This window comes from Pogona vitticeps, chromosome 4 (genome assembly GCF_051106095.1).
Source record: "Pogona vitticeps strain Pit_001003342236 chromosome 4, PviZW2.1, whole genome shotgun sequence".
Lineage (NCBI taxonomy): Eukaryota > Metazoa > Chordata > Lepidosauria > Squamata > Agamidae > Pogona > Pogona vitticeps.
The window spans coordinates 5,835,189-5,945,000 of NC_135786.1; the positions used below are offsets into that span (position 1 = coordinate 5,835,189).

Genomic DNA, 109,812 nt, shown 5'->3' on the forward strand with positions numbered 1-109,812 from the left:
AACAACCTGGATTTCAAAGGGGCAGAGGAACTAGGGACCAAATTGCTAAGATGCTCTGGATTATGGAGAAAGCCAGAGAGTTCCAGAAAAACATCTACCGACTTTTAGATGATGTTCTCTCTTTAAAAAAGTCTCCTCTAAAAAGGTGATTAGAACTGGCCTGCAAAAACATCCATCTGCTTGGCGATCTCATGAGAAGAGAAGAGTCCCTGGAAAACACCCTGATGTTGGGAAAGTGTGAAGGCAAGAAGAGAAGGGGATGGCAGAAGACGAGATGGCTGGACAGGGTCACCGAAGCGACCAACATGAATTTGACCCAATTCCGAGAGGCAGTGGAAGACAGGAGGGCTTGGCGTGCTCTGGTCCATTGGGTCACGAAGAGCCGGACACGACTAAACGACTAAACCAGTGGTTCTTAACCTTGGGTTACTCAGGTGTAGTTGAACTGCAACTCCCAGAAACCCCTGCCAGCACAGCTGGTGCTGAAGGCTTCTGGGAGTTGCAGTCCAAAAAACACTTGAGTAACCCAAGGTTAATAACCACTGGACTAAACAACAAACAATAACCTGATGTATTCATCCTGTCAATGGACACTGTAATCATTTTGATCAGGGCTACGTTCTTGAACAGGCTAAAAAGAACCTGGCTTAGGACTGTGACTGACAATACAACACCTGCAATAAGGAGAGTCTGAAAATGAAGGCCGCTGGATCGGTCCATATATTCAAAAAATGAAGAGCAGGGTGTGGGTTTTTTCCAAGCTAATGGCTCTTGATTGCCTTTATAAAACCAAACTGCTCTCAAATACAACTTGCAACAATATACTGATCTTGGAAATATTCATTTCTCTCCCAGCTTCTGCGACAACTGTACGTTAACTCAGAGGCAACAGAAAAGCCTGAGAATAAAAGGGGCTTTCTCAGTTGTAGAGTCAAAGTCCTGTGATGTTCATAGTTCTTGATAATTATGCAACTGCTGAAAGAGACGGTGCTTGTTAAAGTATGAGTGAGTGCTTTGATTTTCAGAAGTAAAAAAAATCTTTACTAAGGAGTCTCCTAGCAATGTTTAAGTCATCTGCTTTTTGGTGGGGGGGATACTGGTACTCTAAACCAGTGGTTCCCAGCTTTGGATCCCCAGACGTTCCTGAACTACATCCCCCAGAAATCCCGACCAGCACAGCCAGTGGCGAAGGCATTCAGGAGAAAACCGGACAGCCCTCTGTCAGATCTGCTTTGGTTTGGATTCTTGCACTGAGCAGGCGGTTGGATATGATGGCCTTATAAGTCCCTTCCAACTCCATTATTCTATTATTCTAAGGGGTTTTAGTCCAAGAACATCTGCACAGGTGAGCTTTAGGTTCACTAAGAAAAATTAGATCTGTATTGTAGTCTCTCCATCACCTGTCCCTGTTAAATGAATCAGGTAGTTTAGGATCATGTACAGTATAAGGCACATTGAATGGGATTCTGCCCATTTTATAAGGGCTCCACCATTTTCCTCATGGTGTTCATAGCCTCGGTGTCATTGTTCAAATCTCCAACAAGAAAGTGAGTGTTTTGATTTTCCATATTAGATGGCTTTTTAAAGCAGAATAGTATACTAAGTGGTTTATGAACTGTTGTTACTATACAGCAGCCACGAAATTAAAAGATGCCTGCTTCTTGGGAGGAAAGCAATGAGAAACCTAGACGGCATCTTAAAAGGCAGAGACACCAACTTGCCAACAAAAGTCCGCATCATCAACGCTATGGTTTTTTCAGTAGCCATGTATGGAAGCGAGAGTTGGACTATAAAGAAGGATGACCATCGAAGAATTGATGCTTTTGAATTGTGGTGCTGGAGGAGACTCTTGAGAGTCTCCTGGACTGCAAGGAGAACAAACCTATACATTTTGAAAGAAATCAACCCTGAATGCTCACCGAAGCAACCAACATGAAGTTAACCCAACTCCGGGAGGCAGTGGAGGACAAGAGGGCCCAGCGTGCTCTGGTCCATGGGGTCGCAAGGAGTCGGACACGATTGAACGACTAAACAATCCCAACATGTGGGAGCTGTCTTATCATTTCCTCAGAGATGTTGGATAAACACTCTGCTCACCGTCAGACATATTTTGTGGCACAAAGATATCAGTGAAAAAAAAAGCTTCAACTCTCTCTGGAACAAACATGTTGAACCTGAAGGTGTCCTCCTTTGGGCACATCATGAAAGGGCAGGATTCTCCGGAAAAGACTGTCATGCTGGGAAATGCTGAACACAGCAGGAAAAGGGGAAGGCCCAGATACAAGATGGACAAACTCCTTCAAGGAAGCCACAGGGTTGGGTTTAGAAGAGCGGAGCGGGGCAATTGAAGGGCATTTTGGAGACGATAGGATCACTGGAAGTACAAGGCAACTCACTGGCAAGTAACAGAAATGAGAAAAGTCAGAGGTCCAAAATTATGCTGTGGAGGAGCTGATCAGAAATCACACTATGAGGTTAACAGATATGTGTGTGGTGGGGAGGTAAGGGCCGGGGGAAATCCCTCTTTTTTAAAATTACGAAGCAGTTAATCAGTTTATGAACAAATGGAACAAAGCCCAGAATTACCCAAACACAACATGTCTGACTGCAGCTCCCATTATCCCCCAGACAAAAGTCTTGTGGATGATGGAAGTTATACTCCAATGTATCTCTAGGGTCACCAGGGGCTCTACCCAGTGGGCCATCCTGCCTCGTCCTTGAGGTGAGTTGGCAGGTAGCTCCCCCCTGGTTACCCGTGCAATGTCTGGTCAGGAAAGGAAGGCTGGGCGGGAAGGAGGTCACGCCTTGTCCTCACTGGCCCTTTTCTTTCTTCCTTTTTCTTGATTCCATTCCAGCTTCCATTGTTTTCCTGGAGATGCCCAAAGGAAAGAGGTGGGACGCCAGGGCTGTAGGTCGGACAAGACGCTCCATGTGTGTTCTGGAACGAACGTGGCATGGCCTTTAGTCCACCCCAAGTTGCTCTGCAGGATTGGGAAGAGCCGATCCGGGCCGACATCCGCCAAGACAATGAGAAGTTCACCGGCAGGGCCGTGGCCAGGATCCTCCACGGCATCGGTAAGAACTGCGAGCCTCTTGGAGTGTGTGTGTGCGCGGTGGGTCCTTTGAAGATGCTGGCCAAGTCTCATTACAAGAGTTATCCTCTTGGGCGCTGCTCTCTGCTGCGCCAGCCAAGATGCAGCATCAGGTGTAGACATGGCTCTGGAGCCCACAAGAACCATAAAAAGGGACGTTGGTCGAGCCCCTTCCAGCGGGGCCTGTCAGAGAGGATCAGGGCCCTGTGGCCGCAAAGCCCATGAGACGAGTCAACCGGAAGAGGCAGAACTTCTGAAAGCTCTTCAAGAAATGACGGAGCTCTGGAGGTTGAGTCCCGGCAACTGGACTTCTTTCTTGGTCGGCTGAAACGTTTCGCCTCTCCTCCAGCAGCCGCCTCTTCAGTCTGAGGAGAGTTGGAGGGTCTCTCCGGGAATCTCCTACCACCTCTCCTCAGACTGAAGAAGCTACTTGGAAGAGGAGGAGCGAAAGGCTTCAACCTAATCAGAAAGAGGTCCAGTGGCCAGGACTCACCTTCCAGAGAACCACACAACGTTTATATCATTGTATTCGCGAAGGCTTTCACGGGCAGGATCTGATGGTTGTTGTGGGTTTTTCGGGCTCTTTGGCCGTGTTCTGAAGGCTGTTCTTCCTAACGTTTTGCCAGTCTCTGTCTGGCAAACAACCATTTATATCCTTCTCCTTCCACCCCACACTGCCATGGCTCAACGCATCCCCATGGCACTTCCTTCTAAAAAGGTCTCATCATGTTTTTCTAAGGGAAGACAGCTATTGATGTATATTTTGAAAAATCTTAAGAAGAAGGCTGCTTGGAAGACTTCTCTGTGTACGAGACAGCAAACCAGGAAATACTGTACTGTGAAATAAGGCACGCTGAGTTCCTGAAGAACAGGGATAAGATCCCTGGAAGCCGTGTGTCTTCCTTGGAAGAGATTGGCAAAAGGACTGCGGGCTGCCCATGGATAGGCATTCATCAAGAATAAAGGCAGGGTAAAAGACAGTCAGTCCGTCCGTCCATCACTCTCTGAGCGCTAGAGGTACCTGTAGGGTCTGAAGGGATGGAAGTGGCCGGTGCTGGTGAAGGACAAAAGCTCATGGCTGGGACAGAAGAGAGGTCTGGAGGCACCCTCGGAAAGGGCGGCCCCATCCAACCTGCCTGGGGCCAGGCTCCTCCGATCCTCTGATTCGCTGCTGCCTTCTCCTTGGAGGGGAGAAGGGACCACCTGGGAGCCTTTCTGCTGAGCGCGGGTCCCTCTTCCTTCCCAGATGTTGGTCCAGTGCTCGAAAAAGTTAGGTTCTTTTTGGGAACTCCAGTTTCCAGAATCCCACAGTCTGCAGGGCCCCGGGGAGCAATACCGAGTTTGGTCTCGGGAGGGGAAGATCTCTGTCCTTCCACCAAGGACCTTGTTTTCTCTGAAGCAGAAGAACCTGGCTGGTCCTTTAGCCCCTGAAGCCCAAGCCGCTGACCGTTCGGAAGCTCACTGGCGCGTTGTCGCTTTTCGTTGAGAAAGACCGAAACGCCTCTGTCCGGACAGGAAGCCCATGCTCCCCTGCTCAAGTTGAGGGCAGAGACCGGCGTTTCTGGAGGAAGGGCATCTGGTTTGATTTCAACAAGATTATGCGCTTAGCCACGGAGGAGATTTTCCACTGGAACTGAGTTGAGCCGCCACAAACATGACGAGAGACGAACTCCTATAGCAAAGACGACTGTCCATTGATGGAAGAGCTGTAACGGCCGGTGTGGCCCCGCCGAATTTCCTTTCTTCCGCAGAGCAGATTTGAGTCAAAATGGGGAATGAAGTCAAATTTCCTTTTGCCCTAAAATAAGCCGGGTTTTGTTTTTACCTACAAACTTTTCCAACGTCTGTCTCTGAAGCTTTCTTTTTAATGTAAAATATATATTTTAAAATTCATCCTAGCCTCTTCTTGACTTGGTAAAGGGTGTCAAGAACCCTTCCTTAGACTGTAAATCAGGGGCTTTTATTAATTTTACTTACAACTTGCTTGTGGTTTTTGCTTGTTTTGGGGATCATGATGCCTATTCCCGAATGACAATTCTTGGTGGGAGGTTGGAGGTTTGGGGCAACCGGGAAGGCTTAGGGTGAAGTGTGACAGAGCTTCCGTTCGGAAGATGGGCTGCGAGCTCTCCTCCCGCCAGAGCCGTGACGGCAGGGCTGCGTGTACTGCTGGGAGCAGCCGTCACCAGGGGGTCTGGTTGCCCAGCTCAGAGAATGGCATCGGATGGTCTATATCCCGCGGCCTTCAAACCTTGGTCCTCCTCCTGCAAAGCTGAATCTTGCCCTCCTCTCCGCTCCTGACCCACATCCTCTCCCTGGATGGGTTAGTAAAATATTCAGCCTAGCCGATATTGTAATCATTGGCCTTCCCACTTTTTGGAGCAGGAATTGAATTGCAGTCAGACTGACCAGTCAGTGGAGTTGTATTAAAGCTCAGGAAAACAGATAGGTGGGCGTGAGATGGACAGATTCCCTGGGGGGGGGGAAGGCACTTCCGTGGGGTGGGCTTGCTTGAATCCCCTCTCTGGCTCAGGGATGGATCCGGGCTGTGGCCCAGGGATTCCAATTGAAATGCGACCCCTACCAGCCCTGATCCCTGGGCTAACCAAGGGCACGCCCCCTCTCCCCCCATCTGGTCTGGACAGCTCCCGGGGGGGAGGGGGGCAATGGAAGGGGCAGAGGTACCTCCAGTGGGTTCCTCCCAACCCCCCCCAGACTGCTTTACTTTCCATGCCAGTTCTGGGGGTCAGGACAAATGGAAATCAAAGAAATAGGTTTTTTTAAAACTAAGCCCCGGATTTGCTATGATTAAGAAACATTTTGTCTTCTCGTTCCTTTCATGAAGATTATTATTTCCCTGTGAGTTCTCTTTGTTTTTTATTCCTTTTTAAAAAGATGGTTTTATTTTTACTGTGTTGATGCCTCATTTGGTGGTTGATTTAAAACATCAAGTCCATGTCTGGAATCAGTTGAAATCAGTCCAATGTGGAGATTCCCGGCCTTTCTCTCACCCCCTGGGGTGTGTCTGAAGAGTTCGGGAAAGACCCGGGATCTCCTTCAGCCTGATCCACCTCGATGGAAAACATGAGTGTTGCAGGGCGGCAACAGCGAAGGAGCCGTGACTCAAGACCTCCAGGTTCTGAGCTTCTGGACTCCAATGGACTCTGAGGTTATTATTATCATCATCATTATTGATGATGGCACGTGTCCGACAGCTGGCATGTGAAGCCCTTTCTTCTGGCACAAGAATGAGCGGCTCACCCACCCGCCCTTGGTGAAACAAACCTTTTGAAGTGGCTGCAGCTGGGGTTCCCCCTTTCTCTTCCTGTTCTGGGTCCTTTAACTTCCTATCTGTCCCCATGATTCCCCCTTTAACTTCCTGTCCGTCCCCACGATTCCCCCTTTAACTTCCTGTCCGTCCCCATGATTCCCCCTGAAACTGCCAATTCCTGTTCCGGTTCTTATCTTCTGGTGGCATGGCGGCCACTGGTTTCTTCCCCACCCCCTCATTTTGGGCACTTGAGCCGAAAAAAGTTTGCCTCCACTGCTCTACATAGTCTTGAACAGAGACACCCCCCCCAAGCCACACAGATCTGCATCTTCATGAACATAGATCACAAGAAAAACTTTTATTGAAATATATCAGTGGTCAACATGTGATTACTATAGGAAAGCAATCTCTTACCAAGTAATGATGATGATGATGATGATGATTGATAATAATAATAATAATAATGATAATAATAATAATAATAATAATAATAATAATAATAATAATAATAATAATAATAATAATAATAATAATAATAATAATAATAATAATAATAATAATAATAATAATAATAATAATAATAATAATAATAATAATAATAATAATACGATATGGATTTGGCTCAATCTTCGGTGTCATTTTTGTCCCCTCTGCAAGGGAACCTCATCCGGTGTGCACGCAGGGGAAGGAGTAATCTCCAACAGGAACTGAATGGGCACCAAGAGCGCCTCCTTGATGTGCAGCCCTGCTAGAGATACTGGCACATCCACAGATGAGCAACAGAGACAGCGGGCGACAACTCTCCTTTTCTTTTCCATCCACACTCCCTGCATCAGGAGGTTGACTCTCGGAGAACTGCTGGAACATATTTTCATGCCTGCAAAGAACGATGGCAAGGTTTGTTCTGAGTCAAGCCAAGGGAATTTCAGAGAGAAGGTGAGCCAGCTGCTGGAAAGACTGAAGTCGTCTTCCTGCCGTAGGACGAAGGCCGTTCTGTCTTCGGTGCTCTCTCTAGGCTCCAGCTTGGAGCTGAGCGAGAGAGCAAGAGAGCAGCTTGAGTTCCTGGTGCAGAGGTGAGGAGCAATGGAGGGCTTTCCTGATTCCTCTCTCAGTCTCTGAATGCCGACCCCACAGCAGCATCTCTGTCGTATTGTGTGCGTTGATTACAGGGGATTGACTGTCCGAATCCTGGATGTCTCGGACAACCCAGATAATGTGGTTGCTGACCTTGAGCCAGACATCCTGGAGAGTGCAGTCAAGTGGGCCTTAGAAAGCATGGTTAACAACAAGGCCAGTGGAGGGATGGCATTCCAGTTGAACTATTTAAAATCTTAAAAGATGATGCTGTGAAGGTGGTACACTGAATATGCCAGGAAGTTTGGAAAAATCAGCAGTGGCCAGAGGATTGGAAAAGTTCAGTTTACATCCCAGTCCCAAAGAAGGGTAGGGCCAAAGAATGCTCCAACTGCTGTACAATAGCACTCATTTCACACGCTAGCAAGGTTATGCTCAAAATCCTCCAAGGCAAGCTTCAGCAGTATGTGGACCAAGAACTCCCAGAAATACAAGCTGGATTTCGAAAGGGCAGAGGACCTAGAGGCCAAATTGCTAACATGCACTGGATTATGGAGACAGCCAGAGAATTCCAGAAAAACATCTACTTCTCCTTCGTGGTCTATGCAAAATCCTTTGACTGTGTGGACCACAGCAAACCATGGCTTTTTTTAAAGAAATGGGAATGCTTGACCACTTATCCATCTCCTGAGAAATCTACATGTGGGACAGGAAGCAAGAGTTAGAACTGGATATGAAACAACTGATTGGTTCAAAATTGGGAAAGGAGTATAACAAGGCTGTATATTGTCTCCCTGCTTATTTAACTTATATGCACAATACATCATGCAAAAGGCAGGTCTGGCTGAATCCCAAGCCGGAATCAAGATTGCCGGAAGAAAGTGAGGAGGAATTCAATGAGGGTGAAAGAGGAGAGTGCAAAAATGGTCTGAAGCTCAACATCAAAAAAACTAAGATCATGGCCATTGGTCCCATCACCTCCTGGCAAATAGAAGGGGAAGCTATGGATGCAGTGACAGATTTTACAGTGGTACCTCGACTTACAAAATTAATCCTTATTGGAATGGTGGCTGTAAGTCCAAATGTTCATAAGTCGAAGCACTATCTCCCATAGGAATGGATTGAAAACCAATTAATCTGTTGCAACCAAAGAAAAAAAAATACCCCCACCCCCAAATAAAAATAAAACACTGCAGGCCCCTGGGTCTGCAAAAAACAAAACAAAACAAAACAAAAAAACCCACCAAATCCAAAAATAAGCATTGGAGCAAGTCCCACGCTGGGACTGCACCAAAAAAAAAATCACCCAAACACAAAACAATACAGATACATCCCCTCCCAGCCCAAACCTACCTTATAAAACCCACCCAGAACAACTTTTTTAAAGAAAAAAAGCAGCAACTTACCGGTGTGAAGCCTCATGGGGGTCTCCCACCACGGCGATCAGCAATCACGATGGTTGGGGACCCCCAGGAGGCTGAGCTCAGCCGGGATGGTCCAGTGGCTTGCCTCCTGGCGGCGGCAGCAGTAGCAGTGGAAGCCAGGGAGCCTGAGCCTCCCTTTTCCTAACCGTTGGGGCGAAAGAGCTACAAAGAACCAGCCTCTTCACCACCAACGGTTTGAATTTCACGCCCTCGACCTACAAATATCCCTACTTACGGACATTTCGACCTACAGGCAGCTCCAGCCGCAAAATTTTGCATCGACTTTTGGCCGGAGCTGTCTGTAGGTCGAAATGTCTGTAAGTAGGCACGTTCGTAGGTCAAGGTGCCACCATACTTTCTTGGGCTCCATGATCACTCCAGATGGTGACAGCAGCCACGAAATTAAAAGATGCCTGCTTCTTGGGAGGAAATCCATGTCAAACCTCAACAGCATCTTAAAAAGCAGAGACATCACCTTGCCGACAAAGGTCCGCATAGTCAAAGCTATGGTTTTTCCTATAGTGATGTATGGAAATGAGAGCTGGCCCATAAAGAAGGCTGACAGCCGAAGAATTGATGCTTTTGAACTGTGGTGCTGGAGGAGACTCTTGAGAGTCCCCTGGATTGCAAGGAGAACAAGGCTATCCATTTTGAAAGAAATCAACCCTGAGTGCTCACTGGAAGGACAGATCCTGAAGCTGGGGCTCCAATCCTTTGGCCATCTCATGAGAAGAGAAGACTCCCCGGAAAAGATCCTGATGTTGGGAAAGTATTGGAGCCTCAGCTTCAGGATCTATCCTTCCAGTGAGCACTCAGGGTTGATTTCCTTCAGAATTGATAAGTTTGTTTTCTTCCATACATCGCTACTGGGAAAACTATAGCTTTGACTATTCAGACCTTTGTTGGCAAGGTGATGTCTCTGCTTTTTAAGAGGCTGTCTAGGTTTGTCATGACGTTCCTCCCAAGAAGCAGGCGTCTCTTAATTTCGTGGCTTCTGTCACCATCTGCAGTGATCATGGAGCCCAAGAAAGTAAAATCTGTCACTGCCTCCATATCTTCCCCTTCTATTTGCCAGGAGGTGATGGGACCAGTGGCCATGATCTTAGGTTTTTTTATGTTGAGCTTTAGACCATTTTTTCACTCTTCTCTTTCACCCTCATTTAATTCCTCCTCACTTTCTGCCATCAGACTGGTATCATCTGTATATTTGAGGCTGTTGATATTTCTTCCGGCAATCGTGATTCTGGCTTGGGATTCCTCCAGTCCTGCCTTTTGCATGATGTATTGTGCATATAAGTCAAATAAGCAGGGAGACAATATACAGCCTTGTCGTACTCCTTTCCCAATTTTGAACCAATAATTTGTTTCAGATCCAGTTCTCACTGTTGCTTCCTTTCGAAGATATAGATTTCTCAGGAGATGGATAAAGTGGTCAGGTACTCCCGTTTCTTTAAGGACTTGCCATAGTTTGCTGTGGGCCACACAGTCAAAGGATTTGTGTAGTCAATGAAGCAGAAGTAGATGTTTTTCTGGAACTCTCTGGCTTTCTCCATAATCCAGCACATGTTAACAATTTGGTCTCGAGTTCCTCTGCCCCTTTGAAATTCAGCTTGTACTTCTGGGAGTTCTCGGTCCACATACTGCTGAAGCCTACATTGGAGGATTTTGAGCATAACCTTGCTATCGTGTGAAATGAGTGCAATTGTACGGTAGTTGGAGCATTCTTTGGGACTGCCTTCTTTGGGACTGGGATGTAGACTGAACTTTTCCAATCCTCTGGCCACTGCTGAGTTTTTCAAACTTGCTGGCATATTGTGTGGAGCACCTTAACAGTGTCATCTTTTAAGATTTTAAATCATTCAACTGGAATGACATCGCCTCCACTGGCCTTGTTAGCCAGGCTTTCTAAGGCCCACTTGACTTCACTCTCCAGGATGTCTGGCTCAAGGTCAACAACCACACTATCTGGGTTGTCCGGGACATCCAGATCTTTCTGGTATAATTCCTCTGTCTATTCTTGCCGCCTCTTTTAGATGTCTTGTGCTTCTGTGAGGTCCCTCGCATTTTTGTCCTTTATCATGTCCATCTTTCCACAAAATGTTCTCCAATTTTCTTGAACACATCTCTGGTTTTTCCCTTTCAATTCTTTTGCTCTATTACTTTGCACTGTTAATTGAAGAAGGCCCTCTTCTCTGATAATACTAATGGTAGTGATATTACAAAGAAGAAGAAGAAGGAGAAGGAGAAGAAAAATGAAAAGAAGAAGAAGAAGAAGGAGGATAAGGAGTAGAAGAAGACGACGATATGGAATCGGCCCAATCTTCAGTGTCATGTTTGTCCCCCTGCGATGGGAATCTCACCCCATCTGCATGCAGGGGAAGGGGTCGTCTCCAACAGGAACTGAATGGGCACCAGGAGCGCGTCCTGATGTGCTGGCCTGATGGAGATGTTTGCACTCCCGCAGACTTCCAGCAGTGACAGCAGGTGATGGGTATCGTTTCATCTTCTTTTCCATCTGCACTCTCTGTTGGAGTCTGCCTTGTGGAGGGCTCTCCAACCACGGTTCTCAGAGACCTTCTCTTCCTCCGTGGCATCTGAAATACCCCTGAATACGAAGAAGGAGGAGGAGGAGGAGGAGGAGGAGACGATATGGAATCGGCACCATGTTCTGGGTCATGTTTGTCCCCACGGCAAGGGAACCTCATCCGGTGTGAAGGCAGTGGAAGAGGTCCCTGTTGGAGTCTGCCTTGTGGAGGGCTCCCTGTTGGGGTCTCCCTTGTGGAGGGCTCTCCAACCACGGTTCTCAGCGACCTTCTCTTCCTCCGTGGCATCTGAAATACCCCTGAATACGAAGAAGAAGATGATATTGAACCGGCATAATGTTCTTCTTTTCCATCCACACTCCCTGTTGGAGTCTCCCTTGTGGAGGGCTCCCCAACCATGGTTCTTGGAGACCTTCTCTTCCTCCACGGCCTCTGAAACACCCCTTTCCTTCTGGGACTTCCCATCCTCCTCTCCTGAAGCGAAGGTTGGGGTTCCTCGTTCACCTGCTGTACAGACGCCCTCCCTGCGTCCGGGGGTTGATGGCATCCTGCTGGAATCTCCCTTGTGCGTCTCCAACAGGAACTGAATGGGCACCAGGAGCGCGTCTTGATGTGCTGGCCTGATGGAGATGTTTGCACTCCCGCAGACTTGCAGCAGTGACAGCAGGTGATGGATTGAGTTTCCGCTTCTGCTCCATCCGCACCCCCTGTTGGAGTCTCCATTAATGAGAGCTCTCCAACCACGGTTCTCAGAGACCTTCCGTTCCTCCATGGCATCTGAAACACCCCTGAAGACGAAGAAAGAGAATGAGTAGAAGGTAAAGAAGACGACAATATGGAATCATCACAGTGTTCTTCTTTTCCATCCGCACCCCCTGTTGGAGTCTCCCTTGTGGAGGGCTCTCCAACGACGGTTCTCGGAGACCTTCTCTTCCTCCACGGCATCTGAAACAGCCCTTTCCTTCTGGGACTTCCCATCCTCCTCTCCTGAAGTGAAGGTTGGGGTTCCTTGTTCACCTGCTGCACAGACGCCCTCCCAGCGTCCAGAGGTTGATGGCATCCCGCTTGACTCTCCCGTCTGCGTCTCCAACAGGAACTGAATGGGCACCAGGAGCACGTCCTGCTGTTCTGGCCTGATGGAGATGTTTGCACTTCCACAGACTTGCAGCAGTGACAGCAGGTGATGGATTGAGTTTCCTCTTCTGTTCCATCCGCACTTCCTGCTGGAGTCTCCGTTGTGGAGGGCTCTCCAACGACGGTTCTCGGAGACCCTTTCTTCCTCCAGGGCAGCTGAAACACCCCTTTCCTTCTGGGACTTCCCAATTTTCTCTCTCCAAGTGAAGGTTGAGATTTTTGCTTTACCCCTCCACTCTTGAACAGGACCTTGACCTGCTTGGCTCTCTCGTTTTTCCTCACAGGCTCCCTGAGTTGGTTTTCCTCAGAGGTAGCAATGTCTCCCCCTCCGGTGACCCCAAATGATGGGTAGTGATCCTTGTTGATCAAGGGGCCTTGGCCTGCGGCATTTCCTTCCAGGGATTCCTGTGTTTCCCCCCGAGGATATTTTTGATGCTTCAGAGGAACACCATCCCGATGGACTTCCTCCTCTTGATTTTGGCCCTTCTCTTTATCATCCTGAGCAGTCAGGGCTTGTGGGGACCTCGGAAGCCACATTCTGTGTCCCAAATCCACTTGGGAAGGGGCTTTGGGAGGCAGAAGGGCCCCCAAGGACTGAAGAGCCCGTCTGGGAAGTCCCCACCTATGCTGGGCTGTTCTTCTCCTCAAGTGACCTTCCAGGTCTTCTTTTTTGGGGAGGTTCAGGAATGGGAGATGCCAGACCTCAATGGGAGTGGAGAGACTTGTCCTCTGTTGTTCAGATGTAGTGATCTCTCCCCCTCCGGTGACCCCAAATGATGAGTCGCAATCCTTGTTGATCAAGGGGCTTTGGCCGGCAGCATTTTCTTCCAGGGATTCCTGTGTCTCCCCCAGAAGAGATATTTGATGCTTCAGAGGAACACCATCCCGATGGACTTCCTCCTCTGGATTTTGGCCCTTCTCTTTATCATCCTGAGCAGTCAGGGCCTGTGGGGACCTCGGAAGCCACATTCTGTGTCCCAAATCCACTTGGGAAGGGGCTTCGGGAGGCAGAAGGGCCCCCAAGGACTGAAGAACCCGTCTGGGAAGTCCCCACCTATGCTGGGCAGTTCTTCTCCTCAAGTGAGCTTCCAGGTCTTCTTTTTTGGGGAGGCTCAGGAATGGGAGATGCCAGACCTCGATGGGGGTGGAGAGACTTCTCCCAATCCTTGTTCTCTCAGGCACTTGCCCCTCTGCTGGTCTTCGCTGATAGACCTGCCAGAAAGAGAAAACGAAGAGAAAGGTCCAGCATGAACGAGAGTAAAGAAAAACTAGCTTTCCTATTTTCTTTTTCTGCAGAACGGGCACCAGATCCGCTTCCTGTCTCTATGCATTTTGTTTACTTATGGAAAGCAAGCCCATAGCAGTAATGCAACAACCTACCTTCGCCTGGGCGCTGGAAAGCTGGGGTGGCCTTTCACGGGCAGCAAAGAGGCGCCTGAAACATCTCTTGATGGAGTCACAGAGGTTTTGAATAAAAGTGAAACTCTGGAGGAGTTTCAAGAGGATAACAATCTGGTAACAGAATGTTATGAACAAGAGGATAGAAGTGAAGAGGAGGTATCTGATGCCGGTTGCAAGGGCTTCCTTGAGAGTAACCGGACGCCTGCGCTGGGTCTGCTCCATCCTTGGATCCACACCGCTGCCGGAGCGCGGGTGACCCACCAAATAGATGGTTCTAGCAAAGAACCTCCTCATGGATCGAAACATGTTCTCAAAGAAAGGAAAACTCTGCAGGAGTTTCCAAAGGAGAACAAAGTGATAACATAATCTTATGAAAGCGATGACAAGAAGAACGATGACATATCTGATCAGGGCTGTCAACATTTTCCCGAGAGCAACCAGGAGCCTGCGCCAGGTCTTGGCCATCACTGGATCAAGACAACTGACTGAGCGCCTGTCACTCACCAGATGGAGGGTGGCTGTCCTGGACCAGAGGTTTAATTAAGGTGATGAACTGCATCACAACATGACATCACAAAGAGGGGTCAGGGTCCTGTTGCCCCTCCACCCAAAAAAGGGCAGGGCCTGTTGCCCCTGCACCCCAAAAATGGCAAGGCCTGTTGCCCCTGCACCTGAAAAATGGCATAAATAAATGAATGAATGAATGAATGAAGAAAGAAAGAAAGAAAGAAAGAAAGAAAGACCAGAAGTTTATTGAGGTGATGAACTGAATTACAACGTGACATCACAAAGAGTGGTCAGGGTATTGTTGCCCCTGCACCCCAAAAATGGCCAATCACCAATTTTATGACAAGTGCTAGAATCTTAATAGCTAAATTTTGGAAAGACAAAAATGATATTAAAATAGAAGACTGGTATTGTGAAGTGTGGGATATTGCATGAAATGATAAATTGACTATTGAACTTAAAATAAAAAGAGGCGAAATAAGTTCTAACAATTTTTATGATATTTGGGGTAAATTTAAGGAATTTGTCTTAGTGAAATGAAGGGTGAAAGCCTCTAAAGAATACTCAATACAATCTTGGAGAGACAGTCTTTAATAAAATATTATTAAATGGAGTCCCATGAGTATGAGGTACACGTTAGAATTTAGTGTATAATAAGCACTATTATTTGTATTTTTTTCCTGTATTTTTCTTGTTACATATGTGTGTATTTTTGGTGTGTGTTTTTATTATAAAATAAAAAAATAAAAAAAGTTATTTTAAATATTGCTACTTTGCCTTCCTTCTGAAAAGGGCTGTTGTTGAATTACAAAATTAAACGACTGCATGCTTGTGTTTGTGTGCATGTGGTCCCTCTGGGATTCACATAGATTTTTAGGAAGTTCTTTTGCTAACAATAAAAATGGATACCCCAAAACCAGCATCCATACTATGGGATACCTACGAAGCTTTTTGACTATGCAGGATCACAACCCGTATCCTCCTCTTCCAAACCTAATATTCAAACAATTATAGTCTACCCTGGCTCAGTCAGAATTTACATATGATTCTATAGCTGGAACATCTTGGCACGTATCTTGTTGCAAAGCTATATGGAGAACGCCGGAAGAACATTGATAGCGTCGGTAGTCTGCCACTGAAAAAAAGTCCCTGCTTCCGTTTCGAGGTACCTCATTGCACACCCTCTGTGCCCATCCTAAAACCCAAGGAGCAACTCTTTAATTCATAGCAAATGAGTCAGAGGTTGGGAGTCTGATTCTCCACTGGGCAGAGACTGATAGGCCACGACAAGGAGCCTTTGATGGTGCAGAAAACCACAGAGTTGTGCAATGAAAGGTTTGATGCAAGGACAGCAGCTGCTCACCAGCATTGAAGCGGCACCTCTCCCGCATCGTTCCTGTTGCCCAACACGGGCTACGCAAGAGGGACAAAACAAAATCCCAAATCCACAAGGGCTCCCCACGGCCCTCGTTACGGCCAATTATCATTCTATGAAACAGTGCACTAATGTTTTGTGTTCCTTAGATCTACACTGATGGAGAAATCTGAAAAATTAGAAAGCTGAGACATTGCTGGATGCTTGTTGCGATGTGCTGTCAAGTCACACCTCCAACTCATGGCCACCCCTCCGAATGAGCGATCTCTAGCATGTCCTCTCTTCAACAGCCCTGCTCTGCGCTTCTAAACTCAAGCCTGTGGCTTCCGTTGGGCAGTCAGTCCATCTCGTATGGGGTCTTCCTCTTTTCCTGCTGCCTTCAACTTTTCCCAGCATGAGGGTCTTTTTCTGGCTTCTCATGATGTGCCCAAAGTAGAACCGCATTTTCAGTTTTGTCCTGTTTGCTTCCAGAACAACTTGTCAATCTTTCTGGCAGTCCAGGGCAGCAGCAAAGCTCTCTTCTGGCACCACATTTCAAACAAATGTTTTTTTTCCCCCCTGTCAGCTTTCTTTCCTGATACAACAGTTCGGTCTTGGCCTCCAATGACACCTCCTTGCACTTGCGGATCTTATCTAATGTCTTCATGGCTGCCCTTCCGAGACTCACCCTTCTTCTGCTCTCTTGGCTGCCCTCTCCCTTTGGGTGGATGATTAAACCATAGATTGCCGGAAGAAATATCAACAACCTGGATTTCAAAGGGGCAGAGGAACTAGGGACCAAATTGCTAAGATGCGCTGGATTATGGAGAAAGCCAGAGAGTTCCAGAAAAACATCTACCGACTTTTAGATGATTTTCTCTCTTTAAAAAAGCCTCCTCTAAAAAGGTGATTAGAACTGGCCTGCAAAAACATCCATCTGCTTGGCCATCTCATGAGAAGAGAAGAGTCCCTGGAAAACACCCTGATGTTGGGAAAGTGTGAAGGCAAGAGGAGAAGGGGATGGCAGAGGACGAGATAGCTGGACAGGGTCACCGAAGCGACCAACATGAATTTGACCCAACTCCGGGAGGCAGTGGAGGACAAGAGGGCCCAGCGTGCTCTGGTCCATGGGGTCGCAAGGAGTCGGACACGATTGAACGACTAAACAATCCCAACATATGGGAGCTGTCTTATCATTTCCTCAGAGATGTTGGATAAACACTCTGCTCACCGTCAGACATATTTTGTGGCACAAAGACATCAGTGAAAAAAAAAGCTTCAACTCTCTCTGGAACAAACATGTTGAACCTGAAGCCGTCCTCCTTTGGGCACATCATGAAAGGCCAGGATTCTCCGGAAAAGACAGTCATGCTGGGAAAAGCTGAACACAGCAGGAAAAGGGGAAAGCCCAGATACAAGATGGACAAACTCCTTCAAGGAAGCCACAGGGTTGGGTTTAGAAGAGCGGAGTGGGGCAATTGAAGGGCATTTTGGAGACGATAGGATCACTGGAAGTACAAGGCAACTCACTGGCAAGTAACAGAAATGAGAAAAGTCAGAGGTCCAAAATTATGCTGTGGAGGAGCTGATCAGAAATCACACTATGAGGTTAACAGATATGTGTGTGGTGGGGAGGTAAGGGCCTGGGGAAATCCCTCTTTTTAAAATTACGAAGCAGTTAATCAGTTTCCGAACAAATGGAACAAAGCCCAGAATTACCCAAACACAACATGTCTGACTGCAGCTCCCATTATCCCCCAGACAAAAGTCTTGTGGATGATGGAAGTTATACTCCAATGTATCTCTAGGGTCACCAGGGGCTCTACCCAGTGGGCCATCCTGCCTCGTCCTTGAGGTGAGTTGGCAGGTAGCTCCCCCCTGGTCACCCGTGCAATGTCTGGTCAGGAAAGGAAGGCTGGGCGGGAAGGAGGTCACGCCTTGTCCTCACTGGCCTTTTTCTTTCTTCCTTTTTCCTGATTCCATTCCAGCTTCCATTGTTTTCCTGGAGATGCCCAAAGGAAAGAGGTGGGACGCCAGGGCTGTAGGTCGGACAAGACGCTCCATGCGTGTTCTGGAACGAACGTGGCATGGCCTTTAGTCCACCCCGAGTTGCTCTGCAGGACTGGGAAGAGCCGATCCGGGCCGACATCCGGACAAGAAGTTCAACGGCAGAGCCGTGGCCAGGATCCTCCACGGCATCAGTAAGAACTGCGAGCCTCTTGGAGAGTGTGTGTGTGCGCGGTGGCTCCTTTGAAGATGCTGGCCAAGTCTCATTACAAGAGTCATCCTCTTGGGCGCTACTCTCTGCTGCGCCAGCCAAGATGCAGCATCAGTTGTAGACATGGCTCTGGAGTCCACAAGAACCATAGAAAGGGACGTTGGTCGAGCCCCTTTCAGCGGGGCCTGTTAGAGAGGATCAGGGCCCTGTGGCCGCAAAGCCCATGAGACGAGTCAACCGGAAGAGGCAGAACTTCTGAAAGCTCTTCAAGAAATGACGGAGCTCTGGAAGTTGAGTCCCGGCAACTGGACTTCTTTCTTGGTCGGCTGAAACGTTTCGCCTCTCCTCCAGCAGCCGCCTCTTCAGTCTGAGGAGAGTTGGAGGGTCTCTCCGGGAATCTCCTACCACCTCTCCTCAGACTGAAGAAGCTACTTGGAAGAGGAGGAGCGAAAGGCTTCAACCTAATCAGAAAGAGGTCCAGTGGCCAGCACTCACCTTCCAGAGAACCACACAACGTTTATATCATTGTATTCACGAAGGCTTTCAAGGGCAGGATCTGATGGTTGTTGTGGGTTTTTCGGGCTCTTTGGCCGTGTTCTGAAGGTTGTTCTTCCTAACGTTTTGCCAGTCTCTGTCTAGCAAACAACCATTTATATCCATCTCCTTCCACTTAGAAAGGGTCTCTGGGGTAGCTGTGTGGGGTGAATATAATTGCTAGTTTTACTGCTGATTTGATGTGGTTTTAGGGCTACAGTGTTGAACTAGGGTAGGGGGAGGCCCAGGTTCACATCTCTGCTTTGGCATGAAACTCTCTGGGGGACCTCGGACCCGTCACTCGCTCTTTCTGTCAGCCTGACCCACTTGACAGGATGGTTGCAAATACAACAGTATGGGGAAGGAGAGCCAGGTACGTCTCTCGTGGAGAGACAGGTGAGAGAGAAACGGGATTCATAAAGTAGCTTGACGGTTCATTAGGCAGACTCCTATTGGACAGTGCCCAAGGCATCCCTAACCACACACCCCACACTGCCATGGCTCAACGCATCCCCTTGGCACTTCCTTCTAAAAAGGTCTCATCATGTTTTTCTAAGGGAAGACAGCTATTGATGTATATTTTGAAAAATCTTAAGAAGAAAGCTGCTTGGAAGACTTCTCTGTGTACAAGACAGCAAGCCAGGAAATACTATACTGTGAAATAAGGCACGCTGAGTTCCTGAAGAACAGGGATAAGATCCCTGGAAGCCGTGTGTCTTGCTTGGAAGAGATTGGCAAAAGGACCGTCGGCTGCCCATGGATAGGCGTTCATCAGGAATAAAGGCAGCGTAAAAGACAAAGAAAGTCCGTCCGTCCATCACTCTCGGAGCGTTAGAGGTACCTGTAGGGTCTGAAGGGATGGAAGTGGCCGGTGCTGGTGAAGGTCAAAAGCTCAGGGCTGGGGCAGAAGAGAGGTCTGGAGGCACCCTCGGAAAGGGCGGCCCCATCCAACCTGCCTGGGGCCAGGCTCCTCCGATCCTCTGATTCGCTGCTGCCTTCTCCTTGGAGGGGAGAAGGGACCACCTGGGAGCCTTTCCGCTGAGCGCAGGTCCCTCTTCTTTTCCCAGATGTTGGTCCAGTGCTCGAAAAAGTTAGGTTCTTTTTGGGAACTCCAGTTCCCAGAATCCCACAGTCCGCAGGGCCCCGGGGAGCAATGCCGAGTTTGGTCTCGGGAGGGGAAGGTCTCTGTCCTTTCACCAAGGACCTTGTTTTCTCTGAAGCAGAAGAACCTGGCTGGTCCTTTAGCCCCTGAAGCCCAAGCCGCTGACCGTTCGGAAGCTCACCGGCGCATTGTCGCTTTTCGTTGAGAAAGACCAAAACGCCTCTGTCCAGAGAGGAAGCCCATGCTCAGGTTTATGGCAGAGACCAGGAAGGGCATCTGGTTTGACTTCAACCAGATTATGCGCTTAGCCACGGAGGAGATTTTCCACTGGAACTGAGTTGAGCCGCCACAGACATGACGAGAGACGAACTCCTATAGCAAAGACGACTGTCCATTGATGGAAGAGCTGTAACGGCCGGTGTGGCCCCGCCGAATTTCCTTTCTTCCGCAGAGCAGATTTGAGTCAAAATGGGGAATGGATTCAAATGTCCTTTTGCCCTAAAATAAGCCGGGTTTTGTTTTTACCTACAAACGTTTCCACCGTCTGTCTCTGAAGCTTTCTTTTTAATGTAAAATATATATTTTAAAATTCATCCTAGCCTCTTCTTGACTGGGTAAAGGGTGTCAAGAACCCTTCCTTAGACTGTAAATCAGGGGCTTTTATTAATTTTACTTACAACTTGCTTGTGGTTTTTGCCTGTTTTGGGGATCATGACGCCTGTTCCCGAATGACAGTCCTTGGTGGGAGATTGGAGGTTTGGGGCAACTGGGAAGGCTTAGGGTGAAGTGTGACAGAGCTAAGCCCCGTTCAGAAGATGGGCTGCAAGTTTTCCTCCCGCCAGAGCCATGACAGCAGGGCTGCGTGCATTCCTGGGAGCAGCCGTCACCAAGGGGACTGGTTGCCCAGCTCAGAGAAGGGCATTGGATGGCCTTCAAACCTTGGTCCTCCTCCTGCAAAGCTGAATCTTGCCCTCCTCTCCGCTCCTGACCCACATCCTCTCCCTCGATGGGTTAGTAAAATATTCAGTCTAGCCCATGTCCTAATCATTGGCCTTCCCAGTTTTTGGAGCAGGAATTAAATTGCAGTCAGACTGACCAGTCAGTGGAGTTGTATTAAAGCTCAGGACAACAGAAAGGTGGGCGTGAGATGGACAGATTCCCTGGGGGGGGGAAGGCACTTCCATGGGGGGGGCTTACTTGAAGCCCCTCTCTGGCTCAGGGATGGATCCGGGCTGCGCCCCAGGGATTCCAATTGAAATGCGACCCCTACCAGCCCTGATCCCTGGGCTAACCGAGGGCACGCCCCCTCTCCCCCCATCTGGTCTGGACAGCTCCCGGGGGGGAGGGGGGCAATGGAAGGGGCAGAGGTACCTCCAGGGGGTTCCTCCCAACCCCCCCCCCCAGACTGCTTTACTTTCCATGCCAGTTCTGGGGGTCAGGACAAATGGAAATCAAAGAAATAGGTTTTTTTAAAACTAAGCCGCGGATTTGCTATGATTAAGAAACATTTTGTCTTCTCATTCCTTTCATCAACATTATTATTTCCCTGTGAGTTCTCTTTGTTTTTTATTCCTTTTTAAAAAGATGGTTTTATTTTTACTGTGTTGATGCCTCATTTGGTGGTTGATTTAAAACATCAAGTCCATGTCTGGAATCAGTTGAAATCAGTCCAATGTGGAGACTCCCGGCCTTTCTCTCACCCCCTGGGATGCGTCTGAAGAGTTCGGGAAAGACCCAGGATCTCTGAGGTTATCATCATCATCATTATTGATGATGGCACGTGTGCGACAGCTGGCATGTGAAGCCCTTTCTTCTGGCACAAGAATGAGCGGCTCACCCACCCGCCCTTGGTGAAACAAACCTTTTGAAGTGGCTGAAGCTGGGGTTCCCCCTTTCTCTTCCTGTTCTGGATCCTTTAACTTCCTATCTGTCCCCATGATTCCCCCTTTAACTTCCTGTCCGTCCCCACGATTCCCCCTTTAACTTCCTGTCCGTCCCCATGATTCCCCCGAAACTGCCAATTCCTGTTCCAGTTCTTATCTTCTGGTGGCATGGCGGCCACTGGTTTCTTCCCCACCCCCTCATTTTGGGCACTTGAGCCGAAAAAAGTTTGCCTCCACTGCTCTACATAGTCTTGAACAGAGACCCCCCCCCCCAAGCCACACAGATCTGCAGCTTCATGAACATAGATCACAAGAAAAACTTTTATTGAAATATATCAGTGGTCAACATGTGATTACTATAGGAAAGCAATCTCTTACGAAGTAATGATGATGATGATGATGATGACTAATAATAATAATAATAATAATAATAATAATAATAATAATAATAATAATAATAATAATAATAATAATAATAATAATAATAATAATAATAATAATAATACGATATGGATTTGGCTCAATCTTCGGTGTCATTTTTGTCCCCTCTGCAAGGGAACCTCACCCGGTGTGCACGCAGGGGAAGGGATCATCTCCAACAGGAACTGAATGGGCACCAAGAGCGCCTCCTTGATGTGCAGCCCTGCTAGAGATACTGGCACATCCACAGATGAGCAACAGAGACAGCGGGCGACAACTCTCCTTTTCTTTTCCATCCACACTCCCTGCATCAGGAGAACTGCTGGAACATATTTTCATGCCTGCAAAGAACAATGGCAAGGTTTGTTCTCAGTCAAGCCAAGGGAATTTCAGAGAGAAGGTGAGCCAGCTGATGGAAAGACCAAAGTCGTCTTCCTGCCGTTCTGTCTTCGGTGCTCTCTCTAGGCTCCAGCTTGGAGCTGAGCAAGAGAGCAGCTTGAGTTCCTGGTGCAGAGGTGAGAAGCAATGGAGGGCTTTCCTGATTCCTCTCTCAGTCTCTGAATGCCGACCCCACAGCAGCATCTCTGTCGTATTGTGTGCGTGGATTACAGGGGATTGACTGTCCGAATCCTGGATGTCTCGGACAACCCAGATAATGTGGTTGCTGACCTTGAGCCAGACATCCTGGAGAGTGCAGTCAAGTGGGCCTTAGCATGGTTAACAACAAGGCCAGTGGAGGGATGGCATTCCAGTTGAACTATTTGAAATCTTAAAAGATGATGCTGTGAAGGTGGTACACTGTATATGCCAGCAAGTTTGGAAAAATCAGCAGTGGCCAGAGGATTGGAAAAGTTCAGTTTACATCCCAGTCCCAAAGAAGGGTAGGGCCAAGGAATACTCCAACTACTGTACAATAGCACTCATTTCACACGCTAGCAAGGTTATGCTCAAAATCCTCCAAGGCAAACTTCAGCAGTATGTAGACCAAGAACTCCCAGAAATACAAGCTGGATTTCGAAAGGGCAGAGGACCTAGAGGCCAAATTGCTAACATGCACTGGATTATGGAGAAAGCCAGAGAATTCCAGAAAAACATCTACTTCTCCTTCGTGGACTATGCAAAATCCTTTGACTGTGTGGACCACAGCAAACCATGGCTTTTTTTAAAGAAATGGGAATGCTTGACCACTTATCCATCTCCTGAGAAATCTACATGTGGGACAGGAAACAAGAGGTAGAACTGGATATGAAAGAACTGATTGGTTCAAAATTGGGAAAGGAGTACAACAAGGCTGTATATTGTCTCCCTGCTTATTTAACTTATATGCACAATACATCATGCAAAAGGCAGGACTGCCTGAATCCCAAGCTGGAATCAAGATTGCCGGAAGAAATATCAAAAAACCTTGGATACGTAGATGATACCACTCTGATGGCAGAAAGTGAGGAGGAATTAATTGAGGGTGAAAGAGGAGAGTGCAAAAATGGTCTGAAGCTCAACATCAAAAAAACTAAGATCATGGCCTTTGGTCCCATCACCTCCTGGCAAATAGAAGGGGAAGCTATGGATGCAGTGACAGATTTTACAGTGGTACCTCGACTTACAAATTAATCCTTATTGGAATGGTGGCTGTAAGTCCAAATGTTCATAAGTCGAAGCACTATCTCCCAAAGGAATGGATTGAAAACCAATTAATCTGTTGCAACCTAAGAAAAAAAATACCCCCACCCCCAAATAAAAATAAAACACTGCAGGCCCCTGGGCCTGTAAAAAAACAACAACACCAAATCCAAAAATAAACATTGGAGCAAGTCCCACGCTGGGACTGCACCAAAAAAAATCACCCAAACACAAAACAATACAGAAACATCCCCTCCCAGCCCAAACCTACCTTATAAAACCCACCCAGAACAACTTTTTTAAAGAAAAAAAGCAGCAACTTACCGGTGTGAAGCCTCATGGGGGTCTCCCACCACGGCGATCAGCAATCACGATGGTTGGGGACCCCCAGGAGGCTGAGCTCAGCCGGGATGGTCCAGTGGCTTGCCTCCTGGCGGCGGCAGCAGTAGCAGTGGAAGCCAGGGAGCCTGAGCCTCCCTTTTCCTAGCCGTTGGGGCGAAAGAGCTACAAAGAACCAGCCTCTTCACCACCAACGGTTTGAATTTCACGCCCTCGACCTACAAATATCCCTACTTATGGACATTTCGACCTACAGGCAGCTCCAGCCGCAAAATTTTGCATCGACTTTTGGCCGGAGCTGTCCGTAGGTCGAAATGTCTGTAAGTAGGGACGTTCGTAGGTCAAGGTGCCACCATACTTTCTTGGGCTCCATGATCACTCCAGATGGTGACAGCAGCCACGAAATTAAAAGATGCCTGCTTCTTGGGAGGAAATCCATGTCAAACCTCAACAGCATCTTAAAAAGCAGAGACATCACCTTGCCGACAAAGGTCCGCATAGTCAAAGCTATGGTTTTTCCTATAGTGATGTATGGAAATGAGAGCTGCCCCATAAAGAAGGCTGACAGCCGAAGAATTGATGCTTTTGAACTGTGGTGCTGGAGGAGACTCTTGAGAGTCCCCTGGATTGCAAGGAGAACAAGCCTATCCATTTTGAAAGAAATCAACCCTGAGTGCTCACTGGAAGGACAGATCCTGAAGCTGGGGCTCCAATCCTTTGGCCATCTCATGAGAAGAGAAGACTCCCCGGAAAAGATCCTGATGTTGGGAAAGTATTGGAGCCTCAGCTTCAGGATCTATCCTTCCAGTGAGCACTCAGGGTTGATTTCCTTCAGAATTGATAAGTTTGTTTTCTTCCATACATCGCTACTGGGAAAACTATAGCTTTGACTATGCAGACCTTAGTTGGCAAGGTGATGTCTCTGCTTTTTAAGAGGCTGTCTAGGTTTGTCATGACGTTCCTCCCAAGAAGCAGGCGTCTCTTAATTTCGTGGCTGCTGTCACCATCTGCAGTGATCATGGAGCCCAAGAAAGTAAAATCTGTCACTGCCTCCATATCTTCCCCTTCTATTTGCCAGGAGGTGATGGGAGTAGTGGCCATGATCTTAGGTTTTTTTATGTTGAGCTTTAGACCATTTTTTCACTCTTCTCTTTCACCCTCATTTAATTCCTCCTCACTTTCTGCCATCAGACTGGTATCATCTGTATATTTGAGGCTGTTGATATTTCTTCTGGCAATCTTGATTCTGGCTGGGGATTCCTCCAGTCCTGCCTTTTGCATGATGTATTGTGCATATAAGTCAAATAAGCAGGGAGACAATATACAGCCTTGTCGTACTCCTTTCCCAATTTTGAACCAATAATTTGTTCCAGATCCAGTTCTCACTGTTGCTTCCTTTCGAAGATATAGATTTCTCAGGAGATGGATAAAGTGGTCAAGTACTCCCATTTCTTTAAGGACTTGCCATAGTTTGCTGTGGGCCACACAGTCAAAGGCTTTTGTGTAGTCAATGAAGCAGAAGTAGATGTTTTTCTGGAAATCTCTGGCTTTCTCCATAATCCAGCACATGTTAACAATTTGGTCTCTAGTTCCTCTGCCCCTTTGAAATTCAGCTTGTACTTCTGGGAGTTCTCGGTCCACATACTGCTGAAGCCTGCATTGGAGGATTTTGAGCATAACCTTGCTATCGTGTGAAATGAGTGCAATTGTACGGTAGTTGGAGCATTCTTTGGGACTGCCTTCTTTGGGACTGGGATGTAGACTGAACTTTTCCAATCCTCTGGCCACTGCTGAGTTTTTCAAACTTGCTGGCATATTGTGTGGAGCACCTTAACAGTGTCATCTTTTAAGATTTGAAATCATTCAACTGGAATGACATCGCCTCCACTGGCCTTGTTAGCCATGCTTTCTAAGGCCCACTTGACTTCACTCTCCAGGATGTCTGGCTCAAGGTCAGCAACCACACTATCTGGGTTGTCCGGGACATCCAGATCTTTCTGGTATAATTCCTCTGTCTATTCTTGCCGCCTCTTGTAGATGTCTTGTGCTTCTGTGAGGTCCCTCGCATTTTTGTCCTTTATCATGTCCATCTTTGCACGAAATGTTCTCCAATTTTCTTGAACACATCTCTGGTTTTTCCCTTTCAGTTCTTTTGCTCTATTACTTTGCACTGTTAATTGAAGAATGCCCTCTTCTCCGATAATACTAATGGTAGTGATATTACAAAGAAGAAGAAGAAGGAGAAGGAGAAGAAAAATGAAAAGAAGAAGAAGAAGAAGAAGGATAAGGAGTAGAAGATGACGACGATATGGAATCGGCCCAATCTTCAGTGTCATGTTTGTCCCCCTGCGATGGGAATCTCACCCCATCTGCATGCAGGGGAAGGGGTCGTCTCCAACAGGAACTGAATGGGCACCAGGAGCGCGTCCTGATGTGCTGGCCTGATGGAGATGTTTGTACTCCTGCAGACTTGCAGCAGTGACAGCAGGTGATGGGTATCGTTTCATCTTCTTTTCCATCTGCACTCTCTGTTGGAGTCTGCCTTGTGGAGGGCTCTCCAACCACGGTTCTCAGAGACCTTCTCTTCCTCCGTGGCATCTGAAATACCCCTGAATACGAAGAAGGAGGAGGAGGAGGAGGAGGAGGAGGAGACGATATGGAATCGGCACCATGTTCTGGGTCATGTTTGTCCCCACGGCAAGGGAACCTCATCCGGTGTGAAGGCAGTGGAAGAGGTCCCTGTTGGAGTCTGCCTTGTGGAGGGCTCCCTGTTGGGGTCTCCCTTGTGGAGGGCTCTCCAACCACGGTTCTCAGCGACCTTCTCTTCCTCCGTGGCATCTGAAATACCCCTGAATACGAAGAAGAAGATGATATGGAACCGGCATAATGTTCTTCTTTTCCATCCACGCTCCCTGTTGGAGTCTCCCTTGTGGAGGGCTCCCCAACCATGGTTCTTGGAGACCTTCTCTTCCTCCACGGCATCTGAAACACCCCTTTCCTTCTGGGACTTCCCATCCTCCTCTCCTGAAGCGAAGGTTGAGTTTCCTCGTTCACCTGCTGTACAGACGCCCTCCCTGCGTCCGGGGGTTGATGGCATCCTGCTGGAATCTCCCTTGTGCGTTTCCAACAGGAACTGAATGGGCACCAGGAGCGCGTCTTGATGGGCTGGCCTGATGGAGATGTTTGCACTCCCGCAGACTTGCAGCAGTGACAGCAGGTGATGGATTGAGTTTCCGCTTCTGTTCCATCCGCACCCCCTGTTGGAGTCTCCCTTAATGAGAGCTCTCCAACCACGGTTCTCAGAGACCTTCCGTTCCTCCATGGCATCTGAAACACCCCTGAAGACGAAGAAAGAGAATGAGTAGAAGGTAAAGAAGACGACAATATGGAATCATCACAGTGTTCTTCTTTTCCATCCGCACCCCCTGTTGGAGTCTCCCTTGTGGAGGGCTCTCCAACGACGGTTCTCGGAGACCTTCTCTTCCTCCACGGCATCTCAAACAGCCCTTTCCTTCTGGGACTTCCCATCCTCCTCTCCTGAAGTGAAGGCTGGGGTTCCTCGTTCACCTGCTGCACAGACGCCCTCCCAGCGTCCAGAGGTTGATGGCATCCCGCTTGACTCTCCCGTCTGCTTCTCCAACAGGAACTGAATGGGCACCAGGAGCACGTCCTCATGTTCTGGCCTGATGGAGATGTTCGCACTTCCACAGACTTGCAGCAGTGACAGCAGGTGATGGATTGAGTTTCCTCTTCTGTTCCATCCGCACTTCCTGCTGGAGTCTCCGTTGTGGAGGGCTCTCCAACGACGGTTCTCGGAGACCCTTTCTTCCTCCAGGGCAGCTGAAACACCCCTTTCCTTCTGGGACTTCCCAATTTTCTCTCTCCAAGTGAAGGTTGAGATTTTTGCTTTACCCCTCCACTCTTGAACAGGACCTTGACCTGCTTGGCTCTCTCGTTTTTCCTCACAGGCTCCCTGAGTTGGTTTTCCTCAGAGGGAGCAATGTCTCCCCCTCCGGTGACCCCAAATGATGGGTAGTGATCCTTGTTGATCAAGGGGCCTTGGCCTGCGGCATTTCCTTCCAGGGATTCCTGTGTTTCCCCCCGAGGATATTTTTGATGTTTCAGAAGAACACCATCCCGATGGACTTCCTCCTCTTGATTTTGGCCCTTCTCTTTATCATCCTGAGCAGTCAGGGCCTGTGGGGACCTCGGAAGCCACATTCTGTGTCCCAAATCCACTTGGGAAGGAGCTTCGGGAGGCAGAAGGGCCCCCAAGGACTGAAGAACCCGTCTGGGAAGTCCCCACCTATGCTGGGCTGTTCTTCTCCTCAAGTGAGCCTCCAGGTCTTCTTTTTTGGGGAGGCCCAGGAATGGGAGATGCCAGACCTCGATGGGGGTGGAGAGACTTCTCCCAATCCTTGTTCTCTCAGGCACTTGCCCCTCTGCTGGTCTTCGCTGATAGACCTGCCAGAAAGAGAAAACGAAGAGAAAGGTCCAGCATGAACGAGAGTAAAGAAAAACTAGCTTTCCTATTTTCTTTTTCTGCAGAACGGGCACCAGATCCGCTTCCTGTCTCTATGCATTTTGTTTACTTATGGAAAGCAAGCCCGTAGCAGTAATGCAACAACCTACCTTCGCCTGGGCGCTGGAAAGCTGGGGTGGCCTTTCACGGGCAGCAAAGAGGCGCCTGAAACATCTCTTGATGGAGTCACAGAGGTTTTGAATAAAAGTGAAACTCTGGAGGAGTTTCAAGAGGATAACAATCTGGTAACAGAATGTTATGAACAAGAGGATAGAAGTGAAGAGGAGGTATCTGATGCCGGTTGCAAGGGCTTCCTTGAGAGTAACCGGACGCCTGCGCTGGGTCTGCTCCATCCTTGGATCAACACCGCTGCCGGAGCGCGGGTGACCCACCAAATAGATGGTTCTAGCAAAGAACCTCCTCATGGATCGAAACATGTTCTCAAAGAAAGGAAAACTCTGCAGGAGTTTCCAAAGGAGAACAAAGTGATAACATAATGTTATGAAAGCAATGACAAGAAGAACGATGACATATCTGATCAGGGCTGTCAACATTTTCCCGAGAGCAACCAGGAGCCTGCGCCAGGTCTTGGCCATCACTGGATCAAGACAACTGACTGAGCGCCTGTCACTCACCAGATGGAGGGTGGCTGTCCTGGACCAGAGGTTTAATTAAGGTGATGAACTGCATCACAACATGACATCACAAAGAGGGGTCAGGGTCCTGTTGCCCCTCCACCCAAAAAAGGGCAGGGCCTGTTGCCCCTGCACCCCAAAAATGGGAAGGCCTGTTGCCCCTGCACCCCAAAAATGGCATAAATGAATGAATGAATGAATGAATGAATAAAGCAAGAAAGAAAGAGAGAAAGAAAGAAAGAAAGAAAGAAAGAAAGAAAAAGACCAGAAGTTTATTGAGGTGATGAACTGAATTACAACGTGACATCACAAAGAGTGGTCAGGGTATTGTTGCCCCTGCACCCCAAAAATGGCCAGTCACCAATTTTATGACAAGTGCTAGAATCTTAATAGCTAAATTTTGGAAAGTCAAAAATGATATTAAAATAGAAGACTGGTATTGTGAAGTGTGGGATATTGCATGAAATGATAAATTGACTATTGAACTTAAAATAAAAAGAGGCGAAATAAGTTCTAACAATTTTTATGATCTTTGGGGTAAATTTAAGGAATTTGTCTTAGTGAAATGAAGGGGGAAAGCCTCTAAAGAATACTCAAAACAATCTTGGAGAGACAGTCTGTAATAAAATATTATTAAATGGAGTCCCGTGAGTATGAGGTACACGTTAGAATTTAGTGTATAATAAGCACTATTATTTGTATTTTTTTCCTGTATTTTTCTTGTTACATATGTTTGTATTTTGGTGTGTGTTTTTAAATTATAAAATAAAAAAATAAAAAAGTTATTTTAAATATTGCTACTTTGCCTTCCTTCTGAAAAGGGCTGTTGTTGAATTACAAAATTAAACAACTGCATGCTTGTGTTTGTGTGCATGTGGTCCCTCTGGGGTTCACATAGATTTTTTAGGAAGTTCTTTTGCTAACAATAAAAATGGATACCCCAAAACCAGCATCCATACTATGGGATACCTACGAAGCTTTTTGACTATGCAGGATCACAACCCGTATCCTCCTCTTCCAAATCTAATATTCAAACAATTATAGTCTACCCTGGCTCAGTCAGAATTGACATATGATTCTATAGCTGGAACATCTTGGCACGTATCTTGTTGCAAAGCTATATGGAGAACGCCGGAAGAACATTGATAGCGTCGGTAGACGGCCACTGAAAAAAAGTCCCTGCTTCCGTTTCGAGGTACCTCATTGCACACCCTCTGTGCCCATCGTAAAACCCAAGGAGCGACTCTTTAATTCCTAGCAAACGAGTCAGAAGTTGGGAGTCTGATTCTCCACTGGGCAGGGACTGATAGGCCACGACAAGGAGCCTTTGATGGTGCAGAAAACCACAGAGTTGTGCAATGAAAGGTTTGATGCAAGGACAGCAGCTGCTCACGAGCATTGAAGCGGCACCTCTCCCGCATCGTTCCTGTTGCCGAACACGGGCTACGCAAGGGGAACAAAACAAAATTCCCAAATCCACAAGGGCTCCCCACGGCCCTCGCTACGACCAATTATCATTCTATGAAACAGTGCACTAATGTTTTGTGTTCCTTAGATCTACACTGATGGAGAAATCTGAAAAATTTGAAAGCTGAGACATTGCTGTGGAATGCTTGTTGCGATGTGCTGTCAAGTCACACCTCCAGCTCATGGCCACCCCTCCGAATGAGCGATCTCTAGCATGTCCTCTCTTCAACAGCCCTGCTCTGCGCTTCTAGACTCAAGCCTGTGGTTTCCGTTGGGCAGTCAGTCCATCTCGTATGGGGTCTTCCTCTTTTCCTGCTGCCTTCAACATTTCCCAGCATTAGGGTCTTTTTCTAGCTTCTCATGATGTGCCCAAAGTAGAACCGCATCTTCAGTTGTGTCCTGTTTGCTTCCAGACCAACTTGTTAATCTTTCTGGCAGTCCAGGGCAGCAACAAAGCTCTCTTCTGGCACCACATTTCAAACAAATGTTTTTTTTCCCCCCTGTCAGCTTTCTTTCCTGATACAACAGTTCGGTCGTGGCTTCCAATGACACCTCCTTGCACTTGCAGATCTTATCTAATGTCTTCATGGCTGCCCTTCCGAGACTCACCCTTCTTCTGCTCTCTTGGCTGCCCTCTCCCTTTGGGTGGATGATTAAACCATAGATTGCCGGAAGAAATATCAACAACCTGGATTTCAAAGGGGCAGAGGAACTAGGGACCAAATTGCTAAGATGCGCTGGATTATGGAGAAAGCCAGAGAGTTCCAGAAAAACATCTACCGACTTCTAGATGATGTTCTCTCTTTAAAAAAGTCTCCTCTAAAAAGGTGATTAGAACTGGCCTGCAAAAACATCCATCTGCTTGGCCATCTCATGAGAAGAGAAGAGTCCCTGGAAAAGACCCTGATGTTGGGAAAGTGTGAAGGCAAGAGGAGAAGGGGATGGCAGAGGACGAGATGGCTGGACAGGGTCACCGAAGCGACCAACATGAACTTGACCCAATTCCGAGAGGCAGTGGAAGACAGGAGGGCTTGGCGTGCTCTCGTCCAGGGGGTCACGAAGAGTCGGACATGACTAAACGACTAAACCAGTGGTTCTTAACCTTGGGTTACTCAGGTGTATTTGAACTGCAACTCCCACAAACCCCAGCCAGCACAGCTGGTGCTGAAGGCTTCTGGGAGTTGCAGTCCAAAAAACACTTGAGTATCCCAAGGTTAATAACCACTGGACTAAAGAACAAACAATAACCTGATGTATTCATCCTGTCAATGGACACTGTAATCATTTTGATCAGGGCTACGTTCTTGAACAGGCTAAAAAGAACCTGGCTTAGGACTGTGACTGACAATACAACACCTGCAATAAGGAGAGTCTGGAAATGAAGGCCGCTGGATCGGTCCATATATTCAAAAAATGAAGAGCAGGGTGTGGTTTTTTTCCAAGCTAATGGCTCTTGATTGCCTTTATAAAACCAAACTGCTCTCAAATACAACTTGCAACAATATACTGATCTTGGAAATATTCATTTCTCTCCCAGCTTCTGCGACAACTGTACGTTAACTCAGAGGCAACAGAAAAGCCTGAGAATAAAAGGGGCTTTCTCAGTTGTAGAGTCAAAGTCCTGTGATGTTCATAGTTCTTGATAATTATGCAACTGCTGAAAGAGACGGTGCTTGTTAAAGTATGAGTGAGTGCTTTGATTTTCAGAAGTAAGAAAAATATTTACTAAGGAGTCTCCTAGCAATGTTTAAGTCATCTGCTTTTTGGTGGGGGGATACTAGTACTCTAAACCAGTGGTTCCCAGCTTTGGATCCCCAGACGTTCCTGAACTACATCCCCCAGAAATCCCGACCAGCACAGCCAGTGGCGAAGGCATTCAGGAGAAAACCGGACAGCCCTCTGTCAGATCTGCTTTGGTTTGGATTCTTGCACTGAGCAGGCGGTTGGATATGATGGCCTTATAAGTCCCTTCCAACTCCATTATTCTATTATTCTAAGGAGTTTTAGTCCAAGAACATCTGCACAGGTGAGCTTTAGGTTCACTAAGAAAAATTAGATCTGTATTGTAGTCTCTCCATCACCTGTCCCTGTTAAATGAATCAGGTAGTTTAGGATCATGTACAGTATAAGGCACATTGAATGGGATTCTGCCCATTTTATAAAGGCTCCACCATTTTCCTCATGGTGTTCATAGCCTCGGTGTCGTAGTTCAGATCTCCAACAAGAAAGTGAGTGTTTTGATTTTCCATATTAGATGGCTTTTTAAAGCAGAATAGTATACTAAGTGGTTTATGAACTGTTGTTGCTATACAGCAGCCACGAAATTAAAAGATGCCTGCTTCTTGGGAGGAAAGCAATGCGAAACCTAGACCGGCATCTTAAAAGGCAGAGACACCAACTTGCCAACAAAAGTCCGCATCGTCAACGCTATGTTTTTTTCAGTAGCCATGTATGGAAGCGAGAGTTGGACTATAAAGAAGGATGACCGTCGAAGAATTGATGCTTTTGAATTGTGGTGCTGGAGGAGACTCTTGAGAGTCCCCTGGACTGCAAGGAGAACAAACCTATACATTTTGAAAGAAATCAACCCTGAATGCTCACCGAAGCAACCAACATGAAGTTAACCCAACTCCGGGAGGCAGTGGAGGACAAGAGGGCCCAGCGTGCTCTGGTCCATGGGGTCGCAAGGAGTCGGACACGATTGAACGACTAAACAATCCCAACATGTGGGAGCTGTCTTATCATTTCCTCAGAGATGTTGGATAAACACTCTGCTCACCGTCAGACATATTTTGTGGCACAAAGACATCAGTGAAAAAAAAAGCTTCAACTCTCTCTGGAACAAACATGTTGAACCTGAAGCCGTCCTCCTTTGGGCACATCATGAAAGGCCAGGATTCTCCGGAAAAGACAGTCATGCTGGGAAAAGCTGAACACAGCAGGAAAGGGGGAAGGCCCAGATACAAGATGGACAAACTCCTTCAAGGAAGCCACAGGGTTGGGTTTAGAAGAGCGGAGCGGGGCAATTGAAGGGCATTTTGGAGACGATAGGATCACTGGAAGTACAAGGCAACTCACTGGCAAGTAACAGAAATGAGAAAAGTCAGAGGTCCAAAATTATGCTGTGGAGGAGCTGATCAGAAATCACACTATGAGGTTAACAGATATGTGTGTGGTGGGGAGGTAAGCGCCTGGGGAAATCCCTCTTTTTTAAAATTACGAAGCAGTTAATCAGTTTCCGAACAAATGGAACAAAGCCCAGAATTACCCAAACACAACATGTCTGACTGCAGCTCCCATTATCCCCCAGACAAAAGTCTTGTGGATGATGGAAGTTATACTCCAATGTATCTCTAGGGTCACCAGGGGCTCTACCCAGTGGGCCATCCTGCCTCGTCCTTGAGGTGAGTTGGCAGGTAGCTCCCCCCCTGGTCACCCGTGCAATGTCTTGTCAGGAAAGGAAGGCTGGGCGGGAAGGAGGTCACGCCTTGTCCTCACTGGCCCTTTTCTTTCTTCCTTTTTCCTGATTCCATTCCAGCTTCCATTGTTTTCCTGGAGATGCCCAAAGGAAAGAGGTGGGACGCCAGGGCTGTAGGTCGGACAAGACGCTCCATGCGTGTTCTGGAACGAACGTGGCATGGCCTTTAGTCCACCCCGAGTTCCTCTGCAGGATTGGGAAGAGCCGATCCGGGCCGACATCCGCCAAGACAATGAGAAGTTCACCGGCAGGGCCGTGGCCAGGATCCTCCACGGCATCGGTAAGAACTGCAAGCCTCTTGGAGTGTGTGTGTGCGCGGTGGGTCCTTTGAAGATGCTGGCCAAGTCTCATTACAAGAGTCATCCTCTTGGGCGCTACTCTCTGCTGCGCCAGCCAAGATGCAGCATCAGGTGTAGACATGGCTCTGGAGTCCACAAGAACCATAAAAAGGGACGTTGGTCGAGCCCCTTCCAGCGGGGCCTGTCAGAGAGGATCAGGGCCCTGTGGCCGCAAAGCCCATGAGACGAGTCAACCGGAAGAGGCAGAACTTCTGAAAGCTCTTCAAGAAATGACGGAGCTCTGGAGGTTGAGTCCCGGCAACTGGACTTCTTTCTTGGTCGGCTGAAACGTTTCGCCTCTCCTCCAGCAGCCGCCTCTTCAGTCTGAGGAGAGTTGGAGGGTCTCTCCGGGAATCTCCTACCACCTCTCCTCAGACTGAAGAAGCTACTTGGAAGAGGAGGAGCGAAAGGCTTCAACCTAATCAGAAAGAGGTCCAGTGGCCAGGACTCACCTTCCAGAGCACCACACAACGTTTATATCATTGTATTCGCGAAGGCTTTCACGGGCAGGATCTGATAGTTGTTGTGGGTTTTTCGGGCTCTTTGGCCGTGTTCTGAAGGCTGTTCTTCCTAACGTTTTGCCAGTGTCTGTCTAGCAAACAACCGTTTATATCCATCTCCTTCCACTTAGAAAGGGCCTCTGGGGTAGCTGTGTGGGGTGAATATAATTGCTAGTTTTACTGCTGATTTGATGTGGTTTTAGGGCTACAGTGTTGAACTAGGGTAGGCGGAGGCCCAGGTTCACATCTCTGCTTTGGCATGAAACTCTCTGGGGGACCTCGGACCCGTCACTCGCTCTTTCTGTCAGCCTGACCCACTTGACAGGATGGTTGCAAAGACAACAGTATGGGGAAGGAGAGCCAGGTATGTCTCTCGTGGAGAGACAGGTGAGAGAGAAACGGGATTCATAAAGTAGCTTGACGGTTCATTAGTCAGTCTCCTATTGGACAGTGCCCAAGGCATCCCTAACCACACACCCCACACTGCCATGGCTCAACGCATCCCCTTGGCACTTCCTTCTAAAAAGGTCTCATCATGTTTTTCTAAGGGAAGACAGCTATTGATGTATATTTTGAAAAATCTTAAGAAGAAAGCTGCTTGGAAGACTTCTCTGTGTACAAGACAGCAAGCCAGGAAATACTATACTGTGAAATAAGGCACGCTGAGTTCCTGAAGAACAGGGATAAGATCCCTGGAAGCCGTGTGTCTTGCTTGGAAGAGATTGGCAAAAGGACCGTCGGCTGCCCATGGATAGGCGTTCATCAGGAATAAAGGCAGCGTAAAAGACAAAGAAAGTCAGTCTATCCGTCCATCACTCTCTGAGCGCTAGAGGTACCTGTAGGGTCTGAAGGGATGGAAGTGGCCGGTGCTGGTGAAGGACAAAAGCTCAGGGCTGGGAGAGAAGAGAGGTCTGGAGGCACCCTCGGAAAGGGCGGCCCCATCCAACCTGCCTGGGGCCAGGCTCCTCCAGACCTCTGATTCGCTGCTGCCTTCTCCTTGGAGGGGAGAAGGGACCACCTGGGAGCCTTTCCGTGCGAGCAGGTCCCTCTTCCTTCCCAGATGTTGGTCCAGTGCTCGAAAAAGTTAGGTTCTTTTTGGGAACTCCAGTTCCCAGAATCCCACAGTCCGCAGGGCCCCGGGGAGCAATGCCGAGTTTGGTCTCGGGAGGGGAAGATCTCTGTCCTTCCACCAAGGACCTTGTTTTCTCTGAAGCAGAAGAACCTGGCTGGTCCTTTAGCCCCTGAAGCCCAAGCCGCTGACCGTTCGGAAGCTCACTGGCGCGTTGTCGCTTTTCGTTGAGAAAGACCGAAACGCCTCTGTCCGGACAGGAAGCCCATGCTCCCCTGCTCAAGTTGAGGGCAGAGACCGGCGTTTCTGGAGGAAGGGCATCTGGTTTGATTTCAACAAGATTATGCGCTTAGCCACGGAGGAGATTTTCCACTGGAACTGAGTTGAGCCGCCACAAACATGACGAGAGACGAACTCCTATAGCAAAGACGACTGTCCATTGATGGAAGAGCTGTAAGGGCTGCTGTGTCTCTCCGCCGAATTTCCTTTCTTCCGCAGAGCAGATTTGAGTCAAAATGGGGAATGAAGTCAAATTCCCTTTTGCCCTAAAATAAGCCGGGTTTTGTTTTTACCTACAAACGTTTCCACCGTCTGTCTCTGAAGCTTTCTTTTTAATGTAAAATATATATTTTAAAATTCATCCTAGCCTCTTCTTGACTTGGTAAAGGGTGCCAAGAGCCCTTCCTTAGACTGTAAATCAGGGGCTTTTATTAATTTTTCTTACAACTTGCTTGTGGTTTTTGCTTGTTTTGGGGATCATGACGCCTGTTCCCGAATGACAGTCCTTGGTGGGAGGTTGGAGGTTTGGGGCAACCGGGAAGGCTTAGGGTGAAGTGTGACAGAGCTAAGCCCCATTCGGAAGATGGGCCGCGAGCTCTCCTCCCGCCAGAGCCGTGACGGCAGGGCTGCGTGTACTGCTGGGAGCAGCCGTCACCAGGGGGTCTGGTTGCCCAGCTCAGAGAATGGCATCGGATGGTCTATATCCCGCGGCCATCAAACCTTGGTCCTCCTCCTGCAAAGCTGAATCTTGCTCTCCTCTCCGCTCCTGACCCACATCCTCTCCCTGGATGGGTTAGTAAAATATTCAGCCTAGCCGATATTGTAATCATTGGCCTTCCCAGTTTTTGGAGCAGGAATTGAATTGCAGTCAGACTGACCAGTCAGTGGAGTTGTATTAAAGCTCAGGAAAACAGATAGGTGGGCGTGAGATGGACAGATTCCCTGGCGGGGGGGGAGGCACTTCCATGGGGGGGGCTTGCTTGAAGCCCCTCTCTGGCTCAGGGATGGATCCGGGCTGCGCCCCAGGGATTCCAATTGAAATGCGACCCCTACCAGCCCTGATCCCTGGGCTGACCCAGGGCATGCCCCCTCTCCCCCCATCTGGTCTGGACAGCTCCCGGGGGGTGAGGGGGCAATGGAAGGGGCAGAGGTACCTCCAGTGGGTTCCTCCCAACCCCCCCCCCAGACTGCTTTACTTTCCATGCCAGTTCTGGGGGTCAGGACAAATGGAAATCAAAGAAATAGGTTTTTTTAAAACTAAACCGCGGATTTGCTATGATTAAGAAACATTTTGTCTTCTCATTCCTTTCAGCAACATTATTATTTCCCTGTGAGTTCTCTTTGTTTTTTATTCCTTTTTAAAAAGATGGTTTTATTTTTACTGTGTTGATGCCTCATTTGGTGGTTGATTTAAAACATCAAGTCCATGTCTGGAATTAGTTGAAATCCGTCCAATGTGGAGATTCCCGGCCTTTCTCTCACCCCCTGGGATGCGTCTGAAGAGTTCGGGAAAGACCCGGGATCTCCTTCAGCCTGATCCACCTCGATGGAAAACATGAGTGTTGCAGGGCGGCAACAGCGAAGGAGCCGTGACTCAAGACCTCCAGGTTCTGAGCTTCTGGACTCCAATGGACTCTGAGGTTATTATTATCATCATCATTATTGATGATGGCACGTGTGCGACAGCTGGCATGTGAAGCCCTTTCTTCTGGCACAAGAATGAGCGGCTCACCCACCCGCCCTTGGTGAAACAAACCTTTTGAAGTGGCTGAAGCTGGGGTTCCCCCTTTCTCTTCCTGTTCTGGGTCCTTTAACTTCCTATCTGTCCCCATGAGTCCCCCTTTAACTTCCTGTCCGTTCCCATGATTCCCCCTTTAACTTCCTGTCCGTCCCCATGATTCCCCCTGAAACTGCCGCTTCCTGTTCCGGTTCTTGTCTTCTGGTGGCACGGCGGCCACTGGTTTCTTCCCCACCCCCTCATTTTGGGCACTTGAGCCGAAAAAGGTTTGCCTCCACTGCTCTACATGCTCTTGAAAAGACACACACACACCCCAAGCCACACAGATCTGCATCTTCATGAACATAGATCACAAGAAAAACTTTTATTGAAATATATCAGTGGTCAACATGTGATTACTATAGGAAAGCAATCTCTTACCAAGTAATGATGATGATGATAATAATAATAATAATAATAATAATAATAATAATAATAATAATAATAATAATAATAATAATAATAATAATAATAATAATAATAATAATAATAATAATAATAATAATAATAATAATAATAATAATAATAATAATAATAATAATACGATATGGATTTGGCTCAATCTTCGGTGTCATTTTTGTCCCCTCTGCAAGGGAACCTCACCCGGTGTGCATGCAGGGGAAGGAGTAATCTCCAACAGGAACTGAATGGGCACCAAGAGCGCCTCCTTGATGTGCAGCCCTGCTAGAGATACTGGCACATCCACAGATGAGCAACAGAGACAGCGGGTGACGACTCTCCTTTTCTTTTCCATCCGTACTCCCTGCATCAGGAGGTTGATTCTCGGAGAACTGCTGGAACATATTTTCATGCCTGCAAAGAACGGTGGCAAGGTTTGTTCTGAGTCAAGCCAAGGGAATTTCAGAGAGAAGGTGAGCCAGCTGATGGAAAGACTGAAGTCGTCTTCCTGCCGTAGGACGAAGGCCGTTCTGTCTTCGGTGCTCTCTCTAGGCTCCAGCTTGGAGCTGAGCGAGAGAGCAAGAGAGCAGCTTGAGTTCCTGGTGCAGAGGTGAGAAGCGATGGAGGGCTTTCCTGATTCCTCTCTCAGTCTCTGAATGCCGACCCCACAGCAGCATCTCTGTCGTATTGTGTGCGTGGATTACAGGGGATTGACTGTCCGAATCCTGGATGTCTCGGACAACCCAGATAATGTGGTTGCTGACCTTGAGCCAGACATCCTGGAGAGTGCAGTCAAGTGGGCCTTAGAAAGCATGGTTAACAACAAGGCCAGTGGAGGGATGGCATTCCAGTTGAACTATTTAAAATCTTAAAAGATGATGCTGTGAAGGTGGTACACTGAATATGCCAGGACGTTTGGAAAAATCAGCAGTGGCCAGAGGATTGGAAAAGTTCAGTTTACATCCCAGTCCCAAAGAAGGGTAGGGCCAAAGAATGCTCCAACTACTGTACAATAGCACTCATTTCACACGCTAGCAAGGTTATGCTCAAAATCCTCCAAGGCAAGCTTCAGCAGTATGTGGACCAAGAACTCCCAGAAATACAAGCTGGATTTCAAAAGGGCAGAGGACCTAGAGGCCAAATTGCTAACATGCACTGGATTATGGAGAAAGCCAGAGAATTCCAGAAAAACATCTACTTCTCCTTCGTGGACTATGCAAAATCCTTTGACTGTGTGGACCACAGCAAACCATGGCTTTTTTTAAAGAAATGGGAATGCTTGACCACTTATCCATCTCCTGAGAAATCTACATGTGGGACAGGAAGCAAGAGTTAAAACTAGATATGAAAGAACTGATTGGTTCAAAATTGGGAAAGGAGTATAACAAGGCTGTATATTGTCTCCCTGCTTATTTAACTTATATGCACAATACATCATGCAAAAGGCAGGACTGGCTGAATCCCAAGCCGGAATCAAGAATGCCGGAAGAAAGTGAGGAGGAATTAATTGAGGGTGAAAGAGGAGAGTGCAAAAATGGTCTGAAGCTCAACATCAAAAAAACTAAGATCATGGCCATTGGTCCCATCACCTCCTGGGAAATAGAAGGGGAAGCTTTGGATGCAGTGACAGATTTTACAGTGGTACCTCGACTTACAAATTAATCCTTATTGGAATGGTGGCTGTAAGTCCAAATGTTCATAAGTCGAAGCACTATCTCCCATAGGAATGGACTGAAAACCAATTAATCTGTTGCAACCAAAGAAAAAAAATACCCCCACCCCCAAATAAAAATAAAACACTGCAGGCCCCTGGGCCTGCAAAAAAAAAACAAAAAAAACCCAAATCCAAAAATAAACATTGGAGCAAGTCCCACGCTGGGACTGCACAAAAAAAAATCACCCAAACACGAAACAATACAGAAACATCCCCTCCCAGCCCAAACCTACCTTATAAAACCCACCCAGAACAACTTTTTTAAAGAAAAAAAGCAGCAACTTACCGGTGTGAAGCCTCATGGGGGTCTCCCACCACGGCGATCAGCAATCACGATGGTTGGGGACCCCCAGGAGGCTGAGCTCAGCCGGGATGGTCCAGTGGCTTGCCTCCTGGCGGCGGCAGCAGTAGCAGTGGAAGCCAGGGAGCCTGAGCCTCCCTTTTCCTAACCATTGGGGCAAAAGAGCTACAAAGAACCAGCCTCTTCACCACCAACGGTTTGAATTTCACGCCCTCGACCTACAAATATCCCTACTTACGGACATTTCGACCTACAGGCAGCTCCAGCCGCAAAATTTTGCATCGACTTTTGGCCGGAGCTGTCCGTAGGTCGAAATGTCTGTAAGTAGGGACGTTCGTAGGTCAAGGTGCCACCATACTTTCTTGGGCTCCATGATCACTCCAGATGGTGACAGCAGCCACGAAATTAAAAGATGCCTGCTTCTTGGGAGGAAATCCATGTCAAACCTCAACAGCATCTTTAAAAGCAGAGACATCACCTTGCCGACAAAGGTCCGCATAGTCAAAGCTATGGTTTTTCCTATAGTGATGTATGGAAATGAGAGCTGGCCCATAAAGAAGGCTGACAGCCGAAGAATTGAAGCTTTTGAACTGTGGTGCTGGAGGAGACTCTTGAGAGTCCCCTGGATTGCAAGGAGAACAAGCCTATCCATTTTGAAAGAAATCAACCCTGAGTGCTCACTGGAAGGACAGATCCTGAAGCTGGGGCTCCAATCCTTTGGCCATCTCATGAGAAGAGAAGACTCCCTGGAAAAGATCCTGATGCTGGGAAAGTATTGGAGCCTCAGCTTCAGGATCTATCCTTCCAGTGAGCACTCAGGGTTGATTTCCTTCAGAATTGATAAGTTTGTTTTCTTCCATACATCGCTACTGGGAAAACTATAGCTGTGACTATGCAGACCTTTGTTGGCAAGGTGATGTCTCTGCTTTTTAAGAGGCTGTCTAGGTTTGTCATGACGTTCCTCCCAAGAAGCAGGCGTCTCTTAATTTCGTGGCTACTGTCACCATCTGCAGTGATCATGGAGCCCAAGAAAGTAAAATCTGTCACTGCCTCCATATCTTCCCCTTCTATTTGCCAGGAGGTGATGGGAGTAGTGGCCATGATCTTAGGTTTTTTTATGTTGAGCTTTAGACCATTTTTTCACTCTTCTCTTTCACCCTCATTTAATTCCTCCTCACTTTCTGCCATCAGACTGGTATCATCTGTATATTTCAGGCTGTTGATATTTCTTCCGGCAATCTTGATTCTGGCTTGGGATTCCTCCAGTCCTGCCTTTTGCATGATGTATTGTGCATATAAGTCAAATAAGCAGGGAGACAATATACAGCCTTGTCGTACTCCTTTCCCAATTTTGAACCAATAATTTGTTCCAGATCCAGTTCTCACTGTTGCTTCCTTTCGAAGATATAGATTTCTCAGGAGATGGATAAAGTGGTCAGGTACTCCCATTTCTTTAAGGACTTGCCATAGTTTGCTGTGGGCCACACAGTCAAAGGCTTTTGTGTAGTCAATGAAGGAGAAGTAGATGTTTTTCTGGAACTCTCTGGCTTTCTCCATAATCCAGCACATGTTAACAATTTGGTCTCTAGTTCCTCTGCCCCTTTGAAATTCAGCTTGTACTTCTGGGAGTTCTCGGTCCACATACTGCTGAAGCCTACGTTGGAGGATTTTGAGCATAACCTTGCTATCGTGTGAAATGAGTGCAATTGTACGGTAGTTGGAGCATTCTTTGGGACTGCCTTCTTTGGGACTGGGATGTAGACTGAACTTTTCCAATCCTCTGGCCACTGCTGAGTTTTTCAAACTTGCTGGCATATTGTGTGGAGCACCTTAACAGTGTCATCTTTTAAGATTTGAAATCATTCAACTGGAATGACATCGCCTCCACTGGCCTTGTTAGCCATGCTTTCTAAGGCCCACTTGACTTCACTCTCCAGGATGTCTGGCTCAAGGTCAGCAACCACACTATCTGGGTTGTCCGGGAGATCCAGATCTTTCTGGTATAATTCCTCTGTCTATTCTTGCCGCCTCTTTTAGATGTCTTGTGCTTCTGTGAGGTCCCTCGCATTTTTGTCCTTTATCATGTCCATCTTTGCACAAAATGTTCTCCAATTTTCTTGAACACATCTCTGGTTTTTCCCTTTCAGTTCTTTTGCTGTATTACTTTGCACTGTTAATTGAAGAAGGCCCTCTTCTCTGATAATACTAATGGTAGTGATATTACAAAGAAGAAGAAGAAGGAGAAGGAGAAGAAAAATGAAAAGAAGAAGAAGAAGAAGAAGGATAAGGAGTAGAAGAAGACGACGATATGGAATCGACCCAATCTTCAGTGTCATGTTTGTCCCCCTGCGATGGGAATCTCACCCCATCTGCATGCAGGGGAAGGGGTCGTCTCCAACAGGAACTGAATGGGCACCAGGAGCGCGTCCTGAAGTGCTGGCCTGATGGAGATGTTTGTACTCCTGCAGACTTGCAGCAGTGACAGCAGGTGATGGGTATCGTTTCATCTTCTTTTCCATCTGCACTCTCTGTTGGAATCTGCCTTGTGGAGGGCTCTCCAACCACGGTTCTCAGAGACCTTCTCTTCCTCCGTGGCATCTGAAATACCCCTGAATACGAAGAAGGAGGAGGAGGAGGAGGAGGAGGAGGAGGAGACGATATGGAATCGGCACCATGTTCTGGGTCATGTTTGTCTCCACGGCAAGGGAACCTCATCCGGTGTGAAGGCAGTGGAAGAGGTCCCTGTTGGAGTCTGCCTTGTGGAGGGCTCCCTGTTGGGGTCTCCCTTGTGGAGGGCTCTCCAACCACGGTTCTCAGCGACCTTCTCTTCCTCCGTGGCATCTGAAATACCCCTGAATACGAAGAAGAAGATGATATGGAACCGGCATAATGTTCTTCTTTTCCATCCACGCTCCCTGTTGGAGTCTCCCTTGTGGAGGGCTCCCCAACCATGGTTCTTGGAGACCTTCTCTTCCTCCACGGCCTCTGAAACACCCCTTTCCTTCTGGGACTTCCCATCCTCCTCTCCTGAAGCGAAGGTTGGGGTTCCTCGTTCACCTGCTGTACAGACGCCCTCCCTGCGTCCGGGGGTTGATGGCATCCTGCTGGAATCTCCCTTGTGCGTCTCCAACAGGAACTGAATGGGCACCAGGAGCGCGTCTTGATGTGCTGGCCTGATGGAGATGTTTGCACTCCCGCAGACTTGCAGCAGTGACAGCAGGTGATGGATTGAGTTTCCGCTTCTGTTCCATCCGCACCCCCTGTTGGAGTCTCCCTTAATGAGAGCTCTCCAACCACGGTTCTCAGAGACCTTCCGTTCCTCCATGGCATCTGAAACACCCCTGAAGACGAAGAAAGAGAATGAGTAGAAGGTAAAGAAGACGACAATGTGGAATCAGCACAGTGTTCTTCTTTTCCATCCGCACCCCCTCTTGGAGTCTCCATTGTGGAGGGCTCTCCAACGACGGTTCTCGGAGACCTTCTCTTCCTCCACGGCATCTCAAACAGCCCTTTCCTTCTGGGACTTCCCATCCTCCTCTCCTGAAGTGAAGGTTGGGGTTCCTCGTTCACCTGCTGCACAGACGCCCTCCCAGCGTCCAGAGGTTGATGGCATCCCGCTTGACTCTCCCGTCTGCTTCTCCAACAGGAACTGAATGGGCACCAGGAGCACGTCCTGATGTTCTGGCCTGATGGAGATGTTCGCACTTCCACAGACTTGCAGCAGTGACAGCAGGTGATGGATTGAGTTTCCTCTTCTGTTCCATCCGCACTTCCTGCTGGAGTCTCCGTTGTGGAGGGCTCTCCAACGACGGTTCTCGGAGACCCTTTCTTCCTCCAGGGCAGCTGAAACACCCCTTTCCTTCTGGGACTTCCCAATTTTCTCTCTCCAAGTGAAGGTTGAGATTTTTGCTTTACCCCTCCACTCTTGAACAGGACCTTGACCTGCTTGGCTCTCTCGTTTTTCCTCACAGGCTCCCTGAGTTGGTTTTCCTCAGAGGTAGCAATGTCTCCCCCTCCGGTGACCCCAAATGATGGGTAGTGATCCTTGTTGATCAAGGGGCCTTGGCCTGCGGCATTTCCTTCCAGGGATTCCTGTGTTTCCCCCCGAGGAGATTTTTGATGTTTCAGAGGAACACCATCCCGATGGACTTCCTCCTCTTCACTTCGCCTCTTCTCTTTTTCATTCTCAGCAGTCAGGGCCTGTGGGGACCTCGGAAGCCACATTCTGTGTCCCAAATCCACTTGGGAAGGAGCTTCGGGAGGCAGAAGGGCCCCCAAGGACTGAAGAACCCGTCTGGGAAGTCCCCACCTATGCTGGGCTGTTCTTCTCCTCAAGTGACCTTCCAGGTCTTCTTTTTTGGGGAGGCTCAGGAATGGGAGATGCCAGACCTCGATGGGGGTGGAGAGACTTCTCCCAATCCTTGTTCTCTCAGGCACTTGCCCCTCTGCTGGTCTTCGCTGATAGACCTGCCAGAAAGAGAAAATGAAGAGAAAGGTCCAGCATGAATGAGAGTAAAGAAAAACTAGCTTTCCTATTTTCTTTTTCTGCAGAACGGGCACCAGATCCGCTTCCTGTCTCTATGCATTTTGTTTACTTATGGAAAGCAAGCCCATAGCAGTAATGCAACAACCTACCTTCGCCTGGGCGCTGGAAAGCTGGGGTGGCCTTTCACGGGCAGCAAAGAGGCGCCTGAAACATCTCTTGATGGAGTCACAGAGGTTTTGAATAAAAGTGAAACTCTGGAGGAGTTTCAAGAGGATAACAATCTGGTAACAGAATGTTATGAACAAGAGGATAGAAGTGAAGAGGAGGTATCTGATGCCGGTTGCAAGGGCTTCCTTGAGAGTAACCAGACGCCTGCGCTGGGTCTGCTCCATCCTTGGATCAACACCGCTGCCGGAGCGCGGGTGACCCACCAAATAGATGGTTGTAGCAAACCACCTCCTCATGCATCGAAACATGTTCTCAAGCAGAGGAAAACTCTGCAGGAGCTTCCAAAGGAGAACAAAGTGATAACATAATCTTATGAAAGCGATGACAAGAAGAACGATGACATATCTGATCAGGGCTGTCAACATTTTCCCGAGAGCAACCAGGAGCTTGCGCCAGGTCTTGGCCAACACTGGATCAAGACAACTGACTGAGCGCCTGTCACTCACCAGATGGAGGGTGGCTGTCCTGGACCAGAGGTTTAATTAAGGTGATGAACTGCATCACAACATGACATCACAAAGAGGGGTCAGGGTCCTGTTGCCCCTCCACCCAAAAAAGGGCAGGGCCTGTTGCCCCTGCACTCCAAAAATGGCAAGTTCTGTTGCCCCTGCACCCCAAAAATGGCATAAATAAATGAATAAATGAATAAATAAATAAATAAATAAATAAATAAAGAAGGAAGGAAAGAAGGAAAGAAGGAAAGAAAGAAAGAAGGAAAGAAAGAAAGAAAGAAAGAAAGAAATAAAAAGACCAGAAATTTATTGAGGTGATGAACTGAATTACAACGTGACATCACAAAGAGTGGTCAGGGTATTGTTGCCCCTGCACCCCAAAAATGGCCAATCACCAATTTTATGACAAGTGCTAGAATCTTAATAGCTAAATTTTGGAAAGACAAAAATGATATTAAAATAGAAGACTGGTATTGTGAAGTGTGGGATATTGCATTAAATGATAAATTGACTATTAAAATAAAAAGAGGCGAAATAAGTTCTAACAATTTTTATGATATTTGGGGTAAATTTAAGGAATTTGTCTTAGTGAAATGAAGGGGGAAAGCCTCTAAAGAATACTCAAAACAATCTTGGAGAGACAGTCTGTAATAAAATATTATTAAATGGAGTCCCGTGAGTATGAGGTACACGTTAGAATTTAGTGTATAATAAGCACTATTATTTGTATTTTTTTCCTGTATTTTTCTTGTTACATATGTTTGTATTTTGGTGTGTTTTTTTAAATTATAAAATAGAAAAATAAAAAAAGTTATTTTAAATATTGCTACTTTGCCTTCCTTCTGAAAAGGGCTGTTGTTGAATTACAAAATTAAACGACTGCATGCTTGTGTTTGTGCGCATGTGGTCCCTCTGGGGTTCACATAGATTGTTAGGAAGTTCTTTTGCTAACAATAAAAATGGATACCCCAAAACCAGCATCCATACTATGGGATACCTACGAAGCTTTTTGACTATGCAGGATCTCAACCCGTATCCTCCTCTTCCAAATCTAATATTCAAACAATTATAGTCTACCCTGGCTCAGTCAGAATTGACATATGATTCTGTAGCTGGAACATCTTGGCATGTATCTTGTTGCAAAGCTATATGGAGAACGCCGGAAGAACATTGATAGCGTCGGTAGACGGCCACTGAAAAATAGTCCCTGCTTCCGTTTTGAGGTACCTCATTGCACACCCTCTGTGCCCATCCTAAAACCCAAGGAGCGACTCTTTAATTCATAGCAAACGAGTCAGAAGTTGGGAGTCTGATTCTCCACTGGGCAGGGACTGTTAGGCCACGACAAGGAGCCTTTGATGGTGCAGAAAACCACAGAGTTGTGCAATGAAAGGTTTGATGCAAGGACAGCAGCTGCTCACGAGCATTGAAGCGGCACCTCTCCCGCATCGTTCCTGTTGCCCAACACGGGCTACGCAAGGGGAACAAAACAAAATTCCCAAATCCACAAGGGCTCCCCACGGCCCTCGCTACGACCAATTATCATTCTATGAAACAGTGCACTAATGTTTTGTGTTCCTTAGATCTACACTGATGGAGAAATCTGAAAAATTTGAAAGCTGAGACATTGTTGTGGAATGCTTGTTGCGATGTGCTGTCAAGTCACACCTCCAACTCATGGCCACCCCTCCGAATGAGCGATCTCTAGCATGTCCTCTCTTCAACAGCCCTGCTCTGCGCTTCTAGACTCAAGCCTGTGGTTTCCGTTGGGCAGTCAGTGCATCTCGTATGGGGTCTTCCTCTTTTCCTGCTGCCTTCAACTTTTCCCAGCATGAGGGTCTTTTTCTGGCTTCTCATGATGTGCCCAAAGTAGAACCGCATCTTCAGTTTTGTCCTGTTTGCTTCCAGACCAACTTGTTAATCTTTCTGGCAGTCCAGGGCAGCAACAAAGCTCTCTTCTGGCACCACATTTCAAACAAATGTTTTTTTTTTCCCGCTGTCAGCTTTCTTTCCTGATACAACAGTTCGGTCTTGGCCTCCAATGACACCTCCTTGCACTTGCAGATCTTATCTAATGTCTTCATGGCTGCCCTTCCGAGACTCACCCTTCTTCTGCTCTCTTGGCTGCCCTCTCCCTTTGGGTGGATGATTAAACCATAGATTGCCGGAAGAAATATCAGCAACCTGGATTTCAAAGGGGCAGAGGAACTAGGGACCAAATTGCTAAGATGCGCTGGATTATGGAGAAAGCCAGAGAGTTCCAGAAAAACATCTACCGACTTTTAGATGATTTTCTCTCTTTAAAAAAGTCTCCTCTAAAAAGGTGATTAGAACTGGCCTGCAAAAACATCCATCTGCTTGGCCATCTCATGAGAAGAGAAGAGTCCCTGGAAAACACCCTGATGTTGGGAAAGTGTGAAGGCAAGAGGAGAAGGGGATGGCAGAGGCGAGATGGCTGGACAGGGTCACCGAAGCGACCAACATGAATTTGACCCAACTCCGGGAGGCAGTGGAGGACAAGAGGGCCCAGCGTGCTCTGGTCCATGGGGTCGCAAGGAGTCGGACACGACTAAACGACTAAACAATCCCAACATATGGGAGCTGTCTTATCATTTCCTCAGAGATGTTGGATAAACACTCTGCTCACCGTCAGACATATTTTGTGGCACAAAGACATCAGTGAAAAAAAAAAGCTTCAACTCTCTCTGGAACAAACATGTTGAACCTGAAGCCGTCCTCCTTTGGGCACATCATGAAAGGCCAGGATTCTCCGGAAAAGACAGTCATGCTGGGAAAAGCTGAACACAGCAGGAAAAGGGGAAAGCCCAGATACAAGATGGACAAACTCCTTCAAGGAAGCCACAGGGTTGGGTTTAGAAGAGCGGAGCGGGGCAATTGAAGGGCATTTTGGAGACGATAGGATCACTGGAAGTACAAGGCAACTCACTGGCAAGTAACAGAAATGAGAAAAGTCAGAGGTCCAAAATTATGCTGTGGAGGAGCTGATCAGAAATCGCACTATGAGGTTAACAGATATGTGTGTGGTGGGGAGGTAAGGGCCTGGGGAAATCCCTCTTTTTTCAAATTACGAAGCAGTTAATCAGTCTATGAACAAATGGAACAAAGCCCACAATTACCCAAACACAACATGTCTGACTGCAGCTCCCATTATCCCCCAGACAAAAGTCTTGTGGATGATGGAAGTTATACTCCAATGTATCTCTAGGGTCACCAGGGGCTCTACCCAGTGGGCCATCCTGCCTTGTCCTTGAGGTGAGTTGGCAGGTAGCTCCCCCCTGGTCACCCGTGCAATGTCTTGTCAGGAAAGGAAGGCTGGGCGGGAAGGAGGTCACGCCTTGTCCTCACTGGCCCTTTTCTTTCTTCCTTTTTCCTGATTCCATTCCAGCTTCCATTGTTTTCCTGGAGATGCCCAAAGGAAAGAGGTGGGACGCCAGGGCTGTAGGTCGGACAAGACGCTCCATGCGTGTTCTGGAACGAACGTGGCATGGCCTTTAGTCCACCCCGAGTTCCTCTGCAGGATTGGGAAGAGCCGATCCGGGCCGACATCCGCCAAGACAATGAGAAGTTCACCGGCAGGGCCGTGGCCAGGATCCTCCACGGCATCGGTAAGAACTGCCAGCCTCTTGGAGTGTGTATGTGCGCGGTGGCTCCTTTGAAGATGCTGGCCAAGTCTCATTACAAGAGTCATCCTCTTGGGCGCTACTCTCTGCTGCGCCAGCCAAGATGCAGCATCAGGTGTAGACATGGCTCTGGAGTCCACAAGAACCATAAAAAGGGACGTTGGTCGAGCCCCTTCCAGCGGGGCCTGTCAGAGAGGATCAGGGCCCTGTGGCCGCAAAGCCCATGAGACGAGTCAACCGGAAGAGGCAGAACCTCTGAAAGCTCTTCAAGAAATGACGGAGCTCTGGAGGTTGAGTCCCGGCAACTGGACTTCTTTCTTGGTCGGCTGAAACGTTTCGCCTCTCCTCCAGCAGCCGCCTCTTCAGTCTGAGGAGAGTTGGAGGGTCTCTCCGGGAATCTCCTACCACCTCTCCTCAGACTGAAGAAGCTACTTGGAAGAGGAGGAGCGAAAGGCTTCAACCTAATCAGAAAGAGGTCCAGTGGCCAGGACTCACCTTCCAGAGCACCACACAACGTTTATATCATTGTATTCGCGAAGGCTTTCACGGGCAGGATCTGATGGTTGTTGTGGGTTTTTCGGGCTCTTTGGCCGTGTTCTGAAGGTTGTTCTTCCTAACGTTTTGCCAGTGTCTGTCTAGCAAACAACCATTTATATCCATCTCCTTCCACTTAGAAAGGGCCTCTGGGGTAGCCGTGTGGGGTGAATATAATTGCTAGTTTTACTGCTGATTTGATGTGGTTTTAGGGCTACAGTGTTGAACTAGGGTAGGGGGAGGCCCAGGTTCACATCTCTGCTTTGGCATGAAACTCTCTGGGGGACCTCGGACCCGTCACTCGCTCTTTCTGTCAGCCTGACCCACTTGACAGGATGGTTGCGAAGACAACAGTATGGGGAAGGAGAGCCAGGTACGTCTCTCGTGGAGAGACAGGTGAGAGAGAAACGGGATTCATAAAGTAGCTTGACGGTTCATTAGTCAGTCTCCTATTGGACAGTGCCCAAGGCATCCCTAACCACACACCCCACACTGCCATGGCTCAACGCATCCCCTTGGCACTTCCTTCTAAAAAGGTCTCATCATGTTTTTCTAAGGGAAGACAGCTATTGATGTATATTTTGAAAAATCTTAAGAAGAAAGCTGCTTGGAAGACTTCTCTGTGTACAAGACAGCAAGCCAGGAAATACTATACTGTGAAATAAGGCACGCTGAGTTCCTGAAGAACAGGGATAAGATCCCTGGAAGCCGTGTGTCTTGCTTGGAAGAGATTGGCAAAAGGACCGTCGGCTGCCCATGGATAGGCGTTCATCAGGAATAAAGGCAGCGTAAAAGACAAAGAAAGTCAGTCCATCCGTCCATCACTCTCTGAGCGCTAGAGGTACCTGTAGGGTCTGAAGGGATGGAAGTGGCCGGTGCTGGTGAAGGACAAAAGCTCAGGGCTGGGAGAGAAGAGAGGTCTGGAGGCACCCTCGGAAAGGGCGGCCCCATCCAACCTGCCTGGGGCCAGGCTCCTCCAGACCTCTGATTCGCTGCTGCCTTCTCCTTGGAGGGGAGAAGGGACCACCTGGGAGCCTTTCCGTGCGAGCAGGTCCCTCTTCCTTCCCAGATGTTGGTCCAGTGCTCGAAAAAGTTAGGTTCTTTTTGGGAACTCCAGTTCCCAGAATCCCACAGTCCGCAGGGCCCCGGGGAGCAATGCCGAGTTTGGTCTCGGGAGGGGAAGATCTCTGTCCTTCCACCAAGGACCTTGTTTTCTCTGAAGCAGAAGAAACTGGCTGGTCCTTTAGCCCCTGAAGCCCAAGCCGCTGACCGTTCGGAAGCTCACTGGCGCGTTGTCGCTTTTCGTTGAAAATGACCGAAACGCCTCTGTCCGGACAGGAAGCCCATGCTGCCCTGCTCAGGTTTAGGGCAGAGACCGGCGTTTCTGGAGGAAGGACCTCCGGTTTGACTTCAACCAGATTATGCGCTTTGCCACGGAGGAGATTTTCCACTGGAACTGAGTTGAGCCGCCACAGACATGACGAGAGACGAACTCCTATAGCAAAGACGACTGTCCATTGATGGAAGAGCTGTAACGGCTGGTGTGGCCCCGCCGAATTTCCTTTCTTCCACAGAGCAGATTTGAGTCAAAATGGGGAATGAAGTCAAATTTCCTTTTGCCCTAAAATAAGCCGGGTTTTGTTTTTACCTACAAACGTTTCCACCGTCTGTCTCTGAAGCTTTCTTTTTAATGTAAAATATATATTTTAAAATTCATCCTAGCCTCTTCTTGACTTGGTAAAGGGTGCCAAGAGCCCTTCCTTAGACTGTAAATCAGGGGCTTTTATTAATTTTTCTTACAACTTGCTTGTGGGTTTTGCTTGTTTTGGGCTCCAAGGGGACTGGTTGCCCAGCTCAGAGAAGGGCATCGGATGGCCTTCAAACCTTGGTCCTCCTCCTGCAAAGCTGAATCTTGCCCTCCTCTCCGCTCCTGACCCACATCCTCTCCCTGGATGGGTTAGTAAAATATTCAGTCTAGCCCATGTCCTAATCATTGGCCTTCCCAGTTTTTGGAGCAGGAATTGAATTGCAGTCAGACTGACCAGTCAGTGGAGGTGTATTAAAGCTCAGGAAAACAGAAAGGTGGGCGTGAGATGGACAGATTCCCTGGGGGGGGGGAAGGCACTTCCGTGGGGGGGGGGCTTGCTTGAAGCCCCTCTCTGGCTCAGGGAGAAATAGGTTTTGCTATGATTAAGAAACATTTTGTCTTCTCGTTCCTTTCATGAAGATTATTATTTCCCTGTTAGTTCTCTTTGTTTTTTATTCCTTTTTAAAAAGATGGTTTTATTTTTACTGTGTTGATGCCTCATTTGGTGGTTGATTTAAAACATCAAGTCCATGTCTGGAATCAGTTGAAATCAGTCCAATGTGGAGACTCCCGGCCTTTCTCTCACCCCCTGGGATGCGTCTGAAGAGTTCGGGAAAGACCCAGGATCTCTGAGGTTATCATCATCATCATTATTGATGATGGCACGTGTGCGACAGCTGGCATGTGAAGCCCTTTCTTCTGGCACAAGAATGAGCGGCTCACCCACCCGCCCTTGGTGAAACAAACCTTTTGAAGTGGCTGCAGCTGGGGTTCCCCCTTTCTCTTCCTGTTCTGGGTCCTTTAACTTCCTATCTGTCCCCATGATTCCCCCTTTAACTTCCTGTCCGTTCCCACGATTCCCCCTTTAACTTCCTGTCCATCCCCATGATTCCACCTGAAACTGCCAATTCCTGTTCCGGTTCTTGTCTTCTGGTGGCACGGCAGCCACTGGTTTCTTCCCCACCCCCTCATTTTGGGCACTCGAGCCGAAAAAGGTTTGCCTCCACTGCTCTACATGCTCTTGAAAAGACACACACACACCCCAAGCCACACAGATCTGCATCTTCATGAACATAGATCACAAGAAAGATTTTTATTGAAATATATCAGTGGTTAACATGTGATTACTATAGGAAAGCAATCTCTTAGCAAGTAATAATAATAATAATAATAATAATAATAATAATAATAATAATAATAATAATAATAATAATAATAATAATAATAATAATAATAATAATAATAATAATAATAATAATAATAATAATACGATATGGATTTGGCTCAATCTTCGGTGTCATATTTGTCCCCTCTGCAAGGGAACCTCACCCGGTGTGCACGCAGGGGAAGGGATCATCTCCAACAGGAACTGAATGGGCACCAAGAGCGCCTCCTTGATGTGCAGCCCTGCTAGAGATACTGGCACATCCACAGATGAGCAACAGAGACAGCGGGCGACGACTCTCCTTTTCTTTTCCATCCACACTCCCTGCATCAGGAGGTTGATTCTCGGAGAACTGCTGGAACATATTTTCATGCCTGCAAAGAACGATGGCAAGGTTTGTTCTGAGTCAAGCCAAGGGAATTTCAGAGAGAAGGTGAGCCAGCTGATGGAAAGACCAAAGTCATCTTCCTGCCGTAGGACGAAGGCCGTTCTGTCTTTGGTGCTCTCTCAAGGCTCCAGCTTGGAGCTGAGCGAGAGAGCAAGAGAGCAGCTTGAGTTCCTGGTGCAGAGGTGAGAAGCGATGGAGGGCTTTCCTGATTCCTCTCTCAGTCTCTGAATGCCGACCCCACAGCAGCATCTCTGTCGTATTGTGTGCGTGGATTACAGGGGATTGACTGTCCGAATCCTGGATGTCTCGGACAACCCAGATAATGTGGTTGCTGACCTTGAGCCAGACATCCTGGAGAGTGCAGTCAAGTGGGCCTTAGAAAGCATGGTTAACAACAAGGCCAGTGGAGGGATGGCATTCCAGTTGAACTATTTAAAATCTTAAAAGATGATGCTGTGAAGGTGGTACACTGAATATGCCAGGAAGTTTGGAAAAATCAGCAGTGGCCAGAGGATTGGAAAAGTTCAGTTTACATCCCAGTCCCAAAGAAGGGTAGGGCCAAAGAATGCTCCAACTACTGTACAATAGCACTCATTTCACACGCTAGCAAGGTTATGCTCAAAATCCTCCAAGGCAAGCTTCAGCAGTATGTGGATCAAGAACTCCCAGAAATACAAGCTGGATTTCGAAAGGGCAGAGGATCTAGAGGCCAAATTGCTAACATGCACTGGATTATGGAGAAAGCCAGAGAATTCCAGAAAAACATCTACTTCTCCTTCGTGGACTATGCAAAATCCTTTGACTGTGTGGACCACAGCAAACCATGGCTTTTTTTAAAGAAATGGGAATGCTTGACTACTTATCCATCTCCTGAGAAATCTACATGTGGAACAGGAAGCAAGAGTTAGAACTGGATATGAAACAACTGATTGGTTCAAAATTGGGAAAGGAGTATAACAAGGCTGTATATTGTCACCCTGCTTATTTAACTTATATGCACAATACATCATGCAAAAGGCAGGACTGGCTGAATCCCAAGCCGGAATCAAGATTGCCTGAAGAAAGTGAGGAGGAATTAATTGAGGGTGAAAGAGGACAGTGCAAAAATGGTCTGAAGCTCAACATCAAAAAAACTAAGATCATGGCCATTGGTCCCATCACCTCCTGGCAAATAGAAGGGGAAGTTATGGATGCAGTGACAGATTTTACAGTGGTACCTCGACTTACAAATTAATCCTTATTGGAATGGTGGCTGTAAGTCCAAATGTTCATAAGTCGAAGCACTATCTCCCATAGGAATGGATTGAAAACCAATTAATCTGTTGCAACCAAAGAAAAAAAATACCCCCACCCCCAAATAAAAATAAAACACTGCAGGCCCCTGGGCCTGCAAAAAAAAAAAAACAACCCAAATCCAAAAATAAACATTGGAGCAAGTCCCACGCTGGGACTGCACCAAAAAAAAAAAAATCACCCAAACACAAAACAATACAGAAACATCCCCTCCCAGCCCAAACCTACCTTATAAAACCCACCCAGAACAACTTTTTAAAAGAAAAAAAGCAGCAACTTACCGGTGTGAAGCCTCATGGGGGTCTCCCACCACGGCGATCAGCAATCACGATGGTTGGGGACCCCCAGGAGGCTGAGCTCAGCCGGGATGGTCCAGTGGCTTGCCTCCTGGCGGCGGCAGCAGTAGCAGTGGAAGCCAGGGAGCCTGAGCCTCCCTTTTCCTAACCGTTGGGGCGAAAGACCTACAAAGAACCAGCCTCTTCACCACCAACGGTTTGAATTTCACGCCCTCGACCTACAAATATCCCTACTTACGGACATTTCGACCTACAGGCAGCTCCAGCCGCAAAATTTTGCATCGACTTTTGGCCGGAGCTGTCCGTAGGTCGAAATGTCTGTAAGTAGGGACGTTCGTAGGTCAAGGTGCCACCATACTTTCTTGGGCTCCATGATCACTCCAGATGGTGACAGCAGCCACGAAATTAAAAGATGCCTGCTTCTTGGGAGGAAATCCATGTCAAACCTCAACAGCATCTTAAAAAGCAGAGACATCACCTTGCCGACAAAGGTCCGCATAGTCAAAGCTATGGTTTTTCCTATAGTGATGTATGGAAATGAGAGCTGGCCCATGAAGAAGGCTGACAGCTGAAGAATTGATGCTTTTGAACTGTGGTGCTGGAGGAGACTCTTGAGAGTCCCCTGGATTGCAAGGAGAACAAGCCTATCCATTTTGAAAGAAATCAACCCTGAGTGCTCACTGGAAGGACAGATCCTGAAGCTGGGGCTCCAATCCTTTGGCCATCTCATGAGAAGAGAAGACTCCCTGGAAAAGATCCTGATGTTGGGAAAGTATTGGAGCCTCAGCTTCAGGATCTATCCTTCCAGTGAGCACTCAGGGTTGATTTCCTTCAGAATTCAGAAGTTTGTTTTCTTCCATACATCACTACTGGGTAAACTATAGCTTTGACTATGCAGACCTTTGTTGGCAAGGTGATGTCTCTGCTTTTTAAGAGGCTGTCTAGGTTTGTCATGACGTTCCTCCCAAGAAGCAGGTGTCTCTTAATTCCGTGGCTGCTGTCACCATCTGCAGTGATCATGGAGCCCAAGAAAGTAAAATCTGTCACTGCCTCCATATCTTCCCCTTCTATTTGCCAGGAGGTGATGGGAGTAGTGGCCATGATCTTAGGTTTTTTTATGTTGAGCTTTAGACCATTTTTTCACTCTTCTCTTTCACCCTCATTTAATTCCTCCTCACTTTCTGCCATCAGACTGGTATCATCTGTATATTTGAGGCTGTTGATATTTCTTCCGGCAATCTTGATTCTGGCTTGGGATTCCTCCAGTCCTGCCTTTTGCATGATGTATTGTGCATATAAGTCAAATAAGCAGGGAGACAATATACAGCCTTGTCGTACTCCTTTCCCAATTTTGAACCAATAATTTGTTCCAGATCCAGTTCTCACTGTTGCTTCCTTTCGAAGATATAGATTTCTCAGGAGATGGATAAAGTGGTCAGGTACTCCCATTTCTTTAAGGACTTGCCATAGTTTGCTGTGGGCCACACAGTCAAAGGCTTTTGTGTAGTCAATGAAGCAGAAGTAGATGTTTTTCTGGAACTCTCTGGCTTTCTCCATAATCCAGCACATGTTAACAATTTGGTCTCTAGTTCCTCTGCCCCTTTGAAATTCAGCTTGTACTTCTGGGAGTTCTCGGTCCACATACTGCTGAAGCCTACATTGGAGGATTTTGAGCATAACCTTGCTATCGTGTGAAATGAGTGCAATTGTACGGTAGTTAGAGCATTCTTTGGGACTGCCTTCTTTGGGACTGGGATGTAGACTGAACTTTTCCAATCCTTTGGGCACTGCTGAGTTTTTCAAACTTGCTGGCATATTGTGTGGAGCACCTTAACAGTGTCATCTTTTAAGATTTTAAATCAACTGGAATGACATCGCCTCCACTGGCCTTGTTAGCCATGGTTTCTAAGGCCCACTTGACGTCACTCTCCAGGATGTCTGGCTCAAGGTCAGCAACCACACTATCTGGGTTGTCCGGGAGATCCAGATCTTTCTGGTATAATTCCTCTGTCTATTCTTGCCGCCTCTTTTAGATGTCTTGTGCTTCTGTGAGGTCCCTCGCATTTTTGTCCTTTATCATGTCCATCTTTGCACAAAATGTTCTCCAATTTTCTTGAACACATCTCTGGTTTTTCCCTTTCAGTTCTTTTGCTCTATTACGTTGCACTGTTAATTGAAGAAGGCCCTCTTCTCTGATAATACTAATGGTAGTGATATTACAAAGAAGAAGAAGAAGGAGAAGGAGAAGAAAAATGAAAAGAAGAAGAAGAAGAAGGATAAGGAGTAGAAGAAGACGACGATATGGAATCGGCCCAATCTTCAGTGTCATGTTTGTCCCCCTGCGATGGGAATCTCACCCCATCTGCATGCAGGGGAAGGGGTCGTCTCCAACAGGAACTGAATGGGCACCAGGAGCGCGTCCTGATGTGCTGGCCTGATGGAGATGTTTGCACTCCCGCAGACTTGCAGCAGTGACAGCAGGTGATGGGTATCGTTTCATCTTCTTTTCCATCTGCACTCTCTGTTGGAGTCTGCCTTGTGGAGGGCTCTCCAACCACGGTTCTCAGAGACCTTCTCTTCCTCCGTGGCATCTGAAATACCCCTGAATACGAAGGAGGAGGAGGAGGAGGAGGAGGAGGAGGAGACGATATGGAATCGGCACCATGTTCTGGGTCATGTTTGTCCCCACGGCAAGGGAACCTCATCCGGTGTGAAGGCAGTGGAAGAGGTCCCTCTTGGAGTCTGCCTTGTGGAGGGCTCCCTGTTGGGGTCTCCCTTGTGGAGGGCTCTCCAACCACGGTTCTCAGCGACCTTCTCTTCCTCCGTGGCATCTGAAATACCCCTGAATACGAAGAAGAAGATGATATGGAACCGGCATAATGTTCTTCTTTTCCATCCACGCTCCCTGTTGGAGTCTCCCTTGTGGAGGGCTCCCCAACCATGGTTCTTGGAGACCTTCTCTTCCTCCACGGCCTCTGAAACACCCCTTTCCTTCTGGGACTTCCCATCCTCCTCTGCTGAAGCGAAGGTTGAGTTTCCTCGTTCACCTGCTGTACAGACGCCCTCCCTGCGTCCGGGGGTTGATGGCATCCCGCTTGACTCTCCCGTCTGCGTCTCCAACAGGAACTGAATGGGCACCAGGAGCGCGTCTTGATGTGCTGGCCTGATGGAGATGTTTGCACTCCCGCAGACTTGCAGCAGTGACAGCAGGTGATGGATTGAGTTTCCTCTTCTGTTCCATCCGCACCCCCTGTTGGAGTCTCCATTAATGAGAGCTCTCCAACCACGGTTCTCAGAGACCTTCCGTTCCTCCATGGCATCTGAAACACCCCTGAAGACGAAGAAAGAGAATGAGTAGAAGGTAAAGAAGACGACAATATGGAATCAGCACAGTGGTCTTCTTTTCCATCCGCACCCCCTGTTGGAGTCTCCCTTGTGGAGGGCTCTCCAACAACGGTTCTCGGAGACCTTCTCTTCCTCCACGGCATCTCAAACAGCCCTTTCCTTCTGGGACTTCCCATCCTCCTCTCCTGAAGTGAAGGTTGGGGTTCCTCGTTCACCTGCTGCACAGACGCCCTCCCAGCGTCCAGAGGTTGATGGCATCCCGCTTGACTCTCCCGTCTGCGTCTCCAACAGGAACTGAATGGGCACCAGGAGCACGTCCTCATGTTCTGGCCTGATGGAGATGTTCGCACTTCCACAGACTTGCAGCAGTGACAGCAGGTGATGGATTGAGTTTCCTCTTCTGTTCCATCCGCACTTCCTGCTGGAGTCTCCGTTGTGGAGGGCTCTCCAACGACGGTTCTCGGAGACCCTTTCTTCCTCCAGGGCAGCTGAAACACCCCTTTCCTTCTGGGACTTCCCAATTTTCTCTCTCCAAGTGAAGGTTGAGATTTTTGCTTTACCCCTCCACTCTTGAACAGGACCTTGACCTGCTTGGCTCTCTCGTTTTTCCTCACAGGCTCCCTGAGTTGGTTTTCCTCAGAGGTAGCAATGTCTCCCCCTCCGGTGACCCCAAATGATGGGTAGTGATCCTTGTTGATCAAGGGGCCTTGGCCTGCGGCATTTCCTTCCAGGGATTCCTGTGTTTCCCCCCGAGGAGATTTTTGATGTTTCAGAGGAACACCATCCCGATGGACTTCCTCCTCTTCACTTCGCCTCTTCTCTTTTTCATTCTCAGCAGTCAGGGCCTGTGGGGACCTCGGAAGCCACATTCTGTGTCCCAAATCCACTTGGGAAGGAGCTTCGGGAGGCAGAAGGGCCCCCAAGGACTGAAGAACCCGTCTGGGAAGTCCCCACCTATGCTGGGCTGTTCTTCTCCTCAAGTGACCTTCCAGGTCTTCTTTTTTGGGGAGGCTCAGGAATGGGAGATGCCAGACCTCGATGGGGGTGGAGAGACTTCTCCCAATCCTTGTTCTCTCAGGCACTTGCCCCTCTGCTGGTCTTCGCTGATAGACCTGCCAGAAAGAGAAAACGAAGAGAAAGGTCCAGCATGAATGAGAGTAAAGAAAAACTAGCTTTCCTATTTTCTTTTTCTGCAGAACGGGCACCAGATCCGCTTCCTGTCTCTATGCATTTTGTTTACTTATGGAAAGCAAGCCCATAGCAGTAATGCAACAACCTACCTTCGCCTGGGCGCTGGAAAGCTGGGGTGGCCTTTCACGGGCAGCAAAGAGGCGCCTGAAACATCTCTTGATGGAGTCACAGAGGTTTTGAATAAAAGTGAAACTCTGGAGGAGTTTCAAGAGGATAACAATCTGGTAACAGAATGTTATGAACAAGAGGATAGAAGTGAAGAGGAGGTATCTGATGCCGGTTGCAAGGGCTTCCTTGAGAGTAACCGGACGCCTGCGCTGGGTCTGCTCCATCCTTGGATCAACACCGCTGCCGGAGCGCGGGTGACCCACCAAATAGATGGTTGTAGCAAACCACCTCCTCATGCATCGAAACATGTTCTCAAGCAAAGGAAAACTCTGCAGGAGTTTCCAAAGGAGAACAAAGTGATAACATAATCTTATGAAAGCGATGACAAGAAGAACGATGACATATCTGATCAGGGCTGTCAACATTTTCCCGAGAGCAACCAGGAGCTTGCGCCAGGTCTTGGCCATCACTGGATCAAGACAACTGACTGAGCGCCTGTCACTCACCAGATGGAGGGTGGCTGTCCTGGACCAGAGGTTTAATTAAGGTGATGAACTGCATCACAACATGACATCACAAAGAGGGGTCAGGGTCCTGTTGCCCCTCCACCCAAAAAAGGGCAGGGCCTGTTGCCCCTCCACCCCAAAAATGGCAAGGCCTGTTGCCCCTGCACCCCAAAAATGGCATAAATGACAAAAATGATATTAAAATAGAAGACTGGTATTGTGAAGTGTGGGATATTGCATGAAATGATAAATTGACTATTGAACTTAAAATAAAAAGAGGCGAAATAAGTTCTAACAATTTTTATGATCTTTGGGGTAAATTTAAGGAATTTGTCTTAGTGAAATGAAGGGGGAAAGCCTCTAAAGAATACTCAAAACAATCTTGGAGAGACAGTCTGTAATAAAATATTATTAAATGGAGTCCCGTGAGTATGAGGTACACGTTAGAATTTAGTGTATAATAAGCACTATTATTTGTATTTTTTCCTGTATTTTTCTTGTTACATATGTGTGTATTTTGGTGTGTTTTTTTAAATTATAAAATAAAAAAATAAAAAAAAGTTATTTTAAATATTGCTACTTTGCCTTCCTTCTGAAAAGGGCTGTTGTTGAATTACAAAATTAAACGACTGCATGCTTGTGTTTGTGTGCATGTGGTCCCTCTGGGGTTCACATAGATTTTTAGGAAGTTCTTTTGCTAACAATAAAAATGGAAACCCAAAAACCAGCATCCATACTAGGGGATACCTACGAAGCTTTTTGACTATGCAGGATCACAACCCGTATCCTCCTCTTCCAAATCTAATATTCAAACAATTATAGTCTACCCTGGCTCAGTCAGAATTGACATATGATTCTATAGCTGGAACATCTTGGCACGTATCTTGTTGCAAAGCTATATGGAGAACGCTGGAAGAACATTGATAGCGTCGGTAGACGGCCACTGAAAAAAAGTCCCTGCTTCCGTTTCGAGGTACCTCATTGCACACCCTCTGTGCCCATCCTAAAACCCAAGGAGCGACTCTTTAATTCCTAGCAAACGAGTCAGAAGTTGGGAGTCTGATTCTCCACTGGGCAGGGACTGTTAGGCCACGACAAGGAGCCTTTGATGGTGCAGAAAACCACAGAGTTGTGCAATGAAAGGTTTGATGCAAGGACAGCAGCTGCTCACGAGCATTGAAGCGGCACCTCTCCCGCATCGTTCCTGTTGCCGAACACGGGCTACGCAAGGGGAACAAAACAAAATTCCCAAATCCACAAGGGCTCCCCACGGCCCTCGTTACGGCCAATTATCATTCTATGAAACAGTGCACTAATGTTTTGTGTTCCTTAGATCTACACTGATGGAGAAATCTGAAAAATTTGAAAGCTGAGACATTGCTGTGGAATGCTTGTTGCGATGTGCTGTCAAGTCACACCTCCAACTCATGGCCACCCCTCCGAATGAGCGATCTCTAGCATGTCCTCTCTTCAACAGCCCTGCTCTGCGCTTCTAGACTCAAGCCTGTGGCTTCCTTTGGGGCGTCGGTCCATCTCGTATGGGGTCTTCCTCTTTTCCTGCTGCCTTCAACTTTTCCCAGCATGAGGGTCTTTTTCTGGCTTCTCATGATGTGCCCAAAGTAGAACCGCATCTTCAGTTTTGTCCTGTTTGCTTCCAGACCAACATGTTAATCTTTCTGGCAGTCCAGGGCAGCAACAAAGCTCTCTTCTGGCACCACATTTCAAACAAATGTTTTTTTTTCCCGCTGTCAGCTTTCTTTCCTGATACAACAGTTCGGTCTTGGCCTCCAATGACACCTCCTTGCACTTGCGGATCTTATCTCATGTCTTCATGGCTGCCCTTCCGAGACTCACCCTTCTTCTGCTCTCTTGGCTGCCCTCTCCCTTTGGGTGGATGATTAAACCATAGATTGCCGGAAGAAATATCAACAACCTGGATTTCAAAGGGACAGAGGAACTAGAGACCAAATTGCTAAGATGCGCTGAATTATGGAGAAAGCCAGAGAGTTCCAGAAAAACATCTACCGACTTTTAGATGATTTTCTCTCTTTAAAAAAGTCTCCTCTAAAAAGGTGATTAGAACTGGCCTGCAAAAACATCCATCTGCTTGGCCATCTCATGAGAAGAGAAGACTCCCTGGAAAACACCCTGATGTGGGGAAAGTGTGAAGGCAAGAGGAGAAGGGGATGGCAGAGGCGAGATGGCTGGACAGGGTCACCGAAGCGACCAACATGAATTTGACCCAACTCCGGGAGGCAGTGGAGGACAAGAGGGCCCAGCGTGCTCTGGTCCATGGGGTCACGAAGAGTCGGACACGACTAAACGACTAAACAACAAAACAACAACCTGATGTATTCGTCCTGTCAATGGACACTGTAATCCTTTTGATTAGGGCTAGGTTCCTGAACAGGCTAAAAAGAACCTGGCTTAGGACTGTGACACACATACCCTTGCCCTTTCGGAGGCACTCCAACTTAATCCTTGTCTTGGTCCTTCTCTCTGTGGAACTACTCATTCCTGCAAATGGAGAAACGCACGGCCGGGTCATAGACTGAAGGGTGCAGGCAGGACAGTGGAGCTTCCAGTCCAGCCGTCTGCAGAGAGAAGGGCCCTCTGATTTTTTTTATTTCCCCCTGTTGTTTTTCCAATGACCAGTCTCAATCTCATCAGGGACTAGAGAGGCTTCCTAAGGCCGTCTCGGGGAAGTGGGCAAGCGAGAGACTTGCAAAAGGCAATGGGCACAATCTTCCTTTTATAAGGAACCAGATCACCAGGGTTCTGAGTTCCCATCTTTTCTCTCCTGCCCCCCTTTTGTCACCCCTAGAGCTGATATTAGCAGTGCTGTGACCTCAGGACTTTGATGCTTCCATCTATCACGTCCGAACAGGAAAAGCTAAGAGATCTCATTCCTCAGGCAAAGAGTACGTAACTCTCCTTCTCAGTTCGTTCTGCTTAATTTCTTTTTTCCCCCTCTTTCCCCATTTTCTAATTGTGCCATACGAATGCTCCTCCCCATTAATGCCTGGGGGTGATCTTTGCTCTGCCCAATGCTTGTCCTACAAATGCCCAAATACTGTACTCCTGATCCATTTCATATTTACGTATTTCTAGGCAATGCACATCCTTGTAATGCATAGTTTATCACATAAAGACAGAATTATATTAAGTGCATCCATGTTCAAACTGGGGAAATCTACTCTTTGGACTGTGGCTCCCAGAATCCCCAGGCGCCATGACCGTTCCATGCGGGCTGGCAGATTCGAGGAGCTGTAGTCCAAAGAATTAAAAATGCCCCAGCTCTGAAAGATGATTGGAGTGCAAAAACATTAGCTTGCTTCAGTTCAACCTGGTGTTTCAGGCGGCTCCCCTTTAACTGAACTCATGGTGCAAATATGTCCAGTGGGGAGACACTCCCTTAGCCAAACAATTCGGCAGAGAATTCTCTGGATATTTTTAATGGGACGGATTGTTTTTCCAACTCTGGGATCTGAGGGGTTGCTTGCATCTGAAAGACCTGCCTTGTCTTGCTCTTCAGGCTATCTCCAAACCAAGGCACCACACTCCCTCTGAAGCCAACGGGGTTCCTTTTCTTTGCCGAGCAGTTGCACGGAAAGCAAAGCATGCTTCTTATATATCACCCCACTGGGTGGTTTACAGTTTAGTTAGGCTGCACATTGGGGACCCTCTCCAGGAGTTGGGTACTCAATTTACCGACCTTGGAAGGCTGGAAGGCTGAGCGAACCTTGAGCTGGTTACTAGGAATTGAAACTGGGGCCTTAAGCAGAGTTTGGGCTGCAGTACTGCAGTTTAACCGCTGCACCAGGAGGCCCCTGCGCCCTGGAGCAGAAGAGACCATTCCAGCCGCTGTGACTTTTAGAAGTTACCCAGAAGGGAGATCTCAACAACTGCATCTTCTCTTGTCCCAGCGCTGTGGTCACGCAAATTCTCTGCATAATAAGAAATAATAAGTCTGCATGATAAGATATAAAATGTTGTTCCTGGTGAAGCACCTACAGAGATGCCTGGGTGCTGCCTGACGATGGGAAAACAAGGTGGTCGGAACAGGAGGCCGGGCTCTGAGACATCTTGATCCTGCCAGCTTCGGGAGCACGAGTCACACTGTGGGCTTCGTCCCACTCCCCAGTTCTACACTGAGGCCTCGGGGTGACTCCAGGACCACCTGCGGAGGTGCACTTGGCCTCCTCTTGCTTCTTATCACGTTTAGAAGAAAGCATCTCTTTTCAGGCTAACAGTTCACCAGAGACTCTTTTGAGTTAACCATGCTATTTAGCATTTATACCAGGTTATCACAGCACCAAAAGCAAATCATCTGATTATAATAGAGTCCTTGCAACAGATCTTAATTCAAAGGAGGGAGCTGGTAGGTGGCTGATGTAGTCTGCTATCTGTTGGTTACTGGTATAGCCCTACCTTTATATCAAGTTCAAGGTAGTAAATACTTTTCACGCCCTGCCACGTGGTCCTCCCAACCATCGTATAAGGTAGACTATGATGAGAGAAACAGAGAAAAAGAGGGGGGAGAGAGAAAGAGGGGGCCAAATTCACCCCAAATAAGAATTTCTTGGGGATTCAAACCAGATCTTCCCTAGATTTGCTAGGTCATCCTCAGCATCCTGTTCCCTGAGATTTGAGGGCTAAAAGTGGAGACAGGAGGAGGAGATCCGTATGATATTCCCTAGGGAAATGATGGAAATGATCAGAGAAAGGGCAGAAGTGTTCCTGGGCCAGTTGGCTGCAGAAAAGAGAAAACTAAAGTAGTTCAGGTAAAGGTAAAGGTTCCCCTTGACAATTTTGTCCAGTCGTGTCTGACTCTAATGATTACTTAAATGGAGATTCAGAGGAGGCAAGGCTTCCTAGAGAAGACAATTATGCTGGAACAGTAGAAGGCTGCAGGAAAGGAGGAAGACTAAATACAGTGTGAAACAAGTGAAGTGAGCCAGGTCATTGAGTTTGCAAGAGCTGAGCAGGGCTGTTAATGACAGGACCTTTTGAGGTCATTCATTCATAAGGGTGGTCGCAGGTTGCAGGCGACTTGACAGCATGTCATGTCAACATAGTGCGTGGCAACAGAACACAAAGGCAGTGCTGATGGGGGTGTTCCAAAAGCTGCTGGTTTGCATTGGGTTGTGTGCGAAGCATGTTTGCCTCTCCTTTGGCTTCAGCTCTGAGCACCCACCTTCACATCCAATTGATTCTGAAAGAAGTGTTTTGCAACAAGGCCTAGGACCTGTGGCGTAGCTCAGCAACTGAACTGAAGCTTTACTCTGTGTGACCATTTTCTGCTGCGGATCAGCAAAGTTGGCCTCCTCTTCCTTCATCCCAGATGTAACTTGCGCTCCCTTGGGCTTGTATCCTGACCAGACCTCGAGGATGCCCTAAAACAAGAGCTTCAGATGGCCAAATCTAATCTGACATGAAATTAACTCTTGTAGGCAATGTTCACACACTGCTATGCTGCGTCTGCTTTGTGGTAATGGAAAGGGCCTGTAGAGAAATCAAATAAAGACTTTTGTTTCTACCTTTGTGCAAAAAAACGTAACTGAAATTACCTTTTTCAGTTAGGGGGATCAGGAGGGTTGGACTACTGTGAAGAATGGCACTGAGCCACTCTAATCAATCCTTCTGCAATACTATAGTAGATTGAGGATGTACAGGATCAAACACAACATTTTGATGAGCAAGGGTGAGTACAGCATCATCTGCCATTCCTGCCAGGGGTTCTTGCCTCTTACTCTGAATTTAGCTTTGCAGTATTCAGAACCTGCAGGTAGAGGTGGACTTTCCTGGAAACAATGTATTGGTTATTATAATAAAGATTTTATTTGGGTTTAAATGGGCAATTAAGACCCATCAGCTATACAACAGACCAATGAGTTTTCTCAAAGGACGAAAATAAGCAATCGCGCAAGCCAATCGCTAAGCAAACTAATGTAAGTAGAAACACCACCAAAACAGCAAACAAACGAACTGCGAAGGCCTGCCATCTGAACAAAATATACTGCATTATTATGCCATGGAGTTATCTAGACTGGCTGGACAGCTCAGTGGTTAAGGTAGAGGCTGGGAGTTTGATTCCCCAATTGTGCCTCCTGGGAGGAAAGCCAGCCTGGGTGGCCTTGGGCCAGTTGGACAGTCCCAGGATGGACCTCAGAAGAAGGGAATGGCCAACCATTTCTGAGTATTTTGTGCCTGGGAAACCCTGAAGAGAATTGCCTTAAGTCCAGAATTGACCTGAGACACATGAACATCATCATCACACCAAAACATTGAATCTATATACACTTAGAACTAATGCTGTGCTGTGTACAAAAAAAAAAAAATACTGAAAGGAAAAATGAGCCACATGGTACAAACTGCTACACGAATACCTATGAAGGGAAAGTACCTATTGGCTCTCTCCAGTCTCCTCCCCTCATGCCTGGCCAGCATTAGCCCTAATGGGACCTTTGGGACAAGGCAAGGTGTGAAGCACAGGGATCATAACTCATGAGCCTTCTTGCTATGAAAGCCCTGACAGCAGTGGCACACAGCCTAAAAAATAGTCTTCGTTCCCCCCAACCCTTGTCTGCCATGCCTCTGTGACACTGCACAAATCTACCCTCCCTCCGGGCTTGTGTTTTGGCTCTGTCTTTTCGATGATTAGCTGAAAACTCAAGGAATAGAGGTACTGGTGACCTGGCAAACCTAACTGGGCCAACTTTACCTAATCGTGTTTGTCTGTAGCTTGTTTCATTTGTCTGTGGCTCAAAGAGCCAGGCAGTGCTGCTTCTCCCTCCATCCCTCCCCCCCCCCTCTTTCTCCCTCTCTCTTTCTCTCTCTGCTTGCTTCCGCCAGAGCTTCCTGCACACTCAGCTTGATCCCACCTAATCAGCTTTTCTTCTTCCCTTGAAGGACACTGCCTAGCTTCCCTAAGCTTTGCCCACCCCGTTTCTGTTCACATTCCATCGGCTATTCCTATTTCTACAATCATGCTTAAGGAGGGGTGAAGCAGAACTGGAAGAGGGGCAATGGGGCACCCTCACTTGCATGACTAGATGCACTTCTTTAGCACAATGCCGATTTAAAAATAACATAACCTGCCTTGTGTTTGGGGTAAGAGATGGCTGTAACTCTGCCTCCTTGTTGTCTAGAAAATCAAGTGGGGTCACATAGAAGCCTCCTGAACCAACATAAAAGAATGTTTTAAGCTAAGGGCTCCATCAGATGAGCATTTGTCCCGCTGTTTGGTGCCCTGGGGGTGGTGGTGGATTGGTCCACTCTTGTTTCCAGTGATCAGAACAATTTAAGCACTAGAGTGAATCCGTCTGTCCACAGAGTGCCCGTTCCCACACCTTTCTAGCCCTGCTGTTGGCTTCTAATTTTTTTGGCACAGGTAAGTTCGCTCTACTTTTGTTCATTTCCAGTGCTGGTGAATGGGAATAGATCAAGAAGTGAGCCTTGAAACTGTCAAGGGTCTTTCTACTGTCAGTTTCAAGTATTGTGAAGTAGCTTAACAAATGAGCCACTTCAGTGTGTTAGCAAATTGAACACTTCTCCTGCTCCGAGGCATAGGGACAGAGAAGCGAAATTATTATTTTTTAGTCTGCTAGTCCCCAACCAATGGTCCGCAGCTCGGTGCCAGTCCGTGGGCTTCCTGGAACTGGGCCGCGGAGACAGATCTCTGCCCTCTGCCCCCCCCCCACCTGGTGGGTGTGTCGCATGCGCGGAGGAGCATGTGTGTGACACACCCCTCCATGAGCACTACACACCCATCTGCGAGCATGACATGCCCACCCGCGAGCGCAGGGGTGGCCCTGCCCCCTCTGTGTACAGAGCCTGCACCTCCCAACCAGTCTGCGGTCCCAAAAAGGTTGGGGACCGCTGTGCTAGAGCATTGCTGATGTGCTGCATCACTTAGATTAATTTTTCAAAAATGCTACGGATAGTTTCTTGTTCAGTTCTTCAGACAAGGCAATAAAAATCAGACCCAATAGGGTTGCTGGAGGTCTGTATGCCGTATGGATGTTAAAATAGCACCAAATGGCATATTGTACTGCCACCCCACCTCAAACGACCCTATTTAGACCGCACCAGCCCTCTCCAAAAAGGCCAGTGTAGATGAGCCCTAAATTTCAGGGGGAAAGGAGCAGGTTCCACACTGTTGGTTTCAGATCAGATGGCACCATTCGTATGACATAAGACTTGATCTCATATCATCAGTGCCTTTTCTCCTTCCTTTCCATCTCTTTTCTGTCTTTGCTGAAATCAAGGTTTATTTTGCTCCAGGAGTTCGTTCTGGGGGTGGGTGGAATTTAGCACTTTGCCACTTTCAGTAGAAGGCTCATTTCTGAGGAAGCTTTCAATTAGCCCACAAATATGAGGAAAAGCCACCCCCAAGTGCAACGTTTCAGGAGGGATCATGGGTTTTTATTCGGGGATTTCCAGAGGAGACAGGAGCTTCCTAAAATGTAGCCTTCGCTCTGCACCTTGGATGCAGATCCTGATAAACCTCCTTCTCCACCGTGCAGAAATGCAATTCACTCTGACCAACTGAAGCAGAAATGGTTGTTGTGGGTTTTTCGGGCTCTTTGGCCGTGTTCTGAAGGTTGTTCTTCCTAACGTTTCACCAGTCTCTGTGGCTGGCATCTTCAGAGGACAGCACAGAGACTGGCAAAACATTAGGAAGAACAACCTTCAGAACACGGCCAAAGAGCCTGAAAAACCCACAACAACCAGTAGATCCCGGCCGTGAAAGCCTCTGCGGATACATTGAAGCAGAAATGTTGCCTTGTCTATCAAAGCCCTTAGGGATTAAACATTAAGAAAGTGTACAGTGATGCCTCGCAAGACAAATGCCTCACAGGACAAAAAAACTCGCAAGACAAATGGTTTTGGCAATGGGGTTGGTGACTGGCAAAACAAATGTTCCTATGGCCGTGCTTCGCAAGACAAATGTTTTCCGTTTTTTTGTTCCTGCTTGATGTTTGCTGATTTTTAAATGTTTTTCTATAATGTTTAAAAAGTTAAAGCTTTTTTATTGAATTTTTTAAAAATCATCTGCACAATATGTATGGCTTTGAAGAACACTTAATAAACCCTTTGTAGACCAAATTTGACTTTGTTCTGACTTCTTTTGCCCATAGGAACGTACTAATTAGATTTTAATGCATTCCTATGGGAAAACGCATTTTGCAAGACAAAATTTTTGCAAGACAACGTTAACCGCAGAATGAATTAAATTCGTCATGCGAGGCACCACTGTAATTCTAGTGTCACTGGAAGGAGAAGAATGGGGGAACCAAAACAAGATGGCACTCTCTCCTCTTGGCCCTAGCTCTACTCTTCCCACTGGCCTTCCATTGATGCACGCATTGACTTTCTGTGCTACTCATTTGGCCTCCTTGTGGCTCTTCCAATAGCACCACAATCCGTGGCCACAGTGGCTGGGAATTCTAAGAGTTGTAGTCTTTAAAAGTAAGCTTTATTTTATTTATTTATTGTATTTATACCCTGCCTATCTAGTCATTTTGAACACTCTAGGGCTGTTCAAGCACTGAAATGTGATGGTGTCAGGAAACTCACATGCCCGTTCATTGTGGCTATTTCTGAATGGCCTCACACCCAGCGCAATTCATCATGTTTTACCGAATAAAAGGAAGTCCCCAGTGGGAGGTGGTCGCCTCCCTCTTTTCTTGCTCACAAGGGACAATGCTTATGTTTTAGACAGAAAGAATTTTATTTAGCTGCTGGTCGCAGATCGTTTGGTGGCTTTTTAAAAGATCACAGGTTTTCCTGAGGAAGGAAGGGTGAGTCTGAATCACTGAAATGGGGAAGCTTCTCTTTCTCTCTCACTATGACAAGCCAGGCAGGTCATCAAGTGATGCTGTGAGAAGTCGGCCTCTGGTGTCCTGTGCAGGACGCCTTCGATGTTTTCCTTTTATGCTGTGCCAAGGATAAGCTAGAAAAGTAAAGCTTGCCCTTGATGCTGCTCATGTTGTGATTTGAGAAGCTGTTTTTAGATCTCTGGAGCAGTTCTTTACCAGCTCACGGCCCGATCCCAGAGTTTGGAAAAAGTTGCTTCTTTGGGTTCTTTGCGCGTTTGTTGCTGCTGTTTTGAACTACCACTCCTAGGATTCTGCAGTCAGTACGGCCGGCCGCCTTAGGGAAATCTTCATAATCCTCTTCATCTTAGAATTACGGAACTAGAAGGGACTCCAGAGATAGTTGTTGTGGGTTTTTCGGGCTCTTTGGCCGTGTTCTGTAGGTTGTTCTTCCTAACATTTCGCCAGTCTCTGTGGCCATGGGCATCTTCAGAGAACGTTAGGAAGAACAACCTTCAGAACATGGCCAAAGAGCCCGAAAAACCCACAACAACCATTAGATCCTGACTGTGAAAGCCTTCACGAATACATCAACTCCAAAGATGTTGGCTAGTCTTCCTGTCCAAGTTCCAAGGCTGAATCCAAGGCTTCATATCTGAATCCAAAGCCCAAGTCTGGATTTTTCCAAGATCTACATTCATTTTGGGTGTGCAAGAGAGTCATCCAAGGATGAGGTGTGACGTTTGTAAAGAGTGTGTCCCTCTGCATCAGGACTTAGTTAGACAGGGTTTGCCACATAAGTGAGATATTTATGGAGTGGTTTTAGCAGTGTCCTTCACCCAGTGGGCTTCTATGGCCAAGTGGGGGTTAGAGCCCTGGTTTGAACCCTGGGCTCCTGAGTTCATGTCTGTCACTGCCTACTACACCACACTGGATACACTATTTGTCTTTGCAATATATATCCATGTTTATTGCAAAGACAAATAGTGTATCCAGTGTCGTGTAGTAGGCAGTGACAGTGTAAATATACACACTGTATATTTAAGTAGGAACCGGTGGTCAAGGTTCCCCTTGACAATTTGTCCAGTCGTGTTCGACTCTAGACGGCAGTGCTCATCTCTGTTTCCAACCCATAGAGCCAGCATTTGTCCGAAGACAGTCCTCCGTGGTCACGTGGCCAGCGCGACTAGACATGGAATGCCGTTTACCTTCCCACCAAGGTGGTACCTATTTGTCTACTCGCATTTTTGCATTTTGCATGCTTTCGAATCGCTAGTTTGGCGGGAGCTTGGACAAGCGACAGGAGCTCTCTCTGTCGTGTGGATTCGATCTTATGACCGCAGGTCTTCTGACCTTGCAGTACAGAGGCTTCAGCGGTTTAACCCGCAGTGCCACCACATCACAATGATAATTCCTGAAATTACAGCAAGAAGAGAGGGAGAAATTGAGTCTATATTCCATGTGGCAATTCTGGAAAAAATGCCTGGGCTGCAAAACCTAGTTGGTTTCTGATGGAAGGTAAAAGATTTCTCCTTTTCCATAACAATGAGCACTTTGCTTAGGTGTGCTGGCTGAGATTTAGGGCCAAAGCATAAGGCCAGGAACCCTCATGATGTCGCAGAGGGAGTGATATATATATTTAAGTAGGAACTGGTGGAGACAAAATAATGTTTAAATGTGTTTGCTAGAACCAGTGTTGTATTTTGCACAGAATATGACTCTAGCTCATCAGAATGTGCTTATAGTAAGCCAGGCTGCTATATAAGGTGTCAAAAGTGTAACAGGGACTATCTAGTAGACCTCAGACAGGGCTAAAATATGAGACTGACAGGGTGAAATAGACAGGGTCTCATACCACAATATGTACCTCAGACAGGGATAAAGATGTAACAGACTAAAAATATACTGTATAATAGGGCTAAATAAGGCATACTACTGTAACACTATTAGCATGAGATAGTTATCTATCAGAGAAAATACAGTATGTCTGTCATACCAAATGTCTTAAGCATTGTAAGTTATGTTATTTTTATAGATGATTATAAAAGTGATTTCATGTTTTAACCACGGCAAAAGTGGTTATTTCAATACCAGTTTCTGGCACAAACACACATATGGGAGAACACACAAATCTTACACTCTATAGAAATAGTATTTGTAATCTAAAGTTTAGATTTAAAAGATACTATTATTTTTAATAGATTCCATAGATTATAGTTTCCAGCTGCCATGTGCAAATTCTGCTAAGTTATAGGTATAGTTTATTTATTATCACCAAAAAGCCAACAGTGATCAGAGGGGCGTTTGTCCCATGGCTTGTTCCTCCTTGTTCCTTTCTACTTTTATTCTGTTGGCTGCAAGATGCTAGGACTTGATAGGGAGTAGGTATGATGGTATGGATACGTAATATTTTTGGTTTGGCCAGCAGGACTTGTGCATGGGTTGCTCCAAATAGACAAAGCAACATTATTCTTGCTCTTGCTACCAACGAAAATACAACAATAAGCTATGTGACTGGGCATTGGTGACCACTTAATGCCCCCGAAACCAGCTGCTTAAGGCAAGCTGTGTCAACTCATGCCCATCGAGAGGGCTGACCTGGCATGCGCACATGGATGTCCGTGTATGTGCCCTCTCCCTCAGATTCTCGGGCCATTTTAACTCACCCAGGATTTCCACTTAAAGTGCTTGGGGCTCTTTGCCAGTATCACTGTTGCGTTAAAAGCATGCTGTGAATTCTAGGCCAGACCTGATTTTTCAGTGTAATTCCCCTTGGGACATTTTGCTTAAACAGCCAGGGACACAGAACTGTCCTTTCCCTCTCATTCCACCCACAGCACAATTACAGAGAAAAGAGGGAGGGGGAGAAGGAGCAAGAGAGAGAGAGAGAGAGAGATGGCAGGGATGGCCAATTGAAGACAGATGGTTTCCTGTGTTCATAAGTGGGAGGCACATGGGAGTTGCCCATGGGAAGTCCAGAGATGGAAGAAACCGCTGTCGCAAGCAACTGGAAAGCAACAGATAAAAATCTACCAGCAACAGATAAATCCAGCAGAGACAGGTTCATGTGGCCGCTCCCCTGGAGAGGGCCAGATAATTAAATGCCATTACTCCGCTAATGGCTTTGGTCATGGACTGTAGAAATGAACTAGACGAAGCAATAATCTTTCTTGCTTTTTAATCTTACCCCACTCTTGCAGAAAGACTTGCAATCAAAATATGTTGGATAGTCATAGAATCATGGAGTTGGAAGGGGCCTGTAAGGCTACTGAGCCCAACCTCCTGCTCAGTGCAAGAATCCAAATCGAAGCAGATCTTCCAGGTGGCTGTCCAGTTTTCTCTTGAATGCCTCCAGCATGGAAGCACTCCCCACTTCTGGAGGTCATTAGTTCCATTTTTTGTACTGCTCTAACAAGTCAAGAAGTTTTTCCTGATGTTCAACCTAAATCTGGCTTCCTGTCGTTTTGAGCCCATTGTTGCATGTCCTGTGCTCTGGGATGATCAAGAGCAGATTCTACCTCTCCTCTTTATGTCAGCCTTTCGAGCATTTGAAAAATGCTATCCTATCTCCCCTCAGCCTTCTTTTCTCAAGGCTAAACATGCCCAGTTCTTTCAGTCTTTCCTCAAAGGGCTTGGTTTCCAGCCCCCTGATCCTCCTTGTCGCCCTCTTCTGAACTTGTTCCAATTTGTCAGCATCCTTCTTGAAGTGTGGTATCTCTGCACCTACGAATTAGGGGTGATCAAGTTCTGGATTGTGATGGCCCAGGTCACTTCCAGAGGTAAACTAACAGTGCATCCTTGGTATCTCTTCAAATGCTCATGAGACAGCAGCAGATTTCCGCAACATGCATGCAGACAGGAACTGGCTCTTTTCTTTATAAAGTTTCTTGGGGGAGTGTAACCAGTACCTTGTTAATTTGCAGCTGTTTGCTACTGCAATTTATACCGTCTTCCCTTTACACAGATGTCACCTGTCCATTGATGTATGAGTGCCATATCAAATGACAAGCCACAGTCCCCTTGGAAATGCTTAGAAATGTCCAGCCTGCTTCTTGGGATTTCCATTGTTTTTGAGGTTCTCAGTGATATCACCCAATTTTTATTCCCTCGATCTTCACTAGAGATGAACACGAACTGCCAGTTTGGCATTCGTGCTGGTTCATCCTTGGACAAATAGGTGGTTTGGAGGTTCCCACCCCTGCTTCCTCCAGTGGGCACCCACTCAGAGCCACTGCCTGGAGGAGGTGGGGTAGGGAAGCTCAGGCGCTGCCTCTGAGTGGGTGCCCACTGGAGGAGGCGGGGCTGGGAACCTCCGAACACCTATTGGTCCAAAGGACGAACTGGCACGAACTATCGAAACAGCAGTTCGTGCCCATCTCTGACCTTCACTGGGAGATACTCGTAAAGCACACCTTGCCTTGGAAATTTATGAAACTAGAAAGTTTGCAATATGTTTAACACAAACAAACAAAGAGCGAGAGAGAGCATGCCCTTTAAAAAGCAAATAGCTAAAAATATACACAGTCATGCTTTATTCTAGGAGGAAAAAGTGTGCAAAAATTGACATGCCGGCTAGGGCGCTTAAACCTAATCCAGACAATTCCATTTTGCATTGTTAACACCTTTGAGGGGCCAAAACATATACATCTGAAAGGCCTGGTGGTGCCTGGAACACAAGATGCCCCAGCGATGCCACACTGTGAATTTTAAATAGATGCTTAACTTTTTCAAACGTCTTCTGCTGGGACACACCATTCAGACATCATGGAACCAAACACTTTGGTGTGTTTGCAGCTTTCTAGAGGAAAAAAGGTTAGAGCTTGGAGATGTTCCAGTCCTGGACCACAACTCCCAGAAACTCTCAACCAACCACCATGGAAACTGGAACCTGTAGTCCATAAGAGAAAGTTTCCTAAGGTCTCTGAACTCCTCTTAGCCTAGCATTGATAAGTGAAATTTATTTAATTCATATTCCATTCTTCATTTCCCTGGTTTGCCTTCCTCCCTTCCCTTCCTTCCTTCCTTCCTTCCTTCCTTCCTTCCTTCCTTCCTTCCTTCCTTCCTTCCTTCCTTCCTTCCTTCCTTCCTTCCTTCCTTCCTTCCTTGTTTTCTCCCTGTCCTTCCTTCCTTGTTTTCTCCCTGTCCTTCCTTCCTTGTTTTCTCCCTGTCCTTCCTTCCTTCCTTCCTTCCTTCCTTCCTTCCTTCCTTCCTTCCTTCCTTCCTTCCTTCCTTCCTTCCTTCCTTCCTTCCTTCCTTCCTTCCTTCCTTCCTTCACCATGTAATTATAATACCCATCCTTTTTCTCAGCTTTTGGAGCAATGCAGCTGACCTTAAATTTCAAGCAGCATTCATACTCCTTCGATAAACAAGGAACGGCTTCCCCTGCCCCTTCTCCCATCACCCGCCTTTTTAATCCAAAAAGACAAAAAACATCTCTCCATCAGAGCAACCGCTAGCTGCACTGCAGGAGGAGCTGGATGGTGAGGGAGGTGGAAGGCTGAGGGCTCAACCCCAACTTCTCCCTGGGGGCAGTGAACTGACTAATGGAATGTGACCGGGGCTGCCCCTTTCATTAAGAGCAGGGAGCGCTCCAAAATTGCTTTCCGCACCCACGAGAAAGGAGGAAGAGCGTAGGGGGTTTTATACTGTGATGAATGCCAGCAGGAGATGTGGGAGATCAGCAGTCACCTTTGCCGGGTCGCAAAAATACAGCCCTACCTGCTCTCGATTATATCTGCCTTCATTCTGAGCATACCATCTTGGCAGTTCCTTACATTATTTTCAGTATGTGGGGTGGTTTTAAAGCCTGGGCGCCCATTTGCAGACATTCCCGGTTGGCACCAGGGCTCATGGGCAGCTGCATTAATGTAAACGTGTTTGTGGGGGTCGCCCCTAATGACACAAGGGGGCCATGCACCCACAGGCTGTTTCCCCAGATCTTTCCTCTCCTTACTGCCTTTTTTGGCACATCAACCTGACCTCCATTGCACTATTTGCTGCAAGGCAGGGAATAGACCACCAGCGTCACAATTCCCGATGAGGAGAAAGGTGGGCTATAAATAAAACAAATTAATCATCAGCATCAGCATGACACCTGCTAGCCTGTAAGAGGCCCTGAGACTCTTTGGTTTTGCCAAAGAGCTCAACCTTTTGGAAATCAGGGTGTGATCCCAGGGGCATACATTTTGGACCGACTGCTTGTGGCTTGGTCTGGTGCAAGCCATTTCGCAGCCATCACGTGATCTACGGGGAATAGCACTCCAACCTGACATGGATTCGGTGGTTTTGGCCTCGCAATGGGGCTACCTCTTTGTGGGGCCAGGCTGCAGTGGTTCCCTGATGAATGGAAGGGTCACTTTAAGGAGATGGCTCCCAGCAAAGGACCGTTTTCCAATGAAATCTGACACAATCCTGTCTTGCTGTCGGATCTCACCCTCAGTTGGCTTGGTGTTCTTTAGGGAAACACAATTCTTTTTCATAGAATTGTGAAGTTAGAAGAGACCTATAAGGCCATTGAGTCCAACCCCGTGCTCGATGCAGGAATACAAATCAAAGGAGATCTGCCAGGTGGTTGTCTAAATTTCCCTTGAATGCCTCCAGCGTTGGAGCACTCACCATCTCTCAGTGTCAGTCGTTCCATTGGCATACTATGCTAACAGTTAATAAGTTTTTCCTGATATTCAACTGAAATCTGGCTTCCTCTAAATTGAGCCCATTGTTGTGTATCCTACACTCTGGGATGATGGGGAACAGATCCTGCTCCTCTTCTGAGGAGTATTTCAAAAGTGCTATCCTATCACCCCTCAGTCTTCTTTTCTCAAAGCTAACCATGCCCAATTCTTTCAGTCTTTCCTCATAAGGCTTGGCTTCCAGCCCCCTGATCATTGTCCTTCTTGCCCTCCTCTGAACTTGTTCTAGTTTGTCGGCATCCTTCTTGAAGTGTCGTGTCCGGAACTGGGCACAGATCTCAAGATGAGACCTAACCACCCTCTTCTTCAGCTGTGCTCCGTTAGGTAAAAGTAAAGGTTTCCCTTGACATTTAGTCGTGTCCGACTCTAGGGCATGGTGCTTATCCCTGTTTCCAAGCCATAGAGCCAATGTTTGTCTGTAGACAGTTTCCATGGTCACGTGGCCAGCACGACTAGACACAGAACGCCATTATCTTCCCACTGAGGTGGTCCCTATTTATCTGCTTGTATTTTTACATGCTTTCGAACGGCTTGGATGGCAGGAGCTGGGACAGGCGACGGGGGCTCCCTCCGTCGCGTGGATTCGATCTTATGACGGCTGGTCTTCTGACCTTGCAGCACAGAGGCTTCTGTGGTTTTAACCTGCAGCGCCACCACATCCCTCTCTACAGAGCAAATATGTGCTCTGTCACGACCCAGCAATCAAGCCTTGCTTTTATTCACTTTGAGGGGATAGTGTTACCAAAAACACACTTGCCATAAAAGTATTTATCACTGGAGGTTTTTTTTTTTAAAAAAAAGTCTGCAGAGAAGTCCACCAATTAAGATGATGTGAATTCGCAGGCAGAGAATGCTGAGGGAAGGCAAAGCTAACGAACCATAGCAATGGAATTAGAAATGGCTTCTTTCCCCGGCCGGTGCTTCGCCCAGAGTCCTCTGCGCACATAGACAGATGTGTAGGAGTTTAGTATATATAAGTGGGTGGCGGTATGGAAGGATCAGGGGATGGAGAGGAAGTTCTCCAATCAATCGTAGGAGACGGTCAACCCCAGATTTTAATTACCAAGCGTAGGTGTGGCTCAGCTGTCGAGGTATTTAATTCCTCTGCATGAACTCCTTACTCTAGCCTCTCATGGAGGAGGAGGAGAGGGAGGACGCCAGGAAAACGTCTCTTATCTCCAGGTTGAAAGGGCAAAAAGTTGACCAGTTCAGAAGCAAAAACATACAACAAATTAACGTCCATACTATGCAGGCAGTTTTGGCCTGTTTTGAGGTTGGCATTGGTTTTAGCCAACCCTTCTCTCTCTTAATCGCATGTGGGGGCCCCTACTTTTTGCCAACCCGTCCTCCAAATTTCTCTTAATTTGCCCAAAATCAGCAGGGCAGCTTCTCGTTTGTTACTTTATGTTTCTTCTAAATTATTTAAAAATTTAAAAATTAATATTAGTATGTTGGTTGCCGCTTTTCTTTTTTCTGTAAAACTGGCGTTCTAAGCCTAAAATCTGTTTTATATCCATCCATCCTTTTTTTTTTTGCTGTTACTCCTATTAAAATAATTAGGTGCCTCCTGGGACGTGACATGAGTAAAATGGGACATTCATTCATGCATGCATTCATTCATTCAATTTATATACCACCCATCTGGCCGGGGGTTACTCTGGGTGGAATAACAATCAACACTCACATAAAATCATTAAAAAAAACCCTCAACTATAAAAATACACCATGGCACTAGTCAATGAATGCAAAATACTTAAAACATTTAAATCATTTATTTATTTAAAATATGTTTACCCCACCTTTCTCCTTGAAAAAGACCCAAGGTAACTTACAATGAAATTTGTAAAGTGGAAAACAATGAGTATGCAACAGGGGTTAACATCATTAAAAGACAATATTTAGAACTACAAACAATGAATATAGAGACATCTTACATCATAAACAGGCAATATTAAGGCAAAGCTCAATAAGTTTACAATTTGATTTTTTAAATACCCCTTTGAAAAAATGCAAAAAAAAAAAATGGAGAACACTAAACATCCAATCAAAACAGTAATGAATAGTAAGCTATCTATAAATCACACACAAGTAGCTGGTTTACTGAGGGAAGGCTTGCCTAAAGAGAAAGGTCTTGGCCTGCTTGCAGAAGGAGAGCAAAGATGGGGCCAGCCAGGCCTCCAGTGGGAGGGAGTTCCAAAGTCTGGGAGCAGCCACAGAGAAGGCTCTCTCCTGTGCCCTGAATAAACGTACCTGGGAAGGTGGTGGGAATGAGATAAAGGCTTCTCCTGGTGACCTTAACACCCGAGCCAGCTCATCATGGGAGATACGGGTCGTGTAGGGATTTATAGGTTAAAACCAGCAGTTTAAATTGTGCCCGGTAACTGACTGGCAGCCAGTGGAGCTGCCGTAACAGGGGGGGTCATGTGAGCCCTTTAACGAGCCCCAGTTGGCAATCTGATTTCTGTATACTGGACCTGCTGAACTTTCCAGACACTTTCCATTGGCAGCCCCATCAGCAGCCGGCACACGAGTTTTAATCGTACAAATGCACCCCTGGGCACTGCTGAGACCTGGGCATCCAGGCTCAGGGGGGAATCCAGGAACACCCCAAAGCTGTGCCACTGGCAGTAGTCAATAGGATTTTTGGCTGTTAACTTCAGTTTCAGTGAGCTTCCTAGATGGCATACAGTACTGTAGTTTGAAAAGTCTCAGGATCAGCTGCAGAGAAAGCCTGGTTTCTCTCTCCGGGCCTCTCTTCGCAATCAGCATTTAAAATGTCAGTTAAAAGGCATGTATCACTTGAGCCTAGAAAGTGAAGAATGATTCGGTGTAGAATAATTCGGCGTAATGGTTTTTACTTTCTTGGGCACCATGATCACTGCAGGCGGTGACAGCAGCCACAAAATTAAAAGATGCCTGCTTCTTGGGGGAAAAGTGATGACAAACCTCGACAGCATCTTAAAAAGCAGAGACATCGCCTTGCCGACAAAGGTCCGCATAGTCAAAGCTGTGGTTTTTCCAGTAGCGATGTATGGAAGGGAATGCTGGACCGTAAAGAAGGCTGACCGCCAAAGAACTGATGCTTTTGAATTGTGGTGCTGGAGGAGACTCTTGAGAGTCCCCTGGACTGCAAGGAGAAGAAACCTATCCATTCTGGAGGAAATCAACCCTGAGTTCTCCCTGGAAGGACAGATCCTGAAGCTGAGGCTCCAGTACTTTGGCCATCTCATGAGAAGAGAAGACTCCCTGGAAAAGACCCTGATGTTGGGAAAGTGTGAGGGCAAGAGGAGAAGGGGACGACAGAGGATGAGATGGATGGACAGGGTCATCGAAGCGACCAACATGAATGTGACCCAACTCCAGGAGACAGTGGAAGACAGGAGGGCCTGGTCCATGGGGTCACGAAGAGTCGGACATGACTTAATGACTAAACAACAACAACCTTCCATTCTAGTACATCAGCCTCTTCTCTGCCCCCACAATGTTTTACAGGTCCCATCCAATGTAGCCAGGATGCTGGAAGCTGTATTCCTGCACCTTTGGAGGGCATCAGGATGGGGAACAAAAGCAGCAAAAGATGAGCTTGCTTTTCTCCCGGCCTTCTTTTCTTGACGGCCGTGTGCACCGGGCTTTTCCCCCAACCTTTCTCCATTTCTTAATTGTTAGTCTGATTTTTGAGAATCTGGAAAGGAGGAAAAGTTTTTTGTAAATTTGATCTCCTTTTCTCTGCTCCTTCCTGTCCCCCTCTCCATTTCCTCTTGGCCTTGTGATTTGGCTGAGCTGCTCCCTTCAGCTGGCAAATGCTTCCAGAATTCCTGCCCCCCCAAGGTCAGAGGTCTTCGAGGGGCAGAGAGAAGCCCCCCCCCATGGCCCTGCCGGTCTTCCTCCAGGACCGGAGGATCATTCTCAATGATGGCACTCGTGATTTGTGGAGCCTCTCTCTGTTCTCATGAGACAACACTTAAGAACCAAAGGGAAACCTCCCTCAGAGAGGGGGAGAGCATCCGTGTTTAAAAAGAAACCATAAGACCCTTTCCAAGCCTACCTAGACCGAGGCTTAAATTAAGACTGGAAAGGCTTATTTGCCCATAATGGGAAAAGGTTACTTTTTGATTACAGTTCCCAGAATCTCCAGCCTCCAGAGCCCCCGGGCAGCATCCAGTCCAAAAGTAAAATTTCCAAGTTTTGTTAAAAAAAAAAAAAAAGTTGCAGCATTGAACTGCTCATTCATGGTGAAATGGTTCTGTGAAACATAAGGGGGTCATCGCCCTGTATGTGGCTGCCTCATTATTTTCTGCATGCTCCCCTCTCCCCGTGATAAGGGACCCCCTTTTGAAACCCTGCAGTCTGTTTTCTGATAGAGCCGACATCCCTGATAAGTTCTGCGCACAGACTGAACCGATAAGGAGATAAAATGCACCGTTGTTTGACACCTTTGCCTAGAGGAAACCATGCTGTCTCTCCATATGCTGTCCTAAGAGTAATGTCTTGCTCTTAAGACAGGTTTATGCACCAATCAGGTGCTGAGGAACACCCCACTTGTTTCAGAGCAGGCCATAATTTCTCACAAGCCACCCTGTCAAAGGCTTTGCTGTCATGCCAGCTTCTTTTATTTTTAACTAGTGGCAATTCACTGGTGAGATCAACACAGCTTGGAGGAACAATGTTTTTGTTGTTTGTTTGTTTGGTTAAAAGAAAAGCTAACAATATTAAGTATACATATGTAGTATCATATACGGGATGTGGTGGTGCTGTGGGTTAAACCGCAGAAGCCTCTGTGCTGCAAGGTCCGAAGACCAGCAGTCATAAGATCAAATCCACGTGATGGAGTGAGCCCCCGTCGCTTGTCTCAGCTCCCGCCAACCTAGCCGTTTGAAAGCATGTAAAAATGTGAATCGATAGATACCACCTCGGTGGTAGGGTTCATTTTCAGATGCTCCCATTGTGGCCTGACTCTGGAGGCATGGGGGAAGCTCCATATGGAGCCATCTGTTGACCCCAGACCTGGTTAGGCACAGTGGTGGCCTGGAAGCGCCCACAGGGCCAAGCCTGGGAGTCGGTTCCTCCCTGCAGGAAGGGGTGTAGGGGGTGCATGTCACCGGACAGGCGGCTACCCACACAAGGCCAATTCTGTCTGCGCCCAGGGAGTTTCCACATTAACCACATGCTGTTTGCATTTTGAGCCTTTCTCTTCGCCTCCCCCACACACACACCCCGCCCGCACAGCAGGGCTGTTTGGAGTCGGGGGTGATTTCCTGCTCTTTCCATTCATCTTGCCCTCCTCCAACAGCTGCCCCACCTTCCCTTGGCTTTCAGAAGCCTGTCTGCTTCCTCTCTTACACCCTCGGGGGGGGGGCGGGGGGCTTTCCATGCTGCCAGAAAATGAGTTTCGTGCTATTTTTAAAGCTGGGGAGGGGGCGGCAGAAGAAGGGGAGGGGCAGAGGTCCCCTCCTGCTACAAGGCAGGCTCTGAGAGCTGCTGACGGACTCCCCGGTTAGATGAAGGAGGAAGGCAGATATATATATATATATATTTGCAGGAACGGATGTGGGAGGCCAAGCCGAGAGGCAGCCGAAAGGTTGCTGGGAGGGAGATGGGCTTTACTTCTGGCCTGGATCCCAAAGGGAGCAAGGTAGAAAGAAGGGCAAAGGGGGCCAAGAGCTGGGAAATCCTTCCCTTCTTCGGGACACCCAGCTTTTTCTGCTGGCTGCTCTATCCATAGGACGCTGGCATAACCTCTGCATCCCTTAACTTCTCCTGTTGTGAGATCGGCCAAAGAGCATCGGGCAATGGGGTTTGTTCCACAGCTGAGCAGTGTTTTCAACTCAAGCCTTTGTTTCTTTTGTTGCTTTACAATACTGTATTTTTTAAAACGTCGCTTTCTTTCTTTAAAAAGGATCCAAGGCAGCTTACATCATCAATCTTTTATTTATTTATTTTTATTTATTTGGCTTTTATATTGCCCATCTAGACGAATCTACTCTGGGCAGTTTAGAGTCCAAACAGGCAATAGAATTAAAAGCATCCCTAAAAAGACTAAAGCAAGCCAGAGGAAAAAAATTAAGTAGTGGCAGGATGGGAAGGCCTGCCTGAAGAGCCAGGTTTTCAGTTTACTCTTAAAAACTGCCAGCGAGGGAGCCAGGACAATCTCAGAGGGGACGATGTTCCAAAGGCAGGGGGCCACCACTGAGAAGACCCTGTTTCTAGGTTGTTTTTTTTCCTTCCGGGCCTCTCTCGGAGTTAAGCCCCTCAGCCACGCAGTCTGCTTAGAATGAGTGACACGGGTAGAACTAGGTGGACGAAGGTGCTCTGACAGGTATCGGGGTCCTAAACCTTTTAGGGCTTTATATGTAGTCATTAGCACCTTGAAATCGATGCAGAATCTAACAGGTAACCATCGTAAGGCGGCCAGAGTGGGGGAAATATGATGGTATTTTTTTCATCCCAGTTAGTAATCTGGCCGACATGCAGATGTGGTGAAGAAATAATGGCGTAAAGGTGAATGTGTCTGCACTGCACAATGCTAGTTGTCTGATACCTCTTTAAATTTCAGGGCTTTGTCGTACAGAATCCTGGGGTTTCACTGTTTCACAAGGCACTTTGGGGTCTCTGCCATCCTCTCTTTCCCTGCGCCATGGCCGTGGCAAGCTTGTGCGGAGAATTCCCTCCCCTTCCATGGATTAAAAATGCCCAGCGTTCTCTAAGATGGAGCTGCGGCCATGGAAAACCATATCAAATTCCATAACCATGCCTTCAAGGGTGGGTATCTCAATGCAAAGAGTTTTGGGGCCTGGGAAAGATGTTTCTTCGAAGGCTGACGTTTTTGTAAGAGCCTTTTCATTTATTTAAAGGTTGAGTAAACATCCGCAAGGAGGGGGGGAAAGGGATATTTTAAGCCTAGTCAAGGCGGCCTCATCCTGACGCGAAGAGGTTTTGATCCAGGACTCTTCCACCTTCTTTCTTCCTGACGCATGGCGCACAGTTTGCTGCCACCCACCTTCCGCCACGGCTCCCATGCTCCCCCCCCCCGCTGAAACCACACCGAGGACTGAGGGAGCTGATCAGGGTGGGACTCCCTCGGCCTCTGTGGTCCCCCCACCCATCCCACTCCCTTATGGGCAGGAAGGAAAAAATAGGATAAGGCTCTGATTAAAATAGCCCCCTTATCGCCCGCGTGGCGAATGGTGTGGGGCTTCCTAGGTGGGATGTTCAAAAAAGCAGGAACCCATAGAGGGCCTGGGAACAGAGACTCCTTGTAAGGAACGAGAGAGGGAAAGGTGTGTGTGTGTGGGGGGGGAGAGAGCGTTCAGGAAAGGCAGGTTGACACGGGGTTGCCTGGGTCAGAGCCAGGACAGAGGCTTGCTGGTTTTAATCTGGCTAAGTGACTTAGAGGCTTGAAACAAGATCGGGCGTCTTAACAGCGTGAATGAAGGTGGCGGTGGGGCAGGGGGGGAGAGATGCTTAGCGGGTCCAGCTGGCTTGCAGGGGCTTGAATCCCCCAAAGGAATTCTCGCCCTGGGAGGGGGAAGAAGCAGGAGGAAAAGGGGTGGAGGGAGCCTCTGAGAACATGAGTAGAGGCCACACGGTGCTCTCACCGTTCTGGTGAGAACATCCTGGCTGCATGTGGTTAGCCCAGGGAAAAGATTCAGAACACAGAGTGGGGTGTGTGTTGTCGGGAAGGACATCTCTCCCCGTGTTTCCTTTCATTCATTAATTCATTTATTATTTCAATCCCGCCTTTTGCATGGGGTGCAACCCCATGGGGTAGTTCAGGCCGGGAAAGAGTGTCTGGTCCAGGATTGCCCAGAGAGAGTGTCATGGCTCAGGGCAGAAGACGTGAACATGGATCTCCCAAGTCACCGTCTGATACACCGACTGCTGTTTTTCACCCTGGTCGGTAGAAACCCTCGGACTGGCCGTAAGCCCTTGATCAAAGTCCACCACCTCAAAAGCGCACCGGCTAGAGCCTCTTCGTCATCTCTGAACCATGAAGGATCCAAACGAGCCGAGGTCTGTTCTGCTGGGCCTGCTCCTGACGCTTCCCTCCTAGTTCAGTTGGTGGCTTTCAAGAAGAGAAACTGATCCAGCCAACTTCCCTTTCTTATTCCCAACCACCCACCCTTTTAATCACCTGGGTCTGAGATTGGCACTCAATCCTTTTGATTATATCCATGATCCTCAGCCCTGCCCTGAAAATGAAGGGTGTGCTCTCTCTCGCCCCCCCCCCCGCCCCCCCCGGACAAAGAGCCCCCCATTCCAAACCAGAAAGGAATTGGCACCAAGGTGAGCAAAATGAAAATTATAACACAATTGCAAATGTGTGTCAGAATGGATTTGCCATCCTGTTTGGCCTACTGTATATTGAGAGATGGGATGAAAAGAAGAAGCTGTAGGAGGGGAGATTCCAGAAAATATTGTGTGGAGGTGTGTAAGGTAGCTATGTCACTTCTGTATGAATCAGGCTGTGTGCTAACCTATTTCTTATGTGCGCACATCCCAGTGTGTCTGCTAAAGCTGATTTGCAGTTACACTGAATTGTGGGCTTTGTAGTCTACTGTTGTTGTCTTCATGGCAGAACGAAAGAGGACAATTAAGAAGACAGATTTAGAGGAAGATCAGTGGATAATGTCTAGACCAGACTTTTCAAATCTGGCAATTGACATCATTTTCGACCACGGGCTGGCTTTCGCTGTGGCCATCCTGTCCTGAAGGCAGGGTTAGACTCTATGACCTCTAGGCGCACTCCAAGAAAACCATTCTATCGTTCTTGAGTCCGTGTGCGCTTGCGTGTGGAAGACCGAGCCAAAGGCAAACTGGAAGGCGTAAAACTGTATCCGGCCTGTTTTCTCAGTGGCATGAAAAAGGATGAGCTAATCCACATCAAATACAACCAGAGGCTTCTTCAGACTTGCCTAACACTTCACCTCTTCCCTTGGCTGAATGTGGTCAAGGGTGCCCTGCGCTCTTGGAGTAAGATGCAGATGTTCAGTCCGAGGTGACGATGTGGGGCAGGGCCATAATACTGGTAGAGAAAGCGAGCTTTGGAACAGGTCTGGGGGGGTTGGGGTGATGGTAATCTATTTTAGCTTGGGACTCCTGTTTTCAAGGGTCTCGACTGACAGAGAGAAGCCCCCGGGCATAGTTTGGGCCAGTTCTCTTGAGACATTGCCCTTCCTGTAGAGGGCGATGGAAGCAACCATAGAGAGATGGTGTGAGAGAATGCTCCTTTCTTATGTACAGTATTTTGATTTTTTACAGTTCCTAAAAAGAGTTTCTAAGGTGCTCCAAGACTCTCTCTTGCTTTTGTTGGAACACAGGGGCACCCTGAGAAATTTCAACCTGGGAAATTTGATACTGCCTGTGGGACCCTGGGAGTTGTAGTCTAACACATCTGGAGAGGGCACTGGCTTAGGTAAAGCTGTACTGAGTTGCTGGCACTCCTTAAATATGACCTCCTTAAGCAACTCCTTCGGTTTGTGGACTGCTGGCCCTGAAGCTAGCGAATCTCCAGACTGTTGGTCTTGCTCTTCTGGCGTTTGCTCAGTTCGGCGCTCCACGATTCCCGGGTCCCTCCTTGGGAGACCATCTGGACTGGGCATCCAGGCCTCTCCAAGGGGTTGCGAGAGCGATTTCTGCTTCTCCGCCTCTCCGGCTGCCAAGAGCCTTCGGGGCAAATCCCAGCTTTGTAGCTCCAGCCACCTGGACATTCCTGTGTAACAGCTTCTCTGAGATCCCCCTTAGGCAGCTTTACTTCTGGAGAGGTGGTTCCGTGGGAGGCAGACTCCCCCAAAAACGCAGCTCAAAAGATGCGTTGCAAAATTCCCCTAATAAATGGCTATTATCTCTCTAACCACTACCATCACCATCTCCCAGGTGGGCTTGTTCAGTCTTGTGGTTAGCAATTCAATCTGAGCCGTGGAGTCTAATTTCTCTCAATCTATTCCATTTGATTCATTCGCGGCTGCCTCTTTTTTTCCCCCCTTTTCTTTTCAAAAAAAGCTTTTTATATCATGCTTTTTGTCTGGAGGTTTAAGCTTAGTCAGGCAAGAGAAATGGAAGTTTCAGCAACCGTTCCCTGCATATGGACTGTGCTTTTGCCTTGAGAACAGAGGCAATCCAAGGCGGAGGCCTGTCTAATCTATGAACGGGAGTCCAGGAGAGGGAATAATATTATTTTAACAAGAAAGTGTGTGGCTTATATTCCACTCCACAACCGCTTGAAGCACTTTCTGGGCAGTTTACAGTTTAACGATGCAGGGGAGTAGTAGCATAAATGTGAGGGGAAGAGTAGAAATGCAACATTCAGCACCTCAAATTCCGGTAGAAGAAGAGTATCTTCATTTGTTTGCTTCTAGAAGAAAGCAAGAGGAAACAACTTGAAATGTAGCTTTCCATCATTTGGGGATCATGGCCAAATGTTCTTCATAGTATATGCTAACGAGGCATCTAATAGTGGAAATATGAAGAGGGGCCTTACTGAGCAGGTTTTGGAAATACTGCTTTTTAAATTACAGCTTCCAGAATTTCCTAGCTGACATGCTAGCTGGAAGACTGGCGAACAACAACAACAACAACAACAATTGTAGTAGCAATGTCAGACTACACCTCACCTCATCCCCCACCCATTTTAGTTCTGGATCCCACTGAGGGTCAAATTAAAAGTTACAGACAGCTTACTAGAAGAGAGGTTTCCTTAAGTGCTGACAAGATCTGATGGTCCCAAGAGGACCTTTCCATGTCTCCACTAGGATGCCAATGAGCTTGCTTTGCTCTCTGATTGTTCCCTGGGAGGTCAGCACCAGCTTCGTTGGCAACAGAGATGGCTCAGTCACAAAGGTCTTCCTGCGTCCACGTCTCTGAAACACGGGTGGATTTTACTTTTGTAAGAATGGGTCAGTTGGAATGCACAGTTTGATGGAAGACATCCTTTAAGAGCTGTCCCCCACCAAACTGGCACACAGCTAGGGCATACAGTCTTTTTGGCATGATACATTGAGATTCAAAATAGCTATTTGTTTAGCTTTTGGGGGGATGGGCACTTTCACCAAAATGACACTGCTGCCTCCTTACTTGCACAAGTAAACGAGGTAAACCTTGCTTTGTATTGATCTGTAGCATGGGAAAAGAGGACCTGTAGCATGATCTTTGGACAGAAGGATTGCTCAAGAGAGAGTCAAAACAGGTTGCACTTAGGATATGAACCTGTTAAGCACAGACCAGCCCTCGCCAAAGTTTCCAGTGTTGTCAGGTCAAAATCTCTTGGGGTGGGTATCTCTTTACAAAGCAAGAGCAGCAGACCCGAGATGTCACTAACCTTCATAAATACCTGATAATTTGGGCTATTAATTGGTTCTAGCTACAATGTTGTAGCCATTTCCTCCAAAAGTTTTTGGGTCTTCTTTAGGCTTGTCAAGTCAGTGGCATCCCATTCCCAGCAACTTGGGGTCCAACTTCTCAATGTGGTTGCCCCAGTTGGAGTTGGGGTTCCATCTTTGAATCCTCCCCACTCCCAAGACAGAAAAGCAAAGGCATGCTGCTTCTATACCATCTCATATTGCTTCAGCATCTCTCTGGGTGGTTTACCATTTAATTATACATGCAGCACATTGATTCCCCAGTAAGCTGGGTACTCAGTTTACCATCCTCGGAAGACTGGAAGGCTGAATGAACCTTGAGCCAGCTCCCTGGGATTGAACCCAGGTTATGAACAGAGTTTTGGCTGCAGTACTGCAGTTTAACCACTGCACCGTGAGGCTCAACCACTGGAAAATTTCTGCAAAGCAGAAAACCAGCATATCCAAGAAAAGGCTTAGCCTGGCAATTTCAGATATTCTCTCTCTCCAGAACTCAAAGTGAACACATTCCACTGGCAGCCTGCTCTAAGACAGAAAAGGGCCTGATCCACTTCCTCAAGGAGCTGGAAACAGGTAAGGGGGCCTTTTTAACACAGTTTTGATACCTGAGAGGGGAGAGGGACCACTGGGGAATTCTTGGTAACAGTTCCCTATCTGTTTACTTAGTTGAGAGGTCCCTCGAACCTACCCGGAGCAAATTACCCCCAAGAAGCCGATCGCCACATTTGCTAATTTGTTCCAATGACTTCTTAGCCAGGACGTTAACGACGAGGTCGTTTTATTTGGTCACTGTATTGCAGAGTTTGGAGAAGTTGCTCTTTCCCGCTATCCCTCCCAGAGTCTTCCAAGCAGCATAACCAAGGAAACCAGGTTTCATTACATCTTAATAATTAAGACTGCTAAATTCATCACAGTCGAAGCGGTCTTATACTGCGGAGAGCTTAGCGTCTTCCCTCGGCTTTTGGTGCTGATGCCTGCTACCCGGTTGCTACTCGCCTTTCTGTGGATCAAGGGGAGGTCAGGAGTGACCGTTTTGAGCGATAAACAGGGGGTGGGGGAAGGTGGCTAAGTAATTTGAGGGCCAGCCTCGCAAGCTAAAGGTAGTGAAGATTAAGGCCACACTAAGCCTTCTGGGAGGAGAGAGAGGGAGCAACTAAAGCAGGCAAGTCTTAAGAGGATACAGAAGGAAGTTCGAAGCCTGGGGAAATCCCCCTCAATGGAGTCTCTTCTGCCATCGCTGCTCTGCTAGGATTGGAGAGCCGAGCTCACTGGCTTTAGTCCTCCTCCAGTTCACCTGCAGACAAATCCAGCCAGGATCAGGATGTCGGTGAATGTACAGCCCTCTGGCTTTCTTCTTCCCCATGCTTGGCATTAGAGATGATTCGCTTTCCCATGTTTTGAAACTGATTTCATGCTCACTTCCTCTCCTTTGATCTCGTCTCTAGCCCTTGAGTTACATGTCTGTCCCCTGCTTGTCCACAAAAGCAATCCTCTGCAGAGCTGTTTCGGAGCCGAGCCGACAGTTAGAAACTGGTCATGTTTTCAAAGCACGGTTCCGGTGCAAAACAAGGAGTGAAAACATGGCCTGGTTCTGACGCACCATCATAAAGTGTTGTGTGTTTCTCCTCCTGGCGAGAGGGCAGGATGTTTCTAGGGGAAATGTATGTACAGTATTTGCTAGTTTTTGCACATGTCACTATCCTTTCATGGCTTACTTGCTGTTCCATGAACTTTTAAAAGGCAGAAGCATTGAATGGGTTGCTCGCAGCTTGATGCGCTGTCAGCCTGTCCTTTTGTATTTGCTGTGTTTATGTGTATTCATGTTCGCACACGCACACCTAGGCACATGCATGCAAAAAGACAGATGATACATTGGCGCACCACAGTGGTATTTGGTCTTGCACTGAGAGTGGAATCTCCAAAGGGGCTTGAGAATCCATATATATACACATATATCCATAACCATATATAAATATGGATATACATATATCCATAACCATAGATATCTGTATGGTTTGCAGGTAGCAAATGTGCTTTTGGTACCAGCTCGGATGCAGAAGAGCCCCCCGCTTGGACGTCTGTCATCCGCTTTCCAAGTTATATTATTAGGTTCCTTCGCCCCTCCTTCCTCCGGCTCAGAGCTGTGCAGATTAAAGCCGGTTGAGGGGTGGGGAAGCGAATCCTCCTCCATATCCTGATACCATCTTTAGTGTCCTCTGGAGACTTCCTCTGGGGGGGGGGAAGAAGAAGGAGTGGGCTTTCAAGGCCATCTGGAGCTGGCATTAGTCAGAGCCCCCGGAGAATTCAGCCAGGATGCAGAGTCTGGCATGGACCTTTTCCGACGGTCAGGAATGGATTTTGTAGGTCACCGGCTTCCAAACTGCAAGACCGTTTTTTCTTTGTTTCCTACGCCAACCGCACAGATTCGGGCAGCCCTGAGAAGAGGCGAATATAAAACCCGAAGGGTTAAAAATAAAGAACTTATGCTGGTACAGTACTTGTCACAGCAGAGCCGTCTCCAGTTTTTGAAACGGAAGGGCCAAGACGAGGGACCAGGGATGGGGGGGAGTGTGGAGTCCCGTATGATGTCACAGAGGTGAGGCAGGTATTTCAGGATGAGGAATGGGGGGGGGGAGAGACCATTCCTGCAGACGGGAAAGAGCAAACGGGGACCTCTTTGGGAAGTGTGTGTTCAGTGTCCACAGCATTCCTTCTGGCAGAATGATTCGCCCACCTCCTGCCTGGGAGGCATAAGAGAAAGTGATGCAGGAGGCAGCTCTGGAGAATTTTAGCAGGGACATCAGGAAACAGAGAAAGCCAAGCAGGGTGCATGTGTGTGTTGGTGTGTTCATGAAAGGCCCATCACTTGCTTTTTTGAACTGCTTTTTTCACCCCGGGGTGCCCCCGCTCTCAACAGCAGCCTGCTGGTGGCCGGTTCCTTCCTGCTGAGCCAAAAACCAAGGAGGCAGAAGACAAAGAGGAGGATGGGAGAAGAAGCTGGGAGACACATCTGGTGAGCAAACGGCCCTGCAGGAATTGGGGTGTGTGTGTGTGTGTGTGTGTGTGTGTGTCTTGTTGGCCAGGCTCAGCTTTGACCGTTCCTCTGTGTTGTCTTTTGGACTTCCCTAGGGGCAAGCGCCACAGCTGCCAGGACTTCCACTCCCAGCTCCAGGAAGATGGGCTGCATTTCCTCTCGCTGACCTTCCTCCGAGTCCCACCACTGTCCTCGCCTCCTTTTCCTGCGAAAGTCACAGTCCCCTGAAATGCCTTCCGGCTTCATCTCTTTGCCGGCCGGCCAGGATGCAAATAGCATTTAGAGAAGCAGGAGGGGGGCCAGGAAATGAAGATCTGTCCTGGCTTAGATCCAGGCTCAAGGCAGGGCAGGATTTGAGCACAAGTGAGAGAGAATCGGAGGGGAGGTGGAATGGAGGGATCAGGATTCCTATCCAGCAGAAGAAGACACCACCGGGAAGGGTCACAGAAGGTTCAAAGTGCTCAGTAAAAGGTCTGGAGCAGAACCTAGAAAGGTTGCACGAAGGACGACCGTCCCCAGCGTTCTCCAGCCAGCATGGCAAAAGGCCTTGTTTTGACGCGTGACGACGACCCGCCAAAGGGTCCTCTCCCGGTTAATGCAACGTGCCAGTACATAGCTGTAGTTTTAGTGGTTGTGTTAATCTGTGCTAGCATGTCAGGCAAAAGCAAAACACAAATTAAAAAAAACAGAGAAGATGAAAACGGTGTGGCACCTTGGAGACTAATTGCTGTCTTTTATTACAGCATTCTGTCTCTTCATGTCTGATGAAGTGGATGTGTCCATGAAAGCTTACATTAAAATATAAGGGTTGGTCTTTAAGGTGTCGCGTGTTTTCCTTCATTTCTTTGGATTTTGCCTGGAGATGCCATATTTTGATGTGAGCTTTGGTGGCCTTGTCTGAAGAAGTGGAGTTATTTATTATTTGAATTTAATTATACTGCTCGCATTTGTGCTGCAGCACTGCTCTCGGCACTTCCACGGTAAAAGGCACAATCAAATAATAATCATATATTGTTTAATTTATCTTTTAATATTTAACTTACTGTGTTTTTAAATTGTGTGAATTTTGATGCTGTGAGCCACTTCGGGTCCCTTGTTGGGAAAAATGCAGCCCATTAACAACAACAACAACAACAACAACAACAACAACAACAACAACAACAACAACAACAACAACAACAACAATCTGTGGACTTGTCCATGAAAGCTCACATTAAATAAAGCAGTTAAGAATTTTAACGGTGTGATGTGATGTTTTCTCTGGTGATCACATGATACACTCCAGCCATTCCCAATTTAGACCTTTTTGGCTCAGCCAGATGTGTCACTGTTTCTTCTCTTTGCTTTGGAATTGTACGATTTCACCCACCTCTGGCGATACTTCCCATCGCAGCTTCATGGTCCCAGAGGTTAGAAACTTCCTTGTCTTTTTTACAATGAAACATTCAGTTCCTAGACAGGAGTACCTGCGTGGGTACCGACATACCCTTCTCAGGAAATGGTCTCTGCTCCCTCTAGGCAGAGGTTCATGGAAGCCATCGGTCAGTGGGGTTGAAGTGTGCATCATGCTATTCTTGTGTGATGATAGCTGGTGCAGCTCAGTGAGTTGGGGAGTGCTGAGGGCACTGGAGTTTAAATCCCTGCTGAGCCTCTCGGGAGAGGGGACAGCTAAGATCACCTGGCGCTCGTGTGTGTGACGGGATTCTTTGCCCTGCCACGTGTGTGGCCTTCGACAAGCTCCATTATGCTCCCAATGCGCCACCTGGAGGAGGCATCTGGTAAACTGCATCTGAGGATGTCTTCCTGAGAAAACCTCAGAAGAGTCACCCAAGTCAAAAGGGACTTGGCCGCTGATAACTTATTAATTACTGTGGATCGCATGTCGTTGTTACCTGTAACCCTTCTTTGCTCTCCCTCTCTTTCCCTCTTTTTCTCTTCCATTGCCCCAATCTTTTGGGCAGCTTGTTTTTCTTGCATGTGTGAATGCTGCGACATTAAAAAAAACTGGCCCATGTGGGTTTATCCAGTGCCACGAGCTCTCAGATTGTGGGTCACTTTCTTTAGCTGTCAAAAAAAGTAGCTGCGCTCGTCATTCTCGGGAAGTGGGAAAGGAAGGCAAAAAATATTACAGCATTTTAAAGACTAGCAGAATTATTTCAGCATGAGCTACTAAAGTAAATAACAGATTCATTTCATGTCTTTATATTTAATAAACATTTCACTTACTGATTTCAGTGTGATCTGTGGAAGCACACACTGAAATAAATCTCCCAGTCTTTAACAGGATATAATAGTTGCATATTTTTCTTTCATTTCTCTCCCAGAGTGCATTTGCTTCCTTATGTGCTGAGAAGCAGGCGTGTTGAGGGTGTTCTTAAGCTCTTTGGTATATTTCTGTGGCCTGCAAAGCCCTAGTGGAAACAGATGTGATGGAGAAGAGAGAAAGAGGGGAAGCGGGGTGGTAACCTAATATTTATAATGGATTCCCACTGAACAAGGAAGGACGGAGGCCAGAAGCTTTAGTTCAAAGCTAGCCTCATCAGAGTCCAAGAGGACTTTTTTCGAGGGTGGGGTGAAGAGGTAGCCGGGGTTCATCTGGTGAGGGAGCAGCAGCTTCCATATGTTGGAACAATTAGGGGGATCGTTAGGGGATTAGAAGTCATATTAATAAGGCCTGGCTGTTTGGACTCAGGGGCTCAGCTGCAAAGGCTGCAGATGGGGAGAAAAGGCTCAAATGGAGGGCAGGGGGAACTCAGCATAGTAGGTGCAAGCATGCCAGATACTGTAATAGGCAAGGAAGGGGGTGCATTTAAAAACATGCAGGTTTTTGGGGAAATGCCCCTTTCTTGAGCCCACCATCCTTCCATGTAAAATGAGGAAATAAAGACTGGCAAGAGGGGTGTGTGTGTGTGTGTGTGTGTGTGTGTGTGTGTGTGTGTGTGTGTGTGTGTGTGTGTGTGTGTGTGTGTGTGTGTGTGTGTGTGTGTGTGTGTGTGTGTGTGAGAGAGAGAGAGAGAGAGAGAGAGAGAGAGAGAGAGAGAGAGAGAGAGAGAGAGAAGAGGACTAGAGCTTCTCATGACTGCAGCCAGTGTGCAGGGATGTAGGCAAGTCTTTGGTTCCAAGTCCCAAGTCCAAGTCTGAGTCTCTTGTATCAAGTCCCAAGTCTGAGTCTTTGGTATCAAGTCCCAAGTCCCTTTTTTATAGCTTTTTTTTCTCCAGAAAAAAAAGGAGGGGTGGGTGGGTTCTGAGTTGCAAAATGAGTCCAAGTCATTAAAAAAAACAACCCAAGTCAATGGCGACTTGATCCTGACTTGGCCGCAAGTCCTGCTCCTCGAATCCCCATCCTTGCCCATGTGAGGGTCAAGCCCTGAGAGACATCATCTGCCAACCAAACTTCATGGTGGGACAGAACAGGGAGGTTGGGAGAACGAGGAGATGAAGGAATGGCCAGCAACAAAGCATGCCAAGAATCAGGGCTGGTGGCTAAGGCAGCAAGCAGTTAAGCCAGGGCATGGATGCAGGTAGAGGGGAGTTATTTCCAAATATAATAGCATCCCCTCACACACCTTTTCTAGGGTTACGGTAGAAAGGTATGAGAGAGGAAATAATATCTCCATTGTCTTGTTGTTGTTTAGTCATTAAGTCATGTCCAGCTCTTCGTGACTCCATGGACCAGAGCATGCCAGGTCCTCCTGTCTTCCACTGCCTCCAGGAGTTGGGTCAAATTCAGGTTGGTTGCTTCGGTGACCCTGTCCAGCCATCTCGTCCTCTGTCGTCCCCTTCTCCTCTTGCCTCCACACTTTCCCAACATCAGGGTCTTTTCGAGGGAGATTTCTCTTCTCATGAGATGGCCAAAGGATTGGAGCCTCAGCTTCAGGATCTGTCCTTCCCGTGAGCACTCAGGGTTGATTTCCTTCACAATGGATAGGTTTGTTCTCCTTGCAGTCCAGGGGGACTCTCAAGAGCCTCCTCCAGCACCACAATTCAGAAGCATCAATTCTTCGGCAGTCATATTTCTGTGAGTAGCTGTGACATGAATATCTTTCTTTCTTTTATTTAAGGGGAGCAACTCCTGTGTAGCATTGCCTGATCTCTGAAACTTGGGTTTTAAGGTTCATTTGCTAGATCTGAGGCTTCGGGACTGATTTCTCAGGGTTTGGGTGACTGCCGATCTGGCCACCCTAATGAGGAGATTCGTTCTCATGGCTTCAGCCCACACCCTTTACACATGCTCAGAAGAAGAACCGTGTTTTTTTCAGTTCTCCCGCACTTGATCTAGAGCTGCTTGGAATTCGCCAGCGAGCCTTTCAGTTCACCATGGCATCCTGCGAGCGCTGCCAGTCCCTCTACTTGGAGGGCTGGTGGCTGTAGGTTCCCCTGGCAATAACCCCACTGGCTCCAAGTTGCTAGGATGACCAGCAACCCTCTTTTATGGAAGGGAACGTTGGCTTGGTGACAGTCTCTAGGACTTCGGCCCTCTTGATGGGGTCCCTTCAGGGTGGAGTGCCTTGCACCAACCTCCCGGGTAGTGCCTTTGCTGGAGGGGCCCCAGTTAACTTCACCGCCTCCCCCCACCTCCCCAGCAAGTCCAGAACGAAGCAATAGAAGGGAAGAATGAGTCCAGATCTGGAGTGCAGTCTTTCAAGGGTGGCTGGTCCAGTGGGATGATGGGTGCATTGACCAGGCTCCTGTGCTCCTCCCAGAACCTCCTCCCTCGCTCGCTCACTGGTGCTTGTGTCACCGACACCCACATCCACCGGTGTGCCACCACTCCTGACTGGAGGAGTGGCACACCGGTGGATGGGGGTTCCACTCCTCTACTCAGGTGACACGGATGCCAAGGGGTTGCAGGCGAGAAAGGTTTCTCTGGGGCAGACTGAATGGGGGTCCCCCTCTTCCCCTCCAAACTAGGAGGGCTTCAGGGGCCTCCTCCTGCCAGGGGTCCCCTTCTCAGCCGGACATCCCCTCCCCAAAGGGCATCCCCAGAGCTCCTCCTCACTACAGGTCTCTGGGTCTCTCCTAACATCTCCGGTTCCTACTCTTTTACTCCCTGCAAGCCTCCCTCCTTCATCTCCCGCAGAGGCCGCCCATCGGCAGTTGCTTCAGAAGGCTCCTGCCTTCCTGCCTTCCTCCTCACCCTCCAGGTGCACAGGAAACTAAAGGCTTCCCTGGGGCTGAGTGCACACGGCTTGTCTGGAGCCTGGGGTGGGGTGGGGCGAGGTGGGGTGGGGCGACCCCCTCACACATCTCCGTGTCTGTCCATCTCTATGTCACACTCACCCACCACCTTGCAGCCGGTGCTGAAGGGCTTGACCCTAGATCTCAGGCAGGAATTTTAGGGTCCAGCACAATCCTAATTTCCCAGAATGCCCTAGGCAGGGGAAGGGGAGCCTATGGTCCCCTGCAGGGGGGGGCGGGGGCAGGCGGGAAGCAATTCCATACGAAGGCTCTGTCGTCTTTTAAAACCATTACTAATCTGTGTCTTCTTTACACGTGTTAAGTTCTCTTTAGTAAGGCTGACTTTCCTGTAAAGACTGTATTTACGGGCTTTTTTTCCCCTCCGAAGAAGACGTGAGGTGTCCATATTTGGGAGTATAAGTGGAACAGAGAGAAATGATTATCGGGTTAATATTTGTTGTTACTGTATTTGCTATTTTGCTACTTTGTTGTTTTATGTTCCTTGTTGTAAACCGCCCAGAGTGGCCGGGGCTGCCAGATGGGCGGTATAGAACGAATGAACGAACAAACGAACGAACGAACGAACGAAAGAACGAAAGAACGAAAGAACGAAAGAACGAAAGAACGAACGAACGAACGAAAGAAAGAAAGAAAGAAAGAAAGAAAGAAAGAAAGAAAGAAAGAAAGAAAGAAAGAAAGAAAGAAAGAAAGAAAGAAAGAAAGAAAGAAAGAAAGAAAGAAAGGTCAAGAATGGCTGGTATGGAGACTGGTGAAGAAAGCATGCAGAAAGTGGAGCCAGGGGGTGAAAAGCTGGTGCCAGACAGACTGGGTTCCGAGCCTCAGACTTAGTTGCCCAGGGATAGAGTTCCAATTGAATGGACCTTCAATAGCCGCAGTTCTCAATGTAGCTTGTTTCCCTGAATTTCTGGACATTTGGTTTGAGACGTTTCGTGTGGTCCTTTCCTGGGAGGCTGTACCCACGGAACTGACAGGCTGAAGAGCTGGTTGGGGTTCCCAAGGATGTGGAAAGCCGCGTTACCATGAGCAACCTCACGATGAGCAGTCCTGTGCGTCGTCTTACCTTCGCTAGACACGGCCCTTCCAAGCAGAGTTTGGAAGAGATCCGTTTTTAAAGACGGTCAATCCCAGGATTTCCCAGCCCCCAAATCTTGTGTGAAGCCTGGGAGGTGTAATCCAAAAGATGACCCAGACTCTGGTATGGCCTCATCCAGTGCCATCCAGCCCAATGCATTTGGCTAGGCTTTGGTAGTTCAGAATGGTTGGCCGTGAACGCACGTCCTGCAACCCGTCATCACGGAAAACAGCGCCACGTCTTACCCAGAACACTTTATTCTGATGCCAAGGATCACTGCTTGGGGCCAGGAAGCACCTCTCTGTATTCAGCCTAGGTGCTTTGGGGATTGCCTCCAGAAGACCCAGTTGCCCATGGTGTGTGTGTTACTGGACAAGCGTGCCAGGCCTCCGGCTGAAGCTGCCGGCCGACCAACATAAAGGGAGAGGCACAGATCCAATTGGCAGAGATTAGAGAAGATTAGCCACCAGGGTGGAAGATTTTCCCCGCAAGGAGCAGATGGCCTTGGATAGATCCGGGGTGAACTGAGTCAAGTGGGGTTAAGGCCTAGCTGACCAGCCTGCACAGTCTCATCATCCCAACAGTGTATCATCTCCCCACTCCTTCCTTTTAGAGGCAGGGTAATCTAAGATGGTAAGATAGGTCTCTGCCCCATAGAGTTTACAGTTCAAATTTCAAGATGGTAAGATAGGTCTCTGCCCCAAAGAGTTTACAGTTCAAACAGAGGTGGTAGAAGCAAGAGGGAAGGGCTAGAGAGATGATGCTTTGAAACAAGGAATCAAATAGCAAATACAGTAACAACAGCTGTGCAACCCACTGTGATGGGTTTGGGCAGAACATGCTTAACGCTAGCAGGCACGACCGTTATTGCTGGCTGAGACCAGAACAGCCAAAAAAGGGGGCGGAGGACAGGAGAGGGCCTGAGTTACTCCTGCAGCTCAAAACCTTGTTTCTACCCAGATTCACCACCGTTGCGGGAGGGGGGAACAAAGCTTAGGGTCCTCTTAGGTAATTTCCGGCACCACAAGGCCAGGAGAGGTTTGGGTTTGGCACAGTTTCGGCTGGCACAATCGGGAAGAGAAAGAGTTCGCCTTTTTCGACCACCCGTGGACAGGCGATTGGGTGCATGCTCTTCTTTCAGTGACGGCATGACGCCCGGGATATTGCAAATCAGCCCAACCCCGCTGTGTGCCCAAGGGGAAACTTTTATGGTCCACCCGTACGGCTACTCTTCCTTGGGAGTGGGCTGGTGCACTTCTTGTAGGGAGAGCACAGTTCGTGGTGTGCTTCCTAGTTTGTTGCAATTTTTAGCGTCAAGAGGATTGGGAGGGGCAGCTGTTTTGTGGGAGAGACATTCCAGCACATATTAGAGCTCCTGAACTGGTGAAGGCTTTAGAGCTCATGGCCGGTACCTTGATTTGGAGACGGAAATGAACAGGGAGTCGACGAAGGTGGGTCAAGGCTGGGGATGTGTGTTGATAAAAAGGCACTCTTCACCAGAATAGGTTCACAATGTATTCGCGAAGGCTTTCGCGGGCGGGATCTAATGGTTGTTGTGGGTTTTTCAGGCTCTTTGGCCGTGTTCTGAAGTTTGTACTTCCTGACATTTCGCCTGTCTCTGTGACCGGCATCTTCATAGGACAGGAGTCAGAACTCTGTGCTCTCAATGTTTCACAACGCTTGGAGAGTGTGGATGCTAGGAAGCTGCCATCTGGAAGCACTCACAGTATAAGCGGGTGTACCAGTAACACAGGCTTCAACTCCATGCTCAACTGTGGTGACAGTGACATGTGACATGAAATCTCCTTCCGCTCGCCCCCGTTTTAGGGAACAACCTCTCTGTTTCTGTGTGGGACACCTTCAGCTCTTTCTCAAAACCATCGGTGTCACCAGAGATTAACTCCAAATCCCACTCTCTTCCTCCGTTTTGCTCGGAAAGAGGAAACAGCCCCTCATCATCCACCTCTCTGGTCTGCCTCTCTGTCTCCTGGCAAGAAGCTCAGGGGTGGGTGGGTTATTGCAGGATTCAAGAACATTCTGGTGGCGAGGAAGGTGGTGGTAGATGTGTTGGGTTGTGAAGAGGGCCCAAGAAGAAAAAGGAAGCTTCCTCCACCAGTTGGGATCACTTCCTTTTCCAAGAAAGGCCAAGCGACATGAATGGGAAATACATTTGTGGTTTTAAAACGCGCAACCTGCATCGGCTGGCAGGACGGAGAAGCGCAGCTGACCACCCACGGGGTCGAACCAATCCGAATGTGAATTGATCCCAGGGAGCTGAGGATTCCTTAAATCCAGAGGGTGACCCAAGAAGATGTAAAATGAGCAAATAGACCAAACATAATGAAATGCATCAAAGGCAGAGGGCTAGAATACTTTGTTCATGTAAAGAAAATGAAAAAAAACCAAACATTAATGCAGCTGATCATTCCATGTACAATACATGAGAAAAAATGTTTGGGGAAGATAAACTTGATTTAAGAACCTGAAAGAGTCTTTTGGGTGTGACACAGCATGGTCATGTAGAGAAGCTCTGTCCAAAATCAAGACAACCGGGATGATATACAGCCTTCGTTAGGAGAGGAAAGGCACAGAAGATGTGTTTTGGTGAACACAAAGCTGCCATTTCAAAGAGGAATCCAGATCTTTCCTGTAACTCAACTTCAGCAAGTCCAGAATATGACAGCCAGATTATTGGCTGGGGTCGGGTGGGTGGGTGGGTGGGGGCAGTGGAGAAATGCCACCACATCTCTCCCAAGCTGGTCACCTTGCACTGGTTACCTGTTCATTTCCATGCCAGCTTCAAGGTAACGATGCTGATTTACAAAGCCTTAAATGTTTGGGGACCTTGATACCTGGCAGGACACCTCCTTCCAATGAGATCTGCCCATTCTATAGGTTCTTCCCAGGCAGGGCAGCCAAGAATATTGACCCTGAGAGAGGACCAGAAGAAGAAGACCAGGAAGTGAGGCTTCTCAGCGGTCACCCCTCATCTTTGAAACAATCTTCTGCCTGAAATTTGTTCGGCCCCTTCACTGGGAAGCTTTAAGCAACCATTGAAAACATGGCTTTTCAGGCAGACTTTCCCGGAGAATTCAGCATCTTCATGCAGTGGTAGTTCATAGAGTTTTATACTACTTGTTCTGCCATCTTGCCTTTAAATTATCCTATTTTTTTAGATTTCTCTTTGTTGCTAGTTTGTGTTTAAAGGTAAAGGTTCCCCTTGACAATTTGTCCAGTCGTGTCCGACTCCAGGGGGCAGTGCTCATCTCTGTTTCCAACCCATAGAGCTAGCATTTTGTCCGAAGACAATCATCCGTGGTCACGTGGCCAATGCCGTTACCTTCCCACTGTGGTGGTACCTATTTATCTACTCACATTTTGCATTTTTTGCATGCTTTCGAACGGCTAGGTTGGCAGGAGCTGGGACAAGCGATGGGGGCTCACGCTGTCACGTGGATTCAATCTTACGACTGCAGGTCTTCTGACCTTGCAGCCCAGAGGCTTCTGCACTTTAACCCGCAGCGCCACCACATCCCTACACATTTGTGTTTAGTTGATGTTTATTTTGATTATTATTGTGTTTACTGTCTTCTGTTATTGTTTATCTGTTTTTATCTGTAAACCCCCCAGAGTAGCCTGGGTGGAAGCCAGATGAGCAGTATAAAAGTCAAATAAAATAAAATAAAGTAACCATTCCTCTTTCAAGGGAATCCACGGCTTTCTCCTCCAGCCCAGCCCTTTCCTTCTATGTTTCCATGAAGTCACCTTTGATGTCACAAAGAGAATCTGTTAACGGCCTATCCCAAGAGGAAAACTTGGGGGGAAAGTTTGTAACGGACAACTAGAGACATCTCCTTGATGGTCTGTAGCTTTCTCAGGCTGGTTCAAAAGTAGACTAACTGCTCACAATTGAGGGTGACCTTGTTTATTATTACCTGGGTCCTGATTGGTCAACTTGTCTGGGACTCGTGGAGGAATTAACTCTGTGCTGTGCAGGGTAACCATCAATCTCTTAACATCAGGAAAGGACCCCTGGAAAGGCAGTAATCTGAAGTCATTCCGCTGCTGCTGGGACCCACCATGGAAATGTGCTAACTTTCAATGTATTTCTGAGGCCAGCTCTTCAGTTGTTTCCTGTCCCCTTTGGGCCTCTTCTTTTAATTCATTTTCATTCCCTCTGGATCGCGAAAGACCTCTGGCATGTGTTTCAAGCTGCAAGCCTGCCTGGAGATCTCGGACAGCCAGGTATTCAAGAAATGGCCAGTGGAATATCGTTGGGACGAGGCTCCTCGTGAGAGCACAGTCACTCCCTGCTGCAGCCAGAGCACCGTCAACCCCGATGGTAGTCTTCAACAGGGGTCCGTTGTTGCTCCAAGTGAAGGCACTGAAACCACTGATAGGAGCATCCTCCACACCATAAAGCATCACTCCGGCAAGTACGCCAGGTACGTTTTAGCTCGTTCGATCGGCCGCTGGCTGCTGTACCCGGGCTCCGTGTTCCTCTTGAACAAAGTCCCGCTGTCTTTACTGGTGAACGGCCGGATGCACCTGATGGAGGATTTTCAAGGCAAACGGGCCAAACTGATCGCTCGGGACGGTAATGAGATTGATACCATGTTTGTGGACAGGAGGAGGAAGAGGAATCTGCAAAACCGAGGAGCAAAGTTGGTGATCTGTTGTGAAGGGAATGGCAGCTTCTACGAAGTAGGCTGTGTTTTCACTCCACTGAAGGCTGGCTACTCTGTCCTGGGGTGGAACCATCCGGGGTTTGCCAGGAGCACAGGGAAGCCCTACCCACAGAATGACCTCAATGCTATGGAGGTCGTTATCCAGTACGCCATACACCGCCTGCATTTCAGTCTGTCGCATATTGTCATCTACGGCTATTCTTTAGGGAGTTACACAGCGTCGTGGGCTGGGATGACGTATCCAGATTTGGGGGGTTTGGTTCTGGACGCGCCCTTTGACAGCTTACTCCCGCTGGCAAGCCGAGTGGTTACAAAGAGCTGGAAGAAGCTGGTGCTACAGACGATCCTCGAGCACTTCAACCTCAACGTGGCGGAAATGCTGTGCCAATACCCGGGGCCGGTGCTGCTGATCCGGAGGACCTTTGACGAAATCACCAGCACCCAGTTCAGTTCGGAGACCGGGCTCCCAGTCATCAGGACGAATCGAGCCAACGAGCTGCTTCTACGGCTCTTGAGGTCCCGTTACCCTGATATCATCTTCGGGGAGGAAGAAGCCGTGGGCCACTGGCTCACGGCCGACTGCCCGGAGCTGGAAGCCCTCATCTACAACTACTTCTATAAGGTCGATGAGAAATGGTGCCTCTCTAAGCTCGAGAGCTACAAATCCACCCTTGGACCTGACTGTGCTTTCCCGTGGAAAGTTGGGAGGAACCTCCCTCCCACCAGGAAGACCCAGATGGCTTTGTTTTTGGCCAAGAAGCACTTGAAGAACGTGGAGACCACCCATGGAACAAATTTACTACCAGAGGAATTTGAGATGCCCTGGAAGCTCTAGCAGAGGTGGTTGGGGGAGATGGCCGTTTGGTTGCAGAAAAATGAGAGAGAGAAATAAAAGCTAGGGTGTATGTATTTTTTTTGTGTATCCATGTTTGTGAGGTTTCAAAGCTCCGTTCCCAGTGACTATAGCTGAACGGGAAGCGATTGGGGGGTAAAAGCAGAGAGTGGGTTTCCTGTACTTTAGCCTTGTGAATGGCTTCTTTTAAATGCGCACACACACACACACACACACACAAAACATGGACCTCTCTTTGGGGGAATCATGTTTCCTATTGCACTCTTATCTTGGCCCTTTGGTAGATGTGTTCTGTTTGGGGGTGGCAATGACGTGCTTCAAGATGTCCTTATGGGGTGTCGTCCTCTCTTTAATATCTGTATACTTACTGTTTTTAGCTTTAAATATTGTCTTTTGGTCCTGTGAACTGCCTTCGGCCCTCCCTCGTTGAGGAGAAAGGCAGTGTAAAAATATTTTAAATAAATAAAAACAAGGATGCTGTGTTACAGCCAAGAAGGAGGGCTCCAGGTTTTCACACAGTAAGGTCTTCGCTCGCCTGCATTCTTTTCCCTTGAAAAATAAATGTTTTCGTATATCTAAAAGGAAGCCAGCCAAGCAAATCATTGCTCGTGATAGTGGCCAAACCATGAAAAAAGATTCCAATAGCATGGCAAAAGAGCGACTGCCATATAAAACAGGGGTGAAGAACTACTTCAGATGTTTTGGTCTGATAACACCCATAATCTCTGATTCTTGGGTGTGCTGGAGAGGACTTCTGAGAAGTGACATTCCAAACCCTTGGAGGGCCAAAGATTCCCCATCCTTGATTCAAAGGCACTGAGCCGGGATCTCCTGTCCGAGGCCAGACATTGCAGCAGCCCAAAACATGGGAGATGGGTCATGTTTTAGGATAAAGTGCTTGTCTCGTGCTGAACATACAGAAAGATTTTCATTTGGACAGGAACGGCACTGCATCATGATATGCATCATGAAAACTTTTTATTTGGTTTCGATTCAGGTTTCTTTGGGGGTTTGTGTGTGTGGGGGTTCCTCTTTCGTTTTTGGGTCTTTCATGCGCAGGTCCTTTAAAAAACAACAGGGAAGCAACCAGCTCTTTCAATTTAATTCATTTCCTTTCCCACCATTCATATTCTCTCTGGCTCTTGTTCCCAAATGCCCTGACAAACCTGTAAAACAGCCTCTGTAAACTCAAAAGGGAATGGAGCTAAACCATCATGCATCTGAGGGAAGAGGAACTAACCCCCCCCAAAAAAAACCCGCTGTTTTTCTAAGCCAGCCCTACTTGGAACGTCCCCATGCCTCAAAAACTTTCCGGGGTGTAAACGAAACTCTTCTGCAGTGTGTAAACATGAAGTTTTCTACTTGTCATAACAAGTCACTATTTCTATTGGCACAGAGGAACATAAAAATACAAAATATAATCCTGAACTCCAATTGCAAAGAAAAAGACACCCCCCCCCCCAAATCACCCTAGTTTTCTACTGGTGGGAAGAAAACCCCTCAATGACTTGGAACAGAATATCAGTTTATCTTTTTAGATGTTAAAGGAAAACATCAACCCATTCCTTTCTGAACTTGGGTGACATTTAAAGGATTATGCGCCTACAAGAGGCCAGCTCCTTGCGTGAGCAGTGGCAAAACCATCGCTATACCACCACTACGTCCACCACCAACCAGGCTGTGCTCCAGCTCATTTGTTTGTTTGTGTGGTGCTGTTCACGGGATCTCTTCTCTCTCGCATGGCAGGAGTGAGGTGGTTGAAAGTCGGCAGGTACACCAAGAAGTGAGGGATAAAGTGGGGGGGGGGAATAGCGGGGCTCTCACTCTGGCTAACACCAGCTGCTTCTCTCCAAGCGGTGGAGTAAGAACCCTAACCAGCCATTGACGAACAAAGAGTAACTGACGGCATCAAAGGCTCCAGTGAAACAAAGAGAGGACTCACACTGGATTCCCTTTCAAGCAATCCAGGCCCTTTTAGAAGTTCAGAATACCCACTTCCCGCTTGCTTGGACATTCTGACTGGTTGCTGACAACACCCCTCCTGATGCTGTTTGATAGAAAATTTCTCGGGTCATTTGACAGAAAAAGGGTGCAAAAAAAAAAGGGTAAACCAAAGAGGGCTAACATAATACGTTCATGTTCCTCTCTTGTGTTAGGATGAAGCCGTTGTGCTTAAGAGGCTCTCTTTTAGGAATCAGTGAAAGAATATGACAACGAAAAAGAACGTATTTTTTTTAAAAAAATTGTCATAAAACACAAATCCCACCTCGAATTCTGTATGTGTTCAATCAGAGACCCTCTGTTCCTTCAGCGGCACCTGCTTGCTGATAAGGATGTAATACCTCCCACAGTTACCTGCAGATACATTCTACTGAACACAACTGGGGCTTAATAATATGGGTCTATGTTAGCAATCACCCCACCTCAAATTAAATACTTGCTTATTGATTTATTTACTTTAACAGTAGTCTCATCTTATCAGAAAAGAGCCTTTGGAAGTGGAAACAATAGACATGACAATAGCAAAATACACTTGAAAAATATGAGTTCAGAGGGAAGTGGGTTGCAACAACCTGAAAAGCAGCCAAGATAGAAATATGGTATGAAAATGAGGGAGAAGATAAAAGATGATCCTCTAGTACCACAAAGACAGATAAGTGAGAGCTTCAGAAAGTTACTTGTTGGGACTACAACTCCCAGCGTCCATGCTGTTGTCCAAAAAGGGAACTTGTTCAATGCTGGGCTTAGTGGCAGCACGCTACCCACCCAGGGTAAGAACTCTAGGGTTCTGAGGCGCCCATGGATTTCCACCCACCTAACTTCTGAGAACAAGGGGATCTAAAGAAAGGCCTCTCAGAAGGAACGTAACAGCTGTGTTAGGTTCCTCTGAGTTCCTCTTTGCTAGACGACTACCTGACTATTCAGGGTTAAACGCAGCCCCTTGACTTGAGCTTAGAAACAGAACATGAGCTGGCATAGGTATATTTTAAATAGTGATATCAGTTCCACACAAACAGTCTCTGTAAGGATTCTAGCTGCTGCGTTTCCCACTCATAGCGGTTACCGAGCAGTCTTCAAGGGCAGGCGCATTAGATTTTTTTCTCCCAGAAAATGCTCAGCGCGGCATCATGGCACCCACTCAACAAACAGTCCTGTACCCTAAAGCCCAGACGGAGCACTGCATATTGGATCACCACATCCACAGCAGTCCCCAGATGGAATGACGCCCCCTAGTGGCTAGCATCATAACTGTACGCCGATTGGTAGGTTTCGTTGCTCTCTGAGTCATAGGTTCTGATGAAATGCTCACAAAGGATGATGACCTCACCTATTATTACACTTCCTGGAATCCTGGGGGAATCAGGAAGTCCTCGGTGGGCATCTGGGGATCGCTTCACCATGGCCAAAAGGGGCAACTCCACTTCCAAAGCCAGGGCCATGCACTGGTAAAGGTATAAACCCCAAAGACCCTGCTCCAGAGACATCAAAAAATATCTGCCGTGGGGCTATTTTGTTTCTCACCACCCTTCTGTATTTAATTTATGCATTCAGAGGATAATCATTGTCTCCCTCCATGTGCATCTTGTGTTTTCCCAAGGCCATGGCCCATGTCTTTAAAACCTACTTTATGGCCAGTTACCACTTTGACTTTGGCAACTTGCCTGTGGATTTCCGGTGGGACGAAGCCGGTGGCCACCACAGCAATCCTCATGGTCATCATGGAGGCAGCAGAGGCCACGGGCGCCAGATCCTCGTCAAAGCAGCCCTGGGAGCGTGTCCTCTAGCCTCGACATTCTCGGAGAAGACCTATGACCTCCGGGATTCGTGGTGGGCTGTCCTTTGCAAGTTGAAGCAGCTGCCCAGCCAAGTGGCCAGCTACGTCATGGCTCATTCTTTGGGCCGTTGGCTGCTCTACCCGGGCTCCGTGTTCCTCCTCAACCAAGCGCTGTTGCCAGTCCTGGCCAAAGGACAGGCTCGCCTCTTGAGGGATTACAACGGGAAGCGGGCTAAACTGGTGGCAAGGGATGGGAACAAGATTGACACCATGTTTGTGGACCGGAGAACCAAGGAGAAAGAGCCAGTGGGACAACGAGGGGACCAACTGGTGGTTTGCTGTGAGGGGAACGTGAGCTTTTACCAATGGGGTTGCCTTTCCACACCGCTGAAGACTGGATATTCTGTGTTAGGGTGGAATCACCCTGGTTTTGCTGGGAGTACAGGCCAGCCATACCCGGAGAACGATGCCAATGCGGTGGATGTGGTGATCCGATATGCCATGCTCCGTCTGGGTTTTAGGATACAGGACATCATTCTGTACGGGTGGTCCCTCGGAGGCTACGCGGCCACCTGGGCTGCCGTGACGTACCCCCTGCTGGGGGCCTTAATCTTGGACGCCACTTTTGATGACCTTCTTCCCTTGGCCCTCAACGTGATGCCCAAGAGTTGGAAGAAGCTGGTGGTGCGGACGGTGAAGGAGCACTTCAACCTCAACGTGGGCGAGCTGCTCTGCAAGTACGCCGGGCCCGTCTTGCTGATCCGAAGGACCAAGGATGAAGTCATCACCACCTGCCCGGTGGGTCTTGAGGACCAGAAAGCCAATCTCCGGGGCAACCGGGCCAACGCGCTCCTGATCCAGCTCCTGGAGCACCGCTATCCGTACGTGATGTCCCAAGAAGGATCCGCTGCGGTCCACGACTGGCTCAGAGCCTCCAACCTCAAACAGGAAGAGGCCCTTTACCGGCGCTACAAAATAAACGATGACTGGTGTATCCAGACGCTACAGAACTACAAATCCAGCCACGGGAATGGAAGCCATTTCCCTTGGAGAGTCGGGAAGCACATGGGCCACAGAGAAAAGCAGCAAATGGCGGTATTTTTAGCCAGGAAGCACATGAAGAATGTGGAGGCCCCCCACTGGTCTCTCCTTATGCCCAGTGATTTCCAGATGCCTTGGAAATTATAGCTGGGGCCAAGGGGTTGGGAATTGTCAGAAGCAGGGTGGGGGAGACAGAGAAAGAGACAGAAGCCAAGAAAGAGAAACAGAGGGGCTTTGAATAATTGCTGGTCTGCCTGTATTGTCTTTATCCTTTATCAATGTGTCCCAGCTTGCCCTAACCTTGGGACCAGTTGAACGACAACTCCCAGCTATGGTGCCTGGGGATATGGACGATCCGTAATCTAACACATCTGTGGAGCATCAGGTTCAAGATGGCCAATTGGCTGTTTGCTCCTGATGAAAACAGGGAGTTGTGAGATGCTGAAAACAAAGGAAATGAAAGCTACAAAATTCCCACATTTGCTAAGTGACCCATTCTTACCTGGCAGGCGTGACCGTTCTTGCGTGCTTTAGAGGCGGGGTGGCAGTGGGAAGAGGGGACGCTTAAGCCACCTTTTCATCTGTTTCACAATGTCTGAACTATAACCATACCGGGTCAGGGATCAAACAAACACCACACTGGAAAAAAAAAACATAAGCAACACCAGAAACACATTCAGAGCAGTAAGGTATACCAGTCTGTTTAAGATTGTTGCTCTCAAGACAGCCAGTCAACGAGGGAAAGCTTGCCTGAAGAGAAAGGTTTTCATCAGCTTGCGGAAGGACAGCAAAGAATGGGGCCAGTCTGGCCTCCTGTGGAAGGGAGTTCCGAAGTCTGGGAGCAGCCACAGAGAAGGCCCTCTCTCATGTTCCCATCAGATGCACCTGTGGAGGTGGCAGGACCGAGAGAAAGCCCTCTCTTGAGGACCTTAACACTCAAGTTAAGAGACCTCTGCTGCTTGCTCAAGCATGCATCTAGTAGTTGGTTGGACGAGGGAAGTTGGATGTTCTCAGCTCAAAATGCCCCTTCTGCAGGCAGTGTGATTGCAAACTAGTAGACGTTTCCATTTAAGACCACATTCTGTAGGATCCACAGGCAAGGGTGGGTGACTCATTTATTAGGCCACTAAAAAAATCACGAATATAAGTTAGCTTTGTAACCTCTCCTCCGCCCTTTCTATACAATTGTGGTCTTGGTCTTCAATAACCAATTAAGACCCATTAGTGTTACAAAAGACCTGCCCCTCCTCGTTCAGATTCCAACCGTTAGAACATTTTTGTTGATAGGAATCTGCATAGCTGCCTGTATTTTTATTTTTGGTGGACCCATTTATAGTCCATCTTTTTCTCCAAGGAGCTCAACATGATTCTCTCTCATTTTAACTTCACAACAAGCCTCTTAGGCTGGTGGTGAGGTCAAGAGAGATTAGCTGGCCCGAAATTTACTCAGTGAGCATCATGGTAGAGTGGAAGCTTCAACTTGGGTCTCTCTGCTCCTTCTTTTACATTTTTAAGGCTGCAATTCTATGCCCACTTACTCAGGAGGAAAACCCACTGAGTTTACTTCTGAGTAGGCATGGCTAGAACCATGCTGTAAATTAAATCCATGAATAAATAACTCTTGCGGTTGGTGGAAGACTCTGAAATACCTCTGTAACGTTCCCCGGGACGATATTGAAAGCAAACATGGTCGGATGGAATTTATTTTAAAATGGATTAACTCAGTTTATGGTATGAACCAAAGTTATGACCTCCCCCCCCCCCCAGCAATCCAACACTTGCCTCTTGTTTCTACAACCCAGTTTTCTGAATTGTGGAAACAGCCTTGTGCCTCCACCTACCGCCCAAAGAGGAACAAAGCAAGCAGAAGAGAGGAGAAAGCAAGCAAGCAAGCTTCCCTGTAACCTTATCACCTATTTTGTAGGGAGCAAAGTCCTTTTTACACTCGGTGGGGCTTAACTACTGAAGGAACATCCTTAATTGTTACACACACAAGCTCTGCTGGTTAGTTTTTGAAACAGACTTTGCCAGTGGACTTGCATATGTCTTAAAGACGTCTTCTGCACATTTGGGGGGGGGAATCGTCCTTCGTTGGTAGCTCCGCCACCTACCACTCCAGAAAGTAACAGATATTCTATGTCATTGGATCAGCAACATTGGTGAGCGACCTTAGACCCTCAGGCTGGAAATTTCCATATTCTAATAATCTAAAGCTTGTTCAGCACCAAAGGCTCTTATGATTACTTTGGGGGTAGCTCAGTTTTCTGGTGAGCTAAAGGGATGATTGCTTAATTGCAATGACGACATCCTTGGGCATGCTTTTTTTTTTACAAACAACATGTTTTTTTTTACAAACAACAACAAGACCCTGCCCCAGGAAATTTAGGATCTGAATTTTGATACAAGGGAAACAAGAAAGGACAGGGAAGGGAGAAGAGGGAGAGACAAACAATA

The 109,812-nt window shown here is 47.7% G+C and overlaps 2 protein-coding genes and 4 long non-coding RNA genes across 7 annotated transcripts; all 6 read left to right on the forward strand.

Annotated features, from left to right (window-relative positions):
* Nucleotides 1–2,896: 2,896 nt before the first annotated feature.
* On the forward strand, nucleotides 2,897–29,862 carry LOC140706473 (uncharacterized). Of its 2 annotated transcripts, XR_013544355.1 has the most exons (4): nucleotides 2,897–3,075; nucleotides 7,018–17,998; nucleotides 22,090–22,469; nucleotides 26,061–29,862. It is a non-coding gene; the product is annotated as an uncharacterized LOC140706473 (long non-coding RNA). The 2 variants fall into 2 exon arrangements; XR_013544354.1 differs by having other exon boundaries at nucleotides 22,090–29,862.
* A 3,683-nt stretch (nucleotides 29,863–33,545) lies between these two features.
* Nucleotides 33,546–43,378, forward strand: LOC140707051 (uncharacterized). Its single transcript, XR_013544356.1, has 3 exons — nucleotides 33,546–34,295; nucleotides 38,572–38,987; nucleotides 42,540–43,378. It is a non-coding gene; the product is annotated as an uncharacterized LOC140707051 (long non-coding RNA).
* Nucleotides 43,379–43,384: 6 nt separating this feature from the next.
* On the forward strand, nucleotides 43,385–60,627 carry LOC144588692 (uncharacterized). Its single transcript, XR_013544357.1, has 2 exons — nucleotides 43,385–45,701; nucleotides 59,950–60,627. It is a non-coding gene; the product is annotated as an uncharacterized LOC144588692 (long non-coding RNA).
* Nucleotides 60,628–90,402: 29,775 nt separating this feature from the next.
* LOC140707052 (uncharacterized) lies at nucleotides 90,403–91,969 on the forward strand. The gene is made up of 2 exons (XR_012087040.2): nucleotides 90,403–90,709; nucleotides 90,826–91,969. It is a non-coding gene; the product is annotated as an uncharacterized LOC140707052 (long non-coding RNA).
* Nucleotides 91,970–100,883: 8,914 nt separating this feature from the next.
* On the forward strand, nucleotides 100,884–102,755 carry LOC110089380 (ABHD16B). The gene has a single exon (XM_020812410.3). The coding sequence runs from the start codon at nucleotides 101,202–101,204 to the stop codon at nucleotides 102,522–102,524; it is 1,323 nt and encodes a 440-aa protein (XP_020668069.3). The 5' UTR covers nucleotides 100,884–101,201; the 3' UTR covers nucleotides 102,525–102,755.
* Nucleotides 102,756–106,116: 3,361 nt separating this feature from the next.
* On the forward strand, nucleotides 106,117–108,228 carry LOC110089379 (ABHD16B-like). The gene has a single exon (XM_020812409.3). The coding sequence runs from the start codon at nucleotides 106,117–106,119 to the stop codon at nucleotides 107,503–107,505; it is 1,389 nt and encodes a 462-aa protein (XP_020668068.3). The 3' UTR covers nucleotides 107,506–108,228.
* The last annotated feature ends 1,584 nt before the right edge of the window (nucleotides 108,229–109,812 follow it).

What these genes read in the sequence shown, in the direction of transcription:
- LOC110089379 (XM_020812409.3), top strand. Translation starts at nt 106,117, where the DNA reads ATGTGCATCTTGTGTTTTCCCAAGGCCATGGCCCATGTCTTTAAAACC.
- LOC110089380 (XM_020812410.3), top strand. Translation starts at nt 101,202, where the DNA reads ATGTGTTTCAAGCTGCAAGCCTGCCTGGAGATCTCGGACAGCCAGGTA.